Below are 127,929 nucleotides of genomic sequence, written 5' to 3' on the forward strand. Positions count from 1 at the left end.
ACACTCAGGTTTAATGCAAATATAAAGCACTTTACAATACAAGATGAGCTGCTTTTACAACACACTTTTCTTTAGTTCTTTTCAACATGTTCTACAAGGCATTAAAATAACTCCAACAAAACACCATCAAGTAGCTCACCTGTGCAAAACAAAACACATTTTAAGGCTGAAGTCTAACTCCTCTTTTGTATTTCAGTGTGCAAATCCCATTGAATCTCTTGTTAGGAATAATTCTTAGTGTTGTGTTTGGGTTTTTTTCACAATGGAATGAGAGAGAAATCCAGATCCAAGAGACATCACTCTTGCAACCATGAGAGCTGGATTACTTCAGTTTCCAAAACAGCTAGACTGACACAGTCATTGATAAATTACATAGTGGATGCACAGAAAGAATTCTTGGAAAGAAACTGAGATTCATTACTTCTTTGGAATACTATGGTCAGAAATGGTTCATATTTCATAAAGTCAGCAAGAGAATTAATACAGAATAACTCATACTTTGTTTTGCCCACTCAGGCTAAAATGTTTCCTCCTTAAAATGCCAATCCTAGAACATGAAATGGATTTGGAAATTGTTTAGAAGACTTTTTTTTTTTTTTTTAAACTGTTATTCATTTATTGTCCTGATAAGAAACAGAGATTCTCAGACCTCCTTTGCTACCACATTTTGAAGGGTTAGTTCAGATATCTAACCAGGTACTACAGAAGAATTTGAGATTTCCAGTATTATATAAACTACTACTTTTTTCTGCTGTCACCAGCAGATAGTAAAAATTCAGCTTCTCACAATATAGAAGTGCAAGAGCACATACAAGTGCAGGTACACATGAGAGCAATCATACTGGCACAAGAGCATGATAGAGCCCCGTTTATTGCATGAGTGCATATTGTTGTGTTCTTGAGGACAATGGGCTTTAAACACTTACAGACAATACCTAAACAACAAGCTAATGGGTTAGATGCAGTAGTTCTGTATTTAGGAAATAGCTCTAAAAATTTGATTAACGTTGTAAAAATCAAGCACTGAAGAATTAGGAAATTCTCTCTGCAACCTTAGCTTTTACAAGGTCACAGTATTTTCACACTCCATATCCTCACAGGTACCCTGCTTCAACAAATGGCACATTCCTGAACCATCTTCCAGAATGGCAAAAATAGTAGAGAAATTTTGTGCCATTCTGGCAGTTACAATGCTGCTTAAAATAGACAAAGGTATCATTTGTAATTTTTAAAATATTCATGAAGTATCTCTAACATAAACTTGTTCTATAGGTAACATCCAGGCAACTTGATTTTTGTGGTGGCACTCAAATTCTGATTGGATACGATATAATCTATTTTTTTCAATTTAGACCAGTGGTACTTTTATCATGAAGCGATAATGCAGTGCTCACATTTTTTGTGAGGAACTGTACTGTCTTTTCTTCTTCATTTCAATGTGCTTCCTATCTGAGTGCTGTTCTTTCTTTCATGGTGAATCACTTGCAAATACTCTAGCAATGCTACATCTTACAACTAACTGAATGCTTATGCTCTCTCCCTTGTTTTGGGGATCTCTAATTTGCATTTGATGCAAAAGGGATGGCAGTTACTGTACGCTCAACTGATTTTTTTTTAGGACACATTTACTGATTGACTAAGAAAAGGGTAAAATCACATACCTGCTACTAAGCAGGTCCTGATAAAATAAGATCTTATTCTCCTTCAGACATGAGAACAAGCTGTAGCCATTTCTAGTCAACAGTACCTGAAGAGAATAGCAGGACTCATTTGAAGTTTAATGCAGGAGGATCACAGTAGCAAAACTAGTTCCAGTGTGCTGGTCATGTTTCTGTCCTCAGAGTGACCCTGCGGGGCTCCTGTTCTCTGTCTCAGCATCAATGCAGGCAGTCCCCTGAGGACAGACACTCCCTAATCCACCTTCAGGAGGCTAGAAGGATTAAATAATAGATGTAAGATTTATTTACAGGTATCTGGGATGCTGCCAGTGTTACATTTCTGTGCCATCTGGTTCAAAAGGTCTTACAAAACACCAGATGATAAGGCCAGCAATGAAAGGGAGCAATTTAAGTAATTTATCTAAAAAGGAAGGAAATAGAGTTTTTTAGGTCAAGTAACAGTTCCCGTGAAATCAATTGATTCAGCAAGACCACCTATTCGCTCTGGTAAGGTAACGTTAGTTGTTTGTAAAGGTAGCTCTAGAGTGCATTTACAGATTGAATAAGCACAACTGAAGTTCATATTCTATTATTTAGAATTTTCCCCCTGTTTTGATGAATGAATACACACACTATTCCTTTAGACCACAAGTCTTACTCTACCCACTAATAACATTTCGAGGAAAAGAAACACTTCATTTTATCAAAAAAAAATTCTTATATACAAATATTTCTCTTCAACTGTACTCAGAACATCACAACAGGCACAGCAAGTCTCTGAGATGAAAAGAACTGAGTGGTGGTAGAAGGCACATTTGCCGGCACTTTCCATTCTCCTGGCTTTCATTTATGACCACTGCTGGAGACAAGAGTTTGATGGACACTTTTGGTGTGGCACAGAATGGCCATTCTCATATTCTGATGTGGTGATCCTTCCTGTTCAGGAAAAAAGAACGACTGATGTGATTAGGTGCAGTTTAGCAGATGGAAACTGCACTGCAATATGCTAATCTTCAATTCAGCTCAGATATTTGTGTTGCCTTAGCTGTGTTAACTTACTCCCAAATCCTGGTCTGTAAAAATGCAGATTATACATCTGGGAGGCTTATATAAATTCATGACATTGTCATAATAACAGAGGTCCAGCTAGTGGCTGCTTCTACTGTAATTCCATGTGTCAAACCTAACTTGCTATGGGAACATGACTTTATGTCTGTCTGCACAATTTAGGAGTAAAAAAGTCGGTACTACACAGAGCAGTGTTGATTTATTGTGTCTGCCCCTTGTGGTGTCATTTTAGCAACATACTTTTGCTGCACAGCTGGGCATAAGGTAGAAGAACAGCTATAGTTAAAGAAGGGAGAATTACAAATTAATCCTAAGTGAAAAGAACTGAAAAATTCCCAAACACATGGCTTACATACCCACCTTTTTCTAAAGAGAATTCTGAGATATTTACTCTATTCATCTACATAGTTATTGGAATAAAGTTAAGATGCGTCTGTAGATATACAAAGTTACTGAAATAACATATTAAACACTGTCCAAATCAGAGATGTTTAATAAAAGTAAGTTAAAGAGCATAACATTGGAAACAGAAGACTATTGGAAGCTTTAGAAAGGTAAGTATTGTGAAACTAATATAGGCACAATGCCTAGATTACTGGTGGGTTTAGGAAAATATTTTCGTGTGCAAAAGGAGCATAGTGTTCTGTCTCCTGACTACCATGCTTTAAACTTCCAGCCCACAAACAATAAGAGGAAATAACTGAAGGGTCCTACAGTAGCACAGTTCCCCAGTCTTTTTTTGTCTTGCATCACTAGTGTGAGACTTCCATCATTTGTTTGAATGATGTATTTGCATTGCTTTTATTGCAAGCATTTGCTGCCCCCAAGAGTTGACAGCTCAGTTCCCATGGTACTGTGTACTTTCTTAAAAGAAGTTTCATGTGTTCAGTATCACATATTTCTGTGGTTGCTATAGTAATGAAAGTATTTGCCTTCTACAAAACTGCAAAATGAAAAACAGGGATATAAAAAACGAACACTAAACAGCAGAGTTTTAAGGTAATTTCTGAGGGGGTTTTGGCTAAATTGGTAACTGATATATCAGTGGACTGTACTTTCATTCTGTTTAATATTAGCATGAAACTGAAGTAATATAATCAAAACAACCCCTTTATCTAGACAATAGAAGTTCTGCCTATTTGATTTGTGCATTATTTACACAAATGCATACTTGAATGTGTACATTTGTTAAAAATGTGCCAATAACTGATCAGAAAACAAGTATCTTGTTATTTCTGCATTTTCCTGTACAATATATTCACCCCATTGCTTTCTAATGCATATCTTTATTCTTGTTTTTACTGAGCAATGGCAATGTGGCTATTTACATCCAAAGCTAGAATAGAAAGCAATACCTGCACTATAAAACTAATATTTTTAAGATTAAATGCCCCACCCAGTCTCATGTAAAGAGGGGAGCAGAGTGCCCCTCACCAAAGGTTACTAACCTACAGAGGAACAGAACCAACTGGGATACCATATTTTGCAAGAAATCCAAATATTAAAGGTGGCAAGGAAAAAAAGGACAGGGACACTGACAAAACAGGAGTATAAACCAAACAACAAAACAAGACCTATTTGGAGAAAATAAAAGCTAATCCACTGTGGAAGTGATTCAGCATCTCACACACATACATCGTTACATGCCTTCTATACAAACACACAGAAACACATGTAAACATAGTCCTATACACACAAAGTATAAATGCAGAATATACCTAAAGAGGAATGAGAAAAAGTGGCAACACAGCCAAATCAGAGAACAAATAGGAATTAAGCTATGAGTGTAAAAAGAGATATGGCTAAAAAACCAGTATTTTTTGAAGTGCTTATACCCAAGTAAGGAAAAAAGGACTATCTATGCTCTGTACAGTTCTATTGCAGCCATACCTGTAATACTGGATTCACCACATTTGTCTGAGTAGCACGTTAAATCCTTTTTCATCTCTTGGAAACAGCTTTTTTTCCAACAGTTAAACTCCGAGAAATGTTTTCAATGATCTAAAAATCTTATACTTCATACTATCGTATTTCTATTACTCCAGTCTCAAGGCCATTCAAACCTTTCTGTATGACCACAAACATCAGGTGCCTCCCAATTCTGTGGCACTGCATACTGTTTTATAGAGGTTCTTGCCTTGAGTTTATGGTCTGAAATTATTATGTACAGAGAAAAGAAATTATATGAGAAACTAAATGAAAACTCAGTCCACTGAGTCTATGTGAGTTAACTATAGTGTCATGCAATATATCTGAAACTAAGTCAAGGCATGATCCCAGATCACCAGGGTATCAGACCAATGCCTAAACTGCAAAGCAGTGCTTTGTGTGGGGGATAATGCTAAGCCAACCAATCCCTAACACCATCATTGACATGACAAACTTGATAATTTTTCCTTCCTTTTAATGATATCAATGGTAACAATTTTATTTGCAATAAACATTTGTCACGTATAACTATTATCTTGTGTTGTTTACATATCACAAATATTTTTTCTGCTCATTCAATAATGGGAATCTTGCTCACTTAGTTCTAGAAATTATTTAGCACATACTATTAAAATGCTGTCAGACAACAAGAATTCTTACTCTCCTTGTGTGTTTTCCTCTGGCATATATAGATAATATAATATCTGTTGTTCATTCTTGTTAATTTAACTTTTAGGACACCCATGTGAAATGAAGGGGAGATGTATCACTTTACATATGCAATAAAGTGGTTGAGTAGATACTTAGTAATTCTATGCAATAACTCTTGGGGTGGGCATTATTTCCTAGACTTTCCCTGAAAGCAAATGAGAAACAAACAAGTTCTCAAGTTTCATCATGGGGTTTCCCCTTTTTCTCTTTTTCCCCTTTCCTACTTTTTTTTTTTTTTTTTCAGTTTGCTCTTGTTTGTTCTTATACGTTTTTTAAACTAAAAGAACGAGAATTTTATACCTATGCCACAGCAACTGTGTTAAAGAAGTAACTCACATCATTAACATTTGCTGTCCTTAATAAGGCCCTGAGAGGTACCAAGACAAACTACTTCTTGTCCAGATGCATAGATACTTGTTGAGAGGAAAAGTGAAACACAGAAAACCTGGACACGAATGTTCTTTAACGTACCCTTTTTCAAATCTTCTCCTGTTTTCTCCATACTGCATTATGCTAAAGGGTGCTAACTGTGAAGAATGTGTTATGTATTGACACTCACAGGTCTTCCAAAAAATCATTAATCATTCTATATTGCATCCACCCTTTTGGGGGAAACAGTTCTAAAGATATATTGATATCTTCTTAATTTCTATCCCATTCCCTTTGCCTACCAAGTCCACCACAACCTGAATGGGGTTATCTTTTGTTCTCCCCTTTTCATTTTCTACATATTTTGACTGATAGTCCCTAAGCATATGGTGATAAAAACAAAAACGAAGTAAATTCATCCTCTTGGTTTACTGTCCACTTTACCATTAGCACAAAATTCCAAAGTATCAGTCAAATCCCACTGCCTTTTCAGCCCTTATCACTTGTCTTTTTGTTCCAGTCAGACCCATCTTGCTTCCATACTAAATCTTGTCAGATTTCTCTCCCTTGACCTGCAGCCCATGCCCCCACCATTACCTGTACCTTTGATCAGCCGTTTTTCAACATCCATCAATTTTCTCTGTGAACTCAGTTCCATGAAATAACTGAACAAACTGTCACGAAAAGGGAGACTTTCTCAATGACTGCACTTCATTCTCCTCTACTCTGTGCTATGGGCTACATCCTCCTTCCACTTACTTGGCATTGGCACTTGTTGGACCCTTTGAATGGTCACTTTAGTCTCCCAATGTTGCTTAAGACAAACCAAGTAGAAAAAGCTGGGTAGGTTTCTGCTGAATATAGTGTATTAAAGCAGCTAAGGGTAGCATTATCAGTGTCACTCTCATAAGGAACTACAACCTAAATCTTGCTTGTATCTGTCTACCTCAGCATTTTCCAGTCGCATTTCTTATCAGTTCCCTGCCCATAATGTTGTATCATGTGTGTGTTCCACACCCTGTCCCCAATTCAGTACTTAATTCCCCTTGCCCATCGGGCCCTGCAAGTCGATGCTCAGCGCCCCATACTGCCCCTGGTTCAGTCCTTGTCTCCACTGCACTCTGGTCAGGTGTCTTCTGCCCCTGCACTGTCTGCACGAGGGAGCGCAGAAGACACCTGGCTGCTCCTAGCATTTGTTTGCCTGGAACTGTGCTGGCCACAAGCAGCTGGGAGTAACTATGCTGAGAGGTTTTGTGCCTTGGCTACTACACAGCATGCACAGCTGTGTTTTCAGAGTGACGTGTACAGGCTAGCCAGCATGGAGAACTGAGAAAGGCCATCTCCATCAATCTTCAGATTAAGGTGCTGAACTAAGAAGTCTTGGAGCATATTCCAGTGAGATAATTCAAATGTGTAACTTGGCTATGTGTGAGTGGAGCTCCATGGTAATAGCTATAAGCACTCTGCCAAACTAAAAATATCATCCTAAAGAGATGGCAGAGCTTTTCAAAGGAAAGGTTGATAGATAACTTTTTAAATTGGAAAGACAAAATTTGAATGGAAGCATTACATACAAAAACATTCCTCCAAATATTCAATTTATAACAGACACTCAGTCTGAAATGTAAAAGCATGAAAAAGTTATAAGCAACCAAAGGTAGCTTCTTAACACAAAATGTCAGTTAGCTTTCATAAAAGTGCTAACCATCCCTACCTATAATTATTGTTGTATACATTACAGCTACAGGGTTGTGTGTTTTCCTGCAAGTTTATACAAGTTACAGCCTATATCTTGCAAGTTCAAGGAAGTGGATCTTGTGGAATTATCTGATAGGAGAAAATAATTCCACAGGAATTAGTTTAGGCAGCACATTCACATAAATTAAAACAAAAAAACAAAAAACCAAACCAAAACAAAAAAAATTGCAACCAACCATGATGTTTTAAGAAACAGTCAAATTCAGAGTAGAAATCAAGATTATCAGCATTTGTAATGGGACAATATGATATAAGTCTGTGCAGACAAACAGGGAATTTTCATAATTATGAAATTATGAAGGGCCTGAAATGCAAGGACAAGAACTGTAGATGACGGGCAGAAGTTAGCTAATGATGTTATTCCAGAAGGTAAGTAATGTGGTCAGACAGTGAACTATAAAGATTTCATTAATTACTTTGAAAGCTGTAAAGGGTTATAGTGTGTGTACTCAAAAGGCTTGTTTTACTGCTGAAGAAATCTAGCTTAAAGCAATTTATATAGCATACTAAGATAGCAAGAACTTTACATTTAGACCTCCTGAAAACCAGACTCCTCCAATTTTTAATAGCTGACCTTCAATATTATTTGGAAAACCAGCCTAGCTATGTGAAACGTTGCCTCTCTTTCGGTCTTGCTCCAAATAAAGATTGTTCATCCCTATAGAATGAGTTGATGGAAACTAGACACCAATGACAATATCTTTTGTATAGGCATAAATGAAGGGAGGATTTCACTGACAGATCTCTAAAGGTTTGGATGACATGAGTAGAAGTGAGGTAAGGTAAGGCCAATATTGACTGATTTTGAAACTCTCTGCCAAATTGTTTTCATTCCTGGAATTTTTTTTTCCTTTACCAGTCTACCAGAGCTTTACACCAGCATGGCAAAAAGTCATTCTGTGGAACTGAGTGAACAACTGATCCTTTGGTTCACTGGGTAAACAGAAAAGAGAGCATTTTGGATGGATCAAAATTATTTGTTGGCTAAAATAAAATGCTACCTCTTGCTTTCAGCTGTTTTACCTTTTTTCAATTAAATGTAGAAAAGTGAGGCATTTCAAAACAATAACAAAAATATGAAATACACTTATAAAAATCTGTATTTTATTTTCAAAATTCCTGAAATGACTTGCTGAGTTGGACAAGTTGGAAAAATAATCTCACCTGAGATTACTTTTTTGGATTACGCTTTATTTTCTAATTTTTCCCCACATCTATCTATTTGTTTACTTATGTTTTAAGTCTTGGTTAAGCTGATTGATTGTGATTATTTGAAAATTTACAGATTTAAATTAATTCTATTTGGAAAAATGTTAAGCTGTAATTTCTTTTGCAGCTTTAAGGATTTTGTTCACTTGTATGCAGTGATAAATGTAGTCGATGCAGTCCAAAACAGCAAAAAACCCCAAGAAAATCCCAAAATACAGCAAATTACTGTTAAAACTTCCATTGCATTGATTATGTTGATTCTGTGTATCTCTAAAGACATGTATGACGAATGAAGAAAGTTGATAACAATCAATAGCAGTAGACATTGGTTCTGAATAGTAGCCAGCACTATATGGCTGAACTAGATCTTTTTTTTTTTTGTGACAAAAACAAAAGCTGTATCTTTGTAATACTGTTGGTCATGAATTTGATCAAAAAATAAAATGTGATCTAACCTAGTCCAATCTTTTTCCTGTGAAAGTGACAGAAGTGTTCATGTGCCCTACACTTCATTAACAGAGAAAATACTATTATGCATTGTGGCCAGTGTATATACACTGTCTGGATTCTTTTGAATTCCTACTGAAAAAATACAATGATGGAATGAGACACTTCTAGTGTTGATGGGGTTTTTTATTTTTTAAACAGAATTTATAAGAAGTCTCATTTTGTTGAATGTGATAAGATCAAACTACATCAAGAATTTCCTTGCTCACAAGTGCAAAATTTTCTTTCCAGCCAGCACGCAGAAAAAAATCTCTTATGCTCTCCTGCTTGCATCACAGTATGTGTATGTTTCTGTCATCCCTCTGCTCTTTAGATATTTTTCATACACAGACCTTCGTCCCCACCTTCCCTTTCACAGGTATTGTACAAGACACAGCAAGTACCCAAAATCTCAGTGATCTACAAACAGCTTAGCCTTTAGATACTAAAAAGGCACTCAGTCAACATCCTTCATCTGTCCAATAAATAGCTTGCATTGCAAAGCTTAGCATCACTGAGAAACAACAAGGGAAGCTGGAATCTGCATCATATATCAGCAGCATTTATGCTTCAAAAATTTCTGGCAAACTTTTCTTTCCTAATTGGGGAAACCAGAGGGCCTTGTTTATAGCTGAATCCAAATCATTCCCCAGGTTTTGTATTCAGATGATGTCTCACTCTGTGTTAGCCATCAGTCAAAGAACAATAAATGTACTTGTTTCCACATTTCAACTGAGTGGGTGGCAGCTAACATACCTATCAGCTTGAGTGAAGTCTTAAACTTCCCTAGATCAAAGATACACTTACTAGCAACCATTCAACATTATATTTTTTTCACTAATGAGCTACAAGCAAAATCCCATCTGCATATTTGACTGTGCTGGAAAAATCACAGGAAATACCTGACAGAAATGCAGACTCAAGCTGATCTAAGTAATTAAATTGCTTTCCTGGCCACAGGAACTTGCTGCAAGACAGGGAGACCCAGAGGGGCACTGAACATCTTGGGGAGAAAATGAGTGACCACTGAAACAGAAGCACCAGTGAGTTTGAGACCAAACTGATGTTTCAGACTGAACTGAGACCATGGAGGCTAAATGGGCTCAAATACCACAGCACATTCAGCCACAGACATGTTGTTGAATGTTAACGAGTGTCACAACTTGCCTGTTGTGGAGCAGCCATAGTGAAGCCCAGGAGAGAAGCTGGGCTGGTCAGCATAATGGTTTCTCACACGACCTCGCTGTCCTTCAACAGGACACAGTGTGATCCAGAAGAAAAGTCCAGGCTGGCCATTGCAGTGGTCCCAGCTGGCAGTGCACACAAAGGGGACAGGGCTGCAGTGCTCCCCCAACGCCATTAGCCCTCAGGCTCTCTGGGAGCCTTTCACGGGTCTCTGCTGAGTCCTCCCGGCAACTGCAGACAGGGTGGAGAATGCCTGGTCCTGATTGGCTTGAATTCCCACATCCCCTGCCGATTGGCTGTTGTCATGCTCACAGCCTGCCCTTCTGGAAGGTTCTCCACATGTTGGCAAGGTCTCAGCTGAGGGCAGCTGAGTTAGAGGAGGCAGTGGGAGTGATCGCGGGGGGACGGGGGTTTGTATTTTTTTGCTCACAAGCTTCATTTAAGGAGTGTGGATCTTCTGTGACATGGAGGGTACCTTCATGGGTTTGAGTTACCTTAGTAAATAACTGCCCGTTGTCTGACCCATGGTGACTGACTGCTATGTTTCAAGCTGTTTTATAACTGGTTTAGTAATATTACAATTTAAAAAACAGAATAACTGCATTAAGGTATGCAGTGTATTATGGATGAAGTGGCCTGAGATCCACCTGAGCACTCAACCACCTGAACATTTTTTTCCATATTTGAGTCATATTCAATAGTGCTGTTACACTTTTTAGATAATATTTGGTATTTAATCTATATTATGAGCCTTATGCTCAGTTGTAGAAAATACAACATAGAAACAGTCTGAACTATATTAATGCTTTTTGATTGCTGTGTTACTGTATAACGTATGAAAATTTTTCAAAACAAGCTACAAAATAGTGGGTAATAAATTGAAATTCCTGCCATAGGAAGGTGAACAGAAAGCTCTCGGACCAAGACTCAAAGCCAGACACTGTACTTCCTGTCTTTTAGATCTTCTAACATGTAAATCGACCGTTACAAAGAGGATTAACTACTAGAAGTGTATGACTGAAGCCCAACATTCAGCCCTGCTCTTTATTTGCTGCCAGAGCAGACCAGGTGTCCAGAATCCTAATGCTCGGCTCTGCAGTTGAGGTTTATATGATCTGCATACTAAGCACAAGTTACCATTGTTTTCTGACTTTAATTTATTGGTGGCCTTAACAACTGGCTATTTTACTGCTAATTGTGCTTAAATTGCTAGTACAAAATCAAACAGCAATTGGGACTCTAAACACGCACTTTCATGAAGTACGGTTATGTTTTAAAACTGTTTATTTTATCAGAGAATTAGATTTATGTTCAGAACCTTCAGGCTTTCTCACAGAAAATTACCTTGTGGTATTTTAGTTATGTTAATGGCTTAAGCTTATCATGATTTTCTTAGAAAAGCTTTATAATATGTACTAGAAGTGAGATGATGGTGTAAGAAAGTGTTTAAGTTACAATAATATAATCACAGGTGTATCTGTGTCATTGCAAAACGAAGCCTCAGGCATTTAAGAATCTCCCCTCTTAGCACTTCTTGCAGAAACAGGCTCAAGTATTCTGACAAATTCCATTTTGGAAAATCTGTCTTATTTACCAAAAGTCACCAATGGCTTTAGTTTGTATTTTAAAGTATATCTTGTCCTGGTGGCTGTGGGGCAGAGCTAAGGGCTGACAGGAACATGGAGTCCACCATGCCCAACTGCAGATCTGGATGTTATTCTGGTACAGTCCATATCTTCTAAGAAATAATTTCCATTTGGAGCAAGTGAATTTAAACTACATCTTGCCAAATATTGTGGGATCTGTCTTGTTGAAAGGCACTGTGAAATAATAATAGCTAGCTTCTCTCCCTGGAGTTACAGATCTAGAACAGTGTTTCTTATTTTTGTAGATGATAAAACAAGCACATTTTTGTAGATGAAAAAACCTTCAGATTTAAAGATTGTAAGTAACTTATCCTGGGTCACACTAAGCACCCCTTGCAAAGCTCAAGGCAGACACTCAGTCTCTCATTTCTGTGCTTTACTGGAACATATCTATTGATGCTCCAATAACAAGATCATCATTTTTCAGTAAAAACTGAGGGACATCTTGACCTACACAAAATACAGGGGTTGGCACATAACTCAGAAACAAGATTCACTCTACAGACAGTAGGACTACATGTCTGCTCTTCCAGGGCCTGGCTTAAATTTTCCACTTCAAAATACTGTCCAGGCAGAGCTGACTGGGTTTTTGTATTTCTCTATGTTTACCACATGTGCAGTTGCCCATGATGAAAGTATAATTTCTAACGTTATGGGACTGTAAGGTCAGAAGAATGTAGCGAGAACTATGGCAGCCATATAGTCAAATCTTGATTATGTGTGAGTAGTTATTTGGCTTGCTCTGTACCCAACCTTGGCAAGCAAGCTTGATTCCTTCTGCTATCTGAATGTCAAACACTTACATTTTCATCCTGTGAAATACAGTCATGATGTTGCCAGCCACAGAATAGCCTGTGATGCTTCTAACACCAGTGAAGTGCTTGGAGTAGAAGAATTGACAAAATTAAAATATAAACATAAAATATAACACTGAGGAAAAAAATACTAAAACCAAATTGTATCTCAAACTCACCATCATAAAAGTAAAATCCTGGTTGCAACTGCCACTTACAAATTGCAAAATACTTTAGAAGGATATATTAATTAAAGTCTTACAAACATTAAACCCGGGTTGAAATCTGTAAACATTGGATGGGTTTTAATATGTGATAAGCAGTAGATTTAAAATTTTCTGGGAAATACATAAGCTCAAGTACACTGTGTTTTTTAACGCCCAGAACTGAAATCCTCCCAGAATGCATTGGAATCTCTGTAATTTACTTGAATGAACGCACCCACTGCTGAAATGCAGACCTTCTCCTCAGCCCCCTGCCCCATGAAGCAGCACACAGTAGTTGTTTCATGCTGTACAGCAAAGAGTGGGAAAAAATGGTAGGGTTACTCCAACAGATAGTAACCAGGCTGGATTTTCTTTTCTTTCTTTCCCTTTTAACCTTGGCAAAGACACAAAGGTAACAACCCTACTTTTAAGAATAGTGCTGTAAATATTTTGACTATTCCAATGAGGGCAAGAGCTTGATTTCATACTTCCTTCAAGTGGTACCAGCAGCTATTGTGCTATAACATTGCTGAGACAGTACATAAGATAATACCTAGCACAGAGAAACTACTATGAGCTGAAATACTAACGTGGTAGCAACAGCAGCAACACTTTTTCCAAGCTATGGCATTCAACTATTGAACCCATCAGAATAATTTGAGACCTGTTTAGATTACAAACTGACATGGGATTTGGTTAGTCTATGTAACACTTACAGCATTTTCTCCAATGAGAAAGGGTTGAGCAGCTGCAAGGTGACACTTTAAACTGTGTTATTGGAAAATCACATTCTTGCTGCTACTCCACTTTCAAAACGAGAAGAATTAAACCATCATTATTTATAAACCCTGACAAATGTAGAGTACTGAAACTTTACCGAACTTTTAACTTTTCAAGATTCTTAGATATTTGTCTTTAGAAATTCGGTACTGTCATGTGACAGAGGCTTAGCAGAGCTCTACTTTCTTCACAGTCATTCTTTTGTTGGTATCTAGAGCTGAATTAAGTTGTAAACACCAACTTATGATTCTTTCCAATATGTTTAAAGTGTATTGTGTGTAAATAGAAATGAGGAAAAAAGTCTGGAACAGGGATACAGTGATTCAACCTGCTAAGATTGAAAAATACATTTATTTTATGAGCCCTTAATTTTAAAGGTCATATCCATATGTCATATCTGTATATCATATGTCAGGAATTGTACCGTTTGTCAGCCTGGTCTGCAGATTTGGGAAAAAAGGTTAGATTGTCACTCTGGCAGATACACATATACATATATATACTTACATTTTGACAGAGTTGTCACTTTTTCTGTTCTGTGTTACTTACTTTCACTCTGAAAACCCTAGAGGAATCTCAGCTAGTGTTTGGATTACTTGCTAATGATTCATGTTAAATTATGTGGAAGAGATTTCTGTCCTTAGAGTAATACACATTTATGCAACACTTCCGATTGGAATGGAACTAGGTGCTTTTCAAAGATCCGTGAGCAGAGGTGAGGAAGACTTTTTATTTTGTTGAAGAATAAGGCACAGAAAGACTGTATTTTCAAAACTTTCCTAAATAGTTGTTAAAGCTTCATTTTTCAGAAAACTCACTTGAAATACTTATAGTTAGAACCTGATGCTGAATTTCTCTATCTCATTGCTTTGTTTGAGAGGTAACTGTAGATGCCCAGTCCTTTTGAAAAATCAAAAAACAACTTTCTCAAATGATCTATAAAAATGGTGGGCACTTTTGAAAATTTTGAGCTACATGATATCTCAAAAAATACAGAGGAGTTCTGTGAAATATTCAGGATCAAAACATAACTCTTCTGAGTACAGTTCCAGCCCCAGAATTCTCCTATACTGCCTGTTTGTTGCTCCCAAAGAGCTTTTAACTCTGCTCTGTGGTGGTCAGCAAAAGGTACAATGCACTTCAACATGCAGCCCAGCTGCTTTAGCAAAAGGAGTCACTCCTTTTCATGACAAATTTGGCATTTTACTGCTGAACAGATTGGGTGAAGGGGCTTTTCATGAACAGTTTAAGTAAGGAGTCAAACAAAGAACAGAAAGTATATTTTTCTGAACCTATCAACCCACTTTTGAAGTTCTAGTTCTTACCAGTCATTTACTAAAAGACAGTCTTTCACATCTCCTTTTTCAAGCCCAGCGATAAAGCCAAGTCTATGAATATGGAAAGTTTAATACTGCATTAGAAAGTGGTCTGAAATAACTTTAACAGGAAAGCATCTGGCTCCTATTTATGTTAGTGAGACCCATATGCGTGCATCATAAGCCCCAAGTAATTTATATGGTTGGGGTTGGTCCATGTCTCATACAAAGGAATAAAAAGATCCTCACTAAGTAAGAAACTTTACAATGGAAAATTTACTCTCTAGCTTGCACAACCAACACTGCTAGATTTCAGTGGGAATCATGCATTCATCCACACATGGAAGAGTGAGAAATTGAGAAGAAAGCCCAGAAACATAAACACTGACTGTCTGTCTCTGACTATTCAAGTATAAAGACTTATATTACATACTGGTCATCTAAATAGAACACTAGAGTGAGAATAACTTTATATAATTGTTAAACAAAGGAGAAATAAATACAATTAAGACTGCAGAGGTGAAATCTAAGTTTATTAGGGGTCCGTTGGATCCTAAGCTATATACTTATTTGCATTATAGCTATAGCTTCTATTTCAGAACGAACTAAGCTGCTTATAGACATACAAGAATGTTATAGTTTAAAAGCTATGAAATACTCAGTTCCTGCTATTTAAAAGCCCGCGCCTCAGTACTAGAGCTCTAAAATTCTGTAGGGGTGTCTTTACTCAGGGGAAAAAACTCAAGAAGATTAATTCTAAAAAGTCCATTAAGTTCTGGGTTACAACAGTTGTAGGTGCTAAAAATGTCACAGATATCTAGTCCCTTCTGTATCTGGGTGGTTATTTGATTATTCAGTTTAAATATCTGCAACTCAAGCAAACCATGTTATTTAACAAAAATTTAAATTTTAAATTTTAGTTAGCTCACATATTCAAAATCTTTGCTGTCATGGGATTGAACTTCTGTTCATTATCGGTCCAGAAATCCCCAAAATGTTTGCAGCGTAGGTCAGATAAATTCAGTTTAGAAGGAAACAAGAAGGGAGCTAAGCTCTCTACAGATCTCTATTTCAGTCCCGCCCATTCACTACCCTATCCATACATCTAACTTTTTACTCAATTTAGCACCAAAGTTAGCACTGTAAGCGTACACCTCCTGTTACTCTCTGTTTACTGAAGTCATAATTTTAAAAGGGAAACACCTTATTTCCAGAATTCTTCCCTCTGTGTAAATACTATTTGTGATAGGTTATTCGCTAAGTTAAAACTAATTCTTCCATTTTCACAGCAAAACCAGTCTTTGTGACATAAAATAAATGAAGCCACCTATGTTAGAGAACATAAAGAATTGTTAAGAAATAATCAATCCTAAATCCTTTCTCCTCCCTTCAGTATGGTTTCTCCATCAGTGAAATGAGTAAAAGATAGAGTTGTTTTGTGAAATACTTTCAACTCTGCAGATGGGAAGCACTACATGAGACTAGGTATTATTTTTTTTTCTAACTAATGTTAGTAATATTGAGTAAAATCTACATTTTGGGAGACTAGCTTACACACAGAGTTTTGCTAATTTAGATACCCTACAGAGATGCAGGTAAATGTAAATATGAATTTACTTTGATATGTCCTTTCACATCATAACCTGTTCAAGTAGCTATATGGTATTTGACAAACTGAGCTTACAAGCAGCATTCTTTCAAACTCTAATAGGAGACAGGATTCTGGATGTGTGATGAAAAATATTAGACAGTCTGAAAAGACATGCCTGAAAATTTGAAACCTTAGGAAAATGTTTACAATAATCTGGATAACACATGCAATACACATGTACTTTTTCACTGTACACATGTCCCCTGTCATCACTCTTTGCCTCAAGATTGAAAATGAAGACCTAATAGAAGTTTCCAGATTTTCATAGATAATGCTGCCTTCCAGTAGACATGGGGTTAACTGTACTTAGAACATTCTGGGAAAACTCTTTTTATGTCTTTTCCCTTTGTTCAGATATCAAAACTCTTTATTTAGTCCAACCTACCTTTCACTAGAAGCAATCTGTCTTTTCATGTCTGACTTACAGAATAAAATACCGAATGCTATAGCAGTGAAAGGAGTAATACTAACCTCTACAGCAGAATATAAACCAAAACTGTAGTGTCTCTTCATATGAATGTTAATTTATGAATACTAATTAATTTTAAAATATTGTCATTCTTCAAGCTTTTAACATCTTCTATAATACATTTTCTTAGAAGTTTTGGTTTTTTACTTTGGTGTTTTGTTTTTACACATTTGTACAAAAGAAATGTAGTAATCACTCAGGTCATAAGTAATTTGCAGTCCATTCTCTTGCCTAATTCTTTCCACCAGGTTGACACTAATCTGTGGACAGTGCACATGAAAGTGTAGCCCATCAAGTTAGTGAGTAAAACTGAAACCAATCTATACCCTTTACTGGAACTGGCAGCTATAAATTCTGTGAAGACTCAATTACTGTGACTTTGTTACAAGTTTCAAGTAGTTGGCTACTGTGCAGGTGTGCTGCCTCAGGATCACATGTGAAACCAAAATATAAATCAAAATATTGTAATTCAATCACAAGGTTTCAGCCACTCCATCTCTTTAAAGATGTCAAAACCACTACCCTTGCCTTAAGCATTTTTTGTACCATTCTGTAAATTTGCTGAACATACTTTTGTCTAAATGCACATAAACTGTTCTCTCTAAATTAAATGAGAAACTGTAAATAACATACACCTCGTCCCAGATTCAAATTTAATTGCAGATTCAGACTGCAGTTAAATTTAGATTTATTTCATGAAATTATTTTGATTAGCATAATATTTCATGCTTTATTCTTTCTGAAGATCAAGAAGACTTTTTGAGAAGGCTGAAGAACCCACAGCAAAAAACACAATGCAATTCAAAAATTTCCTGCTAGGAATTATCTATGAATGACAAGATATTAACAGATTTGTTTGTTGTTTCTGAAATTAACTGCTCGGTTATTCATAAAATTACAGATTTTAAACTGATTTTCCACATGCTTCTAGTATTTCTTCACTAGAATGATTTTTATTATTGGCTGGTACACAAACTCACACTGAACAATTTCTGGGTGGCTATGTATTCTACAGAAATGTTTTTAGCAAGCTTCATGAATATTATGGTATGTATACTAGGGAAAAATTAAACTGATACGAATCTTCTCATCACTGTCTTATTTTCAGAAATTTTCTGATGAACAAAGCAAAAATGTATTTCATGTGCCTGTCCAAGTAAATGGTACTCCATGACAGATCAAAAACTACCTTCAGTATTGTATCTGCTGCATATTCTGTGATACTTGCTTTATGCTACGCTTCACAGAAACATAGCATTTCCCTGCAATCTAGTTTACTAGTAGACTGTGCTAGTAAAGGATGGAAACAAACCTAAACAGAGCTCAGCGACATACTGTCTGAGGCTGCCCTGTGGCAGACCAGCACATATTATATAAAATTACTGCAGGAATTCAGCCAATGAAATGGTTTGCCTCCAGCTTCTGAACATGACTGAAAAACCATAAAAGGTAGCCAGAATTAAAGAGGAAAATGAGACAGGTATGTAATTTCCTTATGTGCTCTGAGGTACAACAAATAACAACAGAAGTGTGGGCATGTCCTACAGTAAACTTTGTTGCACTAACATTTTAGTAAATGAAGAATACTGATAAGTGTTAGCAGAATTTGTGTCCTCCAGCAATACAAAGTCAACAATTTACACCTATTGCCTATTAGCTATCCAAGCAGTCAGAGATTACATTTTTATGCATTATATCAAGTGTAAGTCACTTGTGTGGGTTTTGGGCACCTCTCTGAGTGAAAAGTTTTACAGAATTTTATATTCTTGTAGGAGGCCTTGAAACCATGTATGTAAAAGGATGCAAAAATGGGCAAGCAAGGTTAGCCTTTATTAGACCAACTGATAAAGGTGGAAAAAACAGACAAGTGTTATCCTTTGTTACTTTGGGTTTACTTATTTTGAAATTATTTTTACAGAACTATATCTGTTTCACCCTACTAAATTTGATGATTTTTCCCTTGTAGTTTCTCTTTTAAATAACTGGGCTTTTTCTGAGATCTTTGTTTCAAAATTAAATCCATTAAAGTTCCAAAAGTCTCTCAGGTAGAATAGGACATGTAGAAATCTTTGCCTATGTTGGAATTGTCCAGATTTCTTTTTATAAAACCACTACTACTAGCAAGTCAGAGCATGTCTCCCATTTATGTCCTGACTTTTTCAGTTGCAGTTTCATTGCAGTATTCTGCAAATTACCCTGCAATGTCAGCCTCATGATTGATTTCTTTAATAACTTTGGAAGATTTTCATTTCAGCATCAGCAAAAAAACTGGGACAGAACCAATCTCTACAAGTAGCACTAGCACTCAACATTAATATTCAGATTAGTGGAAAAATAGGGTCAGCTTCCCTTTCTTCAATGAAGTGTAGTTCTGAGAGTGGTAGCTCTTGTTCCTGGCATACTGTAATGATTTGTTGTTCCTTTTAAAATACACTTCCATGTAGACATACTTGTCTGCATTTTGCTGGTAAAGTGAGCACAAGAATCCACAAAAGAGGAATTAAGGTGCCTGGTTCACACATCTCTTCCTTTCCACAGAGGGTATCCAAACTGAGCAGCTACACAGCTCTCTTTCAGCCCCAGCAAGTCAGGATGCTGAAGGAAGATGCATTGTGTCAATATTTTCAGGTGCAGCTGTGATCCTTTGTAACTGACTTTTTTTCTTTGAGATTCAACTGGCTGTTGTTCAACAATGAACAAGTGTTTCATACAGATGGCTATTATACCACATTATATTACATTATTTTATCTTTGATATAATAAAACCTTGGGCGTGGGTTTTGCATTGATAAAAATTGCAACTTCTGAATGTGAACTTGAGAATGTGGACAAATCATTCATGCACACGTATGGGCCTATGTTACCCTGTCACATAGCAAAAATGGAGCAAAATCATGAAGTGGGTTCAAACAAATATTATTTTTGTCTCTGCATAGGTACAATACAGACAAGCCTGAGTGGTAATTCCAGAAAAATGCAATAGCAGAAAGTGTAATTTTTTTGTACAATGACTGCAGTTTTTACTATACTCCAATAAAATGAGACCCATCACCTGTAACTGAATCCTGTTACTCACAATGCCCCAGGAAACGTCTGCTCATTTTTATGTGCCACTTCAGGATGGTGAGTACTCATTTTTAAAAAAAAAAAAAACACGCTTCCTTCATGCTCTGGTAGTGGCAGGAACTGCCCACAGGGCTGGTGTTTGTGCATCCTACCACTTTCAACTTTCTGTCAATTCAATTAGTATGGCAACGATGACTGCTATGGCAACTCTTAATGAACGAAGGGAAGGGAAGGGAAGGAAGGGAAGGGAAGGGAAGGGAAGGGAAGGGAAGGGAAGGGAAGGGAAGGGAAGGGAAGGGAAGGAAGGGAAGGGAAGGGGAAGGGGAAGGGGAAGGGGAAGGGAAGGGAAGGGGAAGGGGAAGGGAAGGGGAAGGGAAGGGAAGGGAAGGGAAGGGAAGGGAAGGGAAGGGAAGGGAAGGGAAGGGAAGGGAAGGGAAGGGAAGGGAAGGGAAGGGAAGGAAGGGAAGGGAAGGGAAGGGAAGGAAGGGAAGGAAGGAAAGGAAAGGAAAGGAAAGGAAAGGAAAGGAAAGGAAAAGGAAAGGAAAGGAAAGGAAAAAAGGAAAGGAAAGGAAAGGAAAGGAAAGGAAAGGAAAGGAAAGGAAAGGAAAGGAAAGGAAAGGAAAGGAAAGGAAAGGAAAGGAGAGAGGAGAGGAAAGGAGGGAGGAAAGGAGGGAGGAAAGGAGGGAGGAAAGGAGGGAGGAAAGGAGGGAGGAAAGGAGGGAGGAAAGGGGGGAGGAAAAGGGGAGGGAAGGGTAGGAAGGGAAGGGAAGGGAAGGGAAGGAAGGGAAGGGAAGGAAGGGAAGGGGAAGGGAAGGGAAGGGAAGGGAAGGGAAGGGAAGGGAAGGGAAGGGAAGGGAAGGGAAGGGAAGGGAAGGGAAGGGAGAAGGGAAGAGGAAGGAAGGGAAAGGAAAAGGGAAAGGAAAGGGAAAGGAAAGGGAAAGGAAAGGGAAAGGGAAAGGGAAGGAAGGGAAGGAGGGAAGGGAAGGGAAGGGAAGGAAGGGAAGGGAAGGGAAGGGAAGGGAAGAGGGAAGGGAAGGGAAGGGAAGGGAAGGGAAGGGAAGGGAAGGAAGGGAAGGGAAGGGAAGGAAGGAAGGGAAGGGGAAGGGAAGGGAAGGAAAGGGAAGGAAAGGAAAGGAAAGGAAAGGAAAGGAAAGGAAAGGAAAGGAAGGAAAGGAAGGAAAGGAAAGGAAAGGAAAGGAAAGGAAAGGAAAGGAAAGGAAAGGAAAGGAAAGGAAAGGAAAGGAAAGGAAAGGGAGACAAAAAACCACATCTTCCATTGAACTGCAGGGAGATAAAACATTTTTATCTTCAGCTCACTTGCTGCAGGACCAGATTCCATTCCTCTTTCTAATTCAGTCAGTTAAGGCACAGGACTTGTTATGGAGAATAAAGCTATCAGAAAGAATCAAGCTATCTGAATGTACCCTGTAAGCTTAATTACCCCACTTCTGCAGAGCTCTTTTCAGCTCTCCCTATACTGCTGACTGAAAAAACTTCTTTTAATAGATTTTAGTTTAAAATCAGCCATTATCACTGTTCTTACAACTTACATGATTCATACAAGTACGTAAGTACCAGACAATTCTTAGTTTATTTAGTTTCAAAAAACTCCTGTACAAACTCTCCAGTGAACTGGGCAAGTATTTTGCAGAGGGAAGACTGAGATACTAGACACTTGACTGGCTGCATACAGTGTAATGAATTGCATTCGACAGAAAAAGCACAATACCACTTTATGCATGCTCTTAGCCATGGCAAACGTGAATTAAATGCATTAGCTTTTCAACCTAACTAGGCACTGATGGCTTTAGGTTTTTTATACATTATGTAGTAAAAGCAAAGTCTCCTAAAAAGGGTCAACATCCTTTAAGTTATGTTCACAGAAATCCTAAGAGGAGGGTGAAGATTAAGTCTGAGTAAGAAAGCAGTTTGAGGATAGGGCACCACATTCTTATGAGCTTTGAAGAGTGGAAGACAGGATCCTTCTGAAAGAACACGGTATCTCAGTGAAAATCTTAAGGGTGTCCAGGAGGTAACAGGATACTTCAGCTACCTGCATGGGCAAGTCTGGAGGCTGTAATATGTGAAAGGGAGATCTTTAGGTGAGTAGACTAAAGGTTCTTTGACATCCTTGTGACAGCAGGGAAAGTACCTAAACTCCAAAATCTCTCCCAGAAAGTTTGCAATGTATGATCTCTCTTGGATACAAAAACAGTGGGGTTTTTAATCTACCAAACAGAAAACCAAGAAATGGCAACTTTTTCTCTTCTCATAGCCATTTTCAAGAAATCTTTATCAGGCTTCCAGAATAAGTAGCACAGGAGTATCACACAAAGCTATTTCTAGGAGTAGCATATGCAACTATTAAGAATATCTGTTTTTTAGTAGGTCTCAGTCATCAGTCTTGGAAAGAAAATACAATTATAAACTAAAGAAAGAAAACAACTTTATGACTCACAACCACTATTAACAATAGTAAGCAATGGTATTATAAGGAGTCACAGAATTGCTTACAAATACAGTACTCTTTGAGTTCTCTAGGATGTCAAATTACACTGCCCAAACAGATGTTTTCCTCATGATTTATTTTATTTAAAGGAGCTAATGTTGCAAGAATAAGATGCCATATAGAAGTCTAAAGAGAAACCTTCTTCCTGCAGCATTTTAAATCCCTGAATATACATTGTCATTACACATAAACCATGTAAATTAAAACTTGTGTAAACATGAAACAATTTTACTGTCACTAATACCTACTCAATGCTCAAAAGCTAGTGGAATCTAGTTAGACAAGATCAACAGAAGAATAAAGATGTTCATGTAAGAGCTGTAGCCTAATGTACGATGACTAATGTCTGGATGGTGATACAGGAGAGATTTAAGGCACAGAATTATGAAGGAGAGTGACATTGTTTTATGGTCATGAACGGGCATTATAGTGAAAAATCTTCATGGAAGTAACTTTGCTATGGTCACAGAAAACATCTGAAATACTAGGTAATACACTGTAGGAGGCTGACCTAGATCTTTCCCTCTGCCTGCTCAGTATATATGAGAAAGCAGTAAATCCACATCATCTCTTTCCATCTTGCAGAGAATTTCTAAAGCTGTGAAAATGGGAGTCCTTTGTGGAGCAGACCTATCAGCAGAATGACTCCTGTGCCTGTTTGTGCTCTCTGGAACTCAACTGGAGGTGTGGGGGGCACAGCGTTGCACAATCTCCATTGAGTCTTCTGTCTGTCCTTGGACATCTGCCATGCTTGGGGAATAGGCACTGTTCTCAGTTTTTTCTACCAGGGACCATCCCTTCCCTACAATCCCAAAAGAAGGATGGTTCACCTATGCACATCCCATCTCAGACTCTCCTATTCTGGACTTTCTTTGTAAGGGGATCATTTAGGCAAAGTCTCTGTTCTGCATCTCATCTTTTAATTATATCTAGCTGTTCTCCCCAGCTTGTATATTGTGCCTTATTTATAGTTGGCTCCTATGAAATTCTTTAAATGCTTTATGTTCATCACTTTCTTAATCAAAAGCATACTACTTACATATATCCTAGCTGCATTAGTATGATAGCCACCACTACTAAACACACACAGTCCAACATTCTAGAAGGAAAGCTTGTGTCTTTCCAGCATAATGCTTTTCAGGTATTTTAGGTACTTTCTGCCTTTTAGAAGCTCTCATAAAATAAAAGGACAGGTTGTTAGGTAATACTTGACATTTACCCCAGGAACACAACACATCAGAGGCCAAAACAATAACTGAAATTGGGAAAGTACCTGTGGCAGAATTGGTTCCAAGACAGTGTAAGAGACAGAGAAGACAGTCGTTACTCTGCACCTTCTGCCTCTGAACAGCTGTTATGCTTATATCATTTCATACCAATAACTACCAGTGGCAAATACAGTAGCAAATCTTTCATCTTCCTATCAAAAAGAGATCCTTCCAAGGGGTACTGGTATGAGAGGGAAAATCCAGCTCTTTATACCCAGGCTTTCAGAATGCTTAATTTACATGGAACACCGGTGCAAGTTAATTAATTACATAAAATTAACTTTTTTTTCAAAGCATTGTGACCAAGAGTGTAATTTTTATGTTAGTATCTTTGTAAACAGGAGTCTAAACTCGGGATTTATGTATAAGACTCAGGAAAGCCATTTATTCCACATGTATTTATAATATGCTGTTAGCAAAAAAGCAAACAAACCTAAACCTAGTTGAGAAAGTAATATATTCGATAAGAAAAATCAAATGATGTGTTTATATATTATATATAATTACTGTATTATATCAGATGATGCCATATACTGGTATCAATTGGCATTGTTCCAAACCATAGGCTTATTTCAAGAACTATTCTCTGAAAAGCATCTTTAATGATGTCATGTCTGAGCTGGCATGATACAAATTACCTGAACTTCTTTACAGACAAAAGTAATAACACAGAAATATTCCATTCCTTTTCTACACACTCACACACAAACAAGTCACTAAAGGTTTGGAATACTTTCTGTAATCTTTCCTGAGCTGTCCTCTAATCTCGTTCATTGAGTGAGATCCAGAAAATGAGTTTGGTATTGAGATGTTTCATGCTTCAGCTCCTAGAAGTTAAAATCCAAGGTGCTGATAAATTCCCTAAATAGTGAGTGGGAGGGAGTTACATATCTAGACAACAGCCAGTGTAAGGAGGAGGCAAAACCTAATCCAGGTGGGAGGAAATGCTAAGGAAAGGAGTGGTCCGGGATGCTGTCCCTTGCCTGTCTGAAAGCTGCAGCTGTGAAACTTCAGAGCTCAGAGCCCTTGGACACATGTTACCACTGGCACTTACGCATTTGCTTGGGGATCCATTTCCAAACCAAGGAGGTGACTGAACTGAAAACTTGCAGTTTTGTATGCCACAAAGTTAATTCTCAGCCAGATCAGTCCCCAAAACTGACCAACTGTTTAGCTTGGCTAGTATTCATTCTGGCAAATAAGATTTTGGGCAGCAGCTTGAGCAAAGGCTTAAAGAAATCAAGAAACTGCAGCTTAAGGATATTGTATAATGGTGCAGCTAAGTGCATCTAATAGCTGAATATTGCTAATGGGCAGAACAGCTCTCCTTTTGGTCCCTGTCGGTATGTTCCTACTCCTTCCCTTGCACTAGCAATTGTGATTCTTTGACACTTCAGTGATCTGGGTCAGGAAGCTAAACTGATTTAAACTAACGTTGCGGAGGGGGAAAGCTGCAGTCCCATCAGATCTCACCACTGTCTCTGCATCCACTTAGATACTATGCAAAAAACTGAGGAGTGTGATGGGGGTCAGAGAGTTGAGGTGAGGGCAGGACGCACAGGGAACAAAATGGAGACAGGCTGGACTAACTGCTACAGCAGTCAGAATTGTTTCATATAGATGTTAGATCACTTCAGCTGTTAATAGCAAAAAGCAAAATCATGCCTTTGAGTACTGGCACACAGATCATTGTTTTCCCCTAACAGTGTAAAAGAACGTTAAGTAGGGACTGATACTTTCACCTTTAACACAGCAGTCTAGTGATTTGACCATTTTCCTTGTCATTAGAAAATGTTGGTTGTGTTCAACCTCCCCCTTGTGAGTTTTTCAGTGATGATGGTTTTTGTTTCTTATTTTGGTCTTACATCACACATGAAAGACAAATGTGAAATTAGCACATGATATGTTTATTTTGGAGTATTTTGGTCTTCATAGAGTCAGTAAAGATATCTAAGTAAAGCGTTCTACTGTTCATCAGAAGGTAAATGAGGTAACTACAGAATCATGTGGGAACCAGTAATTAGATTTTTTTAATGTATATGCAGTTAATTCTGTAAAGATCAGAGCTCCCTCTGTAAAATTATTTCACTTTGCATTGTGCTTTCTATAATGTTTCACTGTTTGTTCTGTATAGAAGTACAGTCTGTCCCAATACAAGAACAGATACATTTAAGCAGATTTTTTTTATTCTGTCCACTCCATGCAGTACAGCTATGACCTTATCTTCCTGTTATTTGGGCTCTCCACTACTTTGGATACACAATTACCTGAATAGTGAGTACAAAATAGCATTTCTTTTTTCACTTTCCCTCAGTTTTGCAACTTAATATGCAACATTAGTTAACACAAAAACCGTTTCTCCAGGTTTTAAGGCATTCAGCCCATTGCCTATTTATTGTTAGGAGTCTTTATAGACATCCAAGTGCTAACAAATGCAAAATAAAAGAACCTGTTTTTCATGTTGCCAGACCAAAGGAAAAGCAGGGGGGGAAAAATTGTTCAAGATTCTCTAAACTTCATTGAGAATGTGATTTCTAGTAATATAACAATGGCTGTACCGGGTCAGGCTGAAGATCTCTCTAGCACAATATTTTCTTTCCAAAAAGAGGATCCTCAGGGAACAAAAGAAACATCAAAGAACAGAGCAAGCACACAGTGATTTCCCCATATAATCACCCAGTGTTACTGCTTTATACTTGCTCCAAGTGTGTTTTAGGATTATTCTAAAACCAGAATACCCTAAGGCTGCACCATGAGCAGGGGTTTGTTTTTTAAACAAGTCAGGAAATTTTCAGGATGTTCAACCCTATAAGGTGAATATTGGTGGTGAAATGTAGGACTCTCAGTGAGGTGTCATACAGAGAATCTGTGCTTCAATTATGAGACTAGTAATCAAAAAAGCCCTTCCAGTCCTCTGGTCATTCAGACCAAGAAATTATGTGCATTTTCCCCCAAAAGGAACACAGCCTGTGTTCTAGTAGGAGCCAGGTGAAACTGGTAATTTACCTTGAACTTTCCAAGTCCTAGGCTTAGTCACAGACCTACCTTAGTGGGAGGAAATCTTACAACCATGCTTGGCCAAAGTTGCTATTTACAGCTTGAAACTGAACTGGTAACCTGTTGAATATTAATTTTATTAAACAACAGCTAACTGCAGTTTCATATAACTAATGAAAAGATGGGAGAGTATAGATTTTATACCTGTACAGAACCTCTTCGTGTACAAATAGCTAGCAGAAGTCCATAGCAAATTCTGTAGGAGGAAAGAAGCCAGCACACCCCCTCATTCCAGGGTCTGCAAAAATCTTTCATAAACTGTCAACAGAAGAGAGACAAAGAGACAGCATCTAATTTGCTGTATAGTGGCAGACTCAATAAAGGTCGATGTTACCTAACTGCTATCTCCATTGACTCACTGCTTTGACCAGTACAGTTTTTTGTTACTATCCTGAAATTTTACCCTCAATTTATGTTATTTTTCCAGAGCTTATGGTAAAGCAAAAAGCTCTGAAAGACTGCATGAAACCTGAGGAAGAGGAAGAAAGGGAAAAGCAGCATAAAGGTCATATAGTGCCACAACAAAACTCTCATCTATACAACTAAATGTCCATCCCTCCTAAAACAGGGCAGTAGAACAGTCCCTGGCAAGTTTTACATCCTGACCTGTGCCCAACCACAATATATGGAAAAGCATTAGCTGGTCCATACCAAAACAACACCAGCTGACATGTTTCAGTTAAGCAGAATGAACAGCTACAGATCAGTGCTGCAATTCATACCACAGCTCTGCTCCATGTATTAATATAGATGTTGTGATACCAATGCAATAATTTATATTATTAAGTTCTAGGCAAAAATAGAAATCCAAATTTGGGGGAGATGTTCCTAGCACTTTAAGACTGTATTCATGATGCATTGACTTAGTGTAATAAGCATGAAAACTTGTTACTGCATCATTTGTGGAGGTAAATTTAAGCAGCCTCTGTTGCACTATGACAATAAACATATAAAGATGCAGAAGAGAATTTTAATTTTTTCCTTTTAAAAAACCCAAGAAATTTAGAAAATAATTTCTGATGTCATTCACGATGGTATCATGACCAGTACCAGAGAAATTTTCTTGCACATGTGATGTTCCTCTAATATTCTCTACAAGTAAGTAGAAATAAACCTCTATAACTACCTACTTAATTCTCACCTTGTACTTCAGCTTAATTTTGTACAAGTTTTCATTGAGAAAAACCTTTCCAGTTCAATTTAAATTTATCCAACTGGGATTATCACTGAAGACAGGTTTCACTGGATATATTGTATCTCTGCTATCAAATCTTTTTTGTTATTTCAGAAACAAACTGACTCACTTTTTTTCTTCCTCACATATTTGCATTGGTTTAAGTTTACCATCATTGTGAATAGATACTGTTATAGTGACTGATATAGTTATGTTGACAGAGAAACTAACATCTGGAATGCAAGAAGAAAAACACCACTGCCCTGCAAGATCTGAGTATTTTTTGACACTGCACGATCAACAGTATGTCAACAAAATGACAGATTTGTGTGATTTAAGGCCTTGCTGCTCAGGGCTTTGTCTAGTCAAATTTTGAATATCTCCACTGATGGAAAGACCACAGCCTCTCTGGTCCCCTTTCCAAAGTCTACCACCTTTGCAGTAAAAAAAATACTCTCATATGAAGTCTGTTTCCCTTGTTCCAACTTGTGTTCATTGTCCTCTTGTACTTCCATTGTGAAGTCTGAGAAGACCTCTGAGAAGAATCATAGAATATTGGGTTGGCAAAAACACAGTCTAGACAAGATGGCCCAGCACCTGGTCCAGCTGAATCTTAAAAGTGTCCAAGGTTGGGGAATCCACCACTTCCCTGGGGAGATTATTCCAGTGGCTGATTGTTCTCATTGTGAAAAATTTTCCTCTTGCCTCCAATCAAATCTCCCCAGGAGTAACTTGTACCCATTATCCCTTGTCTTTTCCATGTGACTCCTTGTAAAAGGGAGTCTCCACCTTCTTTGTAGCCACCCTTTAAATACTGGAACACGGTGATGAGGTCTCCCCTAAGCCTTCTCTTCCCAAGGCTAAACAAACCCAACTCTCTCAGCTTTTCCTCACATGACAGGTTTCCCAGTCCTTTGATCATCTTTGTGGCCCTCCCTCTGGACCCTCTACAGCCTGTCCACATCTTTTTTGTATAGCAGGGACCAAAACTGAACGCAGTATTCCAGATGTGGCCTGATAAGTGCTGAGTAGAGTGGGACAGTGACTTCTTTATCTCTGTTGGTGATGTCCTTGTTGATGCAACCCAGAATCCTGTTGGCTTTCTCTGTCTCTGCAGCATGCTGTTCACTCCTATTGAGTTTGTTGTCCAACCAGGACCCCCAGGTCTCTTTCCATAGAGCTGCTCCCCAGACGGGTAGATCCCAGCCTGTGTTACACTCCTGGATTATGTTTTCCCAGGTGCAAGACCTTACACTTGTCCTTGTTGAACTTCATAAGGTTCTTGTTAGCCCACTCTTCCAGCCTAACCAGGTCTTCCTGCAGGATGGCTTTCCTTTCCAAAGTGTTTACTTCCTCACTCGGTTTGGTATCATCAGCAAATTTCATCAGGCAACACTTGATCCTATCATCCAGATCAGTTAGGAAAATATTAAAAAGAGTCTGCATCCATCTTCTCTACACCCTCCCATATCTGAAATATTTGAAGACAGCAGTAAGATCTGCCCGCTTTTGTCTTCTCTTTTAAAGGCAGAAAAATCTCAGTTCTCTCCTCGTATGTCATATGCTTCAACCCCATGACCAGCTTCATAGCTCTCTGCTGGACTCACTCTGGCATGTCAATATCTTTCTTGTACTAGGGAGCCCAAGACTTGATGCAGTGGTCTGACTGAGGTATCACTAGTGCCAAGTAGAATGGAAAACCAAGTTCCCTTTGACCTACTGGCTACACTCTAAAAGTCATCTTGTTAATGTGGTTGGCCTTCTGTGAGGGCACACTATTTTATCTGTGAAAATACATTACTCCTCACAGAGGTGAAGGTACACATGCACTGACACTGAGTTACAAGGCCAGTATAAACAAAGTTTCTGTTTTGATTGTACACGTAAATGTATCATCAGGCCTTTCTTATTCAAATTTCAAACAAAATAATTATGCATCTCTTACACTTTATTGTCCAGCTTAGGAGACATTCTCTGTTCAAGATGGCAACTTACTCTTTAGCCCCTAAGGGAAAAATAATATAAACAGTATTTAATCCCAATGAGTAAAGAGTGCAATAGGAAGAAATGGTTCCAGGGGAAAGATGTAATGAGAAGCAGCAAGGAGGAATAATGGCATGGGAAGAAAGAAAGAGAGACTAATGAAAGGGCAAAATGGGAAAACGTAGGAGAAAGGGTAAAAGAATTATTGTAGAAGTGAAAGGTAGGGAAGAAATAATCTTTAGTCTTTATCAGCATCTGGAAAGTCTGGCCACACTAGCAAAGGCCTCTTCTCAAGCTCTAGAGCCTAGTGCTAAAACAGACCCTACCGACCTCCTCTTTCAAACCTTTTTAAAGTTCTAAACACTATAAAATCTATCCTAGTGTTTCAAATAAACTCAGTGACTGCTTGCAGTGCGTGAATCCTTGATCAGTCTTTTGGCTCTGCATAATCAACTTGCTGCAGTACACTGAGACTCTGGCATTGTTTCTCAGTGGCCAGTGCCAACAGCAACCTGAGTTTCAACCATTTTAAATGTGGAAGGATTAAGAATTTAAATCTAAATCCGGTGACTTGTTTGGCCTGAATGCTTCAATTTTATTTTTCAATTTTTTAACAAAAACACTCATCAAGTCTACCAGTTGTCCCTAAAACTTTTCTGTTAATTTCAATTTTCAGCTTTCAAACTTTGTGTTCAAGCTACCCCTCCTATTTTTTAACTATTTGCCCCAACAGGATCAAACAGGGCATTTTTGTGTAATGAACTCTTTTCTCCATGACCACAGCTTTCACTGTGGACAGCAAGAACGTTGCAAATAGGGCTTTATTTATTTATTGTATTTGTTATATAACACCCATCCCCATGTATCTGGCTGCCCTACAAAAGTTAAAGACAAGAATAAATAAAATAAGGCTATACTCAGTGACCAGAGAGAAACAGCTGTCCTGCCAAGAGCCAAGAAAAAACAACTCAGAGAAAAAGAGCTGTTGAGAAAATCAAGATAAAATGATCAAAGATGTACTGTCCGGAAAGGTCATCAGAGTTTATTATTGAGGCTTTTGCATGCCCTGTCTGCTTGATTACTGCATATAAGCATTTTACAGTCAGCCCTGGAGGCTAATGCAGGTGGAGATGATGTGCAAACCTATCAATGGAACCAAAAAATGATCTGCAGCTGTCCAAAAGTCACAGCAGTGTGAAAAAAAGAAAGAATAGTGACATTCAACTGTAACTGCTTAACAAAGATGAGGATCGTTTACATTCATTTGTTAGAGTCATCACCATAAACATCATGTAAAATTTAATGTGATTGCATACCAGAAACCAAACAAAAGGAAATTGAATTATCTCTACTTCTAAAAATAAAAGTCATTATCAAAAAGTACTGTAGAAGAGTAAATTTTCCATAGCACAAAAAAGGACAGCAAAATTCCAGAGAATTCAAAGAAATTATTAGCATTCCATTTCTCTCCAACCCTGCTGGGTCTCTTATATAGCCATTAGTCAACTGTATTTGAAATATGTCACTGGACAAAACAGGGCAGAGAGGGAGGGGTTGTTCGTTACTCTATTTGTTGAACATAGCAGAATCCCAAAAATGGTTAATTTTGAACCCCAGCAGTACAGACACATGATCTTAAATTCTTGGACAGTACAAATGCCAGCCAGATCCTCCCAGCTTTTTAGTCATTATGACTATATGAAGATGTTGAACCCTGCCTGGAAGACGTACAGACAGGCTCAGTTTACCTCTGAGCTGAATTATGTCATTCGTACTACGGGGCACATGATGGGACACTTCTCTTCTTTTGCTATTGCTTTTTCCTCACATTCCCTGCTGATCTGGTACATCCCACTTGTGATACCTACTCATACAGCAGCAGAATATGAGTATTTTAGGGCACATATAGGGTATGTGTCCCTTCTGGCTGCAGCTGGGCCAGCTCAAACAGCTACAACTCCTGTTCACCCCTGGCTACTCACTGGTGCACCCCTTGCAGTGTTTACCACACTTCCAGTCCTGCCAGAAGAGCTTCTCTGTAAGCACCTCCTAAAGCATTTCAGACAAACTGAATCAAATTCACAGGATTCAGTGGGAAACTTACATGCATGTCTAGTTCCTAAATAAATCCTAACAGTTCAAAGCAGCAAGGGTCCAGGCTAATTTATAGTAAACCAAATACACAACATCGTGACACCATAAATAATACCTGTTGTTGTAAGAACCTTATATTCTCTTCTTTTTCCCTTTTATCACCAAAATCTTAAGCACAATTAAAATTCCTTCTATCATGATATTGTGGTTTGGAAAACCTTCCTCTTAAAATTCCAATAAATAATTGGAAGATACTTTATCTTCCACCAAATTCCTCCATAAGGCCTCAAGCTCCTGGCAAATTTCCAGCTATAAAGATTTTGTGGCTGTTTCCCATCCCTGTATTCCTTTTTATGCTATTTGCTTCCCAATCTCCAGACTCAGAAAAGCAAAAGGGTCCAGAATGCATTCCATACAACCCAGACAGCAGGATCAACTCCCCAACGAATCGATTTGTTTGGTACAACCTACCCTTATTCTGTGTCTTCAGACAGAAAGCCCTTCAGGGCACAGTCTGTCTCTTTTCTGTGCTTAAAGGACACAAACCACCCAGCCCTCCTGGGAACCTCAATGCTATCTGGATTCTAACAGATGCTTTGAACTCCCTCCATTATCAGGCCATCCCTACAAGACATCGGGCTCAGACTGCTGAGACTCTTTTACATTTGTCATCAGACATTACATCAAAATACAAACGAATGTACATTTCTTCTTCTTTTAAAAAGACTCCTTGTCCTTGTTCTCCCTCTATGTCAGTCCAAGCACAATGAATCCATCCCTTACAATGTCTGAATCTGTGCTCAAATTTACTGCACACAGGACCCTGTGGTTGCATGCAGCCTAACATGAGCTGGCCCAATAGTCAGAAACCGAAGTTCTCAATACACGGATTCAAATATGGATTTTGAACATGCAAAAATTGCAGATACAATAGTCATAGTGGTAAGTACATGGAAAAAAATGCCTATGAGCATTTTGACTCCACTGTCCATATGGAGTTACGAAATCACCATGCAAATACAAAAGATGCTTTCTAAACTGGTCATCATGCTAGGCCCAAACTGAACATGCACAGAGACTGAATTACATCTTGTCCATGAAGAAAATATTGCTTTTGATCACAGGGTTGAGGTTTTTGGCAGGGTACCAGGGAGCTCCCAGTGTGGCTGCCTGTATCACACAGAAGTGTATATGGCTAGAGGGCAAACATGAGATTCCCACTGTGCCAACATATCAACCTTTGTAAACACAAATATGGAATGAAAATAAGAAGTGGCAAGACTATATCATGCCAGCGGTACATGCTGTATTTATTATTCTAGTGCATATGTTCTGAATAAAAAGATCTTTGTGGGGGTTCCACTGTCATTCTGCTTCAAAATCAGGCATTTCTAAATCCACAACAGCTGATGAGAATACTTTTCAAGTTGAAAAAGATCCTACATGGAGAAATCTAGTTTTAAAATATCTCTTTTTTTCTTACTGCCTTTTTAGTTTTTGTTTTCTCACAATGCTGTATTTCAAATCACTGTCGGTTATTGAAGTGTATCCAAAGGGCACCTTTGCAAAGGACAACAGGTCTCCCAGGCTCTTCAGTGACCAACTCCCTGCTGTTGAGCGGGTTATGGAAAAGGTGCATACTGTAGGAATAGAATTTCACATAAACTATCTGCAACAAAATAAATTTTAATAATTTTAATTGTCTCTTTACAGTTATAATTTAATTAGAAGTTTAATTTGAAACAGATCTGAGGAAAAGAAATAGTTTTCTAAAGTTGTTTTGATTGTTCCATTTTTAAATTTTGGTAGAAGATATCATAATTATGGGAAATAATGGCATAACTGTTTAAATCCAGTTTCACTCTTTCAGTTAACTTACATTGAAGTTCTATATGAAATTTCTTCAGAGTAGCCCTGGGAAGGAATTCACAGCTCTTACTGTAAGGTATGTGAAATGTCATTTTTAACTCTAAGTTTGCCCAAAGACTGCACGTTTTTCTGAAAACAAAACAGCAAATTTCTATACTTCACCTGAATCACAACTTTCACATTCTTATGTGCTTGGAGACTCTACATTTTACTCTTCATTCACAAAGAATCCACAGGCACCATTGGAATGAGAGCTCTGCCAGGGGTAAGGCAGCTTCAAGATCAAAGTGCAGATTTATCAAGAAAACAATGAAGAATAGGAAAACAACACCACTTTAACTATACAAAGTCATTGTACATTCATACCAAGAAGATTTCACTCATTACCACATTTTTGGACAAAAGGAAGAGGCAGGCATAAAGAGGAACGGCAGAATGATGTTAATGAGGTTGCAGAAATGTAGCTGAGAGATTTGTCCCTCAAGTTTCATGTGTGTAATATAATCATTTGTGGATTAACATGCTGGAAGTGGGAGGTTTGGAAGCTTTTCTGAACCCAGAAGAGTGTCTGGTTTAAAAGTGGTGCTGTAGGTATTTGGAACAGTCTCCCCCAAAATTTTCTGAGTACCTATGGCAAAAATATTGTAATATTAAAATTTTCTAATAACACTTTGTTTTAATCTTGGTAGAATTTACAATGAGAAAAAGAAGGAGTACCTACAGGGAGAAGGAAGTTAATGTTTTCCTGTCTGCAAGACTCTTGTTCAAATACACTACAGAATGCTATTCTGATGGCACCAAAATACTGCAAAAAACATTTTCCAAATTATATGATCAGGTCAGTTTAAAAGAATAAGCTGCAGTGCAGGAAAACTATAAAAATAGTATATACAGATGGTCTTAATGCATTTATTCTGTGAGGAACCTTTCTAAGACTTTTTTGCCCCAAATCCATCAGTCCAGAACTTTGCATATTTGCGGATCAGATGTGCAGTTTGCACAGAACTCCTATGATTCAAAAGTCACTGCATGTACAAACACAGAAAAAAGCCAAGGAATTATCTTACACATATTTTTTAAAAAGAAGAAAGCACTATTGGCAAGGAGGAGGCTCTTTTTGCATGTTTGTTTAGGAAAGGTCAGGCTGTTTGTGATCAAATTCAGGCAGCAAAGGATATTATTAGGATAGCAAGGCAGGCAAGATGCAAACTACTCAGGTCTGGCTGCTCTCATTAATTCCAAATAAAATTGTGTCTACTTTCTCTGCCTTGTGGTAGAACTAACATTCCTGACCAGAGAGTGAAAGACTTCAAAGATCTTAGCATGAGAAGAATAGTTTTTAGATTAACACATATAGCTTATTAAAATATTCAAGTCTAGGTTTAGAACCACAATGTTTGTACTCACTCTATGGCAGCTTCCAGATTTCACTGAGTATTTCTCTCACTCAAGAGCTATTTGATCTGTGGATAATGATAAAGAGGGGCAAGTAGAGATGTAGAGTCCCCTTAGCATTTAGCCAGTTTCAGGAGCAGGAGCAGACTGTTGACTAGAAAGATGGTAGCCAGGTACCTCTTTATTTTCAAAAATGTGTACAAGAACCTGTTTCGTTAAGTGTTGAGCATATGAGCTTAATACCTACAAGTTCAAAGAAGTATACATTTCTACTGACAACCATTTTCCAAAGAAGCTCTGACTCTCAGCTTCCTAATAGGATTGTGCTCACCACTGCTGTTTGTGCTTTCTCTTGCTCTCTCTTCTGGCAAACACACACATCAACAACTACAGCCTGTCAATCCTGCAGCCTTGTGTTTGTAATGTGCCAACCTGTTCGGCGTAACTTCTCATTGTCTCTTCCACCTCAGCTATTGCTTTGGGCTGCAGTTCCTGTTGGTTCATAAAGGAGAATCTGACTATTTCTTCATTAACTATCTTTTTTAAAATCAAAAGCTATGACATTAAATTTTTCTGTTATTATCATAGCAAACACAGCCATTTTCTTCTCTATGACAAAAAAAAATCAGCACTTGGCATTTACAAATGTTGTAGTTTCAGCCCAGATGATAAAAACCTATACTAGCTAAGGATATTAAATAATGAATGAATAGACTTATACATATAATCAACTGGTTACAGCTTTCTGGAAGATATACTGAATTGGCTTTATGCATGACACCAAAGCTGGTTTTGAAATTAAGTTCATCCAAAAGACATTTCAAAAATTACATGAATGACATTTGAGAACTCTTAAGACTAAGTCTTTGAGACGAAAGCACTTAGTATTGTACTCAAGGACTGATACACAAATAAACAATGAATAAACAATGGGAAAACAGTGTTGTGAGTGTCAGTAAACAGAACATATGCTTAAATATACTCCTTTGCTTCCCTGGAAATATTTGCATAACCTATGCCAGTTAATTTCATAAGATGGGTGAGACCATCAAAGGCCATAGCTCTTCCAAAGGGTCCTCTTCCCTCAATTCTGCCCACCTTTCTACTCCCAGCAGCACTCTCCTGTCTTTTATTCTTACCTGGCTCTGATGCTTGTTGGATTCTTTTGTGATTTGATACAAGTTAAAAAGCAAGAAGGAGTTTTGTAACAGGAAATTTCCTAAACAATTTGTAGATCACTTTGTAGCCCAAGTTATATTCCAATAATCTCACTTGTTGGTCAAGGATTCATTCAAAAGCCACATATAGCTCTTAATACAAAATTTTTTAGGCTCATAAAGGCAAATACAGATGTCAGAAAAGTCTTCTCTTCTGTGGACTGTTCCTAAAAAGTAATATGATCAAATGGCCATCTACAGAATATTCATGAGGGTAATGGTCTTTTTTAAAGATCTTTTCTTAAGAAATATCCAGAGAAATTTGTGGATACCTTATCATGTTATCTCAGATTGAAGACTCTTTGAACACAGTCAAAGATACTGACTTATATTAATGCCAACCAAAATCATAAGCTTTTATCTACAAGGGATCTTAACATTACAGTGTAGGAAGATGTTAATTTATCTGTACTAGGAAGAATGGATGGCTTTTGCTATTTTTCATGATGCTTAAAAATTACCTCAAAACCTTCTCACTCTCATAGTTAATTTAGCATCTAGTGGAAGTTATTAGAATAATTTCTCTCATTTTACATTTAAAAATTAAAAGTTCATACCATGTAAGTATTGAATAATATACATATAAACAGTTTGAATAATTCCAATAGTTAGCCCCCTGATTGAATATGTCTCATGTCTTGTCAAAATAAAAGCCTATATGGATAACTTACTTCAAATTTCAGACTGAGCATGGTTATTCAGACAGAATTACACTTGTGTGGCTGGTTCATATGACATTTTCCATGTAAAGAACAAAAGTTGCATCATATATAAAATATCATTGCCAGTATTCCACAGTAAATTGAGATTTCATCTTACTATTTGATTTTAATCAGCTTACACAGAAATTTTATACTTGTTTTCTTTTTTAGTAATTACTCTAAAATCATTATTTCATTATAGTAGTTACTCTAAAAGTCATTACTTTATTAAACTCAAATTGCTGTAACCAGCTACAGGTTTTAAGGTTCAAATCTGAAAAAAAAACCAAAACACCAGGAAACACATAGTTCCCTATGTTTTTAATAACACTTTCACAGTTCCAGTTTCCAAAATATCAACCAAAACAAAACCCATTTTCCCATGTTGGGCTCCTTTTGTGGCAATAATATTTACTTACATATATTATGATACCTAAAACTTACTGAATGTTACTTTGTCTTCAAGAATGACCTGCTATGTTAAAATGTACCTGACTGTTTTATAGATAACTTTACTATGGATAGCTGTGAAGGGTACATGCTGTTTTGCTATGAGTGAAATTCCAAAGTGCCACAAATGGCAATTTCATTTTTTAAAATTTAAAAATAACTTAGTAAAATAGCATTACTATTGCTTATAATGTCTGCAGCAAATAAAAATAAAAAAACATGAAAAAATAACTGAAAATGTATGTTTATTTTGCTATACTCTGATGTACCATAATACACAGTAACATTTATAGTCTGTTACAAATAGTATTTTCAGAATGACTGCTGGGGTTCTATGTTACATATACACTATACACTTTTGTACTCTTCCTTTCAAAGTTTTATATACGTGTTTATTTTCAGAGAGGATGAGCATGTCAAGGAAACCAAAGAAATATAACATGCTCTAAAACCAGTTTTCTTTATAGAGCTGTTCTGCTGAGTAAGAACTGAAGTGTGCAATTTATAAAAAAAAAAAAAAAAAGAAAGAAAGAAAAAGAGAAAAAAAAAGAAAGAAAAAAGAGAGAGATTGTAATAGAAATTAGCTTGCTGTTTGAAGATTGCTATGCATCCTGGGTGCTGAGACCTCAGCTGGAAGTGATGTATGATAACTCTGAAAATCCTGTTATATTGTACTGTGATAAATGAATGAAGAGAATAGTTCTGAGGTCTTGAGACTGGGAGAGGCTATTATCATGTACTGATGCCCTACTGTGAGAACTGAATATGTCCATTCTCCAGAGCTCTTATCTGAAGCACTCAGAAAATTAATAGAATTGTAAATTTTTCTAATAGTGCTGAGAATTCCAGAGCTGAAACCTCCCTCTGGAAAGCGGGTTAGTAATAAATTTCTTAAAAATTAAAAAATCAGGAGGAAGACCTCTTGTAAGCCTCTTCAAACAGCTTTCTTATTATAATCTACATAATCACAATGAAAAAAAATAATATAAAGGTTAGAACATACTGATAACCTATGAAAAGAGATGTGATAAGTCCTTTTGCATTTACTAATGTGGTTTCAGAGGGAAACAGTTCAGAAAAGTCTGACACAGAAGGAAAAAAAAAAAATGTGTTTATATTTACCTTTCAAGATTCTATGGAAATTTTGGCCTTTATGGAGATTAGTTTACTGGAAGAAGTTTGAGGAACCCAATATTTGGGATGGGAAGAAGGCCTGCGATTACTCTGTATCAACCACAATAGCCAACATTATCGTCTGGTAGGAAAAGGTTAGCTCTGTAAAAAAAAAAAAAAAAGTACCTCAAAAAGCCATTAGAAGTAAGTAAAAACTCTACAAGGAAAAGAACCATTAGCAGAGACCTTTCTCTTGAAGGATGACAGGTGTTGGAATATTCTATATGTATGCTGTGTCTAAAAATGATCTTATACAAGAGTATGATAGGATACCTAATGGGGAAAAGGAAAGAACCAGAATCCCAGAGAAAGCAAAATCTTGATTGATTACTGGTGATGGAAAGCTGATACCTAGTTGATCTGCATTCCAGAATACTGGGTGAAATGCCTTTCCAGGATTATCTAAAGATTCCTATTTAATAAATTCCCCACTAATACATCCATCCAATACACAAACTATGTGCTTCATGACTCCTATACTATGCTGTCATTTTTGAGGCTTTGAGGGGCTTGTATTAAACATCTACATTTTTAATGCAATCCAAGGGAAGTTCTGTGGTAGGTAGAGCGCCACACTTTCTGGATCACTGCTACCACATTTTACAGAACAGTGAGTTATCTGTGGAAGATGGGACCCATTGTTACAAATGGTTCCTGGAGTTTCTAGTAATGCATATATTAAGGGTTATGCTTCATATCTGTTTAAAGTATGATTTTGTAGTACACTGCAAATGTGTTAAAAAAAACCAGCCTCTTATCAAAATGTTCACAGAATAAACATTAAATACACACAACCTACACAAGCATTCACATCAGTGGACTTAGTGGGAAATGAAATTAGTAGCATTTTATACTTCTTTTGCACTACATTTAGAGAACGTTTAGTTATCAGAGGTAAAAAAAAGGAGTGAAGCTATTCACACATCACTAGTAAAATGTGAGGAATACAAAATAAAAAAATTTAATCTGAGGCAAAGCATATTTGATTTTCATGGTATTCACACAGGGCCATCAAAGTAAAATATTATTTCTACAGTTCAAACAAGACTTCAGCTGTTCTAACTGCATTTTATGTGCAAACAGGAATTGTGAGTTTCATTGTTACTGAACCATTGCTGACTTTAGTAGCTTGTGATTACACAAAGTTCACATATCTTTTTTTAAGCTGTTTGAATACAGCATGAAAAAAAGCAGCTGAATGTGATCGTCGCATTTCAGTCATCTCTTATTTTATTCTCCTATTTTGAGACACTGAATCACTGGAATTCTCTCTTTAATAACTTACCAGGAACTTGATCAAAGAATTAAATGCTTTCATATTCCTGTGCTTAGAGGAAGTCAAGAATAACAAATACTTTTCAAGAAATATTCAGATCTCAGAGAAAATACTGCTTTAGGGATACTTTTCCCGAGATGACACATTCTCACAGGTGATGTGTTTTTAATGTTTATGCTAAACCAAAATTCCTGGCTAATTCTACAAAGAATTTGATAGTGATTTTACAGAATTAATGAATCATCAGGAAATTAATATCAAAGCACAGCTGACTGAGTTCCTATTCAGCACTTCTGAATCACTGCTCATTGAGCAAAGCAATCACTGGACAATGGGGGTTTTGCCTGAGCAAAATGTGAGTCAGGAGACCTGGACTCCTATTGTCTTAACTGGGAGTTTTGCCTGCATATGGAGTGAGCTGGGACTTCTGGTGAATGGGAGCCATTCACAGAGCAGCTAAGTAAAGCACCCAATACATCACCATTTTGAAGTTAACACTAGGTGGTAGACATAACTGGAAGAAATACAGACATTTTTAGAGCCATGTGAAAGACTTGTATAAAGCAGCACTTCAAATCTATTGTCTCTTATTTCCCCATTGTTTTGAAAGGTATCTGGCTGTTCACACTGACATTCTCTTTGGTTTAACAAATTAAAATAATTTCTATTTTGCATGCAGTCTGTAGGTGAAAGAGAAATACCTGTTTGGAGGGTAAGAGTTGACATCCTTGCAGCTGAAAATGGAAATCTGTCCATACCATCTATCAATGTTTAGTTGGAGGAGGGAGAGATTTCTAACTAACCAGTTCTCAGCATGCTGCTATGTAAGTGCATATCCACTGATTTACAGAGATATTCCCAGCTATACATTTGTGATACGAACTCCTCCATGAGCATGTCAGTATGAGTGAGACCTTCAATCCCATTTCCCAAACCAACTGAGAACACAGGGAAAAGCTAAACTTGAAAAAGAAGATAGAGAGAAATAAAAAGAACAAAATAGCAGGACAAAAAAGCCTAGAGGGAAAAGAGAAAGAGAAGAAAGAGAAAAGGAGTATTACAGACTACACACAGAAGGAGCACAAAATAAGGGATGGATTGGAATAGGTGTCTCAGAACCAGATAGGGCCAAGATCTAAGCTTCTCTCAAAACTTGGATTCACTGATTCAAATGAATACAAGGCCTGTCCTTGATCATTTTTCTCTGACTCAAAGGAAAGCAGTGGTGGGCTAAGGAGTAAAAAGGGAGATACACTTAATGAAAGTAAGGGGACAAGAGGAGCAATGAACCTGCAAAAACATGGGGAGTAGTTGCTCAACCAAGGAAAAGAGGACAAGGGGGGAATATAGCACTTTCTTGAGGTATCAGTTCAGAAGGGAGCAGAAGGGATGGAGTAAGTGACTGCATGAAAAAGCAAACCTGATATATATTATATAGTGAATCTGGAAATGAAGGATAGGATACTATATTGTGGCTGAAATATTGGATTTATATCTTTCTTTTAACAATTTCTGGTCTGAATGAAAAGGCTACTGTTTGTGTTCTTTCTACAGATGCATTTGTAATGTATGTCAGAAGAGCTTTCATTGTATGCCAAATAAAGCTAACTAAAAACAATGTACAGCGTATCAATCCCTTGAGTTGTTACAGAAAAGATAGTTTTGAAATGTGGACTCAACACATTGTTGTCTCTTGATTTTTCTTAAATTTTAATTACAATTTTCTGAATTTCTTTTGTACAACAGTAATATTCATATCCTTTTAGATACTGAGTGAAGAACCTAGTCCTTCTGAACAGAACAAATTGGGCTAATATATCACACCAGTGGTATGTCATCTTTCCTTTGAAACATACTTGTTCACCCTGCTATCTAATGTTTAATTTTTCTATAGATCTGATGACAGGTATTTGATCACATTTCAAGAAGAACAATGCGTAATAAATATTAAAGGACTGTTCCTATTTTCTTTTAAGTAAATCACAGATTACCAATGAGTTCTGTGAGCCCTGGATCCCAACAGAGGATGGAATTTCAGAATGAAAAACACAGCAAGAAAATAAATGCTGACCACCACACAGCCTGAGTGTCTGGATGCCAGGGATACTATGAAACAGATATTTTGAGATCTTCCATGGAATATTAAGCGGAGATCATCCAGAAGAGCCTAATGACTTTAAATCATTTCAGACTATGTGGACTGGAAAGACAGAAGCAAAGAAGACTTTCTGCCACTCTGTTTTCTAAACCTGATGCTGCTTTTTCCCTTGCTGAAAATTTGCATGTTTTCTCAGAGGCTGTTTCTTTCTCACAATAAACAATACAAAGCCCTTCTGCCAAAAAAATGTCCAAATGCTAAACAGTTGCTATTATAGTCATTATTATAACAGCAACTTTGAGCTGTGTGCTTTTAAATTATAATTATTTTTACAAAAGAGTTTTATGTGACTTGATTGCAGTAATTATGATTCCATAGTAGTAAATGTGCATTTAAAAAGTCACGTTAGCTTGCTGCTCCAAATAAACGAGTTTCCTTAAATGAACTTCATACAAATGAGTGGTTTTCATATTTACCACACTTGCTATGCTAACAGCACACTAGGATATATTAAACAGCTGATAAATCATTGTTTCATTCTAAAAATAACTATGGACAAAGACGTCAAATGAAAAGCAATGCTTTATATGAAATGTGTTTCACACAGATAATACCAGATTCTAATTCAGAAATGTGCATTTCTTTTCAGTCTTGTTTCTCACCTCTCTGCCCTTGCTTTGTTTAAGGAGATCATGTCAAGAAAATAAAGTGATGAAAAAGGAAAAAGGAATCTGAGACCATGTGTGTTGTACAGGTTAGCACATGTACTAGTGGTAAGCCTGTACCTTGTGTATAAGAACGTCCAATATAAAGAGTGTCACAGGATCCAAGAAATGGGCTTCTTCAACAAGCAGTCTGGTAGGAAAATAAAGACAGAAAAAAGTTCAGCCAGTGGGACACCACCAATGGTGCTATTATCCCAAATTAGGACCTATGTGGGATCATTGTTACCGTGACCAGCAGGGATTGGTGGTCACAATTTAGAGTGCCCATGATGGTGTGTACTTCCAGCTAGAGCTTCCACAGGGGACTCTCAGTAGCTCAGTCAATTCACAAGCTACTGAAGTTTACAGCTGATCAGAGAAAAGGTTTAAAAAAAAAAAAAAAGAAATCAGGAAGAGGAAACAGTGAGGGACCTGAGACAAAGAGGTAGCAAGTTTCTGGCTCCAATGCCATACTCTTTTGTAACTAGCCACAATGCTGTATTAACTTTTCAGATGAACCTGTCTGTCTCTCGGCACCCATTTAAGTGGTTGCCGCTAGCTGTGGGAAAGCCAGTGAAGCCAGCTATACAGTGGTTTAGATCTGAAACACTATCAGCTATCGATTGGATCCCATTAGATTTCTTACAATGACACAATCCCATCCTATCTCCCATCCTTCCTAGACAACCTTGGCTATTCTTTGGTGAGAGTTGCTCCATTGTACATACAGAGATTCACATTCTTGATAAGACAGTTAGGGGAAAAGTTCATAAACCACATCCTCTGCTGGTATAACTTCATTTCCCTTCCCCCTTCTCCCAAGAGTGAGTGGGTGATCTGACGCCCTGTGTTGAAAGGAAACAAGGTTGTCTATTCAGCTGCAGTCAGACATACAGTTTGTGTTAAGGCCCAGACAGCCCATGATGCTGAATGGAGATACTAGAGGTTCATGTTTCTCTGCTGGGAATTTTCACAGAGCAGAAAAGGAATGCCGCGTTTTTATTATACAACTTCCGACTGACAACTGACAGAGCCTGAAAGCATAAAATCACAATTATACTCATGGCACAAGACCTCAAAATGTAGGAAAAAAAATGACCAAGAGTATTTGTTGGCTGGCCTGAGTGAGCAATGTTAAGACTGTAATGGGATACTAAATAGAAATGTAGAAACAGATCACTGAAAATCTGAGTCCTGCTGATTAGAATGGCCATTACTACTAATCATTCTGCTTAATCCCAGGCAAAACACTTTGTTTTTGAAATGTTCTTTTGATGCAATAGTAGCATTTTATATTACTAATTTAATCTTTACTATCAACTGAACATTTTACAGCATAATTTTTATTAACTGAGCTTGACCAATGATTTACAATGTATCAAAGATAAACTCAAGTTCAGCATAACCAATAGACAAAGTTTCCTACTAAAAGTGACCAACAGCAACATGCTTTGTTTCATATCAAGATATGGACCAGATTCCTTTAGGAAAAATAAAACCAGATAATACAGTCCGAGCAGTAACAGATGTTTGGGCCACAAAACAAGGTTAGAACTAATTCAAAGTAACACTACTGCAGTGCGTACACTGCAAATGTCATGTCCTCAGTACCAACTATGGATCTACAGATCTTTTCCTGCAGCTTTTCATATTTACTAACAGAACATAGCCTATGTCTTTTTTGATGTGTGTAGAGCACATGTAAATATATAAATGACAGCACACTATCTCTTCCCACTGTCTTCAATAAAACAATGTGATAACTTTCATTGCATCAGATCTTAATAAAAAATAAAGTATATTTTTCACATTTGGCTGGCCAAAACTGAGGTATTTGTCAAATCCCACTCCAACAAATAGATTTGAAAAGAAACAAACACTAAACATCAATTTCTCATACTCATTTTAACATGCTCAGAAAAGCAAGAGCCAACCAAGTATCTCAGGAAAAAAACCATGCCATGGTCCTGCAGAATATTCAGGAGCCTAAGGGTGTGTCTTAGCTTTGCCAAGTATTTGTTAACTTGTATGGACTAAATTTGACCTCTTAGAGACTGTTTCTTCATTGGTACAACAGTTTATAATGGTAATTAACAGCTCTAAACTGGATTGGAGCTTGCAAAGGAGTCATATATATTCTTTTTCCAACTTAATTGAAGACTGGGGACATACTGACATACCATTTACTGTGAATAAACATATTCTTTCACAAGAATTTTATTCCAATTTTGCCATTGTGGTTTCAAGAATACTTTGCTGAGCTTCTACCTAAAACTCCAAAACTTCAAAGATTCAGTCGGTACTAATTTATAATGCTGATTTACTAATGTGAACACTGAGTTACTTCGAAAGTTAGGAAGCTTATTTCAGCTGGGATCCATGAACTCTCATACTACATTTATGACTATATGGGAAATTAAATGGTTGTACAATTTGTTGCTTCATTTCCACTTGTTGCATTTGCTACAACTGACTTCCCTGGGTTTTTGTCTGATATCTCTAGTCAGCTGAAAATAACAATACTTTATGTTTGAACAGCAGCTTCCACTCTAATACCTTTACTTATTCTACAAAGGCACTCAGATACTTTGCCGACATGCAAAGTACATTTACTGACTGATTTTGTTAGCCACAACCAAACAGGGCTTGGGTTTACCACAACACGTGACTTCAGCTGACTGAATCCACACTGCCTGTGAGGACAAGGTTCAAGTTAAAGCTGGTCTTTACCTTATACTTGCATTTTCCTGCTTTGCAAGCCACCTGGTGCATTGTCAAAGAAGGGCTGAAGCTGAAACTCAAAGCACAAATTAGAGTGATGAGCTAATATAACAACACAGACAGGCTCATCACGGCCTTAGGTCATACCTTGTTGATTTTTATTAAAAAAACCCTGAAGGATGTAGAAATTATTTTGTCAATGTAAAATTTGTGGTAACACCAATGACTGCTGCTCTGATTTACTCTACAAAACATACCAATGTTTTGTATATTCTTAGTATTGGCTGATCCAATCGAAACTCCACAATGTTTCTAGTAACATTCATGTTTTAGGTTGTTCTTCCTAGAAACTAATAATACTACTGAAAACTACAGATAGAAGCACTTAGCAGTAACATTTTAAATTTGTCCTAGTGCTAGTGTGAAATACTGTATACTAAATCTGTTAAATCTATTGTAGATGTAAAAGGAAATTCCAGTCCTTTGCAATTTCATGTATTGCAGGGTGACGCTGTACTATAAACTGTGACTCATTTATTGTTATCCAGGGATATCTAAAATACATGTTTATTGTAATATAAGAAAGGAAAAATACAGAAAGAAAATTTTGAACAAAAACATGTTGCCAAAAAGCTCTTAATGTTCTGGTTTTCTAACAGTGTAATAATATCTGTTGCTCACTGACAGCTAATGAAAGTATCACTGCTGAAGTTAAGCTGAGGTGTACGACTGCTTATTGTCTGTTTTCATTTTGTCTCACTGAATAGCTAATTCTCTCACATTATTATCCTCATTTCTCATAGACTCCATTATTAATGAAAGCATTAAATGATGACATACTTTTGGATCACCTTATCTGGGGCCTGACCTCTATCCCATTAAGGCAACTGGCACATTACTATTCATATGAACAGAGGGTGGAATGAAGTCCTTATCTGGGAGGTTTCACAGAAAACATGCCATACCCCAAAAAGAAAGATCAAATAAGCAGATCACTAAAGGCCAAAGGTCAGTTTAGAGGTCAGTTCCCATCTCCAGGCAAAATGGTGAAAGTATTTTAAAACTGCACCAAAAAAAATAAGAATGAGATAGACATTTAAGCTACCAGGTATAAGAAAATATAGCATGTGTTTCTATCCTTGCAACACAAGCTGTCAACATTTTTTCTGGTTTTTTAAAGACAATTAATAAGTTAATTTCGATGCTTACTTTCTAAGTTCAACACCTAAGATCAAGATTCCGCGGTACACAGTTCAATCTCAAAGCTACATTACTCACGAGCAAGTTTGCATTATACTGTAGGATTATTTTTCTCTACATTATACATCATTAGTTGAAGCACATTCAAATTAGAAAACACTTTAGGAAAACCATTACTGTGACTGTGTGGAAGTAACACTGCTGTTGATTTTATTTCATACCTAATTGTTTTTTGTGTGTCTAGTACATAAGATTATTTCTGTACACTTAAAATTACTTTCCAGGAAAACAATATTAAAAGCTGCATCATGTGTAAACAAACTTCTTAAATTATATGCTTAGCATAAATTTATATAAATTTCCATTTACACTATTTGTTCATCTTATAAGGAAATACACTTAAAAATCACAGAAAAGATGCACTGAAATATAATTCTTGAATATTTTAAACTGACTTTACTAACATTTAAAATGAAAGTGCTCCTCTAAAAAGTGAAAGGTGGTCTTTGGGAATTCCCCTGACTCTCCTCTGCAAATATCTTTTCAATAGTACAAACTTTCAAATGCTAAAAAAACTGAAGGTCACTTATTTTTCAAAAGTGGATTCTTTATGCTTTACCCTTCATCATTCATTCCATGTTACTGAAACAGGCTGAATGGGGCTTAGTACCAGTGAGTTTAAATTGCTAAACAAGAGGCAAGTCTCATCATGTGTTTTGAATATCTACAAGAAACATACAAGAAATTATAGCTGATTATGTTTTTCTCTGTTCTTGATAATGCTCCAGTTGCTTCTGAAAGATATGTCTGGTTCCCCACCCTGGGAAGAGTAGATCATGAATAACTGTCTTTAAGAAAGAGAAAATACATGGTAGCCTCACAGCATGTCTCTTTTTAGAACTAGCATGGTCAGATATTTTACCATTTATTTTAGAACGCACAGGAGTAGTGTTATATAATTATGTTTAGGCTTTTCAGATTTCCAGCCTGGAATGTCTAATGAAGGAGTGCTCCAGCCTCCCCTGCTCTGTGTGTGTGTGTGATCCTTCAATTCTTCCTGGGTTCTGATTTTGCATTTCTAACGAAGCTGAACTGACAAAGCGTGAAAGTGGTCTAAAAGGAAAAACAAAGAAAGTGACCCTGCTTTCACTGTGCCAAGACTAATCAATATTCCAGAAGCTCAGCTTTCCCCTCTCTTCTGATGTGTTTTTATTTTTTTCAGAGTTGGGCTAACAGTCTCCTCCCCTTTCCTTAAGTTACAGTGATAGTAAGTTGCTGTATTCCGGAGCACATGCAGATTGTCAGTTTTCTCTGTCTCCCTCTCGTTCAGCTCTGCAGCTCTGTTGTATTTGCTGGGAAACCCCTACCTTAACTGCCACCACTGTGTTGTTAGAGTACTGAAGATCTGAAAAGGTGAGCTGATTGTTTCATTTGGTGGGTTTTTAAGTATGAAGTCTTAATTTTTCAGTCTCTGCCTTTGTATGTTACTTAATGTAATGATCCTTTTGTCTGTATCCATGTTCTTTTTTGATCTTAATGTAAGTTATAAAGGACAGATAACCTGCATTAATCATCTTGGAATGAAAAGGGACTGTGAATGAATCTTTTTTTTAAACAACATACTAAAATTAGTTGTTCTGAAAAAAACCCTGTTTGCACACAGTAGTCATGTCCAAGCTAGAATACTTACTAATTTAAATATCTAGCTCAGTCTCAGAATGTTTCCACTCTCTAAAGAAGCAAAGCATATAGCGTTCTATTAAAATTCAGAGAGGATATTGCACTAAAGTGCCAATCTTGAAACATATGGTAGAAGCAGTGATTAATCCCATCAAAATAAATTTGTTACAACATGGTATTTCCTCTAAAACGTGATGTTTGAAAACTCTGTGAATTTATATTCTAAGTGCTTCCTTAAAAAAAGGTACTTAGGCACTAGATTTATTAGAAGTCAGATGTTAGAGTTGGACTGTCTATAAATGGAGAGAGATTTCAGCGGAAGCAACTAACGCTATCCATTTATTAATTTCTAATTTCTTCATAAAAACATGCCTGTGTATTAACTATGACTTCAGAAAATAGAATTCCCAGTCTGGAAAATACCTTTGTACAGGCTCCACTATTAAGTATATTCATACCAAGCAGCCACAAAAAAAAAAAAAAAAAGACCTAATGAGGACGTTTAATATTAAAACATCTTAAGGTTGATTCAGTGTGTGATTTCTTAAAAATCAGATTATATCCCCATAATTGCTGTCAAGCCAAGCTAAGGATTACTTTGCAATGTGAACTTGTATTACAGTCTGAAGCAACAAGCTAAGTGGGATATAACTTCTGATGTTTTACAGATGTGCTCTGAATAGTTTATACACTTCAAAGATGAATGTTATCAACATAAAACTGTCAAAGGCATATCTTCTAAATAGAGGTTGAGGGATAAATAAACTATTCCTGCTGCGCTTTGCCATGTGAAAAGGAGGAATTCAGCCAATGCATTCAACCATTTAAAAACATCTGAAATGCAGAACATTTTAAATGTACCAATTCAAGCAAAATATTTCTCTCCAATGGTCAATGTGAAGGTGAGCTAGAATTTTTTTCAGATAATATGGGCCTGCTAAACAGATGAAAAGCAAGCCTGAGAGATAGTTTTAAACATTATAGTACCTTGTGCTTCTATGAATTGTACTAATTTTACATTACTATACCACTAACAACTGCACAAAAAATGTTACTCCTAGATATTGCAGCATGACAGGAATTCAACTTATTTTCTGAAGACACAGGATACATATCTGATCGGTCCACATAATCCTTCTTTCAGAGTTCTTTAACAGTCATTGAGGCTATGTATCAAAAATAACTTAGTTATTACAAATAATACAAGTTATACTGAAACATGAAGACTATTTACTTCCATGTAAACATATGGCTAACCATTCCTTTAAAATCTTATTGCAACATTTGATATTTCTTGTCTTGCAGATTTCTCCACTACCTGCCACAGAAAAGAGTCTTCCACTTTTCTGAAGGGATATTGACAGAAGTTAATTATAAAAGAAAACATTCTGCAAGACAGATGACTAAAGGCAACGGAGAAGATCCAAAAACTGGAAGTAGGATGGAACGTATTCAACAAGGAGTCCGGAAACGTACACTACTGGCAAAAAAAAAAGTGCAGAGCATAACAAAGGATGATGTTAAAAGTTATTTATTGAGGAATGCCTTTGTGCTCTTCACCGTTGTTGCTGTGATTCTTGGTGAGTAATTTGTTCAATAGGAATATTCTGTTCTCCAGTGCATTTGACAATGACGATTTGCCTGGGTGATTTGCATTACAAATGAGATCCCAAATTCTTGTACACTGATAAGAATGTTCTGGCTTGGAGAGTTTTGGCTTTGACAGCTGCATGTTGAAGTTCAGGGAATAGCCATTTTAATTTATTCTAGTATTCCTGAGAAGAATTTTGGTGAAGAAAAACAGCTGTTTTATGGATCCTTTGCTTAAAGAATCAGATACAATAACTGAATTGAATGTTTTCAATTAAATCTTTTTCCATCATAGCCAGCTGCAGCAAAATGCTTAGGCTGTAACTTTTATTTACCTAATCTATCAAAAAATAACACCTTATAATGACAACCAAAAGTCCTCAATGAATGACATTAAGGGACATTTCTAAGCAAAGATGTATATTAGAGCCTCAATCTTTTCAGTTTTCCCTTAGTAAATTCAAACCAGTCAAACCTAACTACAAGCTTATGCTCTCTCACTCACAATCTTACACATGCATCTTTCACATGCAACTGGGGCAACAATGGCAATGTTAATTATTCAAAGGACTGCAAGATAGCACCTGATTAAATGCCTTTTTAGAGTATATGGAGAGGAATTCAGAACATCAAACAGCATTTAGATTTGGAATGTGCCAAAATGTAAATTTAAAATATTGCTACACATTTTGAATTTACATTAGAAAGATACAATTCTGAGAAAAACACAGGTTTTTAAACAAATTTTCCTTTATGTAATTATTTGATCACTTTTGGTAATTTAACTATAGATTTTCTAAATGACGCCATACATGTCATGAAATACCATTCTTTATAGTGTGAGCAAGAACATTATGGCTTTACTGTACTTTCAGTTTTATTTTCTAATTAATTTAAAATATAAAAGTGTGAATCTGCTCATGAAAACCCAATGTTAGCACTTAAAGATAAGGGTATATATCCTACACCTGTGTAGGCCTTAATGTACTTGATAGTGCTGTTCCATATAAAGCTGTTTACCATGTTTCTACAACTTTTTTAGGAATTGAAATTTTGGGGCTTTGTCATTATTGTTGCTTGATACCACACCTGCAGGATTATTTTAAATTAATTTCTGGTTTGATGGTATTTTTCTGGGAGACAATTATCCTAATTCACATATTGGTAAAATAAAGTACATTGTCGCTATAACAGAAATGTCAGTCTCTCATATTTATCAACAGTATTTGATCACAAGTGCTTTTAATTCCTAAATAAGAATTTGTTCTGTGCAAAAGCCCCATTAATATCAGGAGTAAAAAATTTAGGCATTTTATCTACAATGGTCAGGAAAGGCAGAACAAATTAAGGAGGTTTTGAAACACTGTCCAACCTCAAAGGAACGCAGTTCTTAGATTCTCACTTGTCTATACTGCACAAGATGAATGCGCTCTTGTAATTTTTTCACTATCATCTAGCTCCAGTGTGACTGCCATAAATCTGGCAATGTGAGAACAGAAATGTAGGTTGGACAAGTGTTTTTAGTGTTATTGCATGTTCCAATTAACTTTAGACGACTAGTGACAAACGTCTGCCCACAGCTCCACTACCACCTACAGCAATGGCAGAGTACCAGTAAATCTGGAACACAAGTTGGGGAACTAATGAAAATGTGCAGCCTAGGATGAGCCAGCTCCTCCAATTCTGCTCATGAACCTATAGACATATCTGGTGTAATATGTGAAAAAAAGTCTTCTCATTACTATGACAGAATACTCCAAAAATTTGTCACACTTGTTATTTGTGGTGTAATTTTACAGTACATATATACAATTAGAACAGCAAGTTCACATTTGGGAGCTCATAAAAAGGTAAGGGGTTTTTTTTTGAGAGTTTGTTGCTGTTGTGGAAATATTCAGAAATAAGGAACAGTTGGCTAAAGAGTTTGGGAAACAATCAGTGGTTGAACTCCATCTGTGTAGTTTGGCAAGGACTTAATTGTTATCATCTCTCAGTTGTTCGGTGATCTGTGGAAAATCAGATGGTGGGCTTGATACCTTTCCTAGCAGACAGTAATCAACATTGCGAAATTAACGCACCAATTAGCACTACTGTCTGCCTCATCAGAGATGCTTGGATGTGAGTGTAGGTGGAAGCCAAACTATACTCAGACCAGGGTGGAATCATTTACAAGAAATTCTTCTTAATGCTCTCTGTAATCTAAACAGAGAGATGACATCAATTTTTAGGGCTGTCAGTCCAGCAATTTTCATAAACACTAACCTCAGGAAAAGCAAAATTCTAGCTTTAAAGAGACCAACATTTCTTCAGAAACATTTCTTTCAGGCCTCTTTTGCCAAGGGACTGACATTTAATAGAGCGTTTCTGATTTCTTTGCTGAGCAGGATTGATGCTGGTGGAGGTTAAATGGATAGGATCATATGTCTTAGCCCAGTTTCAGGACTGTAGTTTATAACAGGCACTTGAGTTTGTGTCTGTGGAAACATCCACTTTGTTATGAAGTGGGTAGCTGCAACATGCATTTGTTTGAGTTGCATACTGACATTTTGCAGACAGAGTAGAGATTTTCTAGCATTCACGTGATAAGGAGAAATACAGCCATTTACTGTAACTTCTGCTGTTACTCTGATTCTGAAGTTAATTCTAAACTGAATCCACTAGCTGCTACAATACAAAACCAATTAATCTTTAAAAACCTAATGATGAAGATGCGAGAAGTTGTAATTCACATTGAGGATTCCTTACTGCTATTCTCCACTTCCCAAAAACCTCATGAAAGGTCCTCCTGACTTCACACTCTGCATAGGTAGGATCTGTCTAGCATATCATCATTATCACTGCTATTGCTATTTTTAGTGAAATTTAAACTGCTTTCAAGCCCTTTGAGAAACTTTGAGAAAAGCATGGTCAGTAACTGAGTTATGATGCAGTTTTTCGGTTTCTTCTGGTACACCAAGAAATATCAGATTAGTTTTCTGCAGTGGATCTTGGCACGAGGCGATAGATGAGAACAATTACATGAGGCGAATCTGAGCAGCTGACCACTGGTAAATTCAGAGTGTCACGATGACCAGGAGCAATTTAAGGTAGGCTAGGGGTCATGGTGGCTCATAGAAAATCTGCAGGAAGTCTTACAAACTTTGAAGTGCTAGCCAAATTACTGGCAAAATCTCAGGCAGTGCCCTCTCTCCCACGCTATTTAGCTCCATCATCCTGTCCCCAAAATGCCTTCTTTTCAGATACCCTTCCTTCAGCAGACTGTCTTGATTCTCTGCTACTTACCTCCCATTTTCCAAAAATTCCACAGGAGTCTAGACTTTACTCTGGCAGGACTCCTAAATGCCAAAGAACCTCCTGTGGATTCTGAACTTGTGCTGAAGGAAAGATCGAGACACACAGAGCTGATGAACAGAGATCCTGAGAAGCTGTTCACAGACAAATACTGTTTTAATGAAGGTTCAATGAAGTAGAGGGAGGTTGTGGAACAAGTACTATAAAAAACGGTTTCTGCATAGTCATGAAGCCATTATAGCTCCAAACTGTTAGCTAAAATCCTCTGTGCACTGCCAAAGTTATATGCTGCAGTTGTCCATCGGGACTTTCAAGGAGGATGTAGGTCCAGTTCTGCCTTCTGGATACCTGTCCACTGAAGGGAGCACAGGGCTGGCTGTGTCGTTGAACCCAGTCTTCTGTAATTGCAGGCAATCTCACAAGGGATGTAAAATGTAGATAGGACCATACAACATTTGTTCTACAACAGCATGCACCATATATAAGATTCTAAAACTTTCCAACATCTTTATTAAAAAAAGTAGTTAAAAGTACAGGAAGAAGACAGAGGCGATTAAGGCATTGACAATGTCCCTATGTCCCTGAAAAAAACAAAGTGTTAAATAAAGCCTGCAGATGATTCTTTATAGAAAGGTAAAAGGCAAAAACCCCACAAAAACCCTAAAATATCCGAACAGTGACAAGCTGCGCAGAGTAGCAGATGCTCCTATCTCAACAGACTCCTGGTCTGAAGAATAGTTTAAAATAAGTCCCAAGAGCTACAAGGCTATAACACACAGGTAGAAAGAACCCTGGGTAGCGCCCACCTCTTTTCTGCTACTAGCAGATACTCTGCATCCACTGAAGGCTGAGGCTGACATACCCAGAGAAGGGTATTTGACCCCATTACACACTGACAGTGAACACGATGACAGTCCCTAAGGCAGTCTTGGTAAAATTTGCATGAGAACAAAGCAAAAATCCATCACTATAGGAGAAACAGCTGTGAGAGGTGAGTCCTAGGTGAGAGAATATATAAAACATAAAGAGAGAAATGTGATACCAGACGAAAAGATTAAGATATATACAAGAAAATCAAGATAGTTTGGGGACAGGTAAGGAGAAATTCTATTTATGCTGAACTCGGAGGCTGCCTTTGTCCCAATGCTTTCCTAAAGAACCTGCCTGGGACAATTGCTTTCTGCATGACAAAACCTTCCTAAGTAAAATTGCTAACCAAAACCTTAATTCTTTTTGAAGTTAAGAAATAGTTCTAATTTTGGGGGGAAAAAAAAAAAATGTAAACAGACACTGTAAGATTCAGAGTAACACTTAAAAATTCAAAAGAGATGATCCTTTTCACCAGAGAGAAAAAGTATAGAAATACAGAGAACTTTATTTCTGCTAGTAAGTAGCCAGTAATAAAAGTCAGACTGTGAAATATGAACAGTATGCTAGTTTAGCAGTTAACTTGCAAAATAAAATCATGTTAATTTATTATCACAATCTTAATTTCTTATTGTACACTCTGGTGTTACTGAAATGAAACAACACTGGTTGTTGAACTGCTATATGTGCCCCAGAGTAGCAACAATAAACTTGGCTAATTTTTGAATCATAACTGTGCATTCTGGAGACAGCAGCTGTGCATATATGCACAGTAAAGATACAAAATGTGCTAAATATAGACTTGCTACCTTCTTATGTGCTCTAAATTACCAAATCAGTGGTGCTCAAAAGCAGTATGTCAGAGTGGTCATAAAACAGTCTAGAGAAACATACATTCACTGCACTCTTCATACAGCTTGTGAAAAGGAAGGTATGATTCTCAAAACTCTGTCTAGAAATTAAATTTAAATTTATTTATGTAATACCACTTCTTACAAAGCAGATTTCAGGGCTATCCTGGGTAGAATGCAGGACAGTAATCGCATGAGATATTTAGGATATTTATGTGGTTTCTCAGAGATTCTGCAAGAAAATTCCCTGAATGCCAGGAGAATATGGCAATCATGTTATCAAAAGATATGTTACAATGGAAACAGTGGTCATCTGAACGAATGTAAAAAAAAAAAAATAATAATGTGTTGAGCATCAAAGGGGACTAAAAAGACATTTCAGCATCAAGTGAACTAGTATTAGGGCTCGCCAGTCCCTTCCACTTTTCAGTAGGTGTGCACTGTAGTCACTATGGTGATTGCAGAGCAGCACAAAATTATAAGCAAGGTGCCAATGATTTGTATGCTGAGTAAATGTTTAACATTGTTAGATCCTTACTAGTACCCTAGCTATTGTAAAGCTAGAATGAGTTGTCCTCTGCACTGGAATGCTTTTGAGTTGGCCACAATGAAGGTGTAGCTGAAGATGGCATGTTCACTTGTTTATGAATTCCTGAAACTTTAATTCATGTGGTTTAAATTTCTCATACAATCTCTTGAAATAAATAGGCATCTAAAAGTTTCCAGGGATTTTATGATATAGAGGAAAAAATGTTTTTATAAAATACTTATATTTTTAGGTGAATCAAGATAAAGTACATCTAAAAAAAGTACAAAGAAATCCAATATTAATGAGAGGTAAATAAAGAAATTAGATCTTCTGGATGTTAATAAGACTACTGAAAAAATAAAATATAAATGCAGGCATTATGATAATTTGTACTATAGCATTGACTTCTAGGTCAGCACATGAGAGATACCGACTTTTTTATTTTTTTCATGCCTTATTTAAAAAAATCAGATGTTCTGGAACCACCAACTGCATAAAATAATCCATGCAGTTACATTAGTTGTGTATATCCTCTGTCCATCCTCCCAATTCCTTCCGTTTACTGTGCATTCCCTTCAGATTTTGTATTTCATTCAATTTCAGATTATAACTCAGTAATGCCCTGACTACAAGAAAGACATTGAGGTGCTCAAGCATGTCCAAAAAAAAGCAACAAAGGTGGTGAAGGGTCTAGAGCACAAGTCTTATGAGTAGCAGCTGAGGGAACTGGGTTTGTTCAGCCCTGAGAAAAGTAGGCTGAGGGGAGACCTCATCGCTTTCTACAACTACCTGAGAGGAGGTTGTAGCGAGGTGGGAGTTGGTCTCTTCTCCCAAGTAACAAACGATAGGACAAGAGGAAATAGTCTCAAGTTGCACCAGGGGAGGTTTAGGTTGGGTATTAGGAAAAATTCCTTCATTGAAAGGGTTGTCAGGCCTTGGAACAGGCTGCCCAGGGAAGTGGTGGAGTCACCATCCCTGGAGGTATTTAAAAGATGTGTAGATGTGGCACTTAGGGACATGGTTTAGTGATGAACTTGGCAGTGTTAGGCTAACGGTTGGATTTGATGATCTTAAAGATCTTTTCCAACCTAAAGGATTCTTTGGAATTTAGCATTTTTTGTCATATGTTTCTCAGCATATTACAGTTCAGTTCAGTCTGGAGTTTTGGAGAAATAAGGCAATGCAAGTGATAAATAAAAAGAAATAATAGTAAGGAGCTGAGATTTCTTCCTCCCACACTAATTTCTCCAACTGTGTTGTTCATAGCATATGTTGTGGTGTTTACAATGGATATTATAAAACAACTAGGCTCCTGACCAAGGTGTTTTAAATTAGTCATTGATACAACAAAAATACATGGTATAGAATAGCAGAGAAACTAAGAAAAATAAATAAAGAACAAATGGAAATTATTCCAGAAAAATTTTACTAAGAGCTGGATTATTCCATTTCTTACATCAACCCGTCAGGCTTGAAGTTGTACTGACACTGTACTTTTAATCAACAGGACAAAACCACAGGGTGTGTAACTTTTAAAAATCCATACAAAATAAATTTATTTTGATGATAGGTTTTGTAAGGCATTTTTTAACAAATGAGGAAAATAATAGGTCCTGTGAACTGTACAACAGTGAAGAGGAAAATAGTTAAAACAGGAAAAGAGGCAAAGAAAACCAGAATGATAACAGGAGAATCAGGAGGATAACAAAGTGTTACTGTTACTCATATTTTCTGGTTGTTCTCCCATGTTCTTTCTCTTAGCATCAGTTACATTCACCTTTTGAATTCCTGTTCAATTCTGTATATTGAAGAAATGCATTTTCATGTTCGAAATTTGACATGTCTAGGTATTTTCTGTTAGCATGGATAGATCATAAATGGAAATCAGTTTGACAGTTACAAAGTGTGTGCTTGGTTTTTACCATTTACTGCAACTTGGCATAACTGAAAATTCATTTATTAAAAAAAAAAAAAGTCTATAAAAGATGAGGCTTAAGTGTTAAGCATTATTTTCACTGAAACATAGCCTCAAACTGGCTCTAATAAATGCTCTGGTTTTACCATTCACAAGGACTAAATTTAAAAAATAATAAAATAGCCTTTATATAGAGGATTATTAATCAGGGAATTCCTGAGAGGACTAACCAAAGGCCGTTGATAAATAAGGCTACTGCATATATCTTGATGTCTTTTTAAATCATTTTGACCTGGGAATACATACATTAAACAAACATGGATGTACAATCTAGTCCTTCAAAGCCTAAAGTATAAGCAAAAGGAGTTGTATGTGGAATCCAGACCTCAGAGCTCTGTCTTTTTAGTGCATAAGTGAGAGCTAGGAGACTCAAAAGAATAACCCCACAAGTCCACAAGCTAAGCATATAACTGCCTAAAACTTGCCAGGAGAAAAACAAACAAACAAACAAACAGGTTTGCATTCCTACTCCCACTCATTTCTGAGTGAGTCAGAACCATACCAGATATTTTCATCCAGTCAAGATTCAGAAGCACAAAAGCCCTCACCTTGGGAATGGTGTCAGCAGCGCCTGAGGAATTGGCTTACTCTTTTCCTTTCAAAAGGCAGGTTACAGGAGGATGCAATTTCACCGTTCCTTTGAAAGCTGTGTTATCAGGCAGAAGGAAATGGCATGACTTCTAAAGGAAAATACATATGCCAAGAGAGAAAAAGGTGGCATCAGGTTTTAACCTAATGGCTAAAACACTCATTTATAACAGGGAGCCCCAGGCTCTGAGCAAGAACAGGAACACAGGGCATCCCAAATCCAGGTGATTCTCTGTGTGTGTGTGTCAGTCGTGCTCAGTTTCTAGACCCTAGGATTTATCCTGGAGTTCGGCAAACAGATGTTTAGATCATGGAAATTCTGAGAAAAACACAAGCAGAATAGTGAGAAATTAGGGGTCTTCCAAAACAAACAGAAGTGCCCATTAATTTTATAGATTTCCAGAACTAAGCTTTTTTATCTAGAAGGACTTTGAAGGTCACAGTTTGGACTCAGGTACTTACTATGTAATTAAGTATTGTACCAGGTGCCAGTTTCTCTTTGCCATTTTTGTGACCTTTAAGATAGGAAAATTCTGTGATTCTGAGTAACACATAACAGTAAGAGAGGTATCATAACCTATATGGAGGCTACATCTAAACTAATCCTCTATGCTACATATCCTTCAGATGAGTTAACTCACAAGAAGTTAGGCATAAAAACTCTTTTTAATCAACTGAAATAAAACACTTTTGGAAATTCATATGTTGAAAGAGACTGTTGACCAATAACCTAAAGAGATGGAAGGTTCTAGTTATAAATATTTTCATAGTCATATTAAGGTTTTTAGGGAAGAAGTACCTCAACTAACAAAATCAAACGGGTAGGGACTGAAAGCATTCTAGCTATCTTTTTAAAAAGATGGTAACAAGATTCCATGAAATTCAGTCATGAACCTCATTTCCTTATTGAAAGAATTCACTGAATGATAAATCAAACATAAATAAAGGATTCTGGTAATGCTTATACTGATATGGCAAAAGTCTTGTATTCTACAACAGGTAATGCTTCTTCTCAGTCTTGTCCAGGTTGTTTGCATGTGTCAGCAAAACACTGGATAAAAAAGACCCTTTAAAATCTTTTAACGAAGTCTTCCACGTGAGTTATGTTCCATGACCCAAACAGTTCTGGCATAGGCATATCTTGATTCAATAATATACTTAATCGTCAGTGGCAAACATCTCAGTTACAGATTTAGACTATCAGCACTAAGCTAAATTAACAGGTGGTTTTGTAGGAATGAAAAATTGGGCTAGCTCCATAGATACATGAATGCTTAATTTGAATGTCCACAAATGATGGTGTAAATCAAGGAAGTCAAGTCTACAATGAACTGTTTTGTAGTGTATGTCTAAGGTGGAATTAAAAAACCAGACAACTGTCAAGGTATAACCTCAGGCTCTCTGCTAAACTACACCAGAAGTTCTTCAGAGCAGAGCTCCATTTTCTGAGCGTGTTTGCACAAAGTTCTTGGCACTGAGAGATCTCAGTCTCATTGACTGTGATTCCTCAGTGTTACTACACTGTAAGAAAGACAAAATAATACAGATGGGCATATGAAACTGTAGTAGAGAAAGACAGAATTTGGAGCTGTTAAGGACTATGTCAGCTTCCAGTTGAGGAAAAACAGAAAAGAAAGAAATGTAAAGTCAAGAAAGGAACTATGTAAACTTTAAGAGAGCAGCTTTCTTATCTGTTGGGAACTATTGTTTATGGGAGTAAAAGCATAACATTAGTCAAGAAGGTGAAGCAGCAAAACAAACCTGGGCATGAAAAAATAGCTATTGCAGTAATTTTGTAAAGCACCAAGTAGTACCATAATTCCAAATAATGCTTCACAAAATATACTCTGGCATATATTGTGAATGCCTGATCTTTTTTACATGTATAGTAAGAGAGAATTCCTGAATTTTGATGGAATTATTTGTTATTTTTTGCATCAAAATTATTTTTTCTATAGTTCAGAGACTAACACACAAGTGCACAAACTAGGAATAGTTTGTCTTCCAATAAAGTCTTTTGTCTGAGGATGAAATCAGGAATAATGTCCCTATTCCATCAAGAACAGTCTACTTCAGTGCCAGCAGTGAAAACTTCCTCATTCCAAATCCTCTTCAAATGCCCTGCAATTGCTTGTCTTATAAATAACAACAAAAGAAAAACCAAAGGTGAGAAATAAATACAGAAATAGTTAAAGGAAGACAAAGAAAAAAATTAAGAAAAAATTTGAAGGCAAACAGAGAAGTAGAAGTTGGATAAAAAGAGAACACTCTTTCTGACATGTTCTTAAGGGAAGAAAATTGCCTCCTAATTGGGGAAGGGCAAATGAACCAAATAACTCAAGAGAGAAGGGGAAAAATGCATGAGTGTAACACGAGCCAAGAAGCAGCAAAGAACAGATTTCAGTGATTTTTTAAGAAAACTTTTTAACAGCACTCAGATGCTTTTATATCCTCAGATTTGGTATAAGAAATGTCCTGGTTTAGGCAGTACCTCATAGAACAGTGATTTTATTCATCTTTAGTTACATCAGTTCTTCCTTACAGCTTCAGACTCCCCATTCCAATCACATGCCTTCTGTCCACAAAATCCAAGGAGGACCTGCTATATTTTCAACTAAAGAAAACATGCAAGTGCCCAACTATCGTTATAAAGGTGTTTCAGGAGTTCAGGCACCTCCACAGTTAGGCAGTGGCAGGCAGAGATTCTAAGTGTCTTAATTTTGAGCTGCGAATGAAGTGCCTGTGTATCTATGTTAATCTTGCTCTAAATGCCCATAAAACACATGAGTATTATAAAATGCCTCTTGATGTTTGCAAATTGCAACTGAATAGTGATGTTTGAAGTCCGGTGTGATTATTTTGGGAGGTAATAGCTCTCACCTGATAAAGCAAATCTTCAGGGTCAGGTTCAAGAGACAGGTGTTCCTGACGCACTGTGACTGCAGCACTGCAGCTCTGTCTCTCTTAAATATAGCTGAGAGCACCACACCACTCTCCTGACCCCTGAGCAAAGGTAGCACACAGACTTCTCTTCCGATGCAGGGAACAATTCTGTGACATCAATGCAACTCTTACTTCATTATACATCTGCTTTTCTCTGGACATGTCTCTTTTTACAGCCTTAGAACTCTGTCCAGGTGGAATTGGAGGCTTTTTTTGCCTGATGTTTTCTGATCTTTCACAGTTTAACTGAGGCAGGAGTTTCACCTAAACTGCTCGATGTCTGGAAGTCTCAGAGAGCTCCAGGTGCATGTATGCATGCACAGTAGACTCCGTAGCATGTGGGCAATGACTTTAGCACTCCCAGAAAATGTCAGGCCTGTCACAGATCGTTATGTGCCATCCAGGACTACCATGGCTGGTCCATTTGTGCACAATAAGTATAGTGCATCCTGACTAAAGTAGATATGTGTTTTATATACAGATAAATCAGGTAGTTCATTCTTCCCAACAGAATTGTAAAGTTGTAAGGAATCTCTTTGCTGCTAAAACCATACCATACCACAATGTATCATATTATGGATCTCCTGGACTCCAATCATGTCTAGGATATCTAGCTCTTCTATGGTACTTCTCCCATGACTCCCCTCATGATATCTCTCAAGCAAAGGAAAGGTAGCTATTTGTGTCCAAATTAACCCATATTCCACTTCAGTATAGCCACCTATAAGAGCTACTTGGAGCACAGGTCCTTAAGCTCTCTACTGCACTAGCATCACCTAGTTAAAAGAGAAGGAACACATCACAGAAAAATATATACACTTTTACATGTGAGATTCTCTGCTGGGTCTCTGTCAGATGAGATCTGTAGAGGAATAACAGCTAGTTTATTAAGCAAATTGATACTCTATCTTCTTCAGGTCTGAAACAGAGAAGCAAGTTCATGTGGAAAATTCTTGCTCTAAATTCAGCATCAGAGGAGAATCAAAGGAATTTTAAGCCACCTATTAGCTCCAATTCTGGATTGCCATAGGAAGAGTAACTGATAAGTTTGTTTAAGTGTATGTTTCTGTGATTAATTAAGCCAGTCCTACCTCTGTCTCTGGCTGCAAATTTCCACCCCCAAATGTTTTCTTTCCTCCCTTGCTATCACACCAGCATCACCATCACCAAGCACAGGATGTAAACCTGTCCAGGGAACAATCTGGCAGAAAGCTAACCCAGTAAAAAATAGTTTCTTCCTGGTTTAGCCACCAGATGATCTCATCTCAGTATCTGACAAGTACAAGTACAGTGAAATAAGGACTTCAGATTTGTCTAGTTTGGAGAAAAGGAGGCTGAGGTGTGACCAACCTCACTGCTCTCTAGAGATTCCTGAGGAGGAGAAGTGGAGAGGGATCTCTTCTCTCTTGTATCCATTGACAGGACACATGGGAATGGTTCAAAGATGCGTCAGGCGAGGTTTAGACCAGACATTGGGAAGCACTTGTTTACAGAGAGGCTGGCCAAACACTGGAACAGGCTTCCCAGAGAGATGATTGATGCCCCAAGCCTGTCAGTGGTTAAGGGGCATTTGAATATTATCCTAAATAACATGTTTCAACTTTTGGTCAACCCTGAATTGATCAGGCAATTGGACTAGATGATAGTTGTAGGTCCCTTTCAACTGAAATCTATTCTATTCTATTCTATTCTATTCTATTCTATTCTATTCTATTCTATTCTATTCTATTCTATTCTATGCTATGCTATGCTATGCTATGCTATGCTATGCTATGCTATGCTATGCTATAAAAAGATCAGCTTAAACTGTAGTCTCTTTCTGGCTGTAGCAATTTGGTGCTCTCCACAGCATTATTCCTCTCAGTTCAAAGCCATATATGTCCTTTCTTACCTTAGTTATTTGCCTACCATGGGACTTGGACAAAAGAGACTGTAACTGTCTCTCTTTGAACCAAAAGCATTTCTCCTTTTCTGGAATGAAGACTCATAAAGTGCTTTTTAGGTTATCTCATCAAATATATTTTGTGTGAAGAACCTTTAAAGAGGGTCATAGTCTTACACTTTTATGATAAAAAAGGTCAAAGAGATGTAATAAGGCATCACTGATGACCGCATAACACAAGAAGTAGTTCTCAAATGACTAAAAGCATAACCCTGTTGCAGTCCAAGAAAAAATGAATTTAGTAAAAAAAATAACTAGTTAGCTAGTAAACAATAATTAGCATAATAAGAGCTAATCTTTAAGATAAAATTAGTAAAAGTAACAAAAAAATCCACACACAAAAAAAGACTGCTGCAGTATCAGGTATTGAAAATATAGGTTAGGTACTTAGTATTTAGGTTCAGCAAAATGCTTTCGAAGGGAACATACCTCCCCAGCTACATAAGGAAAACCAGAAAGTAAGGAAGGAGCAAGTGATATACAAGGGGGTAAGAGTGGAGGAAGGTTCAATATAAAATTATGGAGGAAAAAAAAAGACTAAAATCAAAAGCATGCAAGTGAATTGGTGAGTCTGTGGTTCTTGTGGCAAGCAAAGAAAGAAATTAAGAATGACTGTGATTTTGTCAGCAACCTGAAGTATTTCTTATCACTAGAGAAGTTATTTACCTGTTTGTCTCAAGTAAATACAGTTGCAGCCTTATCTGAAACTGGTTGTTAGAAGAAAAGGTGTCAGAACAAAATGGCAAATTATGCAGAAACAAATGACCCAAAGAACAAAAGGATTCATTCCAGACCTCTGCAGGAACATAAGAATGAAATGTTGTGCAGCTAACAAAAATATACAATGTCCCATTAAACTGGTAGGAGCCTGATTCTCTCACTGGCTCTAGCCCAATTTCTGTTATAGAACAAAATGTTATTTGCTTGCTGGTTGCAAGGTTTTCTGGAAGAGAACTATTAACAGCTGTTACTTCAGTGCACTGTTCTACCTAGTTTAAGGTATTCTTTTCCAATTTTGAAGTTTTCTATTTCCTGCTGGAAAAGAAAAAATAAGTCTGTGTCTCATCCATTAAAGAAAAGGATATTGATACAGACCTTATTTAACAGTATTTTGAGATTTACTGGTAAAAAGCAGAGTGTATGTAACTCTTATTGGTGTGTTCTGTTTGAACTGGAAGCACTAATATGGAAAAGGCAGCTCTTGCACTGTCACTAATATTCTACCTAGTAATTTCCTCTTGAAATATGCTTGAGTGATTTTTTATCAATTAAAAAGTAAACCTGCTAGATTTTTTACTTTCTGCATGAAAAAACAACAGAGAGCATCAACTTTGTAAAAAATATTAACTCCAAGTAATAGCATGGTCTTAATTCCTGTGTGTTTCTGAAATAAGATAGAGACCAGAAGCTCCTAAGGATTAATTTTAAAAACTGAGATTTACTTCACTTATTTAACAAAACTGCTGCTATTTTTCACTTAAAAACATCATGGCAATTAGGAGCTTCCTTATTCTCTTAAAATTATGAATTATTTGAAGTAGTGAGAAAACCCTATCCTCTCTATTATTAAATTTTTACATCTAATTCTTCAAAGTAGGCCAAGGAGGAAGATAGACTTAAGCTTCCCTAAAGTTCTTGAGTGAGCATTTTGATCTGGGTAAAGCTGCATCTCTCATCTTCTAAGAGTTATGGTTCTTTTTTTTTTTTTTTTACTGATGCAGTGTTTTAAACCCATGTGTAGGTGTGCAACCTATTTCATCTATGCAACACAAAGAATCATGTGAAACAGCTCTCTACCATTATGAGACCAAGGCATTTTGTAATACTGTTAAGAGCTTCATTTTCTTCATTGAGGATTTTAAAGTTCTTTTTCAAATTCAATTTGGGAAATTATATATAAGTTGATGATACTCTGGTAGATCACTACAACAATTTTTTTGTAAAAAACAAATTTAAAAAAATATTCATAACAAATCTATTCCTAAAAAACTGAGTATTACAAAAGTGTTAATTTTTGGGTTGCTGCTTCAGACTCTCATTTTAATGCCCACTTCATCACACTTTGATGCTAAGCCATTTAAGAAACTTTAAGAAGGTTGTATGTTTCTTAGCAATTACAGGTATACCCATAGTTTTTAAAGCCTGACATGAAAACTTCATTATTTCCATTTTGGTACTGCAGCATCTAGAATTGAAAACCCTAGGCCATGCATTAATGTCTTCCTAATTTAGGAATCAGCAATCCCAAATCTTATCTGCCATTTTTGCCATTTCCATCCCATTCCCACCACTGTCAGAATTATTTTCACCTTCTACCCCTTTCAAGTTTTAAATCCTCTCTTCACTGTATTCATACAATTTTATTTTTGAACATCTACACTGGTATAAAAATGCAAGAAAGTGGTTTAGTTTGAGGATTGTTCTGATTGTCATCAGGATTATCTGCAAGTCAAGTTTTCTACAAATCTGACTATATCACTGACAAGAACACCTCAAAAATCTTTTTATAACTCGAATCTGATTTGTTTCTTCATTAGGAACTGTATAAATTATTCAGCAATATGGTTCTGTTATACAACTATACACATGTATAGAATTCAGCTCCTTAACTAAAACAAGCACTGCTGATTTTTGTCCAGAAAAAGCCTAACAAATTCTGTCGAGAAATCTACTCTTCCCTGCAGCACAGAAATGGTACACCATCTATCATTTGAGAAGTCGGGCTCTGATAGTGTCGATTAGTTGTTCTTTTCTGTTACAAAGGGTAGACAAAAACCTGCACAACAGGTTGTGGGAGCTTGTTTCACAGAAGGTTTTGTTTCATTACAATTTTCAGAATTAATCAGAAACTTGAAACTTTTACTGAGAAAGGCCAGCTCCAGTATTTGATCTTCTCAGTCTTGATCATGGAGGGTGCTAAGCACTACAACTGTAACCACACACACAGACTTGGATGGTTGTTGAAATTCTGCACACCTTCCAGAGGTTTAGTACCTCCTACCAGGTCTTAGTTCCTGATTTTATTTTGATACTTTGTCATTGTGTTTATTTTTAAATCATCATTGTATGCTGTTATCTCACTATTTAAAACCTGTGAATGTTGGTTCTGAGAAGTTAAATCAAAGAAGTCAAAGCTACCTTGCCAAGTTTGACTTTTTTGTTTCAAGTTCATAATTTTGTTAATAAAACTTTGTCAGACAGGATGTAATACCCAGTATCTAGCTATTTAAATGGCACAAAAACTAAAGTTTCATCTTCGTTTATTTTAAAATCAAGAGAGACTGGTAAAATCATGTTGTTCTGCTTTCATTATCTCATACTACAATGAGGAAATAATTTGCTTAAATTCCTTATGCTGCTAAGATCATTATGTGAACACAGTTAATTTTCAGAAACATCTGAGAAGCAGCTACTACTATACCTGTTTTATAAGTAGCAAAACTGAGTCAGAGAAAGGTTCTTGTGGCTTAGGCATGACTGCATATAAATTAATAGCAGTGCTGAGATTAAGGCTGAAGAGTTAGTAAGTATTGGGTGTTGGCGCAGTTCACTAGAATACACTACCAGGGCACATTTTTTCCACATCGCAGAAATTCTTTTTGTGAACTGCAGTGCTGGGCAACCCTGTAATTATGCACAGAGCAATTTAGGACAAAAAAAGCAATAATTTTTGGCTCAACAGGTTTACATGGAACTTCAGAAACTTACTCTCACTACCAATAATACTCATTCAAACAGCTGTCTACTCAGGCCCTGATTCTCTCTTAGGCCACTTTGTGCTGCTTGGACAGTAGTGGACCAGATAATTGAGCCCTTATAGTATAGTGTAAGGACTAGTTCTTATAGCAGCCTCAGAGACCCTTACTAACTTCAGTGAGGCTTTGTACTAGTGCACAGATTAATTCATGTGGAACTAATTGCAGAACTGTGACCTAAGAAACTGGTCTAGCTCTATTTGCTTGTTATCCAGTCGTCAAAATGTAGTGCTCATTAAGTGCAGAAACAAAGGGTCCAGATGGATTCTTTATATATGAGAAATGTTTCCCATATAAAAAGAAAATAATGAGTAACACTACAGTGGAATTTAAAACCTTATTCAAAAGAAGGGAAATTCTAAGGCAGGTCTTTTAATCAAAAATAATTCAGAGGCCCTTCCTCTATGTATTTTATGATCTACTTTACCTAAAAAAAAAAAAGTCATTTATGTAAAATGTACTTTGACTACCTGAGTTTATAGAATATGAATGAGACTAAAACAAATGCCTTTGAGTCCCACCACTTTCTTTCATAGCGTGAACTCCATGCTTGGTTCCAGTTGTGCTCTAATCACTTTTCTCCCATTCCATAACACAGATTTTGTGTCTTACAAAGGACACTTATGGATTCCTCTAACTTAACCAACCTGCTGAAGTCCCTAACAGTATGAGCAGACAGACAGGGGTCACTAACAAGAGAGTTACAGCTGTTTCCTTATGTCAGTAAATGGCAATAAGCTAGTGTAGGAGGTATAACAGCTCATAAAATTTAGCATGAAGATAATGAAGATACTATCCACTGTATGGATGTACCAATCTAAAAACTGATTAAAAAAAGAGCAAAACCACAAAGAGATTAAGAATTGGAACTAGCAATTTCCAGAAGTGTTCAATGTTACAGCATTTTCAAGTTCAAACATGATCTAGAAGTGCGCTTGAATGCTCTGCTGCCTAACATCACTGAGGATGCAGTTTCATTAAGTCTGCCTATCTGCCAAAAAGGGCAGTCCCACTCCTCTCCAAGGCAAATTCCCTTGTGAAAGTACCAACACTTGTGCAGCCATGCAAACAAATTACCTCAAGGGAATTGACCTGGCTGAAAATTAACCTGGTAAAATAAATCCTTTTTGCAGCAGGATCAATTCTCTGATCCAACTTTCTATACAGCCACAATTAGCATAAACGCTAGTACTAGACAGTAGGGAAGAACATGGAGTCAGGAATGGGAAGAAGGGACAGTTGAGTTTCACCATCTCTATGGTTAATGTATTACAGATAAAGTCATGTGTTGCCTAGTTGGATATAGAAGATCTACATCAGATAGGCACCAAACCATTTAACATTCAGTAAATTGTAACTGGTTATGCCAATTAACCAAACAATTAACCAAATAAGCAAATAAAGCAGTTGGTGCCAACTACAGAACAAAATCTACAAAGTTCTAGCTGAGAAGTTTAGGTTGCCACACATCAACCCGTCGATGGCTTCCATTTGTAAATATATCTCAAGCACCATTTATCTGTTCCCAGCAAGATAAATGGATACAGGCACTCCCTTACTCCACTCCCTCAGGCAATGGAACCCACCGCACTTAATCATCCAGTAAAAGCTTCCAACCCTGATTAGCTGCCTCTTTGCAAGTGCCTGTGTTTCTGAAGGTATGCATGAGTAAAGCTACTTACCTCCTGACGCTGTTTTGCTGTGTAAAGACCTAACCACAAGGGGATTCTCAGAGACGTCTGTCCTGTTATCTCATGCAATCTGAAGCACATCTACAGGATCAGGCACCACAGAGTAAACAGGCATGGACAAGACTTCTGAAGGTTGGTAGCTAGTGTGTATATGCATTGCATATATGATTACACTCAAAATCCCAGAATTCAAAGCACTTGGCTGCAGTAGCAGGGATTGTTGCTTTTTCATTAATGCTCAAGATGTACCTTTTACATTATTAACCCAGATTTAAAAAAACAGCAGCACAAATAGCCTTCTGAATCTGTTACAGTGAAAAATAATTTAATGGCTTCAGTAGGACTACCCATAGCAGTAATTGATATTTGAGAGAGCAAATCAGGAGTGCAATCTGGGACAATAAAACTGCATGTTACAATCAGATATGTTAAGTAAGTACTATACAGATGTTCATGTTCAGATGTTACTGTTATTTTTGAAGAGTAAGTCATGATATCTTTTCCCCCTCTTCAGGTGTAATCCTTGGATTTTCTCTCCGATCATATAAGATGAGCTATCGGGAAGTCAAGTACTTTTCATTTCCGGGAGAACTACTCATGAGAATGCTGCAAATGCTGGTCCTCCCACTAATTGTATCCAGTTTAGTCACAGGTAAAAAAAGAAAGAGTTTTTTTGTTCTTTTAAATAATTTGATAAAGATGTACACACTAAATCATAAAAAATAAACATTTCATGTCCTAGAAGTGTTATAATCTGCAGAAATACCTTTGCTGTTGCTGTTTTAGAGACAATGTAACAAGAGGTTTGAATTAATATACAAAGAAACTAAAAGATGCTTTTCCCAGTTTCAAGACAATCTAATTGCACAAGTTACTATATATAGTTGCTACGAAGCTGACAGTGTACTCCACTTTCTCCTCTTACTTTCTGAACAGATATTTCCTCCACAATGTCTCAGCGTTATCAAAGATAATGTATCTCAGAAAAATAGTTCCAAGACCCAAGAAAGTTAACATTATTGATCATGGGCAATAACCTATGCCTGTAAACTCAGATCTGTAAAGCATCTGTCTACATTCTAATCTTTTAGCAACAGATTAGGAAAAATAGCGATAGATGGAATAGATTGGCTAGTTTGGAAGAAAGATCATTCCATCAGTTCTGGTTTCCTGTCTTCTGGTCAGAAACTCTCTTAAGCTCCAAGCCCTCTTTACTAAATTATTCCTTGAGATAGAGACATAGCAATTCATTTCTTATGATGATGTATGCCTTGTCATTCCACTTAAGTTTCACAGAAGAGCTCTCAGATCTTTTATGAATGTTCAGGATACACCTGTGATCTATTTATCCTATTAAGTATCTAAAGAAAAGAAAGCATAGACTTTGGTCTACCAGCAAATCAGTGGTACAGCTTGGAGAACTTAATCAAAACTGCCCACTGTGCACAGTCCTAGGATTCAGAGACTATAAACTGTTCCCTATCTCATTGATTTTCAAATACTTTAAGATCTCCTCTTGTAATTGCAAATGAGCATAGACTCCATCTTCATAGATACCAAAGATAGTATGTAAGTATGTAAGCTGTTAATATAACAGCAGAAAACTAGGGTATTCATAGTTACAAAATCATTTGCCTTCACATATTTCAAGGAGAATATTATAAAATAATATTATAAAAACACATATTATAAGGATACTGAAAGCTTAATGGACACTGAAACTAGACAGAAATTTATAAGTCTTGTAGGGGAAACAATCAGAGGTTTTACCAACCAGTGTATAATTCTGTTACATGTCATATCTCCTTGCTGTCTTCTTGTCCCTTTCACCTGCAGAACTCCCCAGGTTGGCTGGGTACCGATAGAAGAACCATTAAAAGTAGAGACATTTAGCCTTTTTCAGTGTCAGCTGAGACTGGCACTGCAGCTCCATTTTGTAGGATAGGTTATTTCAGGAGAATTTACTTGCTCAGTTCCTCGTAATTCTGCATCCATATTGGTTCTCTGAGAATGGTCAAGGTAAACCAAGAAATTAGGTAGATCATCATATACAAGGATTTGAATTCACTTTCAAAATTTTAAGTAGGAACACTTTGTTCAGGTAAAGATCACCTCAGAGTGAGGTGATCACCTTTGATCAGGCAAAGCCACCTCAGAGAGTCATGAGCATCACAAGGATTTGGACTTGTGATAAAACAAGCTCATTTGCTGTATCACCAGATCTCAGTAGAGATTTTGTGATATACCAGAACAGTAAGTTTCCAACTAATTCTATTCTGGAAGGGATCTTCAGTCTCTGGATTCAAACAATACACTTCTTTTTCGATGGCTTTTTTTCCCCTTTAAATTCTCTGGAGCCCTTTATCATTTTTATTTTAACAATTATTTCCTTTATTATATAGAGGCTTTTGGCAAAGAAAAATCTTATCTATCTATAAAATTTGTCTTATTATCATACAAGTACCTTGTAATATTAAATGGCTTATTCTTAGCTTCCCTTTGAAGTAGAGTTGATAATTTTCAAGATTAATTACAACGTTTTAAACTTCTTTAGTCAAGCAGGGAACAATCAAAGAAAACTCGCAATTCACAAATGACATTTCATTCTTTTTAAAAAATTGTTAAATACAACAGGACTATGTCTTTTTTCATGGGATTAAAAATCATTTCCCAGTTTACTGCTAAAAACTGTGGAAAAACTGTTTTCTACACTGAACAATACCTCATTTAGCATATAATTTTTTTTAAAAAAAAGATGCTCTTACATATTTGTTGCAGAACTCTCATACTCAAGTAAATATACAGGTATTATTGAATATCTAAGTAATAATGAACCATAACCTTTACAGGTGTACTACTATTGTGCAGTTTTATAGATGCTACTGGTTTCTTTTCTTTCATACATTTACACACAGAATAATTCATTGGATAAAAGTCTTATGTTTCTCAAGTCAGTCTTAAGACCACTCTCGGCATCCCTGAGCCAAATCTCTTACTTCCTGTATTTTGTTTGGCAAAGCAAAGCAGATGCCTCTTAACTAACCACAAAAAGATTCCTACAGGGTCTTGCACACTGATAATGTCATCACTTCTTCCAATTGTAAATTACCTGAATAAATATTTTTACTGTTTGCAGGCATGACAGTGTCTCCCAGATATGATATTCTGGGTTTCTGTTTGTATTTATGCAAGTGTGCTCAACATAACTGGTTATGACAATTTCAGAACATATGGACTCTGAGGTATTAGAAATAGGCTGGGGATGATTACATTCCTTGGCAAATTTTGTGACTGTCAAATAAATTAGACCAATAAAAGCAAAGTAATAATTATAGAAGCTACGGGCTGCTACATAAATGAAAGATAAATTGAGGAAGTGAAGAATTCTACTATACAGGTAAATGGTTCAGGCGGTTATTCACAGACTCTTCAGAAAATAAACTGTAAAAGGTGAAATCAACCCAGTCGCATTTCTCTATAGCCTGTTTTGGTACTTTCATGAAAGAAACAATGCAGAACCACATTCAGAGGTTTCTACTCATATTTGCCTTATGACTTAACATTATTGCACGTGGCTTAAGCAGGTATGCAGTTTTCTCCATGAGATTCTATCCACTGATATATATGTTACCAGGCATGTACTAACATCTGCCTGGGAGAAAATAGAGGTTATTTGCATACCTTTCACCATCTTTTACTGTTTATAGGAAAATATGATTATATGAATATCTGTATTCTTTCTTTTCTGGTTTAGACACAAATCCAACTGCGCCCTCTATGCTGGTCTTTATGCTCTACATTCTTTCAGATGGGAGAACTCCTAAATCTGCATCTCCAATTAGTATCTCTTTCAAAGTCAGAGGCAAAATCAAGGCACAGTATATGGCAGGCAGCATAAATAACCAAAGAAATAGATTAAATTCCCATTTGGATTATTTTATGGCCAAATCTGAGCTGAATTCTTATACAAACACAGGGCTGACAATTTTGCTCCATTTCTGTTTTGAATTTGCTGCAGTTGTAGGAGTTCAAAATATTTTACTCCTGCTTATTTAATTATAACTTGAAGCATTTGACATAAACAAATAGCTTGGCATAATTATTTTAAAATAGCATCGACCCTAAATGATATATAATATAAATATGTATGCATATGATAACAACTCATCATGAAATAGACAAAGACTGCAAGATTCGCACCAGCATTAAAAGCACTATGTGTTAACATTTTTTGAACTGTTACAGGAAGATCATAACAGAATTGAAATTCCAGCCCTTAAAACTGGCCCACAAGTTTTATCTGCATGTTTCAGTTATTCAATTAATATAAGGGCTTCAGAAGAGGTACCTTTTCTTAACCAATCTATATATTCCCTGAAATCACATTCACAAAAACTATTCATGACCAGTCTTTATAAAAATGTAGTTGGAGCATAACATTTGTGACAGATACTAAAGCTAGAGAAATTTTATAAGGGTTATTTGAAAATATTTTGCACAATTCTGGTCATAGCACAGTTTAATAGACAGACTACTTCTCCTTCCCCAAAGTTTTGAAAGCCTGGAATCTAGATGTACAGGGACATTAATTTTAAATGCAAGTAAACTAGGATTAAAATCTGTGCATTTCTTTCAAATATCTTTGTCTGGTAAAGTATAGGAAAGCATAAAAAGCCCAGTCAAGATCTGAGACTAATTTTCACTGCACATTGCAGAAACAGTAAGAAAATACTTTATTTGCTGACATAAATCAAGCTGGGGAAAGAGAAAGGGAATGTAGAAACAGTGAAATAGTGAAGTCTGCCGGCTCGCCAAAGAGTACACAGCAGGTCAGCAATAATAGAATCAAGCAAAGATCCCAATCATGAATACCAGTACAATGCACTCTGCATTGTACGCAAGACGATAATGCTTGTTCAAACTGTTAATGGGAATAACACTGGTATGGCACAAATGAATCTTTAATCACACACCAGGATTTTGTGTGCAAGATTCTGTACAAACACAAAGACTGTGAATCTTCTTACACAGAAGGTGGCTGTATAGTAAAACAATTCAGAAGAATGAGTATGGAAGGTTTACCTCAAAGAAGAAAAACATCTTAGTATGTAGTCTGTAGTATGTCTTTGTTTATATTCACTCCCCTTTCTAATTCGGATAATGTCATGAATGTCTTTCATGGATTCTGGAAGATACAGAAACTTCCCTGCCTCTGATGGAGCCTTTCAATAACAGACTGCAACACTGACAACTGCAGGAGACACAAGTGACTTTCCTTCGGGCAGACTCAGAGACACAAGGTTTTGTCCCCAGGCTTTTTTAACATGTTCATAGTATTCACCACTACAAAAAACACTGAAAGTGTTGACAATGTGCAGAAAGCTGGAATTTCCATGTGTGGATGTCTCTTAACTAACCTCAGATGTACACATGATGCTTTTGATTTCAGCTGTCAAAAGCGTGCAATGAATGGTGACAATGTCAAAAACAAGTAAAAACAAAGGCACACAAAGTGAATCAAGTAATAAAACAAAACACAAGAAGAGATCACAATTAACATCCAGTTTACAGATGCAGTTGCATGAAATTACCTATAATGAAACAGGGTAAGATTCAAAGAAACAGCTGAACTTGAAATAGTCTCCAAGCCACTCCCTTATGTAAGTCAGGAAAAACACAGCATCTGGATATGAACAGATCCAACTGCTGAAAAGCCATATTTTGCCCAAAGCAACTTATGGATATAAAGTGTGGCAAATCAATGCTGTGACATGTTGCATAACCTTAGGCAAATCATATTTCCCTTTTGTATCCTGGTTTTCTTTCTCCTTTCAAATGTAGTGCTGGTGAAGTTTTTTTATAGCTACTAGGCAGAAAAGATGACTATATATGATGGAAATTTTAATGAAGACGTGTAGATTAAGTTGTCACAGCTCAGCAGATGCAAAGTATATAGCTATTTTAGTTATATCACTGTAGAGATGGAAATAAACTTAAACAAATAATTACAGCAAGAATGATATATGGAGCCATCAATCTGAGACAATTGCTGCAGAAATATTACACCCAAAGTTACCTTAGTGACTGCTTGCAGCTAGCTATGCTGATATCACTGATAATAAGATATGCATAAATGGACAATATTTTTTCACTAGATACAACTGTTTAAGAGGAATGTGTTGGCCATGAAGTTAAAAAAAATTCTCCTGAAGTTAACATATGGTGTGATGGACCCAAAGTAGGTTCTATGACAGGGAACTGTGATACAATGGCACAGCCTCCCACATTCAGATAGCAGCTGTACCCAGTCTTCTGTGAAGACATAATTCTAAAACATACTACAGTCTCATGTTATTAAATGTAAGAAATTAGGTTTTATATTTGCCTTTCCAATATTTGGAATGAGGCAGTAAATGAGCCATCAAGTGTACCTGGATACAAATGCTATTAAATCTTATCAAAACACCTATCCTCTCATAAATTATTAGCATTTTCATTTTGACAATTGTAATGTCCTTTATTAATATAGCAAAGTAATAGCAGTAAACATAAAGGGCCAGAATTTTTAATTTGCTCATTCTAACCTCTCACATCAGAGCACACAATAGGAAGATCTCATAAAGAGACCTGTGCATTATCTCTTCAAAAAAGGCTGCGAATCCATCCTGTGTCTAAGTTTGCGAAAGCAAGAGTCACACTGCATGAAGTCTCTACATAGTTCCAGTGTCCTCCTGTCTACTCACAGACAAGTCTATTGTGGAAAAAAGGCTGTCACTTACTACAAGGTCTCAGGTGCTGTCTCATATCAGCCACAAATGTTTATGGTAGTTTCAACAGATGGAAGGTCTCTCCTTCAGCAAGATTCCAGAAAGGGGAACAAATGCTGTGGAGCCACCATTATCCTTCTCCCAGGAAGAAAAAGGAGGGGCCTAGCAGTATTCCCTTTAATTCACTCTGGCAGAACAGACCTAGAACCAGTGCTAGTGCAACATCTTGGGTACTCACAGTAAAGCTGGAAGCCAAAAATATTAACAAAAGTCAGTCTTATTCTTCTGTGTTTCAGTTTAAGAAATATAGCATTCCTGATTCGGTTCATATAGTTCATACATGAAAATTGAGAAAGAGTTAGGTGGTGTTTCGCTCAATTTAACTGATCACCAGAGCAATGGACCCATTTTCCAAATTCCAAAACCTGGAAATTTTCTGATTTTCCAAAATTCTAAGATTTTTGCATGTCCTAAAGAAATTATTTTAGAAGTCAAAATAATCAAAACACATCAAATCAATATACTGATCTCGGTTGACTCTAGTTATAGGCAAAAAGAAGAGAATTGACAGATTCTCTCTGAGTGAAGCACCTTTTGGATTGCCAGTGTATTTGAGCTGCGTCTATATTTGTGTTGGAAGCTTTCTACAGAGGAACCCTGTAGATATCTCCTACAGTAGCAAGCCTGTTATGAGTAACCAACCCATGAACATCCTTGGAGTGAGTTACATTTTTTACTTATGTTTTTCTTTTAATACATAAAATGTTACTAAAAAAGTAACTTACCTTCTTTTTCAGGCAACTCTTTCATCTTTCTCTCCCACCCAATAGTATACAAGCATGTCAATGCTGTAAAAGCTGAATTGTATGGCAGTTTTAATTTTATGAACTTGTACACTTCGTGCTCCCATCACTTTATGCACTCATATAGGTATTTGCATATGCAATTTGCATAAACGGATGACAGTGCTATTTAATTTGAACATCCAAATACTTTTTTCCACAAATAAAGGAAAACTCATGCTTTGTTTTGTGTGTGTCCAAGACCATGACTGGCTAAAAATATGGGCATGCAAGTTACTAAGTTTCTAAAGATCCAGTCTTGTAAACATAATTTCCTGTAGGGATAAAGAAACAATTGAAGAAATATTACTAGTGTTGATCTATGTTGTGTAACAAATTTCATCTCAAGGTAACATGTTTACAGTAGATTCCAGCCAACAGCAGCTAAAAGTATACAAACATGAAACTTTATACATATAATTACTTTAAACACCTGTTTTCAATACCTGTATTACTGTATAAAACCAATGTCTATCGAGTCTGGCATATAGCCTCTAATAATTGTTATTTAGACTGGCACTCAGAGATGAAAAAATTGGAACCTTTTTACACTGTTCCACTCCACAGTCTTTAAGGGAATGTAGGCAGGATAAATTTAATAATTATGTCATGTAATCTAAACTATTCTGAACAAAGCTTCTAAAATTTTAAAAAATGAGTTTAAGTAGCGGCAGATACATTTTGAAAAATCAGGAAGAAAAAAAGGTAGGTTGGAAACTAGTCAACACCTAGAAACAACAATTTTCAAGTTGAAACACAAAAAGAACTATGTGCAGATTCAGTGTGTGTTGGCAATCAGCTTGTCTTTGATTCCCTGAATACGTTTCCTGAACAAGTTTTTGCACAGAAAGTGCTCCAGGAGGAAAAAAACTACACCCAGTTGGAAGTCAGAAAGCATTGTGCAAGGCATGGATGTTAGAAAATCATAATGAAATGTCATACATATTTGTACAATAAATACAGCTTTGGGTGGAACCTCTTACTCAGAAAGTGCTATATGTCTTAATCTATGCAAATACTAAAAGCAAGGAGCTACAGAAAGGATCATAAAATGAAAATATAACTCACCTCTGAACCATTTCTGAGACAATTTTACAATAGGAAATACACAGCCATCTATTTTGACAAGAGCCTGCGGAAACAATTCTAAGTGAACCGAGATCCCACTAAAAATGAAAATGAAGTAAGAACAGAAATTAAGTTCCTGCATATAATGACACTCTTTTTATACTGATTATAACTTAAAAAAGAAAACCTAAGCATGATATACAACATCCAAAAACAGAAAGTATGCAGCAGTGTAGTTTTTGAAGTCTTAGTCTCTGCAAGCAGCAATGCACAAATAGTAAGGGTGTTCAAGGACAAAGTTTGCAATAATTAAAGACAACAAAAACTAAAAAAACCTGTATAAAATCATTCAAGTTTGCTAGAAGCCCTTAATTAAAGGCTGATTTAAATTTCATCGCAAAATGTAGGTTTTCTTAGTGCACCACAACTTTTAGTTTTTTCACAAACTATTGAATAATAGATTGTTATACACTTTTATTCAGTTTACATTCTGCATGGAATCCCAACTGAGTTGATAATAGGTAACAACCTCCCATCTGCAAAGCCTTAGTTTTGATTTTTTATCTTAGTTCAAATGCATAACATCAAGACTTTGCTTACTGACAGGCAAATCACTGGCAAAAACTATTTGGAAGAACACGTATGAGGTAAAGCACCTTGCCTGAGCACTGATGGACTGTTGTAAATCCACAATCTCTTTATTAACATTTCTATTTCAATCAAAGGTAGAAGGACTAAAAATATCTTAGGGATAACTAAAAACAATTTTTCCAGTTTAATGTGAACAAATATGAATTGGTTACAGAAAACCAGCACACCTGAAAATTAAAAAACTCAAAAATATTACAAAATGTAAAATCAGATACATGAGACTGTAAATGAAAATGACTTGGGTTTGTATTTTGTACAGCAAAATGTTTAAAATGCAAAACCAAGTCTCCTTAGCATTTTGGGAATTAGGACACTGAGAGCAAGTATTTTATTCAGGATATTGAAGACTGAACCTGTAAAGAACGGTGTTTTCAGTAATGAATGACTCTGTGATAACGTGACAGATGAACTAGAATGGTGCCAAATGCAAAGTGATACACCTGGGAATGGGGAATACACTACACCTATACTACACCTAATCACAAACTCTCAGATAGCCATTAGTACACAGGCAAGAGTTCTGACTCACTGTGAACAGTCTGGAGAAGGTGACGGGGCTTATTAGTGGAATGGAGTTCTAGAAAAATGCAAAGAGGGATTAAACAGACTACAACTTTTTGTCTTGAAAAAGACACAGCCATAGAAAATCACCATAAAAGTCCACAGAAATCATGAATTATTTGTAGAGGCTTAGACGGAGTAACTATTTAATATTGTATCTCATAGTTATTTTTCATAATAAAGGAAACATGGAGTATCCAATGAAATAACTAGGGATTGCATTTATAATAAAGAAAAGGAAGTACTTTTTCACACGGCACACAATTAAATTGTGTTGTACAGTGCTACAAGCCAGTTAATAGTTTCAAAATTAAACTAGAGTTTACAGATACAGACATTGTTGACTATTAAAATTGGGGAAGTAGCAATTTAGGAAGACCCTAGTCCCTGCTGGTGGCTAGATGCAGGGAGGGCAAGCAAGGGCAGTCAACATTATCTTTTCCTGTTTCTCATAGTCTTTCAGCAAGAATCTGTTAGGTAGAGCTGAAGACAAAGAAATGGGTTGGTCAACCATTGGACTAATTTCCCACAGGTTTATGTTATTGTTGCACTCCATAGAATTTTGTATCAGATTGAAGGGATCTCTCTGTATTTACCTCTTAAGATTTCACCTATCAATTGCTCTAAGGCAATGACTACTGTCAACAGTTTCAGCTCTCTGACACACTCCTGAGAGCCAGTTCAAAACAAAGAAAAAACTATTTCAGGATCTGAGAATCATCTCAAACAAATGTAAACTCACTCAATTGACATGAAATTAGACTTAAAAATTAAAGAGATAAGGCAAACCATATGTCAAGAAAGAAGGAAAGAACTATGATACAACAACATTATCAGTAGCTCTTAACATGCCACTCTTGGGAAGTTGACAATAACAACAGTGTTGTATTGTATCAAAGTATGAAAAAAAAGCAGCTTGAAAAATTGTGAAGGGTTACACCCAGAGATAGTTAGGTATACAGAAGATTCTTCAGGCTTTAACAACTTTCACTTTCCTACTCCTTTCACCTCTTTACCTCTATGTTGAATTCTGTGATCTGCATCCCCATTTCCTCCATTGTATTTGCTTCTTTGTAAGTTTTTCTTTGTTATAACTGCTCATGAAGACCTGAAGAATCTAATCAAGAAAGCTCCTGAGGCTGCATTTAGGGGACACTAGAAACATTACTTGGAGTACTTGCACACCAGCAGAAGTAACACATATCATCCTTTCACCAATGTTGTAAAATCTGAGACACAAAGTACTTTCTGAATCACTGCATCAGCTACACAGATCATTGCAGAAGGACCAACTGCAGACCAAACCACGCGCAGAAGGTGGTCATCTTTCATGAAGAGGAGACTGTAATGTTATCTTTAAGTCTCCAACCCTTGTTTTCACCCCTGATTTTTTTTCCATGTTTTAATAATGGGCAGTTCTTGACCTAGAATATATTATTTCCATTTAATTGTTAAAATTAATTGCTGGATCTTCTACATGCTGTCCTTCAGCCATGTTTTTGGATTATAAACTTCCATAAGGCAGATCCTCATTATCATCATCACTGGAGGCAGAGATACTTAATACTTGTCTCTTGATAGCACTGCTGGATGCCCCACCTGAGTTGTGAACAACGGAGAATGAGGAAAGTCACTGTGCACAAGAGCTGCAGGACTCAAGCCTTGGGTCTGGGTTCCAGTGAGAGGTTGAATAGTCTGGAAGAGGAGGAAGGCTGCCCATCTAATTGTTCATCCTAATATCCGGCCGTATGACACAGCTCTCACTGGTGATAGATGTTTGGGTGGAAAGTCTCTCAATGTGAACTTTTTCAGGCTTACACAGTCAGATCTGGTTTTCCTCATGCAAGTGAGCCCAGGGTGCTGTTACACTGCTGAACTTTGATGCAAAACTGTTGTAACATACTACCAATCCCAGAAATGACTGGGTTTTCTGGTGATGGCTTATTCTAGAAAATTGGTTTTGGCTAGGTCTGGGCATACTCTGCCACTTCTATGCCTCAGATATTTTACTTGAGTCACCCTCAATACATACCACAAAATACATACCACAGCAAAGTTAATTCAATTTACTTAAAAGCCCATTTATGTGTCTCTGGAAGGTATCAAGTGCCATCTGAAATCCAGAAATGGTGAAAAAGAAATTCCTATGGGCCACTACCTGTTCTCAAGGTTGGCCTTTCTTGAGTCTCTTGTCTCAGTGTTTCTCAGGTCAACAAAGTTTGTATATTTAGCATCTTTTATTTTGGCCGAGCATTTATCATTGTAAAGCATGGCATTTCCATTTGAAAGAGGAACATGTGCAATCAGTTCAAACACAGATTCCTCAGAGGTTTGCACACTTAGCAAAACAGGGAAGTTTAGTACACCACAAACTTTCTGTTCCTGCTACTGTGAAGATAGTTGTATCTAGCAGAATGGCAAGAAAAACACCTAGGATGGCAAGCTCTTAAATTTTGGTTCCTTGGCTCACAAGATACAAAAGTTCCATGTGTTCCTTCTACTGATAGTCTCTTGAAAGTACCTTTTTCTCTGCAGGAGACTATCAAAACCAGATATACTAATGTTGATCAACAAAGAGAAGTAAAAGCTACTATGATACAGAAAGACTTGTGCAAAAAAAAAGTCTCATTATTTATGGAGCCATTTCATGTGGGAATGAAAAGATAAAATTCTTTACAGTTTCACACAATTGAATAGCAATTCAGTTCTAATACTGATTAAGAAACATGCAAATAAGGGGCTAGTGCTCGACTCTCATGCCAAGAGAAGCTTTCAGATCTTAATGCTATTCTTAAAGACCCATCATCTCTGGAAGTCAAGTATCAAAGCAAATTAAATTCCTGGGCCCCTTGTTGTGAAGAAAAGCTCAAAACCAAATCCTGACTATATTCTGAAAACTCAAGAGTCACAGAACAAAGAGCACTTATTTGAAAAAATGTTGGGATTTAGAGTATTCCAGTATTCCAGAGAGCATGACTGGTAGTTCCTGAGTAGTTAGAGTTATCAGATCTGGTACTAATCCTTAAACATTATTCATCTTCTCCACTGAAAAGTTTGAAGGGCTTCAAGTGTATCACAAGTTGTGAAGAGCTTTTTGGACTAAGTACATTAACACAAACATTTATTTAGATGCCTCAGTTAAACACATTTTTAGGATCAGGCTTTGTTTTGTAATAACTACATGCTTAAACAAAATTAACTTTTTCTTTACAGATAATTGTATCTTTCCATTCTCAGACAACTATACTGCTAGCTCCTTACTGGTGGTAGATAAAGAAAAGGAAAAGTAGAGCATAGTACTAGAAATATACTATTTGCACTAGAATTAATATACTGATGCTGATTCTTTTCTCCATAAAAAGCTTTCTTATTTTCTCTCTACTCATATGCAAAGCTAAATACTTACTTTATTCTCACATTTCACCACCCACTTCTAACTTAGATCTGAATATTTAGATAATATCAGAGATTCTCCAGTGAATATAGTTTCTTTTCAGAGCTAGAGAAAAAAATAGGTTTTGGTCAAGAGTTCACCTAATGAATGGCTATTTCACTAATGAATACATTCTTGCACTGAAAATCAGCTTTGTCCAATATTTACAATTGCAGTGTGTCTTAACTCCCCAACCCCTGAAAACAAAGTTAGAGAACATCAGCTTACTAAGCCTGGCTAATATTTGCCACTAATGGCAGATAAAGGCTAAAGAAGCTGTGCAAAAGGACCACATCCATAAAGAAAATAAAGCTTTCAAATTCAAGATATGATGTTTAATAGTTCATTAAAAAGTAAATAGGCTTATTTTCTGTTCTGCAGAACATCACAGTTTAATAATAACAGTGATCTAAAGAAAACATCTTCTCTTTCATCCATTTAGTTAAAATCCACTGATATTTTCTTTGGTACCTCAGACCTCTCACAGAAATCCATATCTTCAATCCTGCCTGCAAGTAGATGATGCCCAGATGGCAACTGTATAACACTTGAATTGTGGAAGCCAAAACCTATTTTTCAGCTGTACTTAGAACTGTAACATCCCAGAAAAGAGCTGAATAATATTATTAAAAAGCATGGATTGCTACTGTCAGGCATTCCAGAGGAAGTCTTAACTTCTTTCCATTGCCTCCTACAAGTCTGTAAGGTGGAGAACGGCAAAGCAAAAAATGTACTGCTTTGATGTTTCAAGGCTGTAACTGAATCAGTGACCCAAAGTTCAAGAGGTCACCGAAACAAAGGAGGGAAAAGAAGGAAAACAAAAGCCTGTTCACATGAAACTCCAATTCCACACTTTCGTAATGAGTTCTCAGAACAGCCTTAACATCGTTACTGAATTGTGAAAACAACCTTCAAATTATGATGACAATTTAAAATGTAATAAACTAATTGCAGCTAAAGTAATGACTCTTTAGTATTCATATGGCATATTACCAGAGAACCTTAAATTCACACATAGGAATTTTTTTTTTCCTAAAGCTGGTTTTATTGTTACCCATTAAACTACTGGGGGGATTTAGGGTGTAATTAAATTATTATTTACTCCTATGGTTCATGAAAAAAATGGAAAAATTTTTCTGATGTTATGCATGAAAATGCTCTTGTTTATTATTATTAATTTATGGATTATAAGTAGTGTTTAAAATTGCCACTAGTTCATAAATTTAAAAATGTCTATACACATTTTTTCAAATTATGTCTGCATCAGATGCCATACTCTTTAAATAGACTTTGCTATACTTAATAAAGGAAGTCTCAGATTGTTTCTAGATTCTTTACTAATGCAAGATTCATTTTTTGATGCCATATAAAACTTTATAGGCAGAATTTTTCTTATCAAATCCAAGTTAATGTGATTCTTTGAAAAACTAGGATCTAAAAATACCCTGTATTGTCAGATCAGCTACTGTTCTGTAATTTCTAATGCAAATAGTGACTTAAGAGACACCAAAATGCTCCATACATTTCTTTTTGACACAGACAGATAATACTGTGTAGTGGTGCATCTTATTTGTACCTGAACTATCAGAGGGACTGAGGCCTCACTATACCAGGTCCTGCACCAAAGTCAATACAGTATTGGGGGTCCTGTCTTTCAGGACAAACTTCCCCAGAATGAGAAGATATTATGTCAATATTGCTGGCTTCACCATCATAGATAGTTAACTGAGCTAACTTTATATCAATATGGGAAGCAGGGTAACAACAGCAGCATGGAGCTCCATGCCAAGTGATTTAAGTTGCTTCATGTGAATGCAGACAGCACTACAACTTGGCAGAAATTAAAATTATACTTGAGGTGTGAGAGGACAAAAGTCAGCAAACAAAGTGAATCCATCAAGAACAGCCCATGGAAGCATACAAAGCATACATACTGTTGCAAAATAGTACAGACTGAAAAAATGCATGGCACATGGGAAGGACTGTAATAAACTAAAAGGATTACAAGAGCATGTAAACACTAGCAGAGTATGAGTAGTGTAGACAAAAAGGAAAGTGACAGCTCCATGAGCAACTCGGATAAATTCTCTGAAAGATCAATGGATAAATCAGCAGCAGATGAATGAAGTGCTAGCTTGAAAGCAAAATGAAGATTTATCATTTTTAAGTTGGACACAGATGAACCAATCAGTGTCGGGCCACTGACAACATTTCTAAAAAAAAAAAAAAAAAAACGACAAAAAGACAAAAAGAGTAATTTTGATTATTAGTAAACCTGTTGTTACAAGAATAGATTGTAGCTACTGAAACAACAAAAAAAAAACCTGCAGGAATCTTTAGTGAGTAGGCAGTTACTAGAGTAACTTCAGATTACTTGAAAAAATCATCTTGTTGAATATATCTAAAGGCAGTATCACACCGTTCTTTTTCAAATTACCTTAATATTGCTGAATTAGCAAAGTAAGATGATATCAGGGTTTTTTAATTTATGCTAAAGTTAAAATTCCAAGCAGAATCCAAAGGCCAAGTTGTTACCAGATGCATTAGTAAGACACTATCATTAGTTCAACTCTTAGTTGAGTCACATCCAACTGGGCAAAGCTTCTTTCCAAATGATGGCTGTTGCATGAATTCTATAAAATTAACTTAACTAGTGTCACATTCTAGTGGACAACAATCCAAATAAAGCACACTATCACTGTAATAGAGTCTATTATTGGAAGTTTTAGTGAAGAAGCCAAGAACTGGCTGGCCAACAATTTTGGATCACATTTTGTGTAAGAAGGTGATGTCTTCAGCATAGAACTGTGACAAGTTACAAGTCAGTACAACTTCATACCCCAAATCCCATGTCATTTTGCACACAGAGAAATGTCTCTATCTTATTTTAGACAGGCAACCTTAATTTTCCATTCTTTAAATCTTGCACCTCACTGACTAGAATTATGTTCATTTAATTTTTCTAACAATTTAATAGAAGTGTCTCTTCAGACATCTGTTATGTACTGACGATGTAAAAGCAAATGCATTTTTATGTTAGACTGCATTACTAGCTATTGCTCCTTTACAGATACCTCTGATCTCACATCTGTAGTCTCATGGATGTCACACTATTTTTTCAGTAGCATCTAAAGTAGATCAGGAGTGATTTAGCATAGTAAATAGTTTACAGCTTCATCACATGGTATACAGCCAGTCAGATAACAGAAGCACTGTACATTTGTGGAATGTTGTTTAATAAGTGCTGCACATACAACAACATGTCCGTGAAGGACTCCAGGCACAGTCTTCCAAAACTCAGACCAGCATTTTAGCAGATTAAAAGCTTCCACATGTATTTTAAGAAACTGCATTATGAATTTTTATGGAGCACTAACTAATGTGCTTAACACCAGCCAGAAGGCAAAGGTATCTTTATTAGTGGGAACTTGCCAGGATGCAGTCTGTTTCATGTTTAAAGTAGATATTTTTGGCAGTGTGTTCAGAATAATTGAAAATTAATATTTTCATCCTTGGGGAATAGGGTAGAAGTCTTACAACTACTAGCATATTTATTTCGGTCTTGTAACAACATGTCCTGTAGGATTCAAGCTAACAATGTGCCTTGGCTTATCAGTTACCACAATTAACTTTTTTCCTAATTAAATTGAAATAATTTACCACATTACTTATGCTTTTTTCTCAAGCAAATGTGCTCATTTTTTCACTCATGATACAGAAAATAAGGAGCTTTATGCCCAACAGAACAATCCTACTCCAGGAAAACTTAGTCCAAATGTCTGGGCATAAAAGGGTGTCTTTTTAGAATTGCACTGTGCAGGTAGCAGCAGTGTTTTGTTACCAAAAATTGTGAGCTGCTATTTTCTGTGTTCCTGGGTCTCTGATTCTTGGCTTGAAGACAGTCAGTTCTTTGTATTCTGTTATTACAATGAGGTAACCAAAGAAAGAGAGTCTTGGTTTGAGACTGTCAGCTGTTACTAATCACTGCTCCATGGCTTGCTGTGAATCCCTGCTTGCCTCTCCCTCCTGCTCTGCTTAGCACACATAAAGAAGATAAATTGCTCCCTAGTTTCCCTTCAAAAAGCATATTGTTTGGCACATTCCAATACTGTGAGCAAAAGATGGAATAATGCGAAGAGTTAAATGGGTATCTAAACAGCCCCACAGCAGGGTCCTTCTCAGGCAGATGTGAGTTTCAGGAAATGTACTCTCCTACTGGTTCTCCAAATGTATTCTGTTATATTACAAATCTGAAAAGTAAATCAACTATACTTTTCAGAAGAGTAGAGCATATTCCAGCAAGAGGTTTCCTGTAGTAATGCAAAGCCCACTGACACTCAATAAATGCAGCATCTAAGTGTACCATATTTACATATTTCATTTAACTAGGAGGTGTAATACTTTGGTATCTATAAATTATTTAGCAATAACAAGCACAATCTGGGGGCGTTTATGGAATTCGTCTCTGCCCTCACTGACTGACACTGTCCTGACACAGAAAAGAATTTGAAAGGAAGAATCATAGAATCATAGAACAGTTTAGATTGGAAGGGACCTGTACAGGTCATCCCGTTCCAACCCCCCTACAATCAGCAGGGACATCTTCAACTAAATCAGGTTGCTCAGAGCCCCGTCCAACCTGACCTTGAATGTTTCCAGCAATGGGGCATCTACTATCTAGGCAACATTTTCCAGTGTTTCACCACCCTCATTGTAAAATATTTCTTTCTTATATCTAGTCTAAGTCTACCTTCCTTTAGTTTAAAACCATTACCCTTTGTCTTATTGTTACAAGCCCTACTAAAAAGTCTGTCCTCATCTTTCTTATAGGCCCCCTTTAAGTACTGAAAGGCCACAATAAGGTTGCCCCAGATCCTTCTCTTCTCCAGGCTGAACAGCCTCCAACTCTCACAACCTGTCCTCATAGGAGAGGTGTTCCATCCCTCTGATCATTTTTGTGGCCTCCTCTGGACCCACTCCAACAGGTCCATGTCCTTCCCATGTTGAGGACTCCAGAACTGGACACAATACTGCAGGTGTGGTCTTGTGAGAGTGGAGAACCCCATCCCTTGACCTGCTGGCCATGCCTCTCTTGATGCAGTCCAGGGTACAGTTGGCTTTCTGGTCTGTGAGTGCACATTGCTGGCTCATGTCCTGCTCAACCCATGTGCAGGACCTTGCACTTGGCATTGTTGAACCTCATGAGGTTCACACAGGCCACTTCTCAAGCCTGTCGAGATCCCTCTGGATAGCATCCCATCCCTCAGGCACATCGACCACATCACTCAGCTTGGTGTCATCTGTAAACTTGCTGAGGGTGCACTTAATCCCACTGTCTATGTCATTGATGAAGATATTAAACAGTACTTGTCCTAGTGCGGACCCAAGGGACACCACTTGTCACTGATCTCCCTTTGGACGTTGAGATGTTGACCAATCAAGTTATTTGTGCACGGAAACAAGCAAAGTAAAAAGTGAGCAAGACTCTGGAATAGTATACCATTAAAATAGGGTAAAAATTGCAACTGATCTGAACCTCAAACTCAATAAATTTCTAACCAAGACTATAATATATTTGCCTGCTGTATCAGAATGCTATATTGATGGCCCAGGAAATGCTTTCCAGCATAGATTACTGTCATAATTTTTTATAAGATAACAACTAATCTTGATGCAATGAAACCAAGCAGAGTTTCATGAAGTGAAGTTATTCCACTGAAAGAGCATTATCTGTGATGATTAACAAAATAGTCTTTCATTATTTGTGGTTAACTGAAAGGTAAAAATTACTGTAAAGCCACTAGGGATTATTTGGGTCTCTACCATTTACACCAGTGATGTTCTGATATTATCTTACCCTGGTTTCACAAACATTTTCCTTCTAATGAATAAACTGTGCCTAGAAGAGTATGTGTTTGCAGTCAGTTACAAAATATTTTCCCTTAACAAGAATTAGAAAGTGATGAAGGAAATGTATTTGAAGCTAGCACACATTACACGTTTGCTAGCATATTTTTATGCTGTTTCCATCAAGAAGTATGGAACCAACAGAAAGAGAACAATGTTCAGTTTGCACCACTTTTGCACATGCAAATGCTTTCAGAATCACTGCAAGGTATCCAGCATCCACATTCAGGTACATTTCAAAACAAGCTCTCCATGAATATCAGAAATAAGTACCTATGGCAGGATTAGGTTAGCATCCTCTAGAAAAGGTCTTTTTTCGTCATATACAACCTTTCTCCTCACTGTGATAGTGGAGAATCCACAAAGGAAGGTACATCACTTTCTTTAAGTGCTTATGTGGACTCTTCCACATGTTAAGTCCCACCTTTCTGTTAAAGTCTGTGATTTCTCTGATTCACTCATGCTGTGAGATTTTTTCTTACATGTAACAGGAATATGTGTGTATCTTCATAAGGGTGTATTTTTATGCTGATTTTTTGTGAAGGCAGTGTTGCTTTGAGTAGCTGTGTCCCTCTAGAGCTCTCCTGAGCCCAGGTGCTCTTTCACACACTCTTGTCCTCTCCTAGTCATCAGATAGTGGATAGTGTTTGCTCAGCTAGCTGGTAAGAACAGAGACAGCTTAAAGATAAGCAGGGGGAAGTAAGAAATGCTTAATTTGCTTTAGCAGTACTGCCACCAAAGAGCAAAGGATGCAGTTTAACAATACAGCCAACTTGAAATAATGGCAAACTGCTGCCAAAATGCTAGTTTTCTGCCCCTGGACATGCTCTGCTTCTGCTTCCCTTGTAAATGTTCTGGTGTTCACATGCAACAATTCTGAGATGATTCAGAATCACAAACTGACAGAAAAACTAACCATACAAAACCCAAAGTTTTCTGGTGGCAAGGGATGGGGCAGGACTACAAAGCTGTGGTGCGGGTCTAGTCCTTTAGGAGCCACTCTTAGCCATTTAATTGGCTCATTGAATTCCATTACTATATCCCAGCCACGGGTTTCATTAGCCAGCTTGACTTAATCACGGTCACATAATTTTGGATCAAATACAACTGCTAATTTTCCTGTGAGATATTTGCCCAGCTACATTTCAGACATGTATTTTATGTGGTTTCAGGAAGTCATTAGCTGTATTGATTAATTAACTTTGCCAATGCATATGGTTATTTGAAAATGTTATTTAGCGTTTCTGATTGCAATTTTATTCTCTTACTGCTACTGCTATTAAAAGTAATAATCTAGAGTTCGGACTAATTTTGGACCTGATCTTGTGAAGGGCTCAGTTGTCAAAGCTTTAAATATGATTTAACTTTTGTTTTCTGGGAAAGCTCAGCACCACTCAGGACATGCTCAGCAGCTATCAGAATAAAGCTCTACAGCTTTATCATGTTAATTAAACTCAGGCAACACTTCCATTGTCTTTACCTAACTATTGCTTTTCCTTACAATTTTTCTGTCAGCATATTTTACCATGACCTTGCACAGTGTTACTCATTTCCACAAATCCTCATCAACATACACAAAAGGGATTGTTCTCATGGTCTCACACTGAGAGTTTACTCATCACACAGTGCTTAGTGGATGCAGGGGGTTGGGAGTAGCCCATTTAATACTGCTTCATTAGGAGAGTGAAAGACAACCTTAAAGAAATAAAATTAGGGCAACACTCCTGAGTCAACAGTTGCCATTATTGCTGTTTCACCATAGGAGTCCTTAACAAGCAACTGCAATTTTCTAATGAAGATCTCATAAAAAATAAACAGGAAAATAATTAGCAATAAAAAGATGCTCTGTTCATGATGTTTTGTTTTTAAAGACTGAATCCAAAACACCTAAAGGAGATTTATATAAAAATCTACATTAGCAAGAAAGTGCCATCAATTCAGTTCTAATACATTGAATAAGGAAAGAATTCATCATGATTGTCCTCTCTTTTTTTATTTCCAGTATTAAATATGCATGTGGACCAGAATGCACAGTTTGTTCTACACACTCATTCGGAACTGGTTCATCATTTTATATATTTGCAACAACATATCACTACATCTCAGCAGGATTCTGACTTAGAGGCGTTCAGTCACTCGCCTACAGATGGTAGCCTCCCGCCAGTGGCTCCTCAGCCAAATGCCTGCACCAGGGCTCTGAATCTGCAGTTCCTCTCATACTGAGCAGGATTGCTACTATCCTATGAGGAGTGGCTGAGGACTCTGGGTTTGCCTAGTCTGGAGAAAAGGAGGCTGAGGGGTGATCGACCTCACTGCTCTCTACAGCTTCCTGGGGAGGGGAAGTGGAGAGGGAGGTGCTGATCACTTCTCCCCGGTATCCAGTGACAGGACACATGGGAATGTTTCAGAGCTGCACCAGGGGAGGTTAGGACTAGATATTAAGAAATATTTCTTTACTGAAAGGCTGGTCAAACACTGGAACAGGCTTCCCAGAGATGTGGTTGATGCCCAAAGCCTGTCAGTGCTTAAGGGGCATTTGGACAAAGCCCTTAATAACATGCTTGAACTTTTGATCAGCCCTGAAGTGATCAGGCAGTTGGACTAGATGATCGTTGTTGGTCCCTTCCAACTGAAATATTCTATTTTATATTTAAAATTTTAATCTTTATGCATCAAAAGGAATTTTAAAGAAACCAAAAGTTAAAAATATTGTGGGCAGAATGTTAGATTCTCTTGTTACAAACACAAGAATATTAGTATAGGAAAGCAAACATAAACTTCCTATTTTTTTCAGAAGTTTTTAAAGGCCAGCAAAAAGACTTCAGAACAGGGACTTTCAACATGAAAAGCAGTAGATGAGCATTTTAATTGTTTTCAAACTGAAATTATACACATGCATATATGCAAAGTTACATGCACACCCTCTCCCCCGAGCAACAGTCTTGCTTGCTCTGACAAATGACAAATGACAAACTGAATGTACTCCGATCAGTCCTAAGCAGTGACTATTTTTTTTAGGAAAAGCAAAAGAAAATGAATCTTGCTACTTGTCAAGTTCTTCAGTGGCATACTACTTACTGTTCAGTGTGAAGACAAAGATGCCATTTAAAAACTGCTAGTTATGGGCCCTGATTCGGCAAACCACGTTAGTTAGTGATTAACATTAAGGACAAATATAAATCCAATAATGCATTGCTGACTAGGAGTTTACACACAGAAATAGGGCCTCAGTCATACCAACTGCTGATTACTTATCATTGTGGTAAATATGCATATTCCATCTAATTGTATAAATGTCTATATTCCTTCTTTCCCAAAAAAACCCACATGCAGAAACTCTTAGGTACTGTAACAGGAAACTTAGGTATGTGCTTAAACTCAAATCTCAGACTGAAATACCTCATAATTTATGACTTGAGGACATAGGACTGTTCTGCAAAAAAATCAGTTGATGCAGTTGTGCTAATTAAAAGGAGAAAGTGTTCTGAAGTTGTAGGACTTTTTAGCATAAGCTCTGCTTTTTGGCTTTTAAAATAATTCCTTGGAATTCATTTTTTAACAAGCAGATCCAAAGTTATTATTGGCTCAAATGCTATCTAAAGAAAACATGTTTAGTATATTTTACCTTTGATCTTACTGAGGAGACAGTATCACACCTCTGCCTTAGTGTGCCCTAGTATAATCCAAGATTACACATAATGTACAGCATGCTTTCAATGTCGACAAAATTTAAAACAATAGGAGCAGCTCTGGATTTCTAAATTCTAGAATTCTGTATAATCTAGAATAACAAGTACAATATTAAAAAATGTAATTGACACAAAACCAGTCATAGTATTGTAGCTATTCAGGAAAGTTGCTGCATCATTAATTCATGTTAATTTGCAGAACCACAATCAAGTCAGGTGAACAATCAGAGCTATCAGATTAACAATTCGGAATTTTTAACAAGTTCCCCTAATTAGATTTTATCTCCTTTTTCCTGCATCCTTTCTCTCTCTTTCTCCTTCTCTTGCAATTACATTGTTACTCGCTTGCTGCCTTTCCTACATCCTAAAATATTTTCTTTTCTTCTCCAACACCTTTGCTAAAGAACAAGGTAGTGCTTTGCTTTTTTGCCCTGACTCTCTGGAGAAGTCCTTGTCATGTCTTTATTTCACCCACAGTGTGACTGATTTCTCACTTACTCCTCAAGAGAGGGAAAGAGTAGGAGAACGGAGAGGACCTGTCTTGGTAAGGGCTTGGGTTTGTTTGCAGTTTTACGGGCTTATGCCTGCACCCTTCTTTCTTCCTTTTCTCCCTCCCTGCCTCCTTCCCTCCCCATCAATACTTAAAAAATCATTTCCATTCATGTTGTGTGCGCACACACGCTGGGAGAAATTACAAGTGCTCTGCTCCACGTTGCCTTGACAACTTCAAGGCATCCCTGTGTGTGGGGACCGGTGGCACAGCAAAGTTTCCCAGGCCCCCTGGGGAAGGGGAGGGGAGAGGAAGAGAGGAGGAAGAGGTGCTGGAGCCAGCAGCGGTGTGGAGGAGAGAGCAGCAAGCAGGATGGAAGGGGCACATACATCTCCTGTGGGACAACGGGAGTTTTGCTGGCTGGCTGTGAAAGGACACACTAAGGATACAATGGTCTGTGACACATGAAAGCTTTGGAGGGAACTTTATTGCTTCTCCATTAAGGATCCTTCCAGAGTCCCATTCAGCTCTAAGAAATCTTGTCAACATCTTAAAATGCAAAGAAAACAAATCCCTTCATTTTATCATCTTTTAAAAACAGATTTTAAATATTTTTTTAGATAATTCCTGTTGTTGGCATGCAGGAAGCTTTTGCAATTTTGGCCCTGGACAGTACCAAGTGTCATTCTTGTGAGTTCCCTGAGTTCCCATTAACTTCAGTGGGAGGGAAGGCTGCCCAGCAGCTAGCTTCCCAGTAAGGGCTCTCTGAGGTGAGAACTTGCTTCCTCCTCATATAGCTTTTGTTCATACTTAGGCCTGTCATCCCTCTGCTTTGCATGCTTGCCATGATATATGCCACAAGTAGTTACAACTCAAGAAGAGAGGAATTGCTATTCCCTTCTTTCAAGCTGAGAAGTCATTTATATGATAGCAAGAGCAGGAAGGAGACGAAGCAAACTAAAATAAGGGACCATGTAGTCACAGCTGGCGTGCATAATAGGAAACCAAACTGGAAAGCAGCTTGTAAAGAAAAGAGCATGACTCTTGCTCCCTGGCATATCACTTGCACATGGTTCACCACTCAATCCCAGAATAAGTCCAAGAAAGAGGCAGGATCACAAGCCCTAATCCTTAAACACAGCAATCTTTAGTGGTAAGATGTGCCCTACACTAGTGATTATGGAGTGCAGGAGACTCAACATAGTTTTGAGCGTGGACTACAAAGAAAGATGAGGCTTGGTTAAAGCAGTAAACTTGTATGCCTGTGAACCCTCTAGACCAAGAGTGCTCAGCAGCTGGTCCTGAATCTATTACCTGGCAAAGGTAGGATAATGAGAACTGACTTGATTTAACATCTGTGCATTTCCAAACCTTCCTACCAAACTATATAGATTAACCTTTTCATGCTCAGGATGTAAACCAAGTTTAAAGCTGATCTTAGTTAAAATGAAAAATAAACAGCCCATTGTTACTACTTTAGAAGTGGCAAGTATGAACATAAAACATCAATTAAAGTATACAAAGATAAAGTTGCCTGGACTAGTATGCATGCATTAATTTTTCAATTTATAAATTCCACTTTAAGTTACATACTGATATTTTAAAAGTAAAATTTGTAACAAATGTTATCTGATATAAACATCATGCAACTCAGTAGCAGATCTGAAACTATTAACTTTATTTTTGTGCACTGGTTAACTATATTTGCATTATTTTGCATTTGCATTATTGTGAGGACTCTAAAAAAATAATTGATCCTCCATCCACCGGCAAGAGGGCTACAGGACTTACTTCCTGTTTGTAAAGATAATAAAACTATTTATTACTTGGCAGTATTTGCCATTTTCCTCACAGAATTTCAAAACATAAATGTAAACTTACCACAAGCATTATCATCCAATTTTACAAATGGAAAAGCTGAGCAGAGAAATGAAGGATCAAGTGCTCCAAATGTTGGATTCCCATTGTCAGCTTCTTACTGTGCCAGTATCACTTTGTTCATCCACTACAATGGCACATGTAAATCAAACAATTCAGGGTGCAAATCTAGTGATATCCCTTTGTATTTCATTTTGTGCATACAAATCTTACTGGCTTTAATGGCTTCTGCTGAAAGGACAGGCAAATGCTGGCTGAAATGAAAGGGTAAGTATGAAGCATGTGATTGGTTTTATACTTTGAAGATTTGATCAGAACCTGGAACACAGCCTTGATCTCAGTTACGCCAGTGACTAGAGTACTTTCACTGTAACTCCAGCAGCACATACTTCCTCCTTTAGAAGACAGAATTATGATATATCTACAATTATTTGAGAAAAAATTTAGTTTTGCCAGGTGATGATTCCAGTTTTATGTTTCCATATTATTTATATTCATGCAGTCCTGTTGCCTTATTTTAAATGCTTTCTCATCTGAAACAGGTACCCAGAGCAGAAGGTGGTCAACTTTCATTATATTTTACATGTTCAAAGATGGCATCTAGATAAATGTGTGGGCAGTCTGCAGAAGTCTGAATTAGGCAGTGCCATATAGGGATCTGTAGGAGGAGATAACAAAGCAAAGAGATCCTTTCCTGACTTCTTTTTTTCATTCTGCACTTCAAAAACTTTACTCCAACAAGAAGCATCAGTACATTTTTGAGACAGATGGTGTAGCCCTCCAGATGAAGTGTGGGGAATTTATTCACTACTTGAAATTTTAAGAAGGAGCAAAGGGGCATTTTAAGGAGAACACTAACTGCACCTGTGTGGAAAGAGAAAGAGCATTTCCATTTCTGACAGTCCTTATGAGACACTCCTTCTCAGCAATTCAGAGGTCTTTCCCTGGCAGAACTGCACCTTCATTTAAAAAAACACAGAGCAGCCCTGCTGGTGCAATATGTGATGAACAAACACTTTAGCAGATGCCATAGTGAGCACCCTAGTATTCACATTAGACCAGATGCATTAAGACAAGCCAAGAATTAGGATTAATGTTTTGTAAAGCTTATAAAAGACTCTAAATGTGTATTCATACAATAGTAAGGATTTTCTGAAACAAGCTAACAGCATTTAATCCATTTTAAACTCCCATGGCTTGGGGCAGAGGTAAACTAAGGTCATTCCATTGGGGATTGAAGAAAACTCTTCATACACATTAATTGTAGCAAACATTATCAATATTACTTGACAGTACTCTGTTTTCTTTCTTACTATTACAAATTATGTGCAGCACATTTCTAAGGCACATTTTTCAGACTATGGTAACTATGCTAACCAAAACCCATGAATTGGCTCACTGGACTACCGGGAGTGCCACACTGCACCAGACCAATAATCTTTGCTTCTAACAAAGTGTTAACAAAGCACAGAAAGTTGTAACTCTTGTAACAGAAAATTACGTAATAACAAGTATTAGGGGTGGGAGGGGAAGACAATGGCAGTACCAGCTGCAAAAGAGGGCCAACTTACCTTGGGTAGCTTTAAATGTACTGGTCATCAAAACCCTTCCCACAAAACCATTTTCATCATGCTGAGTTTATACTCTTTATTCACAACTATATGAGGTGAATGTCCTTGTGCTTAAATTTACTAGGAATTGCTGCCCTGGATAGTAAAGCATCAGGAAAGATGGGAGTCCGAGCAGTAGTCTACTACATGAGTACTACAATCATTGCTGTACTGATTGGTATAATCATTGTGGTCATCATCCACCCTGGGAAAGGTACTAAAGAAAACATGCACAGAGAAGGCAAAATTGTGCAAGTGACAGCAGCAGATGCCTTTCTTGATTTAATCAGGTATGGCTATGATATTGCACATTTTCTGTACCAATAGCAACGACAGTAATATTTAGATTCACACGAGAGAATTTCAGACAGTGACTGTATAAACTAGCCAACTTTCTTTCGGTTATGTGATACCAATATCTCTAACTCCTACAACACTACAATACATGGATTTATTTTCAAATTAAGCTGTTGCAAGGGAAGAAACTGCTTTTAATATTCAAAGAAAGATTATTTCTTTCACACACAAAAGAAAGACTTCTGTTCTGCTATCTGCATGGGTCTTTTCCCCTCCTTCCATAGCACAATCCTTATTACCAAATTCCTCTGCTTTCCTTTACTTCCAACTTTCAACAGTTTTCTCATTTCACTTGAATTCCTGATTTAGTTATGTATTTAATTTTGAATTGTAGCTGCCAATCTGGGTACATCTACTCAACTTGTTAAACTGTATGGATGGGAAATAAATTCCAGGAACAGACAAATAAAATGTTTGAAATAGAGGGGCACAGATATAAAATCTTGTTTTCTCCTTGCTCAGAGAGTCTACAATGCCTCTTTTATAGAGCTAATATGTCACAGATGTATTCCAGGGAGTAGGGAAGCTGAGGTTTTGAACTCAGGAGCTTTTCCACAGGTAAAGCCACCAAAATTTTGTGGTCCACTAACCCATTTGGAGAAGCCAGAGACATGGAGAAAGGCCTCCAAGAGTCATGCTGCCAGGAAGGGGGACTTCAGAAAGACCCATGAAGAGGTTTGCACTCAGATTCCTCAAGATTTATTCAGCTAGGCTGCTTCTAATTCCCTCAGAAATGTCACCATTCTGGAAAGAAAAGAAACAAACCCCCATATGTAACAAGTATACACACACATATGTCATTATATATGTATGCGTTATTATTAAAGAATATTCAAACTTCAGAAATATTTATTTCTTAATCACGACAAGACTCTAAAACAAGTTATAAATGTCATGATGTACTAGGCTACATGACTGCAAAAACTGTTTTAGAAGTAGAAATGCATTAAATATTAATAACTTCTTTATTAATCTGGATTCAGAAAGCATTAATAAATACAAAATTTAAAGTCAGCACTGACCAACAGAGCTTTGTTCATTTGGTAATTTAGCTAATATTCTGCTCCATAACCAGACCTGCTATACAATATTTGATAGAGATTGCAATTGCCAGGATCTATCCAACCATATCACATTTCATCCTGTTAAAGCTAACCAGGCCAATGCTATATGCAAAGCTCTACTCACTGTATACATAATTATATATTTGTCTTAATATTCCTTCGAAAATTAGCTGGTCAATTATTTTATTAAATGTTCCCCAACTTAAGATATTGCTAGAGTCTTATAGTTTCTCATATTATTTTCTTTCTTTTTCACAGAAATATGTTCCCTCCAAATCTGGTGGAAGCTTGCTTTAAACAGGTAACAATGTTTCATTATTTCCAACTAAAACATAACAAAGTAAGAAATTGAAATGTAATAGCATTTTCTTTAGGAATATCTTGTACCTTTACTTACAGCAGAAATAAATCTTCTGTATGCTGCCAGCTGTCAAAAAAACCCCAAATGAAACCAACCAAATCTGTGCTTTGTTTTCAATCATATTGTCTCAGTATTTGCTATGAGAATTGAAGAAAACACACCTGGCACAGCAAATAAAAAAATAAATTTTTTCAAAACGTCAAATTCATAAGTCTACAGCAAGCTTCACTAAAGTCAATACATAATTTACTTTTCAAAAAGAGTGTTATGTTAAATTGGGAGATACTGAGATATGCACCATCTGTACAAAGACTAGAAGATATTAAAAAATGCCATAAGAGAAACATGCATAGGTTCAAAACAGAGGAAACAATTTTGTGGACATCAGTAACAAAATCAAACTAGGGGACTTCCTGTCACTTATGGAAGGAGTGCATAGGAATGCTCGTTCTATGTTGTTTCTCAAATTCCTCTATCATTAGCCTGGGCTTAATTTTAACTGTTGTGTGGAGAAAATAACAGTAACTAGTTACATTCCTTTTTTAAAAGGAGGACATTATCAATTCAGTGAAACCTATAATATGTATTTCCATAATCTAATTGCTTCACACTGACCCCACAGACAATCTTGAACTGATATTATTTACCAGTTATTGCTGTAGCAATAAAAAAAAGCTGAAATGTGGAGGTCAAGAAGCAAGAAGATGAAGTAGAATCTTTCCAAAATCCAGCTGAGTTACATCTTGCAGAAGAATTGAAAAGAAACAGTAACATTTTCTTTAGTTATATAAACAGAGGCCAATAAAAACCAGTAACTTTCTACATTAAAGATCTGGTCAAGACTAAAGATAAACTAGACCCAGGTCCAAAACCAACAAATGCTATGCCTCTGTTTTCAGTAAGGATGATGATGAACTCAGGACAGCGATGCAGAAGAGCAATATGGAAATACAAAGGTCTGTATCTAAACTAGAAAACAAAATTCAAAGAATTCAATGTAATAAAGTCAGGGAATGATACCATCTTTATCTCAAAATAATGAAAGAATTAGGACATAAAGTTACATATCTAGCAACAAATATTTTAATAAATCTCTCAAGTTGGGAAGTTAGTATCTATAACTGGTGAAAGCAATCACAGTTCCTTTCAAATTGCCGTTTCAAAAAGATTTGGGAATTGATTTAAGCAGTTAGCTTGATCTCAGTTGTACTCCAGTATATGAGTACCTTGAAGGAAAGAGTAAAGACTTTGTAATAAATGAAAATGAAAAATACATGGGGAAAAAACATATAAAGAATAACACAGGTTTCTGAAACATAGATTATATGAGAATAACCTTCCACAAGATTGCCCATTTTCTTATTTTCTTCTTCCATGTTTTGGGTTTTCTTTTTTACTACAGAAGTGCAGTGGATCTAATCTCTTTGGAATTCTGTAAAATAAAGTTTTTTAATATGAGGGAAGTGGAATAGTTGGGCAGGGAAAAAGATTATTGTAAGAATTGTAAAATTTGTGAAGACAGCAATGGAAGTTGCTGAAGGACTGGGTGTACCTCAACTGATATTTTTCTGAATGACATTGCCATAAAATGCACACAATGAAATTTACAGATGACAAGTCCAAGCATTTGGTATCAAGATATCTAACAAATCCCAAAGAAATTGGTATGTTCCTGGCACATTATATTATAAAGTCACAACAACAAAGTGAATTGGCTCTTGCAGACATTGGCATGTTAGGTTATCTCCTTGTAGCTCTTCATCACATGTTACATAAAGATTTAGAAATTAACAGTAATTTCTGCTTTGAGATGGGAAGTCATCACCAGAAAGAAAAAAAAAAAATTAAACGCCCTCTAATACAGCTCTAGGAGGATATATTAGGTGACATAACTGCAAGAGAGGAAATAAAGCCAGAGGAATATGGCTGTCTGGAACACTGAATATATTCCGGTCATTACATTCATAGGAAGACTCATGCAAAATGAGCACAATGGAAGAGTTGGTAGGATTATCAAAAGAACACAGTGTATAAAGCAAAAAGAAGCTTGATTTTAAAATTATTTTGGCACAAAACCCATAGTGGGAACAGAGCTGTATAAGATAAAGAAAAATGTTTATACAAGAAGAAATGGAAATAATTATGACTGAATTTAAAGTGGGAATTAGTAAGGTTTTAAACCTTCATTACCTAAAAGGTGAGGTCCTGGTAAAAGCTTCCATTAGGAGTCATGGGAACAAACTACATCATCAGTTTTCAGATACAGTTTGAAAATTTCTTTTGCTGAAGAGTCCTACAGCGACAGAAAACTTGACTCAGTGTCTAGCAGTCCTAAATGTATGTTCTTAATTGAAGATGTCTTGTAGAGTCTGTTTACATTAAGCACATTGTATTTCTCATGTGCTTTACAGCTTAAAGAGATTTCTGAAAAATGGTTCAAAAAGCAGGAAATGTTTAATTATTTTTTCTGACTTTCAGCAGCAGCTATGCTTACTGAAGCACCAGGATTTTAAATCTGTCATACTGATACTATTACCTTTTAAATCAGGTACCACAACCTAGATTTTTAGGTATAAGTTATTTTGTTGTAGCAGATTTGTTAAACTAAAAACATCTTACAGGAGGAACAAGTATGTGTAAGATTCATAAGTATCCAGAAGACTTCATACATGTGACTCCAAAACTTTATTTTCAAAAGTTTACACAGCTTTTTCATATGTTTCTCAGAAGATTTATGAAGAAGGATGATCCATCCGGCACTAATCTGGTTCTGTAACACTGTGTTTTCTGGCCCAAACACAAAACAGACTAATTCTTATACTCATCCACACTCAAAGGCTTTGCACACCTGGAAACCGTCACTGGCATATGCACTCCACATTCAAATCACATCTTTTGATATATTAGGTGCTCACATTCTCTTATAGCATCCTCAGACAAGTTTCTTTCCTGACAGAAATCTGCATTGAAACCCACTGGAAGGTTTTTCTTTCTTTCTCACCATGACCAGCAGACAGGTTCTCTAATGACTGTGTTAGTACTCACAGCAAACTTTGAACTTGTTACTTTCCCCATCAATAGCAAGCACTTCTCAAAGCAGCTCCACTAACACACAGGACCAACTATGATTTCCAAAGTTTTTAACTTCAAAAGATCAACTACTACTCAAATTTTGTAACACCAAGACATCAAAAATTGTTCTTCCCTTTGCATAATTCATTTTAGTGAAGTTAGTTTCCTGGGTGTGGAATTGCTCTCCTGCAAAATGAAATGGAGCTGTGTGGAGAGGGTAACCAAGGCGGGGGGGGCTTCTAGATGGAGTTGGGAAAGCTTTTATAGTATTGCTTCTGGGAGAAGAAGAGTCATGAAGGAAGACTGGGACCTTAGGACTTATTTAGGAAGGATCTTCCTAAATTTTCTACTGTTCTTCATTCAGTCTTCTGGCCCTTTTGATTCCCTTTCTTGTTCTTCTTTCCCAGCAAGTCTATGAGGCAAACAAAGCTGCCTCCTCTTGGTTCTTCTCCTCTTCCTTCTTCTTTGCACATTTTATTCCCCAGAAACAGGAAGAGTGGTCAAACAAAATGCCCCTTCCCCTCCAAAAAGGACCCTCCATTGTGGGTCCCAGAAGCCAGGAGAAGTCCCTGTAGGAGAGAAGGAAACTCCACAGAAAAGCTAAGGAAAATCTTTCATTCAAACCTTTCAGCTGAGGATCAGTAGAACCATTTCAGGCTTATCTGGAGGCATTCAGTCCCATGCCCCAAGAAAGTCTATGGGGACAAAGAGCCACCCTTGCCTAGCAGGTCAAACTATGAAGAATAATCTGGAAAAGTTTGGGCTTTAGTTTCACGCTGTTCTTCACTAATTACTCCCTCTCTCCCCGTGAAAGACCAAAGTCCTCTTGGCACCCTGTCTCTATCAAGATCTCCTCCAATTAAGCCAGTGGCAGATAGGGATCACTGGAAACAGCAGATTGTTAATCCAAGCAGCATACTTTCTGTTCATGGTTATTTACAGATCATAAATGTTGCTACCATCACTAAGCACTGATCACAGGGGGCTTTTGTGATTTTTATCAGTAACAGGAGAATCTGAAAAGACTGACTGAAGATAAATATTCCACATTTAGCTAAAACTAGATTACTTTGTTCAAAATTTTCTCTATACCACTACACTCACCCCCAGTTTAGGGATATCTAAATAAATCTTTGGATTTATCTTTTGGCTCTGGCCATTATCTCTTCATTTCTCTTTCTTTGCTAAATTCAAAAATGCTATCTAGCCTGGGGCTAGGCAGTCATAAGCAGTCTGCTTGTTAAGCAGATACTGCTTCTTGTTAAGCAGATACTGCTTTTTAACTGCTTGTTCTTTGTGCTGTGCTGTGCTCTGGGGATATATCAAAAGACAAAAGAAACACAAGTGAACCTGGGACATCAAGAGAAACAGAATCAATCTAACAATTTCGGGAGGGACATTCTGCTGTGAATAGGTGGAATTTGATGCCAACTGAAGCTTAAAGAACTGCAAAGGTGCATCTGATAACTGCATTTCTTCTGAGCTATTTTCAATTAAATATTCTTTCCTGAACTCATCCTTATCAAGGGGATTGGAAGTGTTAATCACACATCTAGACATGAATGCTAATATATGATGTCTATTCCTCATGATAATTTTGGCTAGTTAAGATATATTTTAACCTGTGTCATCAGCTCTTCTGCCGACAATTTTGAATGCTTTCACACATGTCCAGATGGAAAGGAAAGACAAAAATAATTAGGAAGATGAGATATTACTGCCTTTTTTCCATTTTTTTAGGCTTGCATTTAAGCAAACTTGTTGCTTCTAAAACCATCATCCACTGAAAACTACATCATCATACAGACTTAGCACAGACAGTGCTAATTATACTATCTCAGAGTACTGACAGTAAATTATGAGTTTTCAGAGCAGTTACTCACGCAATTACCTTGTCTGCAAGTTAACCACTGGAATGTGCTTCTGCCATGTGCTTCTTAAAAAGTCATGCAATATATTCAAGTCAAATGACTGTGGGTATCTTGTACCACTAATGAAAACAAAATAATAATAAAAGTGTAAACAACTAATTCATTATATTATGCAATAAAGTAATTATATTGTCTATTTCATAATGAGATCACAATTAAAATTAAAGTTGTTCATTAGCACTGTGTGTTGTAAAAAAGTCCAGAAATGCCATTATTTTTATATTTTACTTGCAGATAAGGTTGTTCATAGGAAGCTATTAGTATTAATAATTTCCAAATACCTTGCTCCTAATCTGTTCTCTATACATGAACTTAAGGAAAAAACATGAGACTTGATACAGAGAAATGATTCCTTATTTTAAGACTTATTTACTTATAGAAAACTCCTTACTTATAGCAAGTTATAGTATTACTTCTGGTATTTTTAATATTGCTAAGAATCCTGCTTTCCCAGACTGTTCTGTGGAATTTTACCAAGGACTACTGTGTCCATCAAAACAAAGCAGTTTACTGTGAAAATCTACCAAGAACTGCAGTGTTCAGCAAAATAATTATGCTTTTGTCCTTGAAGAACAGGTGTACTCTAACTGGTTGGGCCTCAGTAATGACTAAAGATAGCCATAAACGGGTTGTAGAAGTCTCACTCGTTCCTTTAAATAAGATAGGATGAGTAAACCAGCTGAAAAATATTTTTTGTTGTTCAAGAAATTGGCTAAGAGAATCTGCGCATGCTCTGAGGGAAAAACAAGGTGAGAAAGACTATGAGCCTTCCTCCCGAAGACGCCCCCCAGGAGGCAATGCCCAGGTGCAAAGAGAACATGAACTGCTGGCACCAGCCTGTAGAACTAACCCAGCCTTACTCATGCATATGTATGTTTGTGTTATGTAATCCAGTGAATATGTATATACGCACTCTATAATTTTTTGGTAAAAAGTGCTGTGGGTGTGCAAGCTTTGTGGAGAAATCCCCTTGCACCCCGGCCGGAGTAAAACATACCTGCTTTATAACTCTATTTGAGTTGTAGAGTGTTTTCCGCGAATCAGTATTTTGGATCTAAAATCTTACCAGGCAAAAATACATCTGCCTGGAGACAAAATGCACCAAACATCCTCAGAAATGACAGGACTTCAGTGATGTTGTCTAGCCCACAACAAATTATCAGTGTAGGTGTATGGACTTCTAATAAAACATAACCATCTCTTCTGAGACCCTTAAGCCTACAATCTGGTATATGAGCAGTTTTTCTTTGTCTAATTTCTTCCATTACTGAATGTTGCAAAAGAACAAGGATCTGCAGAATCACAGTGTGATATTAAAATGTCAGTTCGAGCTATGTGAACAGCTGATAACTCTGATTTACCACCAAGATAGAGATCTGCCTGAAAGTAGGAATCTCATAAAAGCTCACAAAATGATCTTTTATCACCAGTTTCTCTGCAGAGCAGTAATGGTCAACTCTGATATTACCTGACCTATTTCAAAATCTTTCACATTTTCTATCATCTTCAAGGTGGTCTTTCATCCTGTCACTTCCTATAAACAGCTGGCTTTTTCACCATTCCACACGCAGAAAATCTGTTTCATGGTGGTGAAACAATCTTCTATTTTGCCTTTAGTGTCATCTGAAAAAGCACTAACAAGAATTAAGCTCAACCTACACTTTTTTCTTAGTAGATTGCATTTCCCATATTTGGTTTTCCTTAATTTCTTTTGCTTCACCAGGAACCTTGTCATGATTTTTGATAGACAACTTTGGGCATAAAAAGACAAACACATGCACAGAATTATCCTTAACCTCATTTAGCAAAAATGAAAGAAAGGCTTTCTTTCTGACAGCCCCAGATCAAATAAAGTTGCTCTGATTTCTGTTCTCAGATGCCCATTTTGAACCTCACTCTAAACAAAATGTTTCTCTGTTGCTCTGGAAGGTGTTCTAGAAAGACTGTTCTTCCTAGTAACATTTCTGAATACTTAAGTCTGAACAACAGGGTTAGTCAACAGATAAGATCTACATCTCTGTGTACCAGTCTAATAGCTGAAATGGAAATGGACTTTGCTAAGTGAGGTCCTAAAATCCCTATTATACTCCTAAAGAGACTTAACTAATAAAGAATTAAAGGTATCTGCCTGCCTGGACAGAATTCCAGAATCAGCACAAAAAAAGAAGGAATATGCTTATTACAACCTAAAATTATTTCTAACGGGGTTTTTTAAAGGTAAGAAATTTCATATGATTGTGCTTTCTCCCCTGTAGGTGCCTAACTTCTTTTCAGTCTCCTGTTGTAATTTTTGAGCCCATGGCCAATTCCAAACTAATTTGCCATTCCAAGACAAATCAAGACTGTGCTGCCACTGAAAGAAAAGTGGTTTACAACTTATCTCGTGGCCTGTTCCAACAGGCAGCAGCCAACCAGCCAGGCAGCACACATCTAACACTGTCTAACAGCTGTATCACATGTTGCTTTGACCTAGTCAAATAGGTAGGAATGAGAGAAGGACCTGAGGGCAATGGAGGAGAATCGGGAGTAAGTCAGTTATGATGTGTCTAAGGAAAGTAGGAAATTACTAGGAAATCTGGTAAGAAATTAGGTTTTCATTCCAGTCCTCATTAAACAGCTTGGTTTTTTGTGTTTCTCTAATCTGTATGTCCACAAACCCAGCATAATTGCATCCTTCATATATTTGAATTAAAGAATTTTTGCCTAAGTTTTTTTTCTACTGAAAAACAGTAATAAAAATATACACATAACACATTTATCATACCTGTACACATTAAAAAAAAACAAAAAAACAAAAAACAAAAAACCCCAAAAAAACCCAAAACCTAAAAGTTTTTGATGTACAGCATTAGACAGTATTTTAACATTCCTACTAGGACCAAATTAAAAACTCTTTAGTGAGAATTTATAGCAAATTTCCTTTTCCACTGTAATATCTCTCTGTCACTTAAAGAGACAATCCCATCCCTCCTTCCCTGGCTGTGTGGTTCCCCTTTCAGTGTTTTGTCCTCTCTGGCATTCATCAGTCAGTGAGCTGATTCACCTTCATAGTCTTTACACAAAATGGCCACTTTTTTTGCTTGGTGAGTTTTCTGCCAATTTAAAAAGGAGAATTGGCTCACTGAGAGATCAAACTAGAACTGACACAGAGGAGAAATTATCACAGGTTGGATGTGAGTGGGTGAGGGAGTAGAACTGGGCTTTTCTGTGTCAGCTTACTGTTCGAACAGCTCAGCTGTCTCCTCTAACCACAGCCCAAATCTTAAAACATTTTAGCAAATTTAATTTAAAACTCAAGAATATCTGACCTCTGTTGAGATTTGTTCTGCTACCTCTTATTCAGAAACTTTCCATAAATCTCCTGTAAGCAAGTTTTATTTAAAATTCTGAGAGACATAAAGCCTTCAGGGGGATACAGCAAATATATAGAAGGAGTGCAAAAAACTATTCAGGTGTGGAAAGTAACAGAAAATTAGGTCAGTGTTGATAAATGCTGATACTCACGTTTCCCATCTTACTCATAAGTACCCCATTTCACTCACACACTTTCGGAGTACACAACAGTCTCCAGATATTACTCATAATACTACAGTTCCTGGATCTAATATTTGTCTTTTTTTGGCAGACCTGAAGGAATAAAAATCCAGAGTTGCTGATTAACATTGACACCAGCATGCCACTGCTTTAATAGGGTATTTAGTGTCCTGACCGATATTAGAAACATTTTATTGGTGATATTTAGTATTCTTTGTGTTCAACAGAATATAATCAGTTTAGGGCTGCAGGACTTCTTGAGCCCAGCCAGAAATATTCAGGGTTCACACTGTTCTTTAGAAAAGCATTAGGTGGTGAAAGACTGGTTTTCAAGATAGACATTTAGGAGCATATTGAGATTTTGAAATTGATTTGCCCATTACAAAATGGAACCATTTAAGGTAGAACCCTCTTTTAATTAAGAAAAGTGGTGATTTGCTACTGCAAAGCATAGAAAACTAATGACTTTGCCATAACAATGGAAAAAACAGGTATGTTATATTTAAGTTACTTTCAGTGTAATTTTTTCTAATTCAAAAAGATGAAAAAGTAAGGAAACTCCAAAGCACTAGCCAAAAAAGACCTGTTTATTTAACAGTTGGAAATATGTTGTTAGGAAAAATAGCAATTTATAAAAATGCAAACTAAGAATCAATAGTTTTGTCACAAAATTCATAAGCATGACAAATGTGTGTCTTTGATTTTGACATATTTATGAGAAAATGAATTCTGGAAGCTAAAGGTGAAGATTTAACTCTTGAAGTTAATATGGATTTTTGTTGCTTTCAGGAAAGCCAGGTTTTCATCACAGTACATTTTACAATATTACACAAAGAATTCAAATGTCCTACAATAGTAATTAATAATTTAATGTGTGATTTTTACCTTTGTTTGCTATAATTCACAGAATTCCTATCTTTCTTTTATTTTTGTTTTAATAGTTCAAAACTAACTATGAAAAGAGAATGTTTAAAGTAGACATTCCATCCAATGACACATCCACAGTGGCTTCCATAATAAGCAATGTGTCAGAAGCAATGGAAACCCTCACCAGAATGAAAGAGGAAATAGTTCCTGTTCCAGGTTCTGTAAATGGAGTGAATGCCCTTGGCTTGGTGGTTTTCTCAATAAGCTTTGGCCTGGTGATTGGAAGCATGAAGGAGCAAGGTCAGGCATTAAAAGACTTCTTTGATAGCCTTAATGAGGCTATCATGAGATTGGTAGCTCTAATCATGTGGTAAGTGCCTCTTTGATAAATTCCATTTTAAGTTACTAATGATATTTTTTCATCAGAGTCAGGCACTGGATAGCAAGTGTTTGGCAGGAAGTCAGACAATAAGATCTTAACTACCGTGTATCTTTTTTCATGAATGAATCCAAGAACTGTAATTATGTATGTCAGTAATTTGCCCGAACACACCTACCGTTTCACTGTGTTTAGCTTTTGACATGAGAAAAATCAGGGTCTTTAGCAGAACTTGCTAAGCTTATAGAGAGCCATTCTATATCTTCATGAAGATGGCAATCACATGTATGCTATCAAAGTTTCCATATATCCTAATCTGACTTCACTAAAGGAAACCGACAACCTTCTCCCATAATCTTATTTCTACACAGCAAGACCTTGTTATCAATTTCCAACACAACTGGTTCCTGCCGTTGTGTAGTGTATACATATGTCCTTCATTGCAGCTGCACTACTTACACATACACATAATTTTCCTACTTTCTTTACTGTGTTCAGTAGGGAAATAAACCCAGTACCTTTTCCCTCAAATACTGGGTATGAAGTCTTTTGAACAATGAAGATTCATTATTTGTCAAGTAGAAGGTTAATTATGAAAATAAATTATGTCCTGTTGCTTTCTTTACTATAGAAAACAAACAAATCAATTCCAAAAGCCTGCCCAGGAGCATAGGCACATATGTTGCAGTACTAGATACAAAACTAAAAATAAGTACATTTTTTCCAGCACTAAAATCCTATTCTGTCAGGAAACATCTACACAAAGCAAAAATCTTTTCTTCTTCTTTAAAAGCATGCTTAAGATGATAAAGCAGTGGATGAGAATTGTTACTTCTGAGAAATTTCTACAGGGATTTGATGGCTTAAAGTGCAACCGAGATATGCTGGATAAATTTTGTTCTGTGGTAACTTATTTTGAAAAGACAAGTGGACATTTATAGAAAGAAGGCTGTACTGGAAGTCCAGCTGCAGCTGAATTATGTTAGTTTTATGCCTAGCACTAGCTCTTTCTTCATCTGTAGCTGTGCTTACCAATAGGAAAAAGCAGATCATACCACCTTTGCTGCTGCCCCACAATGCAGATAGCCTCTGTCAAAAAGATGGCCTCATGCTGAAGTTTTATCCAGTGCCTCACCGGATAAAATGGGCCATGGTCAGAAGCAGCTTGAAATCATTGGAAGTTATCAGCCTTCTGTGTGGGTTCCTTCCCCAACAACATGGGAAACACCACTGGTGAGGAAATAGAACTGGGCACTTGGCATAGTCTACAGCTATGTCATTTGAGCCTTCGTTCACAGACAGGATTATAAAATAATTGGCTAAAATAGCTTTTAAATGACACTTGAATTCCAAAGGGAGCTCATCTCCCTACATGTGTGAAAGGCATGCTATATACATCTTGAAATCCTTACCAGATCCTGAATCCAATGGAGCTTATCAGAAACTTTCCCTGCTGTGACTTAATCCATCTTGAACTGTTAAGAGTTAAAGAGTTAAATTCTTGTACTGCTTCTGAATACTTAGAGTCATCCTAACAGTGAAATCCTACATTCGTGCTTGCATATAAACACAAAAGGTATGGATGGGGGAGTGAATTTCTACTTTGTTCTGTACAATACTGATTTGATTTCTTATCTGCAGGTATGCTCCGCTTGGAATCCTCTTCTTGATTGCTGGAAAAATTGTTGAGATGGAAGATATGGGTGTGATTGGTGGTCAGCTTGCCATGTATACTGTAACAGTTATCATCGGTTTGCTAATTCATGCTGTCATTGTCCTACCTCTTCTCTATTTCCTGATCACTCGTAAGAACCCTTGGCTATTTATTGGAGGCTTAATCCAGGCATTAGTCACAGCTTTGGGAACATCTTCCAGGTATAATACAATATTTTAAGGCCATATTTTTTTTATAACATTACTGGTTGGACAAACAATTTTGCCTAATGTAGTCGGTTAACTCTGTATTCAAGTATTCACCTGGGTACTTTATTTTAGTTCTGCTGCTCTCTGATAGAGATAGCTATTATATTGACTTGAACTCTATTTTCTATAAGAATCCCTGAACAGAGATGAAATGAGTCTGTTTGGTGATGCAGACTGTATGGCCAGCAGCATTGTGACTTTGATTAGCCTTGGTGTGTGAGATTTTTGAGTAGTTTGTAATGGTTTGCTGGTAGAGGATGCAGCTGACAAGGGATATGCACAGCAAAATGAAGCAGCAAACAGGAAAGTTCAGAGGAGATTCTGAGAGAGCTTGAGAGCCCTTATTGGCAGCTGACGCTCTGTGCTCAAAATTGTGATAGCCAGTGATGGATATACAACCTGCCAACAGAAATGCCACTTTTGTTCTTTGTTGATGAAGTCATAGGTACGTCATATGAATAAAAAAACCTGTTTGCATCTATGATGAAAGGAAACATTATTTTAATCAAATATACATTTCTATACCATATGACCTTTCAAAAAACACCTTTCATTTTAATAGATTTTAAAAGTGTCTTCTAAAGACAGATGTTTTAAGTCAGACATTCTGTATTACTGAATTCAAGTCCCTGGTGTTTGAGATTATTTTGAAGATCTGGATGAGAAGCTATTGTGACCACTAATGTAGAATATGATTAAGTTTTGTATCACTGAAAAAGCTCTTGAGGACTTAAAAAAATTATGACAGTATATTAATGGGAAGAAAGGGACAATTACTAATATAACATTTGACATTTTGATGTCAATCCTTGCAAATCTGTGAAATGCCTAAAAGGGAATTTGATGAATAAAGGTTTTCAAAAGAAGTTAATAAAACTAATGCAAGTCAACATAGTTTAGAAGAAAATAAAATGAAACTACAACTCTGTTGGGTAATAGTAATAGTGTTAAGAGGATATGTTCCCACTTTTGTAAGACATTCCACTTGGCGCTGCTTAAGATTCTTGGTAAGAACCTAGTTTGATGCAAGAGAGCATACTATACTGCAAGTGGATTTAAAAGCTGTTTAAAATTCAACTACAAATTGGCTGTCATCAAAGAGATTTTTCTAGCAAATCTTCCACAGCTCTTCTTTACTTTACATTTTATCAGTATTTTCTTTTATCAATATTGATAAAGTTTTCAAAGACATGAAAGTCTGTTAAGTAGTTAGCAATGAAGAGGTCACTGAGACAGAGTAGTCTGAATTGCTGGGTCTTGAGAAACCTCTTTACTTTGGTGTGATCAGATGTAGAGATACATCTTTAAGAACAAAGAGCCCAGGCAGCTCTTATACCTTACACTTTCTTCTCAGAGGCAGTGTCTCTGAAAAGGAACTTGGCATCATATGGGCTGAATGGGCACTCCTGTAGCATATGAAGCCAAAATGTTCAGTTGGGTTGGCCTTTAAGTGAAATTATCATTTATATCATATTTGGATGTAGCAGCAAGGGAACAAGATTAAGTGGTGTACAGGGCCCAGCTGGGACAGTTAACTCTCTTCATAGCAGCTCGTATGGTGTTTTAGATTTGTGACCAAAATGACACTGATCACACACTGATGTTCTAGCTATTGCTGAACAGTATTGGACAGTGTCAAGACCTTCCCTGTTTCTCACCCTGTCCCCTCCAGTGATTGAGGGGTGCACAATAGGCTGGGAGAGCACACAACCAGGCAGATGGCCCAAATTAAGCAAAGAGATATTCCATGCCATATACATCATGCCTAGCAATAAGAAGGAAAAAGATGGGATTTTAGGGAGGCTAGCCTTCTTTCACTTGGGAACTGGCTAGGCACTGGTCTACCTGTAGGAGGTAGTGGGTGATTGCCTTTGCATCATTTGTTTTGTTTTGTTTTCTTTCTCTCTTCTTCCACTTATTCTTCACTTCTTAAACTTTTTTTTTTTTTTTTTTTAAATTAATCTCAACCACTGTGTTTCCTTGCTTTTGCTGTTTCTTTTCTCTTTGCCTGTCCCACTCAAGCTGTGGGGGCAAGTAAGCAAGTGGCTGTGTGGTTTTTAAGTGCCTACTGGTGTTAACCCACAAGTGGTAAAGTAATATGACCATCCATCAGAATGCCAGCAAATAAATAAGGGAAAACATGCTGTTTCCTGAAGGCTTGAATAGCTCAATTTGTATAACTTCGGGAAAACAATGCTTAGGGATGATTCAATCATAACTCCATGACATAAAAAATGAGAAGGGGGAATTTTTAAATAGATTCCTCTGCCTAGCAGAAAAATCTCATGACAAAATACTGAAGTTAGACACATTCAGACTAGGGACTACATAGAGAGTGACAGTAATTAACTATTGCAAAAATTTTCCAAGAGCATAAGGAGAATGTCCATCATTGGAAGTGTTTAAATTCAGCCTTCACCTTTTTTAAAGAACTATTCTGGTAAATCACATAAAAATTAAGACAGACAGAACAATCTCCCTTGTCATCACAATGGGTGACACTTTTCATTCCCTCTTTGTAGAATTTATGTCATATATTACCTTCTTTTTGTTTCAGTTCTGCAACACTACCTGTTACATTTAAGTGTCTAGAAGAAATAAATGGAGTGGACAAACGAGTTACAAGATTTGTACTCCCAGTTGGTGCTACAATTAATATGGATGGAACTGCTTTATATGAGGCTTTGGCTGCAATTTTCATTGCACAGGTTAACAACTTTGATCTGAACTTTGGGCAGATTATCACAATCAGGTACAGAAGCCATTATTACATACATCTAATAAAAGCACCTTTGTGATGACTCCTTCTTGCTGTTATATGTGGGATTAAACAAAAGCGTCTAGAGCTAAAAACAAGAACTGCTACAGTAGCTGAATAACTGTAATGAATTACATCTTCTGCACAGAAGAGGCCCCCCAGCACATATTCTTCATTAGGTAAACCTTCTAAAAACTGTAACATGGCACACCTATCACTACACTTAGTAGAGTCAACAAGAACAGTTTTTAATTACTTTTAAATTTTCTTAAAGAACTCATGTAGCTGTTGGGAGCTATAGGCTTACAATCAGTACCAGGTAGTTTATAATGCATATAGAAAGCAGTAGCATAAAAGTGTCACAGTGCTAATGCTAGGAGAGGTAGCGTTTTCCTAGTCCTGATGGTCTCAGGATACAAGTAGAGCAGTAATACCTTTCATTACACCAGCTGATAGAGGTAGAGAAGGTAGGTATGTTTTCAAGAACACAAGCCTTCATGTTTGAAATAGAACAGGAAACAACCCACTAAGTACCATTCATAACTGATCTGTATTAACTTCATCATGTTACACAAACAGTTTAAGAGAAGAGGGTGATGGGTACATGTGCAGAAGAAAGAAATGTCAGCAAGGGAACAGAGGGACACTGTAGGACAGAGAAACATGTATTTATCTTTCAGGAACACTGAAAGTTCAGATATGGTGAACTGGGAATTTAGAAGATTTTCAAGCAGAAGTGCTTCTCTATAAAACCCACCAGCTTAATTCAATATTCATTAACAGAAGGCAAAACTCTGCCTTCACACGATGAGGCAATATTTCCACATTCATTAGCATTACAGTTGCTCCCTGCCAAATCACCTGACAAAACAAATTCTTCCTAAACCAGGTGTGAACAAGCATATTTCTATCAAGTTACTAGACTTTATGATTCAGGGTTTCTGGCAGCTTTCTCTTTTCTGATGGCAGAATGCCAACTGCCAGAGGACAGATACTTCACCTTGCATGAAGTTATGGTGAGATGGATACAGAATAAAAGTTCTTGTGTTAGATCTGCCAGGACAAAATTACCTCCTCAGATTTTTTCTTTTAACATGTTTGAGCTTGTGGAGTGAGTTTGTTCAGTGGGTGGGGGCATGTAGCTATAATGTTTTTGTCTGGCCCTCAGCATCTAGTAGGGGATTTACCACTTAACAAAATCATGTTTCAAGGGTTCTGGATAAAGGTTTAGTGTAAATATTTTGGATTAAGATCCACACTCCCCTGCAGCTAAGTGTTCAGATAAGGGACTGCACTTATCTTTTTATTTACTACTGAGCAAATGTCTTCTTGCTTCATATCTGTTTTTAATGTTTGCCAGATGATAAGGAGAGTTTATTACGGAAGTCAATTAATCACTCTTGCCATCTCTTTGCACAGCATCACAGCTACAGCTGCCAGTATTGGGGCTGCAGGCATTCCTCAAGCTGGACTGGTCACCATGGTCATTGTGCTTACATCAGTAGGTTTGCCTACAGATGATATCACTCTTATCATTGCAGTGGACTGGTTCTTGTAAGTATTTTTATGGAGTCACTAAGGGCTTAGACCATATTTAGAAGTGCAATAGCCATGAACATTCTGGCAATACTGCAATCAGTGGTGTACTTCTTTTGCTGTGGAAGGCAGTGGAAAGAAGTGTTAAAAAGAATCAGAATTTCTTGTGATTATGGTATTTTCTTAGAGCAGATGGTGAAGGGTGTTACTTAATCATGGGTTCTTTTGCATGCAACAGTGTTACTTAGAAACCTGGATCCTTAGGTACTAAGAAAACTTTCAGATACACTGTAATTGCTAGCACAGAATTGCTTTAGTCTTCTGGTTTTTTGTAGAATGGCAATGAAAACCTTTCCATCAGTCAGGCTCAGAGCTGGTTCAGATCCAATCCAGTTCATTGCAGCCCTGCTGACTATCTAATCTAGAAAAGGTTCATATGTCTACCCCAAGGAAACAGAAATGAAAAAGTTGTGTAACTCTCTTATCCAGCCACCACAATGTATTGCCCCTCAGTTTTTCCATTCATCTGTCTGTAGAAGACTCACTGACACCTGTAGATATATGGGGAAATCGCTTAGGTCCAGGAACTAAATCAAAAGCAGAAGGTTTCCTCTGATCTTTATTTCATCTAATGCCTATTAATTATAGTTTCCAGAGGCTTTTATCTTTCAGTCTTCTCAAGTGATCCCTGCAAGAAGTTGCCCATGTTGTTATCAGAAGATAATGTCTTCAAACAATTATCTAACCACATGACCACAGCCATACATAGGTGGATGCTTATCGAGTAACAGTACCAGTCAGCCCCTGTCAAGCTGCCTCCTACGTCTTTGGGGTGGAGCCCTCTAAGAGGGCTGAATTGTTGTAGTTTGATTTTAATTATTTCAGCACAATTCCAAGCTAAATTACTGACCATAGTTTATGGTCAAGAGAGAAGTTACCCTAACAAGGTATATTCTCATTGGCTTACATGTTTAGAGGATATAAACCCAAACCACCAGAGGATAGAAATGCCTCCAAGAAGCATCTGCCATATGCTTCCTTTGTCGTACTCATCACACAGCTGTTTCTTGCCAACACATTTTGTGACTCCAAATTCTAGTATATTTGTTAATTTCTGTAGAATAAATCATGGTATTAACAGTTCAGATAAATTAATACACATAAAATAGCTGAATCATCTACTAGCTATTTAAAGGTCATTTTAACAACTAGTCTGCATGTTTCCCTGAACAAGTGGTAAAATCAAGGCTAACTTACTATTCCTCCTTAGGGATCGTCTCCGTACCACCACCAATGTCTTGGGAGACTCAATTGGAGCAGGAATTGTTGAACATTTATCACGGCATGAGCTGAAGAACAGGGATGCTGAAATGGGTAATTCTGTGATAGAGGAGAATGAAATGAAGAAACCGTACCAACTGATCTCACAAGAAAATGAGAGTGAGAAACCATTAGATAGTGAAACCAAGATGTAGGGTAAAGAAAGCATGAGTTCAACACTACAAGTGTGAAGAACACACACTTTTCCCAGCCATTCATATCCTGAATTCACCAAGTTCACTTATTCCTTGATTTCTCCCTTTATGCTAGCACTGGAAAGAATTAATGAAAATATATTCCAAATTAGCAATGATCACACTATATGTTAGCTTTCCACTTAAAAAAAAATTAACAGGCAACAACACTGGTCCTGATAGACATGTGCTAACTAAGGACAAAAAAAAGGGGATTGTTAATTAAATAAAAACAAAAATCAGTGTATATGTTATTCAGTCCTGTGAACGTATTCTTTTCTTTTTTGTTGTTTTTTTAATGAACTGGAAAGTAGAAACAGATAACAGAGCCTGAAAATGGTTTTATTTTTTTAAATACCTGTTGCAAAATTCCTAACATCTATATACAATCAATACTTTTAACTTGATAACTGCATCCAGCTAAGTAAATTAACAGGACTTTTGTTCTTTTATCTGATTTTTTTTCTCTAGTGTTATATCATTGTTCAAATACTAACAGGACAATAAAAAGGACATTAACTGAAAGGATAAAAAGGGGGAAGATATATAAATAAATAAAAAAACACCCCAAATCAGCACTTTTATCAGCCAAGTTGAAATATTTCTGAGAAAGTTGTTTTGTCTAGACACAGTTTTTCGCATTAGCCTCAGCTGATCTTGACAAAAACTTAGCCTAGTCAGCTCCCACTGACTTGCAGAAATTTGCGTATGTATGTATGTATGTACCTCCAATCTGGATTTGCCCCCTTAATTTCAACATCATAGCCCAGTTGAACAATCTATGTGTGTGTTTGTAGGAGCAAGGCCCTAGGCTGTATTGACTCTGGGACAGAAAATATGTCTTCACCTCTGTTTGGAAAAAAAACATCATGACCTGGGTAGGCCAACTATCTACTTAATAACCAATTATAAGACTAGAAGGCAGTGTCAGCCTTCTGCAGAAGGTGCAGAAGGGCGGGGTGCTCAGATCTTAAGGGGACTGGATTCTAAATCTGAATCCCTGAGATCAACAGAAGGTTTTCAGATTGGAAACGTCACAAATGTTTGGTCATCTCACCGATAAGTTTCAAACCTATTAGCTGGATTTATATTTTTCCATCTGGAGAAGAGGCTCGCTATCTCAATGTGAAATTTTTAAATCCTTTTGTGTTTATCAGTAGCATCTCAAAAAGAAAAGATAACCTTTTAGAAAGTAAAACTAATGGGTGCTTTTTTACTTTTTACTAGGGAAAATATATAAATTACAAAATAGTAAATACTATAATAAATGGTGACATTTTAAATAGAAAGGATTTTAAAACACAATATCTTGGGTTTCTTTCAGGGAATACATAAGGAAAGAATGAAAAAAGGGACAGTGTACTTGTAATCTTGTGGCTTTTTTTGTTCATTTCAAGATTATTCCCTGATTAAGTCCTTTTCTAGAAATATAAATTATGTGTTTTTTCCTTTTTGTCTTGTATTATTATAGAGGTTAAACTGGAAAGGTTTACAATGCAGTTACTGTTGGGGATTGAAAAAATATTAACTGACAGGCACAATAGTATTGAGTGATCTTTTTTATTAAAGTGTTCTATTGTCTTCTATCTTCCTCACCCTACCAAAAAATTCTGATGCTGGAAATGAAGGATTCCCTTGCAATGTCCCAGCTGTCACTCAAAAACATTATGTATGTTGCTTCTGTCACTAAAAGAACATAAATATGGTGTACAAGTAACTGTAGTGAAAATGTCAGCATGCTGGTTGAAGGCTTTTCCCAGGCTGAACTGGTTTTTTTAGGACTGAAAACTCCTGACCAGTTGAGTAACCCAGACAATATGAGCAGGAACTCTGCAGTGAGTGAAGTGAGCAGAGTATTGAGCAGTCAAACAAACAAAGCTCTAGATGAATCTCTGACTAAAAGAAAACAAATAGGAGGGGATGCTACCAGAATGCAAATCTAGGATACAGACAGGCATTTTCTGATATGTAATTAGAGATATTTTTATATAGATACTGTATTCAGAATGTGTGTATAAACATTAATTGTAGAATTTATGGCATAACAATTTAATTTTTTGTTAAGATTTTGTCTAGAAATACATTGCAAAGACAATGTAAATGGCTGTCTTTCTATGATATCAGCTGAGAAAAATGAATTGTGTCACAAAGAATGTGATCTTTTTTTATACTAACTTTGTTTCTTATGGAAATCAGGTATTATAGAAAGATTCCCTTCCCCATCCCTCACTGGTTCTGCATTGGTATGCACCCAGAGTGGATTGAGAAACATTACTTTGTAGATGTATTTTCAATAAAAATAGTTTTACATTACTGCTTTTTTGTGATTTAGGATTTCTTTCAAAGGTTCTGTAATACAAGATTCACACAAACTCAGAGCTGACAAACTCATAACATGGGATTTCAGGAATTCCAGGCCACTTTATACAGCAGGGTTTTGATATAGCAGAGTCTCCTCACTTCAAATACCTACTTCCAGTTTCATGATCAAAAATAAATAAGTAAAGGGGGAGAAAAACATGAAAAATTAAAAGAGCCAATGTTCATCCTGCTTAAGTTCATTCAAATTCAAGTATACAAATTCATACTGATATCTGCAGAACACTAAAAAAAAAAGTATTTACATATTCATTCATTCAGCTACTGCAAAGCCAACAGTTCATTTTGGATGTATAATTAAGCGGTCCAAAACCCCCACTGACTGTGATATTACAGTGTCATAACATTACAGCCATCCTAGACAATCCATTTTTTCTCACAGAAGTTATTTGTGATGGTGTCAGGGTGGATTCAGCAACAACTTCAGCTAGCAGATGTCATCTAATGGAAGTGAATGTCTTGTCAGAAATACTGGGAAGGTATAAAAGATATGAACTGAATCACTTGCACATGAAAAGTTGTGTTAGTTGGAGCAGATGGAGGCAGCAGGGAGAAGTCCTGCCTTCCTGAACGTACACCAACAAACCACTGGATAATGACTTCTATGAAATTGTCTACAGTATTTTGAGTGAAAACAATATATAATGCAAACAATTTTATAAAAAAATTTCAAAGACATGGTGTTCTGAAGTGCATGAGCATAACTTTTCCCATTTTTTTTCTAGTTATCTACACAGTCATTCACTCAATCCAGGTAAGTATCTTTGTATTTCTAGAATTACTATCATGATGGGAAGAGCTAAAGAAAGTGGGTTAGTGTATCACTTGGAGATATTGCTGGCACAGTGGCCTTGCTTACTCTTCTGTGCCCCCATGCAGAATAAAGATCTCTGGTATTCCATAATTTTTCAGCAGTGTTTTCATTTCAAAGTTGGGGCACAAAACAGTCGTGCCATTCTTAGGCAAGAATTTATGTCTCTCTACAGTGTGTGGCCAGTATAAAGCAAAGTGATCATGCATGTGGAAAACCAACTACTGCACAGGAAAGTATTTCTGTCTTCGCTTCTGAAGGACTGAATTTGCACAAGTGACATTTGTGTTCCAATGCAGGCACAACTGATAAGAAATTTAGGGCGGTTTTCCCCAGCTGATTCTGTAACACATGCTTAGTTTAATACAGTTACAATGGAAAAGGTACAGAAGAGCGTACCTCCCTTTTAGCATGATCAACAGTGTGCTAGTTGTGCTGGTTGTGACCAGCTTGCTTCTAGTGTGGCCAACCATTTCCCAGAACAGGATGAAAAATATGAGATGAACTGATAGATCACTCCCTGTCTGGATTTCTGTGTCATCATTCTAAAGAGATCAGCTTACCCTGGAACCATGGAGTAAGATGGAGAAAGACTCTTGAAAGATGGAGAAAGACTTGTACACCTCCGTGTAAAACTGAAAACCCAGACATGCAACGCCAGTGAGGAAACAAGATTCCTTCTGATAACAAAGAGCTGTAGTCAGATTATATAATCCTGCATGGAGAGCCCTTTCCTTTCCTTTCCTCTCTTCCCCCAACATGTCTCCTCAGATGTCTCTAAGGTACCCAGAGGTATCTAAAATTCCAGAATTTTAGTACAGGAGGGCTTGCATCTCTAACCAAAGTTTTTCTTCAATATGCCTCAATTACACAACTAGGGTTGCACAAATAACTGATTTTTCACTTCAGTGGCAGAACTAAAAAACCGGGGAGAATAATTCTTCCAGGGCATCATGAAACAATTTTTTTATTGCTTAATGAAAAGGGAAGAGTCTCTTTCAGGTATAATGAAATATTTCATTCTCCACTTCTTGAAACATCCTGTCTCACTTCTGATTGCTTTTACTCTATTTTAAATTAAAACAAACTCAGCTGTAAAATGAACAGTAACTCAGAAATAAAATATTGAACCATTTTGCTAGGAAAACACCAAATTAAATATTTCAACTTTTCTATAGTATCTCCTCAATTTAAAGCCAGTTGTATTTACAGAAGTTGTCACAGCTTCACAAGTACTTGCCTCAAAACCACATTTTTCAGCAGTATATTTTTACATTAACGCTTTTTCTTTGCTCCTTAAAACTTCCTTTCTCCAGACATTGCACATTTTTCTGCTTTTCCAAATTGCTTAGATTTTTTTTCATGTTACTATTGCCTTTTTAAGAGCTTTTTAAAACTCCTGATATTTGATAAAAATTATGAAAAACAACTCTTTCCTGACCTTTTTCCACTGTTGTTACTAGTACTCTTGCTCCTAAATTTGTGTTCAAATCCTGCATCGCATTTTTTTTCAATGCCTCAACCAGTTTCCCATTTTCTGCAGAAGCATATTCCTCTCTCCATCTACCCTACTTTGTCTCTCGGCTTTACTCTTCATTTTTACAGCTTCTCCTCCAAGAACTCCACTGCAGCAGGTCTTCACAAACCCAGATTCAGGTCTTAATAGCGTTCTTGGTCTCCTTCACAAACCTAGACATGGCTCAGTCTTTCTGTGTTTTGGTTCCCAACCAACAAAATGGGGACAATAGCGTTGCCCTAGCACCAGCATTATTTCCAGAGAAATCAAGATTATGGAAAGCCCATACAACACAGCTGATACACACCTGGGTCATGTCTTGTGCACCATTCAAACCCTGAGGATTTGCCCCTAGTCCATAGTACCTTTGTACTATTATCTCCTGTGCTGAAGATACTTAAGGTGTATTTAAGGAGTTATACTACCTTCTCTTAAAAAAAAAACTTAAATGAATTTGTTCATCGTAACTGTACAGAAAAGGAGGCCAAATCCTGTGGTGCTTGCTGGCTCCTTTCACTGGCAACGCTACCATGAACAGCAATAGGAAGAAGGATAAAATAAAGATCTGGCTTGGATTTTGTGCACAGAGAATAAACTACAGTGCAAATATATTCAGAATAAAATTAGTACTGATGACAGATGGTGACTGTCATTCAGTCTAAGCAGGTGCAACACGAACCTCCCTTCACAGATCTGCAGGTTCACCTTGCTTGTAACCTGCAGTTCCTCTCCTACTCGAATCCTGCTCCCCTCCCAGGCAGCAACTCTTGGCCATGCCAAATTGCCTGGTGGTTTTGTGATATGCACAAATAGGGTCTGTGATGAGACCACCCAACTTGCTTTCATTTACAGGCTAAGCCAGGATGTAAGGCTGAGTCTCCAGAAGAAAAAGACTGCGGTACTAACCCACTGTGCCACTTAGCCTCCGCAGTGCAAAAGAGCTATTCAGAGGCTGCCAATGATTCATTTTGAGATGTACCGTGGATCTGTAACAATCAGCCTCCTAAAAACTGCAGTGTTTCCCAGCAATGACAGCCAAAATTTTTCTCATTGGATTATGCTGCCATCGTGTGGCACATGTTTTTTACAAGCAACAGTTTCAAAAAAATTGAGCTAAATCCTGTGATGAACACTTAAGCACAACACTTAACGTTTGCTTCAGCTGCAGAATGTTATTATTATTATTATAATCAATTTATTCACATAAAGAATATACTCATTCATCTTGTCCTCTGTTCAGCACAGCCTTAAACGGGTTCAGCTGTGAACACCTTCATTCTTATATTTATTCTTTCATGTGTCTGTTCATTTGTCTGTGCTTTATCTGAGCATCTCTCAGGCAACATGAAGGTGTCTTGGGGAGAATGTGTGCCACAGTTCCTGAAACATTCTTTTAGATACTGGGGGAATGGTGGTGTATGGGATAATTTGCTAACACTAATTGCTAACACACAGGAGTTTCACACAGTTATTAATCTCCCTTCCAGTCTCAATTGTTTCTCTTTGAAGGCACTTTCTCTTGGTAAGCTGATGTCCCCAAGGTGCTACGGAAATGCTAGATTTGCACACTTGGAATCTATACCTGTCAAACCTTGTCCCTGTTGATGCATATAGACAGTACATTGACATAATGCATTTTGAAGGGACTTGAGAGTAAGGCCAAATATTAGTCTTTCTACAGGAACCCTTGATTAACACCTAACTGAAAACGGCTGTCAGCTGTGGACAGAGAGCAGTTGGTATCTCTGAGGAAGAGAAGAGCATACAAAACTTTTTCAGTTTCCTTTCTCCTAAGACAGAGTCTGGCCCAGGCCAGTTCCCCAACTCAACTGTTCTAACCTGCCAACAAGTTACAGAGCCCCTCAGCGAACAAACAAAGCATGAGCACTGCACTTTTTTTCCTTGTGTTTCCTCCTGGTGGGCTGACAATTTGCCTTAAAATGTCTGAACTACTTCAGAATTCAGATGAGCCAGGTGAGATCTTCCAGGTCCACATCAACCCTGCTATGTGACTGCTCTCTGTTTGCATGAAGTAAACACTGTGTGGCATCTGGCCAGGGCTGAGCTTTTCCTTTGCAACCTGGCAGTGCTGCCAACTCTTGTAGTTCTAAGTATTGTACTGCATACTCCTAGAGTCAAAATTAGGAGAATTTTGCTTACACTGACTTATAATACATTTCCAGCCCTCATTGTTGTCTTAAAACTTGCTGTGACATACAGGACCAGAAAAAGAAAAAGAGCTCCAAATGATTACTTTTAAGTCAGTCTTAAAAGGACCCAACTCATGATTTTGAACATTTGACATCTGTAATACTGAATCCTACGTCTGTAATACCAAATCTTACTAAAATAACATCCCTCAAAAGCTACTCCAGCAAATATTGACATTCCTGTCAAATAACGTCTTTGTCAAACTGCACTAGGACTTTCATAGTTTAGCAACAATCAAACCACCATTAAACTTCACAACTATCAAAAAGTGCATCATCTGCTATGAATATAGAGAAGAGATTTAAAATTGTGAAAAGAATTCCAGGAGCATGGGTAAGATTTTGTTTACTGCCAACCCAAAGCTGCTCTACTATTTCAGAGCCAATCAATAAACTACAGAGTACAAACAAAGCATAAGCACTCCTCCTTCTTTCCTTTCAATTCATGACTTTTCACACTATACTTCAGTCTGGTGGGTAAAGTACTCTCCAGATATAATCTCAGCTGTGAACACAAGAGAGCCAGTATTGGAAGAATAAAAGGGTGATGGGGGAGATACTGGGAACTACAGAGCAGCAATTCTGACTTCCTGCCATGGTAAGATAGTAGCATAAACCCACTCAGCACATGGACAAACACAGGGTATTGCCAAGGAGCTGACATAGTTTCTGCAAAGGGAAAACCTGCCTCAGGGACCTGCTGGAATTCTGTAAGTGCACTAGTAAGGAAACCAGTGGATGCAACATATTTGGAGTGTCAAAAAGCCATTGACAATGTCCTACACCAAGGGTTAATACAGAAAATAAGTTGCCACGGACTGGAGTCCTTCATGGATTTAAAGCTTGTTAGATAAGGAAAAAATTGTAGGACTTAACATTTCTCAGGATGAAGAAGTGTCCGAAGTGAATCGTCCTACAAATTGGTGCTGGGACTAGTTTTATTGAACACCTTTATCAATCCCCTGGAGAAGGAAGTTTGCAGTGAAATCTCTTTAAATGTGCAGGTAGTTAAATACCTTGTCAATGGCACCAAATTCCAGAAGGAGCTCACAAAACTGAATGGCTGAAAGACTGCTAGGTAAGCTTCCTTTAAGACAAATATAAGGTAGGGCATGAATGGAAAAAAAAATCTAAACCATGTCTACATGTTGCTGAAAAGGATCTTACAGTTCTCACTGACAGTTTCCTGAAATCATTGGATCAATGCACTGGCCAAAAAAGGCAGCAAGATGCTGGGTGTCATCAGCAAAGATAGAACAAAAAGAACAGAGGACATAATTTTGCTGCTACGTAAAGGCCTTGGTGCAGCTACACCTTGAGTCCTGTAGACAGTCTAGATCTGTGCATTGCAAGGAGGATGTATGGGAATTAAGAAAGAAAGGTATAGAGAAATGAACATGAAATAAAACAGCTGCTTTATGAGGTGATGCAAAAAGGCTGGGACTCCTTACTTGGAGAGGTTGTGTGATGAAGAGTAACAAAATCAAGGATAAAGTAGATGTAGAACTGCTGTTCACCATATCCAACACCACTAGACACAGGGGGAATCTGATGACACTACTGGGAGAGTATTCCAAAATAGAGAGTTTGAACTAGTTAAAAGAGTACACCTTTACAAAGTGGGTAGTGAACTTTGAAACTTGGCTGTCACAGGACATCACAGTGGAGGCAACAGTATCAACAGGTTCAAAAATGGATTACATACATTCATGAACAGCCCTAAAAGCAGATACCAAGAGGAATGATGAAGGACGAATCCTCCAGCATCCTTACTACAACAACTGTAGAAGTTAAGGAAGTCACCCACAGAAGTGGCCAGCTCACATGCTTTCACTTAAATACTGTCTCCACTGCAGGACAGTGAGAAAATACCGGGATTAACAGAACACTGGTCTGATCTAGCAGGACATGGCTAATGTGTTTACTTTTTCCACCTGTTCCACAACAGCAGGCATTTGGACAACACAACATGGCCCATTATGTTATCTGCTGATAAGTATCCTACGGCACCACTAATTCCTTCTGTGGCTTTCCACTTCACTGACACGCCTGGGAGTTCTGCATCTTGCATAAAATAGTAAACCTGGATCTGAAAACTGATGGTTAGTATCTTTCAGGAAAAACTATTTTCTGCTTTCACACATGTAATGCTGTCCGTGCTTTACGTGTATGATATGCTATCTTCCTTTGCAGCATGTTATAAAGGTCCTTTGTTAAATCTTTCACAAAACTGACATGACTTCCCTAGGCACAGACCTCTCTTCTAGGAGCAAGGCATGCTTCCTAGAGCTCCCAGTAAGTACCATTTTGCAGTCTGAGCAACGCAAGGAAGGCCAAGTGAAATAGTGAACAAAATGTCACATCTTCTAATCTCCCATTTTTCTATTCCTTAATCAATTTCAGCAAATCCAACCTCCCTTCAGAGCAGCCTGGTAAGTGTTGATACAAAGCTGTACAGCTGTGCTTCGCTGTTTTCCAGCCAATCCACTCATGCAGAGAAAACTCAAAATCTGAAGCACAGAGGCTTCAGCTCATCTACATGCACTTTCCTGAAATACTGCTTTTGTTATTCTGATGTTTCTGCCACTTTATGCAATATTCTTTAAAGAACTTGGGAAATTACTGGGACTGTGAAAACAAAAACCCCAGAAAACAGACTTTTTTTCAGATTCATCCCACTCCTTTGATTTGAGAGAGCAACAATAGATAAAGACAGACAGCAACTTGGTAAAGTAATTCATCGTCTGTTAATGAAAGTGCTGTCAGCATCAATCAATAAAGAGCTCAGTTTAAAATGTCTTTAATACAAATTATTTTTATTTCAATAAATTAAATTGTTATGAATTTGTTTATACAAATTATTATTAAAATGTTCTTGTGCAAATGTTTTATGGATTTTCATCTTCGGTTAGCAAATCTGTGAAAGTATTTTATTAAAAGTCTGTCACATAGAAAACGCAACAACAGGATATTTAAAAATTACATACTATGAAGTTGCTAAGTTTCCTCTCTCTCCTGCAAGGTACTGAGCATTGAAAGTTTTATTGTGTTGAAAAGCAGTTCCAAAAAAAAAGTATGCAGAAGGTTTGTACCATATGAAAAATCAGATTTACAAGTTGATTTTGAACCCCTCTAATACATTTACTCATGAGAATTCATGGCAGATACAAATATCATTAGTAGTAAAATCCTGGGGGCTCCAGCTATAATGGGATATTTCTATTCTATCGTGTGCCAAGCCTGAAGGAATACGAGACTTGTGATTTCCTCCCCTTAACAGGTCAGGGCAGTAAACAGTAATAACCCAATCATAGGGTCATCATTCATTGGCCTTATTAGCTACTTTTGCCAAGATTAAACATTCCTTCAGCTGACATCACAGAATGAAGCACACGTTTATAGCAAACTGTAAAGGATAACAGCTCTGTTCATTTAATTGTTATCACTTTTCATCTCTCTCTTTCTTTACTCAGTTTTCCCTCTTGCCTCTTGCTCTCTGGAGCTAGGGCTGGCATTTTTTGTACATTTATGTGCATTGCCTCTTAAGCAAGAGGGCTCCTTGAAGTCACTTTCAGAGACTGGACAGTGGCCATCTGTCCTCACGTAATGAAATTGGTTGAGACAAGAAGCAGCACAGAATTTGATAGCTCCCACGCACTAGAAGTTTTGCATCTAAAAGCTGCACTAAATTGATGACGTTCAAAGCCCTTTCAGCAGAGCACTTTTGTCCAGAAGATGCACTGCCCCTACAATATCTGATTTCAACCTTTGTAACAGCAGAGCTCACCACGGAGAGAAGTGCAGAGAAAGCTTGAGCGATAGATGTGACATACAGTCCTGGAGAAAAAGCCAGTCCAAGGACTGTGAGCTTCTTTCCTCCTTCCCTCCGCAAGTGGATTCATAGGCTTTGCAGTAATCCTTACATCGGGATGAAACTCACCCCAGATCAGGCAGGGTGAATTCTTTGTTCTGCCTGACATCTAGTGGTCCTAAACAGAAACATTTTCAGCAACTCGGAACGGCTTTTTCCTCGTTTCCTGTTTGGATAGTACACACTCAGCCTGAACATCATGTGAAATTTTATTGTTTCAGATAGAGGGCCCGTAGCCTTTATTAACATTTTCCCCTATAAATTATTTAGATCAGCATTTTGATATGAATTCTGCTTACCTTTCATGTGAGGCACAAAACTTATATAAAATTATAGAGATGTCAATCAATATTCAAGAGAATCACTTACCATGGGTCTTTCCCATGTGCGTGAGCACGTTGTAGAAGAACAGCTCTCATACATGACCAGTAAAATAACTGTACTATGCTACACAGTTGTCCTGTTCTTTAAAAGTAATCAAAATAGAGATTTTCTGGAATAATGATGTTACCTTTAGACATAGCACTCAGTACAAGTGATATGTGGAAATTCATCTTGGACTTTTCATACCTTACTTGTCACTTTGCATTATTTTAAGCATTTAATATCTCTTTCAGCTACAATTGTCAAGAAGTCACCCGAAAACTACTGGTATGAAATGCAGTGTCAAAAAAGTCCTTACTCAGAAAGGATGGATAAAAGCAGAAAATAGTTGTGGGTTTTTTTCCAATGGGCTGAATAGCAACTCGTCACTGTACATCTTTGGCCACATCCTTTCAAAAACCTTGCAACAGCAAAAGGGCATTCCAAGAAAGGCAAGAGAAATTATATGGGAGGAATGGAAAACCTTCCAGCCAAAAGGACCATAGAAGGAGTAGAACTAGTTGGAGTGTTACCAAAGAAGACATTTAGTGGTCAAGATCTCCATTAAGTGGAAAGAAGATGTGCCATTTATGCTCTCTTCTAATGAAGAAGCAAAGTGGCAGTCCATGAAATGAGAAGCTGAAAATTCACACATTACAGTTATTTATTTCAGATTAGATTGAGGTGAAGACTTCAGCAGAATCCAGGAGAGTTTCCATGTTTATAAAGACAACAAGAACATCCATACTTGCATCAGATAAATTCATATACAAACTTCTAAAGGGGACAGAAATTCCCATGCCTCAGGACACCCACCAGTCCATGTGTGCCAAGTGGGAGGAAAATCCCACAGGGGCATTCTAGATCACATGCCTTCTTTAGCAGTTTTGCACTTTCTCTGAAGCTTTGGCTTGCTGTTGTTGCCAAAATCAAATTAGCAAATGAAATGAATTGGAGATCTGATCCAGAATGGCAGTTCTCATGTCCCCAATTACCACAGCAGCATGTGAAAGCAAAAGACATGTATGTTTATAACTGGAGGACAGGAAGGCAAGAAAGCAAGAGCTTGCAAGGCAGATGTCCTCCTACCACTGATACCAATTCATACATCTCCTGTCATGAATTTACCAAGCTCCATTTTAAAAGCAATTAGGATTTGGCTTTTCACCTCTATCATATAATTGGGAAGCTGTTTATTAACCTATCCAATGGCTAGGAATTTCCTTTTAATTTCCTATTTCATAAAACATATTATGTTTTACATCCATTTGTTCTTATTCCAGATACTTTCTAGCACGTTAAGTAGATCTTCTGACTCCCCATGTTGAGTTACAGTATTCCCTCTCAGCCTTCTTTTGGCTGGACTAACAGTAAATTTTTTCAAGTCTATTCCCACGCAACTCTGCTCCCCTGATTGTGTTAGCACACACAGCTCTTCCACACTTGAGCCCCTACCCTTCTTGTATATAAGTGAACAGAGTTTCTAATAGTATCTCAGATGAAGCACAAAACCATTAATTCTTTCTAACAGCTACCAAATACTTCAATGACACATTCCAAGATCTCATTTACTGCTTTACTACTATCTCATTCTCTCTACATGCAGTCATCCTTAAAACATTTTCAACTAATTATCTCCCAGTTTATAGCAAAAATTCTTGTTATTAGTCCCTAAGTACAATGACTTTGCACTTT

At 37.1% G+C, this 127,929-nt stretch overlaps 1 protein-coding gene across 2 annotated transcripts; it reads left to right on the forward strand.

Moving 5' to 3' along the window:
• The first annotated feature begins 48,446 nt into the window (after nt 1-48,446).
• On the forward strand, nt 48,447-117,397 carry SLC1A3 (solute carrier family 1 member 3). 2 transcript variants are annotated; one of them, XM_074812430.1, is made up of 11 exons: nt 48,451-48,603; nt 49,539-49,772; nt 50,176-50,450; nt 69,407-69,544; nt 95,874-96,078; nt 97,468-97,510; nt 107,049-107,344; nt 108,995-109,228; nt 111,834-112,028; nt 113,454-113,588; nt 114,841-117,397. In XM_074812430.1, the coding sequence occupies exons 3-11, from the start codon at nt 50,270-50,272 to the stop codon at nt 115,043-115,045; spliced, it is 1,632 nt and encodes a 543-aa protein (XP_074668531.1). In that variant the 5' UTR covers nt 48,451-48,603; nt 49,539-49,772; nt 50,176-50,269; the 3' UTR covers nt 115,046-117,397. The 2 variants fall into 2 exon arrangements, with proteins under 2 accessions (XP_074668530.1, XP_074668531.1); XM_074812429.1 differs by lacking the exon at nt 49,539-49,772 and having other exon boundaries at nt 48,447-48,603.
• Nucleotides 117,398-127,929: the final 10,532 nt, after the last annotated feature.

The sequence above is a fragment of the Strix aluco genome, chromosome Z (assembly GCF_031877795.1).
Source record: "Strix aluco isolate bStrAlu1 chromosome Z, bStrAlu1.hap1, whole genome shotgun sequence".
NCBI lineage: Eukaryota > Metazoa > Chordata > Aves > Strigiformes > Strigidae > Strix > Strix aluco.

Excerpts from the sequence above, each read along its gene's own strand:
- SLC1A3 (XM_074812429.1), top strand. The coding sequence starts at position 50,270 with ATGACTAAAGGCAACGGAGAAGATCCAAAAACTGGAAGTAGGATGGAA. Across the intron at positions 97,511-107,048 it reads TGGAAGCTTGCTTTAAACAG|TTCAAAACTAACTATGAAAA; the intron begins GTAACAATGTTT and ends TTGTTTTAATAG. Across the intron at positions 113,589-114,840 it reads ATTGCAGTGGACTGGTTCTT|GGATCGTCTCCGTACCACCA; the intron begins GTAAGTATTTTT and ends ATTCCTCCTTAG.